Source organism: Ctenocephalides felis, unplaced genomic scaffold, assembly GCF_003426905.1.
Source record: "Ctenocephalides felis isolate EL2017-DRISC unplaced genomic scaffold, ASM342690v1 CF-g0.4_SCAFFOLD_03571, whole genome shotgun sequence".
Classification (NCBI taxonomy): Eukaryota; Metazoa; Arthropoda; class Insecta; order Siphonaptera; family Pulicidae; genus Ctenocephalides; species Ctenocephalides felis.
This window is the reverse complement of record NW_020539725.1, coordinates 20179130-20301567: the sequence shown is the minus strand read 5'-3', so window position 1 is coordinate 20301567 and position 122438 is coordinate 20179130. Positions and strand designations below refer to the sequence as shown.

Sequence of the window (122438 nt, the reverse complement as noted above, 5' to 3'; positions counted from 1 at the left end):
ACTTGCTGAATTATTTGTAAGTTGCCGATCTTTCAGATTCTCAATTTATAACATGTTTGCTGTCTATTGGCACTACAGTTATAATGTGCCTTGCCTTACGAAGGTTCTAACTAACGGAAATAACAAGAATCAATTTTTAACAAGCAATTTAGATACACGGAGTAGAGATCATGGAGAAATTGCAAGTACAAAAATCAAACTAGAAGTATAGAGCGTACCCAGAATATGAGCGATGATAGTTGCGTCTTGTAGTTGGTATGTAACTAATGAGACCATTCACAGTTGTTCTTACCACAATAAAATCAATAATCATTTGAACGCAGAAATGAAAATCATCAGCAAAATGATCCAAAAAAAAGACACAATAAGAATGACCAAAGGACCCTAAAATTGTAAAAACATACAGACAGCTATAGATTTATTCTAGCAGAGGATCTCTTCAATCGGGAGACCTCTAAAACCGCCTTATAAACATCAGCACATAAGCTTATAATTTATATACATGATAGGGCGGGGCACAAAAGTCCAATTTGATTTTTAACAACTGTGACCAACCCCGTCAATTAATAATAAATTTGTAATATCTACATCAATTCGTAATAAAGATTAAACAAACACTATCTAACTACGTTCAGTAAAATACCTAGCATTCATCATTGTAAAACTACGTTTTTTTGCTATTTTCAAAAATTTGTCATGTAGTCTTTTTTACTCCAAAGACGAGGTAAAATGGTACTGTCAAGGAGACAAACAGATCCAATGCCTTATTTTTTATTTTGAAGGTATTTACAAATGATACTTGTCAAAATAGTTCAAAAAATTTGGAAATTAAAGGAAAACATTAAAATGATGAAATGCTCTGCTCGAAGGCAAGTCAATGATCTGACTCAATTACACATCAACTCGTGAATTGATTCCAATACATTGCTGATACAAGGTAAGGTCTATAACTAATGTATATAATCTAAAAATAACTTATGTTAACTCTTTTTCATTAAAATAAACATCAAAAACCAATGATATCTAATTTGAAGTAATAATCTCAAATCCCACCTTGATTGTTCGAGGATTCGATAATGTTTGTAAGATATGGCTACTGGAAGTTAGATGTAGATTACCTACTTTACTGTATTAAATAAAACTTATAAAACGGATTTATTATTCTTATTATTTATTAGCTGTATCATTTTTTTTGGCTGTTTGCTAGGTATTTAATTTTAGTTTGAAAATCGTATATGGTATAGTAAAAAAGTATGTATAATTTGCATAATGATTTCCATATAAAGCTCCTCGCGAAAACTGCATATTATAAAATGGCGCCCGTAATTAACGCACACAATGTGGCGTGTTATTATGTAAAGCGCAACTATTAATCTAAAATGGCTACGCGACGCCGAAGAAATGCATATGCCAAATAGTTAGTAAAGTTGTTTTGAATGCTAAAATCAACCTTTGTTCTATATTTTTACTTTGAATAAGTTTACTGATAATTAAATTAAACACGATCAAAGTGAAGGTGAAATAACATATAACTATATAATATGGATATTAACTTATTATTCAATAAGTTAAGTTATAATTATAAATAAACTAATGGCAATTGTATAAATAATATTATTGAAGCAATTATTTTGGAAGAACAATTCCAAGGTAATGTACTTTTTCAAAAACAAAATGGTATTTATTGATATTAGGTTATGACTGAAATATTCCATAAACTAAAATGGCATTAAAATATATTAATCTGTTGACAATAAATTCGTTTTAAAAAAGATACTGTATAATTTCTTATATTCAATTTTAATGAACATATTTCGATATTTGTTTGTTTAATATATGTTGTTTTGTGGCTGATTTGGTTTTCACAGTATATAATAAAAAAAGTCAAGTGTGAGAATTAATACTCATCATTTAATTTATCGCAGTTCTATCTGATATTGTAAAAAAACATTACTTATCAGTTATTTGTATCTAAACGATAAATATTAATATAGGATATTTAAAAAATTTGAATTGTAAATGTGAGTATAGGACAACGTATGTCGGGTCAGCTAGTATAAAAATACTAATTATTTTTAGAACTTACAACATACATAATTGTTACGGTCATAATTATGATTTTTTTTATCAAAACGTGTTTATGGGTGCCATCAACGATTGTGGAAGGACGTTTGTCGTAACAGGGCATAAATTTATTTTATTATTTTGTTATGCTTTGATAAAAAAAAATCATAATTATGACCGTAACAATTATGTATGTTGTAAGTTCTAAAAATAATTAGTATATATACTAGCTGACCCGACATACGTTGTTACACTGAGTTATCTGATAAAAATATGATATGAACTGATATGTAATTATCTCACTAAAAAGTCGAATAATTAGAAATACGAGTTCTTTACGAAATGGAAGACATGTTGGTAGTATCCTGGATAAGTAGCAGAATAATACGAGTTATCGCACCCAAAGTCAAGACAGTGCGCGTGCCGCACATCGAATTACTTATTCGCTATTTTCAATGAAATCATTTTCCATGAATCGTATTACAAGAGGGAGATATAGGACGACAAATTGATAAGAATCCGAGCGTAACAGAACAAAACAAAACAATTTCGAAATATCCAACGATGGAATTTCTCTCATGCCAATGTCGGTTACATTAGTTCGCCTCGGTTGTGCTGCCACGTGGCCTGGGAGCAGAATCGCATTTTCATTATTTTCGAATGAAACCCACTCGGGAGTTGGATTACGAAATAGATTATTAATGGATGGAGCTATTATAGGAGACCAGGACAAATTAATCAAAATGCTTCCTGTTACGAAATATGTAACTGGTAACATGTGTTTTGGGCGACGACATAAATGTCTCCATGCGGATCACATAAATATATGGTTCTCCAAAGAGTTTTTTTTAGACAGGGCTATTACAATATTCAAAAATTGACAAGCTGCATGTAACATTTTACTGCTTTAAAGACAAAATAAAGTAATGCGATTCATTTTAAAAATCGTGACATGCTCACAGAATTTTATACAAAACTACTCGGTTTGTATAAAATTCTGTGAGCATGTCAGAATTTAATTAAATAACTCTATAAAAATTCATGGGTGGGCGCGGTTCCTACGCCACTGCATATATATATATATATATACATAGCTGGGCATTAACTCGTTAATCCGTTAATCGTTAATTAACGAAGTTAACATTTTGATTAACGAATTAACTTTTAAGTTAACTTTTAAAAATGTTAACGGACACGTTAACTTCCGTTAAAATGCGAGAAGTCCGTTAATCGTTAATCCTACTATTTACCGCACGGCACAGCTTTAGCCAATGCCTTATTAAACGGCATAGAGAAAAGATTTGGACTACTCCTGAATGATGAACAGTGCCAACTTGCCGCGGCATTTCACCCAAAGTTTCGGTTAATGTGGCTGGAAACGTATGACAGCAGTAGAGAGGAATGCAGTAAGAAAATGCACGGAAAAAAGGTAGAAGATGCCTTATGACAAGAAGTAGTGAAAATCGAAGGACAGAGATAGTTTAAGTGGCGGAGAGAGCAATGCGAGTAACAACGATGATGACGAGAAGGAAGGCTTTTTCAATTCTGTCACTCAGTCTATAGAAAAACCAAAGAGCTACAAACTCTTTAAAGAACTAGCTGTAAGTGGAATTCTGTCTTAAGGCAATTAAGGCGTTGTGCCTTAAGGCAAATTGCTGGTACTTTCCGTACCTAAAATTATTATTTTTTAAAAACGATTAACATTTTTGAAAAAAATTTACTTCGAAAAATAAGATTTTTGAGAAACTATAAACTATTGGACAAAAAATTATTTTTTTTTGAAAAAAATATGTTTTCTTTATTTTGACATATTTTGGAAGATCTGAACTTTTTTTCAAAGCAATTTTACTGCTTTAGGACTGCATAGAGACAAAATATAAAGCGCGTAAGCGCCGCGTCGCTGTCTAAAGGATAAACATTGGTACGGAACCCATAGAAATGTAAATAAAATTTATACTTATTGTTAAAATCTCTATAAAATATCTGATAATTTGATGTGCATATGTCTAATGATCATTTTGACCGCCAAATGGCATTTTTTTTTACTTTTTTTATTAGATCTCCGAAACCGCTAGACCTGCCTTCATGAAAAATTGATCAGTTCTTCATAATTGTCAATACAAGTAAAATGTTTTTTGAATTATTAAAATCGGACGCTCCGTTCTCTTAAAAACTGAGTTACCGTTTTTGGGTTAATTTTGCCCCATATCTTCGGAACGGCTGGACCTGCCTTTGCCAAAAACTATCAGCACGTCTTCTTATCAATACGAATCGAATGTTTTTTGAGTTATTCAAATCGGTTGATCCGTGTTCCCGAAATCGTCGACGAAAATTTGTATCCGCACATACATACACACACGTACATACATACATACATACCAACACACACACACACACACATACATCCATTTTTCTAAGGTATGCCAAAATGTTTAGGAACCTTTGAAACGTAAAGATATATAAAATTTTCATTTTCGATTTTTTGCGATTGCTATAAACTTAAGTTCACTAACGCAACGATATAAAAATGTAATTTGACACATATTAACGGATTAACGATTAACGTTAACTTGCGTTAATTCTTCCGAAATGTAACGCTTTAACGTTTAACGAAGTTAACTTTTTTTGTAGCGGATTAACGATTAACGAAGTTAACTATTTGATTAACGGTGCCCAGCTATGTATATATATATATATATATATATATATATATATATATATACTGCATTGCTAAAGTTTTACTGAATACCTAATATACGTTACAGTTTTATTTTTTTGAACTAAAAGCATTCTTTTTTAAGTAAATTTTATTTAACTTTTTACTCATAGTTATTTTTACCTTTCTCTGATATAACTGCTCTTTCTTTATGTTGTTTAATAGACACAATTATAAACACATATACCTTGAAGTACTATCACTAGAAATTTCTAGCAAATCAATAATTTCCTTTTTTCAATTGCAATCTTTTAAAGGTTTCGGGGGACATTCCATATCCCCAAAACATAGAAAAAATGAAAAATAACATTTGAATAAAGGATGCTTTTAGTTCAGAAGTATAAAATCTTATAAATGAGACATCTTTTAAGTGATAAAGATTGTGTGAGAATCCCTTTGTTTTGTTTGTTATAAAAGATTAAATACAATATTTGTATTACACTTGCCTACATTTATGTAGGCAAATCTTTGTAAACAAATCCGATGCTTTTGTGTTTGATAAAGATAAATTTTACAGAAATATTAAATTTTATCTGTAAAATACAATTAATGAATAATCCTAACTCCAAATTGGTATAATTATCCATATAATTCTAGTAAAAAATCTTAAAATAACTTAAGTAGCTTGTTTTTGTATGCGTCATTATCTCATTGCGTAGTAAAAGTCGTCATGAATTTTGACTAGTATTTACCCCAAAAGAAATATCAATTAATCTGCATACAGCGAAATAGCAAAAAAGAGCAAAAATAGCCGGCACGTGCCGACCACGTGCCTACACGTAGTGCTTCGGTAACACTATCCACCTATTTTGTATTGCGGCTTGTATGTGCACGAGTCGAGCATCAATGGCCAAGCTTTAGGTTTGCCTGGTCAGTTTTGAAAATAGAAAATTATTATTATATATACATACAGGGCCGGTTCTACCTTCCATGGAATGCAAGCGGGCAAACGCCTTACAGGGAAGCCAACACGTGATTGGGATATTAAATTTATACTACATTATTTATATATAATTTTTTTTTTAAATATAATATCAAGAATACTTAATAGATTATAATAACCATCTGAATTAACTATGGATTCGGTGACACAAAAAGCATATTTAGTTTGTAATGTGAGATCAGTAAAAACAATTAACCGATGAATTGCTCTACAAACTAGTAAATTATTGTTCTGCTCTGTTCTATTTGAAGTTAACGTGGAATCGAAAAAAAACGGACTTTGTTAAAAAATAGATACCAATTATAATAGAGAAAATGGAAAATGAGGAGTTAGTGCTTAGAAAATGGCTCATTTTTTTCGAGAAATTTAATTTTAACTTTTGTTTTTTGTTGCAAATGTTTTGCATCTGATGAACTTTAAATGTTGAAGACATACATCATGGTTCGGGTATAGAAAAGAACCAAATTTGAAAAATGGAAGCAAAATTTACTGGTGTTGCCCATACTCTAAATTAATTATTAACTATGCAAAAATGATACAAATACAAATATAATTAGTTTTTTTTTAATATAGTTAAAGAAATATGTAATTTCTTTGCACATTTTACAGCTCTTTGGACAATACTTTTAAAATGGTAAGGTAAAGATGAAAACAATTCGGTCTTTACAATATCACTAAGGAGAAATCGACGATGCAATATTGAATATTGTAAATAATGAAAAATCAAAATTAAATTAAAATTTAAAAAATCCAACTTAGTGTTATGTTTAAAAATGAAAAGTTAGTTTGCTCTTCCGGCATGATTTGCTCAATAGAATAAATCGCACATTATGTTTCAAATATTAATATTACACATTAGTTAGCAATAATTGAAAATTTAAAATTATTTGATTATGATCAACCCGCGAATCGTCTCGATTTTCTAAATAAATTTAAAAGAAATGTATTTTATCAAATAATTGTATATATAAAATTAAAGACTTTTGGTATTTCGAACTTATATTTTTCTGAGAAATTTAAAATTTATATTTTAATTTTTATCTAATTTAATAAATTGAAAATTTACAAATATTAACATGTAAATACATTTACAAAGATTATTTCTTTTGTTATCCAACTATTTGATATTCATCTTAAAGTTTTGCATTACTTTTACTTTGGATTTTAAATTTTAATTAAATTAAAAATCGTTGGTCTACCCTGTTCATCATTACTAATCGAGTAAGATGAAGCCATGAAATTCATTTTCATCAGACCATCAGTAGCAACACCCTACACACGTGACCAAATTTTCAAGTAGATTTCTATTGTAATACTAAACCAACAAAATGATTAAATATCCATGATAGAATCATTAGTTTCCAAGGGCGAATTTATGCTATGTTATATATTTTGAATACTGAAAATATAATTAATGATCATACTAAGTTTTTTCGTGGATTTTCAATGAATATATCTTTTATATTATGATTAAAATAATTATATGAATATATAATATAATAACTATATAAAAAATATTTATATAGATACTCAAGCACTCCTCATGCCTAATCCTTGGCCAAATAGGATTGTATATAGATAATAGTTACTTACCATAGTGCAGCTTTACTTATAAAAAAAAAATCATTAACTTTCGCTAATTATATAATTATTAAAGTCTCAATAAATCTTTTCCTTTGTTACATGTAACAAACTGCTTTGGCTGATGAGTCACTAAGAAATAAGTATTGTCCGTCTTCACTGATATATAACAAATAATAGGCGCCAAATTTCGGATAAAATAGCTATGTAATGTTACTTGTCTCTTATGTTGAAAAATCGCATGAGTTAGTAGTCACGAACTGTCTAAAGTTTAGACTCAAAACGCTCAAGTATTTTAGACAATAACCAGATCTCTAAACTGATCAAGTGTTTTTAGACAATAATAACTTCTAAAACCTAACCTCAAAATGGGACAGATGTCAAATATAACATTAGTACGTCTTTGTTGTATATATTTTTGTAGGTGACAACAATTTGTTGTCACTTTTAACACACGGAACAATCAAATTATATGACCAACGAAAAAACCATACTACACAAATTAAATAAAAAACAAACAAACACATATTTTAAAACCAATAATTAAACATTTTTAGGTTAGGAAACCACATACGAGTAAAAGGTAAACTGATGTTTAGGTTTAGACTTCACTAGATGTGTCACAACCACAATGAAGAAAAAAGCGGGGGAAGATGGTTGTAAATGATCAGCAAATTAAGAGAAAAGTCTGGCTTATGGCAATTTATTAAGTTTTGACAGCCATATAAAAGTACCAAAGAAAAACGAAAAAAAGTTAGTCAACACAAGTAATTAACATTTGGTATATAGAATTTGATTATTTAACGTTTAGTGTTGTAATTGTATTGTTATTACTTTTGTTACTTTTTAGCTGAATTATAAAACGAACTTTGTTTTCGAAACTGCATAATTATAATTAAAAATGTATTTTATTTCGAAGCTGTTAAATAATTGAAAAAACATCGTATATATAACTATACTACATATGTAAAATAGAATATATATATATATATATATATGTGTGTGTGTATGCGTGTGTGTATGAATGATTATTAGTAACTTATTTATAAATTTAGAATTAAATCAGAGATAAAGTCGCACTTATATAACATATGTTATAATATAACATATGTTATATTAACATCTCACATATGAAAAAAATATCCAACACCAACAAGCAACAATCCATCAACAGAAATCCATCAACTTTTTTTCCACAAAAATCCACAAAATTTTTTAATACCGAAAACTTGTTACCTGTTGCTTGTTAACACACACATGTTTCATAAAAAAACTGATCCATTTTTATCAAAATTATTATCAATTTAAATCTTACATACATAATCACTTTGAAGTTTATCTGTAACTTGCTGAATTAAAAGTAGCAGCACAATTAAAAAATGACTTTAAAATTTATTTTCACTGTATTCACCAGGCGATTTAGGTACTAAGTTCTATGTTTACCCCCCATGGTACTAATTGTAAGAATATTTACTGTAGACATCTGTTGAAGGAAATTAAGATTTTAATTTGTTTATATTTTAGATGCTTAGTTTTATTAATATCGTTATTGAGTACTTAACTTAAGTATTTTTAAACAAATATATAAATATATAGGTATCAAAAAAAAAATTCATTTTCATTGAAACCTTGAATTTCTGGTAAGGTTCATTTAAACTTGCCCCTCTGCTAAAATTTTGGCTTTGGTTGTTTCTGCATACAATAATGAAGTTTATTTGTGAACTTACTCTTATTTGAATATATAATTTGCAAAATATCGATATTGCATGTAGATCAATATTTCAAAAAAGTGTATACGTTAATAATCTAAGAATTTGTGAACGTTTTTTGAACTAACAATCAATATGATCCCAAAAAAAACTAGATTTTTTAAATCTGAACCGGACTAAAAGTGTTGAAAATAAGCAATGCATAATGTAAGAACATTATTGAAATAATAACACCAATTAATTTTTACATTTTTATCAATATCATTATTAATATTTCAGATATATTTATTTACAATAATCGTTATATTCCATATTGTGTACACACACAACATGTTATAATATATCATAATTTATTTTCATTTTTCAAAATACAAATGCATCCAAATAGAATAAATTTGATTTTCTGTATTTGTAAAACAACAGCGACAATCAACCACTCTAAAATCGTTTGTTACATTTATCGTTTCACGTACTATGTACAGGGGATATGAACAATTATGCATGGGGACTCCTTATTACAGATTAATATTCATATGAAACGAGCTGATTAGAAATGATAAGAGATAGTAGTTCTCTGAATTTGTACACATCACAATTAAAATTGACATTCTGTATTCTTGTGTCTAATTTTAATATTTTTTATCAAAAATCCTAAGTTTCAACTTCATTGATTCATTGCACATTCCATATGACATTAATTCAAGTACAATTTATTTGCGCAGAATTCACTTTAATCTTAAATGATCAAATGCCTGTAATAATTAAAGAATTATTTCGTCTTGCAATAAAATTTTATTTATGGTTACTGTAAGTTTAATAATAGGATAAATTATAATTCAAATATTACAAGCATTTGATAGATTGCTTTAAACAGTAAATTTACCAAAAACAAAAAAGTATAATTGAATTCAATATACAAAGATTACAAGCTGTAAAACAAAATTTAATCTAAAATCCAAGAAATTACTAATTTGTACCAGCAACTTTAGAGATATGTGTTTTCATATGAATATTACTAAATTTTTACTATATGCTATTTACAATTTTATTTCCTATAACAAATATAATTTACTGATATGGCAAACGTTTCAAAATTTAATATATAAAAATTGAAACTGGATTTGATTTACAAATACACTGAGATACATTATTATATACACGCAATATAAACTAAGATTTTTTTGAGAATTTATACAATATTAGAATATTTATAATTATTTACTAATTGCATCAAATTTAATATATTTCAAGCCCCTGCATCTCATTGCATAGTCTTACTTTGGCACGTGACAGTTAGGCCAGAGTTTATTTATTTTTGTCATTTGCATGGTTTCAAGAGATCATTTAGACTATAAGTGGCACGGCCTTAATATAATGCTTTTTTTCATGACATAAGCGACTATAATACAAATCGAATGAATGAAGTATAGTTTAATAAATAATTATATGAAATATAATAAAATCTTTCAGATCTTTTAAAAATCATAACATAAATAAAAATATTAATCGTCCTAAAACGATTCAATATTTCATTTTCTACAAAATAAATTTAAGACTTTTGTAGCGTCACCCGTTAACAACGTCACTAAACGTTAGTGAAACAATCACTTCCATACATATTTTTGAATCATTTTTCGATTATATAAACTTAAAATGCTAGTCAAATGTTCCGTCGTGATAAGTCCGACAATAATCACTTTTGTTTCATCACAAAACTTCTTAAAAATCGTGCCAAACTCAGTCGAAATTTTGGTGCCACTTCATTCTTGTTAAATCGGCGGCAGATTCAGCAGGAAGGCAATTTCGTCCTACACCATATTCATACCATATTTATCGGTAGCACCTGTACTCGCCATATATTCGAGTCCCGATGGGCTGAAACCTTGCGCGGCTCCCATACTGGGAACACCACTCAAGCCGAAATTACCACTACCGTAACCACCGCTAGGTTGAACGGCCGCGTTGTAGGAACCCATCGGGCCCATACTTTGGCCACCACTGACAGCATTAAAATACTCCATTTGGCCATAATACGGGCTCTGGGCGTAGTTACCGGCCGACGGATAATTGGACGCATGGTGGCCGTAATTCTTTATGTAGTCACCAGAATGCCAATGGAAATTATAATCGTGATTCGGCGTGTAAGGTAAACTATTTGTATTCACAGTCGGCGTCATAGGAGGTGATGGTGTCGTCATAACGCTAGAGTTAGAACCAAGAGGCGTCAAATTTCCAGCCGCTAGTCGATTGTAGGCCAAAGATCCATTGTTCCCCGTGTGATCTTGCTGGTGTTGGGATTGTGGGTCTTTTTCGTTGTAGCCTAATGTCGGTAACAGATGTTTGTTATTATGAGAGTTATGATGATGATGCGGATGATCGTATGTAAGTGGTGTCAGACCACCTCCCCCTGTCGATGATTCCTTTTTACAAATAACATTTACGGGTGGACTAACACTCGTCGATGGGGTAATCGGTAGACCAGGCGACGAAGTGTTTGCGTGCTGCTGCTGCTGTCCTTTTTGAGGAGAGTTAGTTGTGTTGTTGTTGTTGTTATTGTTATTAGAACCAGTCTTTGATGGAGCGGAAGATGAAGATTGGCCATTGGATTTTTGAGAGTTTTGTGACTGGTGTCTCGTTGATGATGAATTCGTGTTCCCAGATGATGATTTGATGGAACTGCTTTGTTGTTGCTGGAGTTGCTGCCTGCATTTCGCTCGACGATTTTTAAACCAAACCTGCAAATAATAAATTTATATTAGATAAATAAAAACACAAATGTTTGGTATATTTATAAATAGAAATACAAAAAATAAATAACATTAACTAATTTGAATAACATATAATATATCAAAATCATATGCCATATTGAATATTATAACAATTTATAATATCATAATGTATCATATATATTACGCATTCGTTTATTATCTTTACAGATTTCAGTTCGTTTATTACATTGCTTTTGAATTGAATACTAAAATATGAGTTGTTCAGAAGTGGATCTCAAGAAATGTGATTCATGAAATTATGTTCTTAGGCTATTTCAGTTTAAGGGTTCATAAATTTAGTCTCACTTAAAAATTTACGATGAATGTTACGTCTGACGCAGAAAAAGCGTACTGCTATAAAAATCATACCGCGTTCGCCTTTTTGCGCTTTGCTTTCTTGTTTTATTCCGTAAATAAAATAAAAATCTCTCATATTAGTGTACCACAGGTAACCATGGAGAAATAGGACGGCCTTTAACATGCTCCACCCATCGCGCAGCAACGTGAGTGTGGAGCGTGAACACACACATCGAAATAATCAGAAACGGGTTTTTCGTTTTCACGATGGCGTTCAAGGCGTACTATTCAATTTATTAGCGCGCACGCAATGTATGCAAGCGGGATATTATTCATAGTCACGCACATGTACAACATCTGTATATATTGATATAAATTATTGAGGCACGTTCCGACAGAACGATATATACAAACGCGACAATATCTACGATGATGAGTACGCATATGTGTGATTTATGGCCAGCTTGACATCATTACTTTATGACCGACCCGGACGGCGACGCCGCCATGCCATTGTGCAAAAGCAACGCGGGCAGCCGACGGTGGAAATGCAGAGGCTCGAAACTAAATTAGAGGCATTGCGATATAAGATCAAATAAACGAAATATTATTGATCTGTAAATATGAAATAATCAAACGATATTTATTAAGTGATAATTAACTACCATTAAATGATATTAACTTCCAATTATAAAGGCAAAATCGACGTCCATCCAAACGTTTTAGGCAGCCAAGTGCACTCGGAAAACCAGCCCACCAGGCTAAACAAAAATTACCCACTGATCTCATTTAGTAACTTTTATATTATTTCTCTTTTCTTCACTTTTATATGAATTCTATATTCGTTTTTGTTTTATATTATACTCCTAATACATTCTCCGCTGGAAGTATTTATTATAATCAAATTATAATGTTATCTCTCTTATTGTTTTATCTAACAGATTGCAGAATAAAACGAATTTAAAAAAAGTGATAATTAACGACCAGCGAATAAATGTTATAATTACTATGATGCATAAATAATAATAAATGTTACAATTACTTCCGAACAACATATTTCACATAATTTTATTTTCAAGATATTACTAGTAATAATAAAATTTTAAATTCGTTAATTCCCAGTATAATGGTAATACTTAATAGTTACTTGAAATTGCATCCAACATTTATATCTTTAGATTAGATAATTTTCCAAATTTCCTTAGACTGAATCAACTATTTATATCTTCATTTTCTATTATTATTATTTATATAATTAAGACATATAAAGTTTGAAAGGTAAAGATAGTTCAGAAAAAAAAGGATTGTAAAAAACCTAGTCTTATGTTAGAACATGGTGGTTGTAAAAAAGACAAATTTTTCAATAAATGATTTCATAAACACAATCTGTTCTTATGAAAGTTTTCGTAATGTAAGAATTAGAGATCAGGCAAATAAGCCAAACCTTTGAAAATGCAAAAAGATAAAGATAGTTACAAAGCGAAACAGTTACGATATCTTGATAAAAAATATCAGGAATCGTTCAGAACTCTTTAATTTATCAATTTATTAAATAACTTATTTTATATAGATTATTTAGGCGATTATATAGATAGATCTCTAGTCTCCTTCACACTTTTAATTTTATTTAAGACTTTGAATATAAAAATACTATAATATTTAAACTAATTAAATTTCAAATTTAAAATCATGTTTAATTTTATTTAAATTGCAATATGATCATATAAATTATGTTCAATTTTAGTTGAGTTTTTTTTTAAGTTGCAGAATAATCATTTCGATAGAAATATACGTTGTAATCTGATCCTTTGGATATGCTTTGTATATGAAAAATTCGAGAACATATTTGTTAATATTTCATGTACCCGCACATATTTTCTTTCTCTTCTCTTCATGAGTTTTTTTTCTTTGACAAAAGCACCTATGGGTAACATGAATAAAACAAAACAATGTAGGTAATTAATAATTTAGTTCTCTTCGCAAGTAATTAGTTATATCATTCTTCGTTATTTAGATCAATGTTGCATCATGAGCACAAGCAGCACATAAAAGCACGTCTTAAGACCATTGTTAATGCAAATTATCACATAAGAGAGTGCATATGTAATCATGTGGGCGCAATTAAAACGCAATAAATTTACCCCAGAATGATTGCAAAGATACCGAGCATATTAAGTACAGAGATATGTAATGTGTAAGCATTTACAATGAAACGACTTGTTGTGCAGTATTTTAAATTAATTATTTGTATGAATAATACATTTATGATGAATTATTTAGTTATTATTTAAACTAATACAGGAAAACGTGTATAGTTAATGGTCTCTTAATCATGATGGTAATTTAAATGAATGGTGTTTTGTTATAGAACTTAGTAAATTATTAATTTTATATTTATCTTCTCACTTTATATATCTTTTATAACTAAACGTTCTACTTTTACAGTTAATTTTAAATATACTCATAAAGCATTTTTCTAGTTTATATAAATTTTGAAAATATATGTAATGAGATGAACAATTCAAGTCGAGAACCTGTGTAATTATGAACATTAACATCCAAAACTGAATTCAAAAACTAATTTAACCAGATCATAGTGTTTAAGGTCACAGTGTGATCACTTCGAATAAATATGTTTATTGTTTTATGTCATTTATTATCGTTTGACACCAAAATTAGAGAAAATATGTTTCCTTAAAAACCACTGAAACCATTTAAAAAAATTAAAAGTATTTTGATAGAACTCGATAAATAGCATAAATAATCGGCGTTAGAATAAGCAGAAAATGCATTTGTTTTGTCCTGAACTAATTCTGAAAATTTGAAAATTGGTCATCCAATCGCCATATCATTTAGAAAAATCAGTCGTGCCCGATTGTTAGTTAATAATTGATTTTATTGTTAAGAAACAATTTTAAGGCACTTTAAGCTCATGCTAGGGTTCATGCTCTTAACGAAAATCCTAAAACCTACTTGGTCAATAAAGTTAGCTATAAAATCATCGAAGTTCAACAAAAACAATGTACTGTTGCCACAATTTTCAAAGTTAGTAAGAAAGACATAAGTAAGTAAGGGGGGGGGGGGGGGTAGTAAGTTATCAATTCTTCGGCTCTTTTGACTACAAAAAAGTGAACTATCTCACATCAGATGACAAATGTTTCCTTTGCCAAAAATATGATTTAATCCGGCATAAAATACAGAAATGTGGAATGGCTATGGCTATATATGGAAAGGACCACGAAAAAAATCGAAATTGTGGTGCAGACATTGAAAACAAAGTAAACTAAAAATATTTTTGAAATCAGTATTGAAAATTATGAAAATCTAAGAGCTTTACTCTTGCTTTCTTCATATAAATTAGTAGTAAAAAATGTTAAAATGTTATGTATTTGCTGGGCAGTGAGGCGTTTTAGATATAGAACCGATTAACCCCTAAATCCTTATTCTCATGGATTATGTCCAATATTTTCATATATCAAGGCAAAGAGCAACTCACGCCGAGTTTCAGCTTTTGAAAATATCATAAAAGTTTTATACAAAGTGATTTTACCAAAACTAAATCAATTACCTTTTAAAAATATATATTTAACGACTGTACTAATTTTGAGCAAGTTATACATTTCGTTTCTTGGCAGTTTCCGAAAAAAGTTGGTGTCTCTCCTCCGTTTATGAATATCTCTATAATAGTGAACTATGTGAAATCACAAAGTTCTCATCGTCAGCATAATTTTGACCTTTTGCAAAATCATAAATAACCGAATAACCGAACACTGAACGCGGTCTATTTGCTTTGCGTTCGTCACATCGTCACCCAGTGGAAACTGTCGCCCCGTTCGTCGCCAAATGTAAACAAGCATGATACAATTGCGAGCAACACTTTGTAAAGATGTTATAATAACGGTCATTGTGCTCAGGTTATTGTGTAAACAAGAACCCAGTTTTGTTACGCTCGTCACAAACGCTGTCATCGGATGGTTTTCTATTTAACATTAACATTGCCTCCTATTTTTTCCCGATATTATTATTTCCTTGACTGAAGGCGGTTTATTTTTTCTATGTTCATTGATTTGTTTGTTTGTTGACGTTGTGTACTTGTGCAGCTGTGTGTACATAGGTAACAAATGATCTTGGATGATGCGCGGCATATTGTGGAGATGAATGATGACAAATTTGTCTCGGTGATGTATCGATTGCGAATAAATTTCATCAATACAAGATTTATAGTTACCGGTAAATAACTAACACACAAATATATATATATACATACATATATATATATACATATATATATTAGCTCCAGACTGATTAGCTCCAGACATCACCTTTTATTAGTCTCAATTATATATATATAATATATATATAATTGAGACTAATAAAAGGTGATGTCTGGAGCTGATCAGAGACAGGAACTCTAAGAAAGGCCCACAAAAATTATTCGCTGGAGGCGAATGGAGAACATAAGACAATATAACAAATAAAAAAACAATATAACAAAAAAATAAAAAGAAAAGAAACTTGATCGGACCCATTGTGACTTCCGCGAGAAAAGAAAATACTATATAATAGAAATAAAAACTAGTGGGGCGCATGGCATCGGTACCAAAAATTATTATTTTTTTAAAAACGATTAACATTTTTGAAAAAACTTTACTTCAGTAAAAATTAGATTTTTGAGAAACTATAAATTTGACAAAAAATTACTTTTTTTTGAAAAAAAAATTTTTTTTAAAAAAAAAAAATGTTTTCTTTATTTTGCCATATTTTGGAAATTCTGAAATTTTATTCAAAGCAATCGTACTGCTTTAACTGCATAGAGACGATAGAGACATAAAAACTTTTTGCCCCGTATCTTTGGAACGGCTAGACCTGCCTCTGCAAAAAACTAATCAGCACGTCTCCTTATCAATACAAATCGAATGTTTTTTGAATTATTCAAATCGCTTCATCCGTGTTCCCGAAATCGTCGACGAAAATTTGTATGTAAGATATGGAAAGGACCACGAAAATAATCAAAGTTGTGGTGCAGACATTGAAAACAAAATAAATTAAAAATATTTTTGAAATCAGTAGGTACTAAACATCAAACAACCTTATCAAAATTCAATGTCAAAGAAGCCTATCAAAAATCAATGAAAATCAAATAGCTTTACTGTGTTTGCTTGAGTGCTTCAGCAGAAAATTACAGCACTGTACAATTTAGAATTTTAGAATTTTATTGAGATAGTTATATTTTTGTAAAAATATCCTCACAGCGATAGCTTTTATAAATATAGATAGTAAAAAATTGCTAGATTTCTTTAGAAGTGTAGAACTTTTTCAGTCGGTTTCAACTATTCCATCCATTTTAGTTTATTTGTCTTAACCAAATGTGTTTATTATTAGTTGTTCATTAGATCTTTCTATATCTGAAATATTTATTCCAGACGAGAATTTAAGAACTCTATTCCTAATGACTTAGGATTTATCTGAGAAAAATAAAACAAATATCATCAAAATTATTAGCCGCTTTCGATGCTACCAATTAATGCCATCTTCTGATGTCATCAGATCAGATCAGATGCAACTGCATATTTATATATAATATTTTTAAATAAAAACTTAATTCATACAATAATTAGAAATGTCAAATACAAGGTCGTAGAAAATAATATGCAGAGAACATAAAATACAAATTATATTTATTAAAATAATCTATTTATCTGAAGCAGACCCATTATCTATTTACTTCAGTATTTCATCTGATACCCCTATCAAACAAAAATCTTTTTGTGCCGAATTTAATAGAATTAATTGGCGTTACATCAGAAACAGCTTTGCATATCTCGAAAGAGCATCGAGAACCCGTTTATTTGATAAAGCAACCGGCAACACGAATGCACATGTATTTGTATTATCAGTGCTCGATTATGGCCTTTAGCCTGGCTCTCTAATCAAATCAAACGCGAACCCTCCTACGCTAAGGGCTGGTAATTTGTTGTAATGTTCTCCTTTATGATAGGGGTTCGTGTAGGATGAATAGTTCGACACCAAGAGTTCAAATAGTTGAATTACATTATTTATGTTTGCATAAGGTGAAAGGTAATGCTACTCATTCTCATTATTACTAGAAATACTTTGATAACTTACTAGATCTTTGATAAGCACTTCTATTTAGAAGAAACCTCCATTTAGAGAAACTTGAGTTTAAGCAAATGGGCTATTTTCAATTTTAAACATACCTTTCATATATATAGTTTCAATGCTGACGTAAATCGATATATCAATTATAAAGCAAGATCCACTACATTTAGGACTTTTCCCAACCCAGGCGCGACCAAGTACTTCACTTCAATTTTCACATAGGTGGCTAACTACTCGAGTAAGCGAGACCAATAAAAAAAAAAAAAAATTACATAAATTTACTGACATCGGTCAAAAACACTTAATAATGTAATCAGTATTAGATGAATTATATATTAAAAATATGCATTATTCTCAAAATAAAATAACAAATAAGAATTTTAAACTTGTAGGCTTGACCTTGTTTTAAATCTTGCTTACTTGACTTGTTTTAAACCTATGGCTTGAAATCACGAATTATGTTAAGAGGGAAGTTGATTATTTCAAAAAGAAATAAATAATAGTAATCATAATTTGACAAGTGATGGATCTTAAATTGTGCATCCCAAACTATGTATCATAAGTATTTAGTATCGATAATAATTTTATAATATAATATACATGGTATCCCAGAACTCAACTTTAAGCCGAAACGTATGTGGTGATAATATTGTGAGCAAATGCGAGTGAAATTTACTTGCAAAAATCGTGTTAATTTTAGATTTTTATTTTGTTATTTAAAATCTTTCATTATAAAATTATCAAGTTTTTTACCATTCTACAATCCTAAATGCACTTTATGATGAAAATCACTTTAGTACATTTTTTATAAAGAAAAGCTCCTCAAAGTTCCTTTCGTAATTCAACAAAAAGTTTTAATTCTTGAAAACATTGTGCATTTTTGTCATTATTATTTACTGAGGTCCTAGAAATATTATTTACGGTAATGGATTCAAAGCTTAAATAAACAAAATTAATAAATGTTCACCACAATAACTGAAAAATGGTCACATTTTCAAACTACGTGAATAATCATTTTTCAAATTTTTTTCATGATAATGATGATGAATAACTAGCTTGACGTTGAGATCTGGAACACCCTGTGTAGTAAACGCAGCAACTTGTTCAAGGTAGACCAGAGTGCATGCCAAATATATAGATCGAAAATGGTCTTTATAAAATTAAATGGATAAGTGATAAAAACAAGAAGAAAACAATTTATTTATATATTAATTAAAAAACTCACGTTTCAATTAAATAAAAATTATGTGAAGAAAGCTAAATTGAGTATAAGCAAAATCATCTAAAATTATACGAAATAGTGCACTCTGAATCTGTTTCTCTAACAATGACTATAGACCATTTGAAAATAAATATTAAAAATAAATGCCACAACACCCTCTGTACAGTTAATTTCATAATTTTGATTTGGGTCAGAGCACTTCCCTCGTTCCGGTCTTATTAAATAGAGTCATTAGAAATAATGTGCGCGTTTGGTCCCGAAGGCATTATTACGAATCTCCCGAGCTTAGGCTATAACGTTATATTGTTACTTCGAGTTATGTTTGCGTTTCGGATTGCCTGACGGCCGGGAGCCAGGCAATGGTTATCAGGAGCGGCGGTTGTCAGGCGGCTAGCCATCGCCGTTTATTTACATATAAATAAATTACGGCGGTAAATTATTGTACGACGACGACGTTTGAATTTACGCGTAGCGGCGAACACATTGTACGCGAAGCAGGTATATGCCAGGCGAGGTCTGCAAAGAGCAAAGATCTATGGGCAGTAAATAAGCACAAACGCTGAGGTGAGCTCATTGTAAAGCTTTAATTGGTTTGTATAGAATAATCAGCATAATTATTTAATATTTTAAATAATTTAAAACTATTTAAACTATTTGTATATAATGTCTAATAAATTACTAGGCAACAAATATGCTGCTAAATTTAAAAATTGTGAGACACATCAGTCGAATGAATGTTGAATCATATTGTTGAGTCTAACTTAATATTAACAATACATCTTATAAAACAATTAAACAACGAATACTTAAAAATTATATTAAGGTCTCGTAAACTAAACAACAGTGCTCACAGTTAACAAAGAAAAAAATACATTTGTTATAGATTTTCGAACCTTGCCATTGATCTGATTGCAGAGTCGTAAGAATCAAGGTATATCCATTTTCCTCTACTTTCAAATATTGTTAATATTTTTTTTTGTAAAACTAAAGCTTTACTTGTTTTTGAGATATAGGAGGTGGACCTTTTAACCCGCGGACCTTTAAGCACCGCTAAACCCTATTATATGATATATGTACCTATATTATATATATTGGGTTTAAAAAATATAATTAAAACGTAATTCATTACAAATATATCAATACAGATATTATTAAAGATCATATTTACACACAGAAAACGAATGCAATTAAAAATTTTAAAAAGTTACTTGAGCTGGCTATAAAATTAATATAGGCTAAATTATATGAATCCATAAAATTATGACTATTACTAAGATTGATGTTTCAAATAATATTGAGAGAATCGAAATTTATAGCATAGGATATGAAACCATGAAATAAAACGAAAAATGATTGTTTCTTCCGGAAGAGAAGTCATTATTAATATTATCTATTATCTATTATTAGTAGGTGGTTTTAGAAAAATTAGTTATACTATACAAAATCTTCGTTGAGATAATTAAATTTTGCGATTTATAATGAACGCGAAAATTATGAGTAAAAATGGTACAACCATCATAAACTTTTGTAAGCATATATCTTTTATTCTTGATTTTTATAAGCATCTTTTAGTATGGTACTCGATGAAATATTAAATAGTTCCAATATATTATCTAATTTGAAATTCTTTCGCAATTGAAAAAAATAAATCTTTAGACATAAATAGGCACAATGTTATATTTGGGCTCGCTCGTAGGTAGGTAGGTAGCGACGGGACTTGTTTCAGAGGTCCCGGGTTCGAGCCGGTTACTCGGTACCCACTTCGAGCAGCCTGTTGTCAGGCAACATTGATAACGATTTTCACTTGGAAATATAAATAGCAATATGTTTCCAAGTGAAAATAAGCCCTCGCCCGGCATTGTTGCACCATACTTGTCCTATTACAGAGATTGTAATAAAAATTTATCATACAGAGATGTGACAACTGTTTGGGTTGCCATCTGTAATAAAACAAACGTAGTTTGTAAGATATTAAGCACAACAGCTCATAGAACCCATAAGTTCTGATAGCTGTTCAAATAAAATTATAAAAAAAACGTTATATTTCGTATTTAATTTTTATAATACTATTATACTATGAGTAATATTGAAAATGGTTTAAGGTTTAAGTTCAGATATTAAAACGTACTTTGAACTTTTTCGCTGAAAAGCATTCAAAAAATATAATGTTCTGAACAATTTAACGCCTGCGTAATATCAATTATAAAAATTGCAACATATTAAGATCGAAAGACTAACTATATGATAAACTTACAAAAACAATATTCTATTCTTTTGATTTTAACCTGTATTTTACACATCGCGAATAAATGCTATTTATTTCAATTATTTCGTATTTTATTTCAAGCTTAAACATCTTTTTATTACTTTTAAGACATACATAAGTCCAAGGTATTAAACCAAAGGTCTGCACTACAAAGTACAGTTTCTGGCCCTTACTACAAATAATTTGTGCACGCCTGACTACGAGTGTGGGCCCGTTCTGGTAGAACGTGATTTATGGTCCGTATGGATTTCTACTATGTTTGTACACGCATCACGATTCGCGTTTCACGCGGAAAAGGGCGAACAACGTACTTATAACACCGAGGAGCTGTGATTTTCCGCTGTGGGGAGGGTGTTATTATTTTTATTGTCGCCCGATGGCATAGGACGCCAAAACGTGAATGATAGTCACCCGAACAGGATGTATATGTAACCCTAACTGAGATTTTGTTTATTTTTCGTTAATGGTTCGAAGTTCAAACAGGCTTTCGTGTATTTTGCACCATCTGCAACTGATATTTTTTATCACCGCCATATACAATTGATATTTCAAGCTATCGCATTAACTCTATAAAATTTATAGTTATGAAATCGATAACATTTTGCAATCCAACTATTATAATAAATTTACAAAATTAAGTAATTAATTAATTTTTACCTGTACTCGTGATTCTGGTAGGTTGATTTTCAGCGCTACTTCTTCCCTCATAAATATATCAGGATACCTCGTTTTTCCAAAAAGAGATTCTAAAACATCTAGTTGAGCGCGGGTGAATGTTGTCCTTTCTCTCCTTTGCTTTCGCGGGTTTACACCTAAAGATTACATTAAGATGTTAATAATAATATTGTAACAGTTGTAATTGTAAGTACATACTACCATAACAGATAAATTTTACCAAAATTAATTATCAATTAAAATTCGATATTGTTTCTTACGTTTCAGCTGCATATAAGACTATCTATCAGATTAATAAAAATAACATATGCGCACTAATTACTCTCAAATATCAAATATTTTTGTTTTCTGTATCAATGTAAATGAATCTAATTCAGAATAGTCATTTTTATAAGTAGTTCTACAACTACATATAATGTACCTAATATTAACACATAGTAAGAGTGAGCATTAAAATGAAGTGTTGTTGCACATACATTACACAATTTTTAATGCAACTATGAAATGAAACGGCGCTTACTTACGGTATAATCTTTGTTATAAAATGCAAATGAAAAGACCGAGAAGAGTTAAACCTTTAATAAATAATAATAAGCACATCTGCATAAATGCATAACGAGAATATTAATTAGCAATCTGCATTTAACAATTATATATGCAAACCTTTTGAATAACTGCAAAAACTAGTTCAAAAAATGATTCAGAAATATAAAATATTTAATACCATAGTATTATTACATAAGTATATTAAAGAAAATATGATTTTAAAAGGTGTTTTTTAGTAAAAGAAAATTTTAAATACTACTTGTAAGTTGTATATGGGCGATGATAGAATAATTAACAGATTTCAGACATTGCTTGCAGGTATATTCCGCTGAAGTGATTAGCATTATAAGTAAAAATAAACTGGAACTATGAATTTTAAGATTAACATCATTTTAACTTCCTGATAAAATAAATTGGAAATATTAGTTCTAGATCAGTATGTTTCGCAATTGCATCCCAAAAAATAGGACTTTTTCTAAAATATAGACTATTATCGAAAATATTATAAAAAATTAAACATAGAAAGGATTATTTACTGTAAAATTTATTTATTTGTAGAATTATGTTTTTTAACCATTAGGAGTAAAGGTACAAGATTTTGCTTGTATGTGAAAACTTCATGTGAATGTTAGTTAGTAAATGATATAAAAAATTAGAAAACGACCCAGAAAATTAATTTCTGCTAGCGTAGACACAAGAAAGTCCAAAGTAAAGCAAGGAAGCGTAACCATATGAACGAACTGTCGCTATAAAGAGCAGGCTGACTTAAGAGCAGAGCGGAGCAGAACTGTACCTATATATTGTATATATAGGTTCATATACACCTATGTACCACGTTTATAGCGTTTGTACATATTTTATGCACACATAGAAAACGACCTCATGAAGGAAGATAGAGAAAGAGCGGTTGCCTTTTCAACTGGGATTATATCTCCACCATTTCCGTCGGAGATTATGTTCGCTGCGTGAGACGCGAACCGACATCAGGCGGACGGTCGCGGGGACGGTTTGCCAACCGCGATTCAGGGCAAAAATATCGATTCGCGAGCATGCTCGTTCATTGTCAGAAACACATTTATTGTGAATTTTTAGATATAAAGTTTCAACACTAAAACATTTTTGTACTACAACTGTTTTAAAATCCCAATGAAGTCATATTCCTCTTTATATCTAAAAATCTTATAAACTATACTGTATTATCTATCTCTAGATACAATATTTCAATAGGTACTAAAACGTTAATACGTTTCCACTGTTTTAAAAACCCAATGATATTTTATTTCTTTTCATATAGCCGATTGGCGTATAAATAAATAAATAAATAAATATCTAAAAATGTCATGTCTTCTGATTGCTATTGAAAATAAAATTAAAAAAAAAAAATTAAAAAAAAAAAATATCTAAAAATCTTTTTAACAAAACATTGTGAATGTCTCTAAGTTATATCTCATCGAATAAACTGTAATATCCAAATCAAGACATATCATAAAGCCGATTGGCGTATAAATAAATAAAAAAATAAATATCTAAAAATGTCCTGTATTCTGATTGCTATTGAAAATAAAATTAAAAAAAATAATAATAATAAAAAAAAAAAAATATCTAAAAATCTTTTTAACAAAACATTGTGAATGTCTCTAAGTTATATCTCATCGAATAAACTGTAATATCCAAATCAAGACATATCATAAAGCCGATTGGCGTATAAATAAATAAAAAAATAAATATCTAAAAATGTCATGTATTCTGATTGCTATTGAAAATAAAATTTAAAAAAAATAATAATAAAAAAAAAATATCTAAAAATCTTTTTAACAAAACATTGTGAATGTCTCTAAGTTATATCTCATCGAATAAACTGTAACATTCAAATCAAGACATAATTTTTCAAAAAGCAATTAAACATTTTTATGTTTCAACTGTTATAAAATCCCAATGTTGTCTTTTTTTACATCTAAAAGTCTTATAAACGAAAGATAAAAGTTACATGGGCAATATCTTCCAAGTAATACCACATCCAATAAACTCTATATCATCCAACATAATCGGAATGTAAGCATTTTTATAATATTATAATAAATTCGATGATGCTTGAAGAATAGCTTTATTTATTATTTTTAGGTAAATGACTTCTTCCACTTCTCACTATATTCACTATAGCACTTACGAGTACATATTTCACCTCAATGCTTATATTTGGTACATGTATTTCAAATCAACTAGACACGCGTCGACTCCACTTTTCTCAAGTAGACTCATATTTCAGTCGTGTAATTCAATTATACTGCATATCATTTTATCGCAAGAGTTACGTACAATTTATATAATATGTGGCTGCTAGTGAACACATAGGCGTACTAAAAAAATTGAGTCTTACAATTAGAGAATATTATGGTAGGTAATTATAATAATGTTAATCTGCCCGAAGGCATATCTATGATTTGAGAGCATTTGAGAAAAAAAATCAATGATTTTTTCTTCCTGGGTTTATCATTTTCATCAACATTTTATTACCATTAATTACTTTTTTATACTAGTTTATGCATTTTCCATTCAAAACTTTTGATACCATGCTTCCTGTGCGTAGGCTTTCAGTGTCCTGTGTTTTTTTCTCTCAGTCCTGGATTACCTTTGACAAGTCGTACAGGAAGCACTTTTTGCAGAATGGGTCCGGTCCAGTTTCCTTTCCTTTTAATAATCGTGCACAATAGAGTCCTTTCTTTGCCCACTCTTCTCTACAATTCTTCATTTGTTATTATCTTGTCTGTCCACTTTATCTTCTTCAGTCGCCTTCAGCACCACATTTTAGAACTTTCGAGATAGTTTTTGTAGTATTGTGCAGATACATATTTATACATACAATTATTTTAATATTTATACCTACTGTTAATATAATATCTAAACGAAAGTGCAATTATCTTTTTTAATTTTAATTTTAAAAAATGATAAGTTAACATGCGCTACTTTTGCGCAATAAAATAAAAATATCAGAAAAAAGTAGATCTCTATTATTAATGACCATGATATCTAACATATTTAATTTGTCATGAATTTTTAAGTTATTTTTACCGATAATCAAACTCCTTTAACCCCGTCCCCACCTGCCCAACCACAAAGTTCGCGCCTATGAGCGAATTTGTATTTATACAGTCAATCATCATGGTTTGTTTGCTCTCTAAACGGGAAACGTGCCGATGTGTACTCAGCGGGGATACTATGACACAGTCAAGGCAAAAGAAAGGGCAGTTCCCTTGCGGCCAATATCTCAATTGAATTTGCCAAAAATAACACGAACACAACGCACTGATAAAACATTGGCGGTTCACGCATTGCTTTTTTAAGGAGAGTTTGACAGACCGATCGACCTTGGTTACTGATAAATGATAAATGATAAATGTACACCGATTGTATGTGCAATTATCATTTATTTGCATAACTCATTATTAACGACTGCATAAAAACTCGAATTTTGAGTTAATGTTCATATTGATAAGGTAATAACAATTTAATTAACAAATTGCAAAACAAAGCATAGTTATTATACATGTTTCTATTGTTGTTATTTGAACCTTTAGTAAATGATTTTTACTCGACGCCAATATCATAAACTTTCAATAACCTCGAGTAAAGATGACCAAGGTACTGATGCATATCACCTACTATTATTTAACCAGTTTACAGTGTCGGCCGCATTGAACAGTAAGGGAGACTGGGTACCGTTGTGCCAGGTTACGGTAGTGACTTTTTAAAGTTGAAGTATGTTTGTTGGAACAAGTTTCCATTATTGCGTTGAATCAGCGTCCTACCCTAAAATGATCACTTGACCAAATTGCTCTTAAAGAATAAATTTTTTTGTTCGATTTCTTTTAATAATTACTGTTACTTGTATACAGATAGATCACTTTGTTTATTTTTCTACTGTAATTAACTACCAGCAATTAGTTTTAACATACAAAAGAGAAAGAAAAATGAAAATTCAATACAAGAAAACAAAAGATTTCACACAGATTTCTTGTTTAAAAAGTTATATTTGATTATATATTGTTATATTTCATTCATAAGCTTTGTTTAAATGATTATATAGTGTTTTGTTACATATTTCTGACAATAAAAGTCGTTTTAAAACATTTAGGTATTTAGCTATTATTTTTTAACTTATTTTTATGCTTGTCACAACCGACCCTCGGTTGTGAATGGTTGTGTCACGCGTCCTTTTCTTGTATGATTTGGTTTTATAACTAAAGACAGTATTTCAGTATTATCACATAGACAAATGTCCAAATTACCATTTAATTTTCTTTTTTAACTTCCCGTAGGGTAAGTTATTGTAATGGGCCGAAAATCGGAATTGAAAATTTTTACATTTCTCGACGTTTTGAAGGTTTCTGAACATTTTGGCATACCTCAGAAAAAATGGATGTGTGTGTGTGTGTATGTATGTATGGATACAAATTTCCAGTCACGTTTTCGGGCGCACGGATCAACCGATTTGAATGGTTTAAAAAACATTCGATTCCTATCGATAGGGAAAAGAGCTGATTAGTTTTTGGCAAAAGCAGGTCCTGCCGTTTCGGGGATACGGAGCAAAGAGTGCAGAAAATAGAAATCGACTTTTTGAGAGAACGGAGTATCCGATTTGAATGATCTAAAAAACATTCAATTAGTAATGATTGGGAGAAGTGTTTATTAGTTTTTGGCAAAGGCAGGCCCAGCCATTTCGAAGATACGGAGCTAAATATGTAAAAAATGGCAGTTTTTGAGAGAACTAAGCGTCCGATTTGAATGATTCAAAGAACTTTCTGCTTGTCTTAACAAAATAATTGATTTTGGAAAAAAAAATTTTTGTTACTTTTTTTTTTTAATTTTTTGTATATCAAAAATAATTCAGATTTTATTTTTAATTCTGACTAAAGTTCAAATATACTTTAAACAAGTGATTTTAACTTTGCAATTCAGTTTATATAATTCTTAGAAATATTAGACAATATTACAATATTTATAATAATCTATTTGAAAACACTCAGTATTCCTCGAACATTTTGTTACGGTACGGGAAGTTCCAGCAATTTGCCTGAAGGCACGATGCAACCCACCCCACTAGTTCTCAACTAAATTTACAAACTTATTGCTGATAAAAGTTAGATTTTTTTAAAAATATTAGAACGGAGCTTAAAAGTGCATGGGTAAAAAGATCCATCACCAATATCTCGTTTAAAATTAAGAATTTTTTAACAACAATATTTGCAAGTAGATGAAAGAAGGCGTATAACCAACCATTACCTTGATTCTCACAACATTGCTTTCGAAAAATAAACGGCATTGTTTGAAAATCCATAACAAAAGCTGACCCAGGTGACAAATTTTTGAAAAACAGCATAAAAACACTTTTCTTCGAATTCTACATAAATGAATTTCAAAAATCAATTAATTTTGCTACATAAAGTTATCATATAAAATACAGATGTGTTTCTCTTTATCAACTTCTCTATTAAGTTATCACAACAATTCCCACCCGGAAGCGGCATCTATAATGAATTATCCGGCATTTTCCGCATTCAAGCAGTAGCATAGCAGAGGCTTTGATAGAAGCTCTCTCAATTAATTCATCATCCCTTATCGGACGGCGTGCACACCATGAGAGCGCCTGCGGAGCCTGCGGAGCCTGCGGGCATGACGACTCGACTCCTCACTGGTGTATTAGTTCAACGCAGTAGGCGTGCTGCGTTTGTTTGTGTTTCTAACCAGGGGCACGTGTTACATTTCACACCGACGAGTACTGAATAGTGAATATATTGTCGAGCACTTTTCCACTGAAGCATCCCCTCGGCGGTGATTAAATCGACACTTGTCGCCTTGCCACGAGACTTTGGTAAAAATGTCTTTTTCACAAGAAGAAAAATATGGGAAGTGTTTTATAGAAAGTGAATTTTGGTTCTAATGAAACATGGAAGTTATGCTTTTTTAGAAGGTATCACAACAGTAATACATGTTTTTATAAACGCTATATTGTTAAATTTAGCTAATTAATTTTGAAAAAAATACAATTTTTGTCCCAAAAAAGATATTTTTTTGCTTGTTTCTGAATCGCAATTTATTGTTATACAACAATGTTTGTAATGATTATAATCATTATGCATCAATTTATAAAAAAATAATATATTTTCTAATGGCCATTGGAAAGCAACCTACTACAGTTGTCTTTTCCTATTGTGATGAGTCTTTCTGCTTCATCTGTTTAATTGAAAACACATTTTTGATCTATTTCCTCAAGTGAACATCGATATCACTACCGCTTGACATCAGGTTACCTAGAGCACGGTTTTTGGCTAACAACTTTGCGCTTGAAAGGTGTGGCTCTACCACATACTGCTCAGAAAAAGATATTTAATAATTAAACTTTTCGCTGAAAAGTTTTATTTATTATAAATAATTATCAAAAACAAAAATTTTACTGTTGGATTTGAAAAGGTTACATATAAATAGCGAGATAAAGACTATAACTGAATGCCTTAATAAAACCCAAATGAAAAGGCTTTGTTATAACAAAGTCGTCGTGGCAATAACACGAGTGCGATGACTTTAAAGAGGCTACTGGAGACTGCAGATTATGTAGTGCTTTTTAATGTTACAATCCATTAAAACCTTTGTATATCAAAGTTTTTTTTACGTCGTGCAAAATATTTGGTAAAATTTAATTTAGTTATTAGATTTATTAAATTTGCTCGTGCAGCTAGATTTAAAACTTTAGTGATGACAAAAAACTAGTAATAATTATCATAGAATAAAGATATATGTAATATATTAACACTCTATGAGCTGAATTTTTCTTTTCTATCCAAAAAATAGGAAACTAAAAATCAGTAATTATAAGCCCATACATGCAAATAAAAATTAAAAAAATCTGTTTTAACATTTTTTTGTATTATTAAATTGTGATTCTCAAGTCACAGTGGACTATAGCTTTTGCACACCTGTGTATGAAAATGTTATTTCAGGTTGAAGAACCTAGAAATGGTCATAAGATTTGATATTGTTTGTTTTGACAACGTTATAGAATTAAGATTCATGCGCCATCTCACAAAAAAGTAACAATTATTTAGGATAATTTTAAAATAAATTGGAATGTGACGACGTGAAGTTACGCGGGCCCATAATGGGTTAATTGTCATAAGTACAGCAATTACATATTTTTTATGATATATTCCATCCTGAGCATCAGTCAAATTTTTGGATGTGCTAAAAAATATCTAAATCGAATGTCAAACCTCTGATAAGACCTCCAGGTATGATGGTTAACAATTACTTATGTATTTAGAAAACTGATTAATTCTTAGGAGAATATATATCTGATCCAAATTCAGGACTTGATTCAGTACGGAATTCTTGGCAAAAATGATTTTTTATGGCTCTTCATTTTTGGCAAGAATTCCGTACGTTGTCATCTGGCCGACAAAACTCCATATCAGTGTGTTGAAGTCTTGTGTAGTCGTAACATCTACAAATATCCTCCAAAAAAATCGAGTGTTTTTAACAAAAAAATATTAGTGATATGGATATATAAATTATTACAGGTAAATAATTTTTGCTTCTCAATTTTATATAAAACCTTTTTTAGTTAATTCTTATTACTCTTTACCCCGGTACATAATCCATTCCTTTATAAAAATTTTTCTAATTAATCTGTATTGACCATCATTAATTAATGTTAATCAATATTTTTAAAAAACATTGTATTTGACAGAATAAACCTGATGATGGAACGTACCTAGTTCCGAAACGTCGTATTAAACATCTTCAAAAAACAAATTGTTTTTTATTATTGGATTTACAGTTCGGAAAAGAAACAATCAATATATATATATATATATATATATATATATTTATATATTTATATATACATATATATATATGTGTGTGTGTGTGTATGTGTGTGTGTGTGTGTGTGTGTGAATGTGTTATATATTGGGTAAATGGGACAATCTGAAATCAAGTTTGTTGTTTTAAATTCTCCGAATAAAGGCGATCATAATAAAAACGTAACCTCAAAATAACTAACGATATATCTCATTGTACCGATATGGATAGATTGACATCGCAAAATGCGTTAGCGAAAAATGATAAAAATATAAAAAAAACAAACAGAAATAAAATTAAGTTACACGTCTTTTGCAGGCTCCCTTTGATATTACCCGAGATAGAAGTCGCGGCGAGATATATAAACGGGCTAAGGTTCTTTTTACGTTTTTACTTTTTACTCGTCGGTACGAAGAAGGTGTCAAGGTGTGTCGAATCGAATGACACATATGCGGACGTGCGCTCGAATGTGTGCGAACGCGTACCTATAGGTGTCTTTTCTGATGTGGGTACTGTGGTCAGTCGCCTCCGTTTCCAATTCGGATTTGTATCTTTCAGTTATATGATGTTTCTTTTTGCTTCGAACATCTTTTTTGTGTTGTTTGTTTGTCCTCGTATTCGTTTTTTATGGCAATTAGGCATCAACGGGTGTCCTTTTGCGACGAACGGATCCGCCGATTTGTATGCGATTGCCACTATATAACGATTCTCAAAGTATAATAAATAATTGTAAAATTAAATTATTGGATGCACAATGCTGCAATTCGTATCGTATATTTGAAACTGCAATTGAATTTTATGATAGGCAAAATTTGTTTTCTAACTATTTATTCGAAAATAAAATAAGAGCATTGCATCAAGATTTAGTTGTAAAAACATCACTGATTTTATGATAAATTAAAATTAAATAAATAGTGAAACAAGATACCTTATAAGGAGGCCAATTTGCTAATTATAGAGAGCAATATGAAAGCATATACTCACATGAACTCTAAAGAAATAGTTTATTTTACAGAGGACACAATTCAAAATTATACATATATATATATATATATATATATATATATTATATATATATATATCAATAGAGAAGTCCTGGATTTTTTCAATATATTGATTGTTTCTTTTCCGAACAGTAAATCCAATAATAAAAAACAATTTGTTTTTTGAAGATGTTTAATAACGACGTTTTGGAACTAGATACGTTCCACCATCAGGTTTATTCTGTCAAATACAATGTTTTTTAAAACTATTAATTAACATTAATGATGGTCATTACAGATTATTTAGAAAAATTATAAAGGAATGGATTATGTACCAGTGTAAAGAGTAATAAAAATTAAATTAAAAAGGTTTTATATAAAATTGAGAAGCAAAAAATTATTTATCTGTAATAATTTATATATCCATATTGTTTGTTTTTAAACACAAATTGTTTTTTATTATTGGATTTACTGTTCGGAAAAGAAACAATCAGTATATATATATATTAGGGTGGTCCTTAAAATGGTCATTTTCGAATTTCCATGCTCCCAGAGGCTCAAATGGTTCCAAATAAATAAAAAACAATTCTCTGAAAGTTTTAGCTCTTAATATTAACGTTTAGATGTTTAGAGCGCAAATCAATCAAAGTTTTGTATGGAAATAGCATGAAAAAAATTTCAAAAATTTTAAAAGTGTTTTTTAAATGTAATTTAGCGAACATATGAATGAATAAAACTCCTTCATTTGTCGCTAAGTTATACCTAAAACATTTTTTTTTAATTTTCAAAAATTTTTCCATGCTCTTTCCATACAAACTTTGATTGAATTGCGCTCTATCTAAACGTTAATATTAGAGCTAAAACTTTCAGAGAATTGTTTTTTATCAATTTGGAACCATTTGAGCCCCTGGGAGCAAGGAATTCGAAAATGACCATTTTAAGGACCACCCTAATATAATATATATATATATAATATAATATATATTCATATATATATATATATATATATATATATATATAATATGTAAGTGTATGCGAGAGTTTTAAAGCAGATGTGTGAGTAAGTTCTTCTAAGGCGATACATCAAATAAAAGACAAAATTCATAAATTAATCTTTAATTTTCCTAACGTTCCTACATAAAATTTTATGACGTCATCATCGTATATTGAACTTGGTGGCTTACATCAATAAATGTGTATCAAGCACATATAATAGGTTAGCTAATTAATATTTTTAAATTCACTTTGCCACTTACAAAAAAAATCTTTTACGTAGGTTATTAAAATTCTGCCAAAATGTGTAACAGAAATAATGTAGATAAAATACAAAATATTTTTGTAAGAGAACTTGTATTTACGAATGGCTTCAAAACCCAAGTCATGTTCACTTGTTCACTTATCAACATGATTCAATCGCAGACAAAATTATTAACATGATTCATTCATACATTTTTTATATTTGTATATTTGTAGTACGATTTTTTTTTCAACCAGGACTAATAAACGCAGTATTTTTTATCTTTCAACAGTAATCAAAATATGACTTAATACTAGTTGGTTCTGTAGATGGCAACCCTAAAAGTTGTCCCATCTCTGATCAATGGATTTCTATTACAATTTCTATAATAGGGCGAATATTTATTAATGCAGCAATGTCGGATCAGGGCTATTTTTACTTGAGAACATATTCCTATCTATATTTACAAGTGAAAATCGTTGCCACTACTGCTTGATCAAAGGCTACTCGAAGCAGATCGAACCCAGGACCTCTGATTTAGGTCCAGTCGTTCTAGCCACTTACCTCCGAGATACGAGATAATTACCACGTTGTCTAAAAGATAATTTTAATGAGTGGGAATCTAAAAATAAAATCTAGTAAAAAAACTAAATGCAGCCAGATTGTTGTATAGAGATGAATTTTAAATCGCAGCAATGACTATGATGCAGATAGATAGTTTGTCGCCGGTGCCTACATATAATGCAATTGTTGGTTTAATTGTGTCTATATCATGGCAGCAGCTGGCCGTTTTCCCAGCAACGGATTTGCGCGACTAGACGCCTCAGCGCTTTTGGAATCGTAAACGCGAGATATTCATGCTAGATTTCACTCGGTGTTGTGTTCTCTGCGTTGCCGCTGTACGGAGCGATTTTCTTTATCGAATATTAAATAGGTAAAGCGTTGCGAGATTCGAGATAGGTAAGTGGGTGAGGTGAAACGAGATACAGAGGAAATAAATTAAGAGAAAACAAGTACCTACTGCAGGGAGATTTGATTTTATAGTCATATTTGCTATAATGGACGCAAGAAATAACATTAATAAGATTTCGAGATTGTAATGTAACTACAGCGCGACTTCCAATATAATTATATTGAACTTCAATAAACTTAGATAGCACAAGCGTTTTGTCAACAACCAAATCATATAATTATAAATAACTAGAACTACATATTATATTGGTTCGATCCTCGCCTATGCCAAGACCAAAACCGACATCAAGCAGCATGTACAATTCTTGATTGACTTATTACAACTTCAAATTTATCCTTGACATTATAGACCTCAATATAATTTTAAGTAGAAATCGCTTTTTGTGGACATTGCTACAATATTCACTCATAACTATTAGACAATAGAGTTAATATAATATATATATATATATATATTGAACGGTCCAATAAACAGAGTAGCAATGGTGGTCAACGAACAGTGCTCAAAACTAAACTTTTTTCTTTCATCGCATAATACATTTATCAACATTGTCAAAAGAAATAATATTTATTAGAATTTGTTAGCATTACTAGTGGGTTTGAGTCTACATATAAGTCCATGTGCGAACGTATGTATTTACGAGTGTATGTATAGGTGCCCGTATGTGTGTTTGTATGGGTTTGTAAAAATAACATAGTTTACCATTATTATGTTACATTACTATATAATTAACTGTATATAGCCGATTGGCGTATAATAGATAAATAAATAAATAAATAAATAAATAAATAAATAAATAAATAATTGCCAACCGATGAGTTGACTCTTTATGAAAAACATTAAATTAGATTAAATCTTAAACTCACATCTTATAGGACAACGCAATTCTAAATAGTTCTGATTGACGTTAAAATAAAAAAATAAAAAAAACTTTATATAATTACTATTTATATTTTTTATTTCTATTATTTGTGTCATCAGGTATCATTTGTATTAGTATATTATAAAATTTAGTGTATTATATTGAATGATTGATTGATTAATTATTATACCCAATTGAATAGTACTTTATGAAATTGCAACCAAATGTCGAAAAATAATAAATAATTAATTATTAAATAATAAATTAATAATATTGGTAATGCGAGCAAAAATAATGTAAGATATTAATCTTCAATCTTACCTTGTTTTGATTTAATACCTAATTTAAAATTATCATAATAAATAAATATTAATTAATTAAAATTTTTTTTATTATTAATTAAATGAACTATGATTGACAAATATACTCGTCATGGAGAAGTGGCAGAATCTTTGTGTATTGACCAGTATAATCGTCATGCGCTTAAAAGTGTGAACATTGAATGTTTTGTAAAAAAAAGAAATATCTTATAAAGTTTCAAGTTGTTCAGAATATTTTGGCTGTATAAAATAAATACATAGTTAAAATGGCGTTTTACCTTAAGGCAACTTGCATAAACTTTCTGAAACGTGAAAATAATATCCATATCCAATAATTTAGCTACTTAAATAACGTTTTTTAAAAGTAGTTATTGTGTTTCATAAAAAAATTCTTCTTACTTACTTACGTTTATTTATATAATTTTTCTTTAAATTTTATCCGTTTTTGTTTAATGCGTATGTGAAATATGATTATGCTTACAAAGAAGTGAAATTTAGTAATAAAATTTTTCAATTTTGTAAAATGAACCTATATTTTTTAGCCGATGCCTTACTAACGCGACTTAATCTGTGATTGACGCACATACTCGTCATGACTTCGATTCGAAACTATTCGATGTGAGCGCTACATCTAAATGGTTAAAATGCTATTAAATGGAGTCTAATTTGAAAGATTTGAAGTTGAAAGCAGTTGAATACAATGAAACTATTTCCCCCTCTCCTATGAATACTATCTATTTTTGCAATATTTTGAAATAAGACGTAAATGATTAATATATTTACAACAAGGTGCGACACGAGTCTTTGACGAAAATCGATACGAAAATTAGCCAAAGCGTATAATATGCGCCACATATATATGTCATGCATTTGTTCGGTTTCGTTGAGTATTATGTTACAAAATCAATAAAGGCACTTGCAAGTTATCCTAGCTTACATTGTGCATCTGTGACTAAATACGGAGATATCATTTGGTACGTTACCTGCAATGTCATATTAGATAATCATTTTAATAATCCAAATGATCTTGAAAATGAGGGTGTATTATCTATTAACTGTTAAGACTAAGTCAATTATAGGATAAAACGCAAAAATTGACAATTTTCAGTTAATTAGAATAGCGCTTCGTCTCCAGATTTAAGTTTTTTTTGTGAACATTTTTAATTACATCAAATCTCCTTATTTCGTGGAAGCTCATAAAACGCTTTTCTAATATAATTGAAGATTTCTTCATATCGTTATAGATTTTTTTTCACTGTGTATGAAAGGTTTGATTTAAGATTTTGTCCAGATTACCTCAAACATTAAAAAATCCGCCCTCTTCATGAAATTTCTAAATAGGAGAAAAGTATTAAGCAAATGCAGGTCCATTTTAATTCTAGGAATTTCTCATTTGATAAAGAATTTAGACAATATACATACTTTTACTAGGCACCAAGGTTTTCAAAAAAGCACTCCAAAGTTTATATGCTGATGGTAGTTGTGCAGCAGTATACAAATTAATAAAATAGTCATGTATTAGATTTTCGCTCTATAACACCTAAAAAATCAGATCTTGTTCAGAAAACAGAAGCATTGTTCATTAACAGAAGCCCTCAAGTGATGTTAAAATTAGTTCCAAAATGCTCTACCCGTATTGTTTATGAGATTTTACATTATCTTTGCAATAATAATTTATTCGAATGCTAAAATCTATACTAATTTATTTTATTTTATCCATAAACTCATGATAAATTCACATCTAAATTGAACGCTATGTAGTTCTACTTGGTACATCACAATCTACTTCAAAACAATAAAATATATATGATGTATACTGATAAAAATTTGAATTAATGTAATAATAATACATAAATTAACTAGTATGTTGTCCATCATTATATGCGATAAAATCGTTTAGTTAGCTCTCTCTATATATTACATATGTCCCATATTTTATTCAGTTTCAGAGTTTATCAGCAGAATTAACTATTTTTTAGTGAGTTTATTTTATATCATTTTAGTAAATGTGACAGCTTCCAAAGTGTCCAGTAATAGATATTGTATAATTTTTCTTTTATACATAAAAATGCTTTTTCAGGCCGTTGTCACTTTTTACAAATCTCCCAATAATAGGGTCATATCCTAAAAAATTAAACAGGACGCCATGTGTCAGAGGATTAACATCACAGTTGATACAAACATTCACATATTTTTATAGAAAATATTTAGACCACTATAAAAATCAACGGACGTAAAGGAAATAGAAAGAAAACGATTTTTTTAGTGTAGCTTTTTATATTTGGATTAATCTATCTGAATATTCTTTGACTGGTAAATCTACTACTAATTAACATGTACTAGAGTTTTTGACAGCTATTTAAGTTTACGGTTTCTACGCTTTTTCAGGACGAGCAGAGGGTAATATGGTCGTACGATGATGGTTCGAGCTGATCTTAAGAAAAAATAGTTAAATCCTTATTTTAGGTATAAACTGATAAGAGACACCTGCTGAATTACAAGTTTTAGTCGAATGAATGGTATGGTGTTCTGAAGATAAAATCTTTAATTTTGATTACATAAACATTGAAAAAAGTATAAATACTAGAATATGTATAAGTTTATAAATTTGGTAGCAGAATAGTTTCTAGAATGTAATTTAAATTTATTTTAATTAATAAAAAATATATAAATTGAATAAATTCTAAATGTAATAAGTTTTTGACACTAGAATTTACTAAAAATTAAAATAAGTTTTGTTATATTGTTTGACCTGCTATATAGAAATTATTAGGCGTATCTTTATATGTGCAAAATCTGATTTGTAGGATCTGACAAAAAATTATTTGATTTTGTATCGTGTATATTTTTAAGTTCTTACTAATTTCAGATTTACCAATGAATGTGAAGAAAAATATATCAAAGTTCTAAAAAAAAATTAACTGTGTATTTTATATACGTCTTAAAATTTGTTTTTAGTAAGCTTTTTTAAGTTAGTATTTAACTTCACTTTTAATTTATAAATGTAACTGTTTATTCTTTATTAGTGAAATTTGTAACATCAATTGAAGTAAAAATGATCAAAATTTCATGCAATTTTCAAAACTCTGTGGACCGAATTTTTGTTTTACATAAAAAAATTAGGTAAACTCAATATCAGTAATTTTAAGCCTATATATGCAAATGAAAAGAAAAAAAAAAAATTTTTTTTGGTATTTGAATTAAGTGACTTCATGTGAACTCAAATCACAACGGCCTGAAAAATGTTATTTAGGGTTGAAAAGGTTAGCAGCAAAGGTCATAATTATTGATATAGGTTGTCATTTCAACCTTAATGCCATAATTGCAATGAAAAAAGCCATAATCATTCAAAAATTTGGAATGTCACCCATAAATGATTCATTTCTTTATTAGTTTAACTTTCTTGTTATTTTTCAATTAAGTACTTTATCTCTGCATCATAGCAGAGTTTTTTTGATTTCCATATTTGCGTTTGAATAATTACTATGTTAAGTTTACAATGTATGCTAGGAGGAAACCCAACGGTTTACCTTTAAGTTGTACTTCTATTTGCTTTTTAGTTGTGCCCTACGCCTTGCAGAATTATTTTCAAATTTTATCTCACATTTATAGACCCAGCATCGTTGGCGTATATTTGAAATAAATTGGGAGGCAAATATAATAAGGCTAATGGCTGATTCTTTTCTTACATATTGATGATATTTTTTAGACATTCGTTGTATATACTATAGACGTGTATATCCACATACACACCATACATTCTATATCAAATGAATATTCAATTTGATATATGCTAGTCTAGAAGCCCTGTACACGGTCCTTTGCCGACTATAGCAACGGTTCGTTTCAAAACCCCTGCCATATAGTTACATCGCATTTATACAATAGTACGTATATATATACGTTGAAATATAGTCGCACACAAATGCAATACTTTGTATGTATTTGTAACGAACAGGCGTATAGAACGCGAATGTTAAGCCGCTTATCTGGGTGGCAGTACGAAAACCGGGCTGAAAATAATGGTTTGGTAGACAACGGCTGAGGGGCACAACGTACTATGCACACGTTACATCAAAAAACTCTGCCAAGATAATTTATATATATATATATATATATATATATATATACACTCGACTATGTTTAGAAGATGTCTCATTTATTTATTTCGTTCTTGATCATGCGAACATATAAACATGACGACTTAGTATGATAGATTTACCTTTTTGCTGCGTATCGGAAAACGCACAGCAGAATCGTTACACAACAGCAAAGTTTGCTTGACGTTCTGTACTTACAGAAAATTGTTCAATATTTAATATTTATGTAGTTTTGTTGAAGATTTTCTTATACCATATCAAGCCATTTCACAAAATATATGTTAACAACGTACAAGGTAGTAGTAAGAGCAATTGGACCTGAATCAGGTCCCGAGTTCGATTTGAGCAGTCTGTTGTCAAGCAGTAGTGACAACGGTTTTTACTTGAAAATATAGATAGTAAGATGTTTCCAAATCAACATAGCTTTTATCTGATATTTCTGAATCAATAATCATCACTATTACAATAATTATGTTTAGTTATGAAAGTCTTGGGCCGTACAGGATCCCAAAGACAATGTGCACAAGTTAAAGTTAAATTTATTGGTGAACAAAACCGACAAATTATCCGAAATGTCAAAGGACCAGTACGAGAGAGTGATATTTTAACACTTTTGGAATTTGAACGTGAAGCTAGAAGACTAAGAATAAGATAAATTAATTCTAAAATGTGAGATGTGATATCCTGAACTATAACATCTGGGTTCAATTATTTGTATGTAATTATAAATTGCAATAATTAGAAGTATCACATAGAGATAGGCCAAGGGTTTGGGGTGTCAGATATAAAAACAAACGTAGTTGTAAGAAATTTATCACAGCACTTAATATGAACCTTAAGTTATGATCGATGTTTAAATTTGAATAATTAAAAAATACAAGCTGCACTGAAAATTATTATTATTATTATTTACTGAAGCTCCATTTTTACTTTTTAGTATTATAACCTCAACTATAAGTCTCAATCAATTTCGTGTATTTTTTAAATATTTTTTTATTAATATTTTTGTAATTATTATTATTATCTATATTATCACTTGTGCTTTTAAAAAATGTTACAATATACAAGAACAGCGCGCAAAATACCTCCCCTTTTGATGTTCATAAAAATGTCAGACAAAATCAAATAAAATTAAAAGATTGGATTAACTAATAGTTATATTAGTACTATATCTTTTTTACCAATTGCAATTTTAACAAATATGGACCAAAACCTCAACATTTCTTCTTATAAATGCAACTGTGGTTTTTTTACTTCCAGTAGGGTAGATATAGTCATGGGCTTAAAATCAAAAATAAAAATTTTGGCATTTCTCGACGTTTTGAGAGTTTCTGAACATTTTGGCATAACTCAGAAAAAATAGATGTGTGTGTGTGTGTTTTGTATGTCCGCATTTTTTTGTTCACGTTTTCGGGCGATCAACCGATTTGAATGGTTCAAAAAACATTTGATTCCTATTGATAGCGAGATGTGCTGATTAGTTTTTAGCAAAGGCAGGTCCAGCCGTTGCCAAGATAAAGAGCAAAGAGTGCAGAAAATAGAAATCGAGCTTTTGAGAGAACGGAGCATCTGATTTGGATGATCTAAAAAACATTCAATTAGTAAAGATTGGGAGAAATCGTCATTAGTTTTTGACAAAGGCAGGCCCAGCCACTTCGAAGATACAGAGCTAAATATACTAAAAATAGCAGTTTTTAAGAGAAATAAGCATTTAAATTGAATGATTCAAAAAACTTTCTGCTTGTGTTGACAAAACAATTGCTTTTGGAAAAAAATTGTTATTTTTTTTCGTAAATATATTGAAAATAATTCAGATTTCAATTTTAGTTCTAGCTAAAGTTTTGAAGCTCACTCATATACTTTAAATAAATAACTTTAACTTTCAGTTTATATAATTCTTATAAATAAATATTAGACAAGTGTTACAGCATTTATAATAATCTATTTGACATACATTTCGTTACAGTACGGAAACTTCCAGCAATTTGCCTTAAGGCACGATGCCATACACCACTAGTTAACTATTTTTTTTCTATCTTAGTAAACATTAGTCAAAACTGTTAGAAATAATTGATATTAAAATTGATATCAGACCAGACAGAGCATTGTGATCTATTTTCAATTTACGAAATATTATCAATTTATTCCATAACAAAATGGAAATGATATGAAAGCAATTGCACATGTATATTTTCCGGTAAAGGTATTCTACATACATAAAATTATCATGACTATTTGCACATGTCAGCTTTCGGCATGTATCAAACGTAAATATGAACGTGTTGCATAAATTGAATATTGTAACTATATTATTCATTCGCTTTGATTATTTTAAAATAAATCAATATTCAATTAACAGTTTCCATAAACGCAGGGGATTATCATATAAAAATTTCGATACACAGCGACTCTATTTGCATGATAGCAGATATTTGTTCGAGGAATATTTTAATTAATTATTATTAATGGAACAATGATTCGATGTGTAATGGCATTCAAAAGCATTAGATAATCTCGATGTGATCAAAAGACAGACTTGGGAGCTACGCTTCATCAAACGATCAAATTTTAGTAGCTCGTTCAAATTAGGATAATATAATATATACATACGTACTCACACACACACATGTACATATACATATACATATACATATATATATATATATATATATATATATATATACGATTGTTTAGTTGCGCCCATATTCTAATTGAAAGCCTTTTTTCAAATAGTCAAAATCTAATTGTTAGTTCATTAAATCTTTTAATTTTCTTATTTGATTTTTTCTGATATTTTTATTAAGATCTAGAAAGGTAGATTGTTTTATTAATAAGAAGTATGAAATTAGAATAAAATGGACATTGACATATTCATATGATAAAATATTATTTGAAAGCAAAAGAAAAATTATAGAGAAATCAATATAATAGAAAACAATATGTAATAATATAGATTAATTTTTTGTTATATTTTCAACGATATTAAAATATTTTTTGTCTCGATTGGATTACATGTTCTGCATATTATTGTAATAGTTACTGTTCGCAGTAAACAGAACTGTGCAGATACGTCATTTTTGTCAGAAAATATAAAATTGTACAATCATAAAATTTCGGTTTGGATTATTATTATCAACTAATTTTAATTTTTTTTTTATATGTTATTTTGTTTCAAATTTTTGTGATTGCTGAAGTTACACCGGACTTTTTGTAGAATTGATTAATTGTGAAATAATGAATAATAATTATTGAATTATTTTTACTTGATTCGGTGGAGGAATAGTTACAGCATCTATGCATTTTTATTTCGAAGAAATCTCAAGATACATTATTTGAAAAAAAAACTGTTACAACAAACCCCTAGTTTACCTATATAATAAAAAGTAATTTAAAATAATTACTAAACGAATAATGATTAATTGACTAAAACTATTTGTGAAAAATATGATTTTTTATCTTATAGATGTACCTACTTATTTGACTACTCATTTGAATAAAATTTAATATTACTTTATTTTTTCTCTATTGTTTTTAAAAAAATATAGACAAAATAAATAAAGAGGAGCAAAAATCTGTTTCAAATATAACTTTGATTTATTACACAAACTATTACATCTTTTTTCGCATCTCCCCTAAGGACTGTAGCCAAAAATCTTTTTTTCCAAGTGTAACCGATGATGCACTTCATAGCGTCGATAAGAGATATTTAGTACGTGAGGGTGCATTATTAGGAGAAAAGTGCTTTGAGTTTAGGGGAAAACATTTCGACCCTAATTGAAATATCAATTTAATGGAGAGTGTACCGTCTATGATGTGGTTTTCGTAACAACAGGCCCTTTAATGGTTTGCTATGTATGTTTTATTTTTTGCAATTGCTCTACTAATAATTGGCTGATGTCTTCGCGTTGTTGTTTTGATAACGATGATGGTTTGCAGAGATTAGACTCTATCGAGAACTTCAATCAAAATCCACCACGACCATTAGTCGTGGATTCAGTATTCTTTTGTTTAAATTTTAGATTCTGAACAATGGGTAGTGCAGTATGCTTTGCTTGTTGCTAATTAATGAATTAGGAAAATAATTACTAATTACGTGGAAACTAGCAATTAGAATACGCTCATCTTGATCATCTTCGTATCTAGTAGAAGGAAAACCTTGGTACGGTTGTCAGGGTACGGTAAACTGAAGTAATTTTGAGATACAATCCAAAGAAAGGAATATGAAGTTTGTTTGTTCGAACAAGTTCCATCATTGCTGTTAGTCAGTGTCTTACGTCTGTAGACAGCACTGCTTTTAGAGTCAAACGTAAATTTTGAGTTAATAATAACTGTTAATTGTTAACAGATAGATCACTTTCTTTGTTATTTTGCTGTAAGTTGAACATTAGATTTCATTTTCCAGTAATTAGTTTTTGCTTAAATAATTTAGCTCACTCATGCATAATGATGATTCGTTTTCAAAAATGTGCGTTGGGTATGGTTGTTATAAATTTTGGGGTACAGTTGTATTTCTTTTCTTCGGTGAAGATTAAAGAGATAAATAAAAATCTAACTTAACTAAGACAAAATACGAAGGAGAAAGGAAATGGAAAATTCTATAAAAAAAAGATTTCACGAAGAATTTTTGTTAATTTTGTTCAAAAAATATGTTTTGTTATATATTATTATTGTTATTAATGACAATAAAAGCAGTTAAAAACCATTTTGGTACTTATACGAAAATTTATTGTTTTGACCAATTATTATGCCTGCCACAACCGTCCCTTGGGGGTGTGGACGGTTTGTATATTTGATTTTATAACTAATCCATCAGAGTATCATTTAATTTACTTTTCTCCCAGATAACTGGTAGGTAAATTAACAAAATTTTTGGCTGATCAAAAAACTGGCACAACCGTACCCAGTCACCGCATAAAAATAGGTATATTTATAAAGATAAAAAAATGTATAAAAAAACGCAGATTATAGTAGAACTAGGCAATTTTAAAAAATTATATAAAAATTTAAATATTTTATGGATAATATGAATAATATGATAGAAGCTAGAGGTTCATTGTAACAGGAACAGGGGTAAGTAGTAACCCTACAATAATTTTAGTTTTAATGATGTTGGATTTTAGGAACTATATATGTCAAGTACAAAAAAAAATAGAATTTGGTCAATAAAGTGATTTTTTAGAGAGAAAACTTTAATACATTTTATATATATGCCACAAAATATTTCGTTACGTACTATGCAAAAATGTAAAAAAATTTAAAAAAATAAAAATTATAATCAATACTAGTATATTTGCATGAACAACCCAAAATTCCCCAGAGTAACGAGATAACCCTCTTCTATCACATCAACTGACGTTTAATCATAAACATAAATTCCGACTATAATTAAACAGCAAAATTAACGTAATTTAATCTGAGCAAAACACAAAAGCGCCATTTGTCTGCTTCAACCCTCCACGTGCACTTTCAGAAATAGTTCCAACGCACCCAAAAACTAAACAGATGGTAATGAAATCACGTATATTACATAACAATTACCCCAGTGAACAAAAATATCGAGTATCACGAAAATAGATTCAATTTGTAATATCTCATCTCTAGAGGGCGTACACGCAGCAAGAGACAATTTAACCACATGTTGAAGATAAAACTGGTTATATGATAGATATATTATTAACGAGATATATACATCTAACCCACGTAACTGTTCGGCCGGAGAATTAGTTTATGCTTCCGTAGACAGGGGTGGTGAAATGAATTTTAATAACTGGGGCTAAAATGAAACGGTATTATCTTTTCACTCGAGGTGCCCTCAAAAGATTTCAATTTTGTGTTTAGATTTTTCATCCCTCTTTTTGCGAAGAAAATTTATCTTATAATTACTTTTCGATTTTGTAAGATTTTTATATATTATCTAGAAAATTAATGATACACACATACTATTTTATTCAGATTTCTTAATGTTTTATATTTGTTTCCTGAACAATCATAAAACATTTTAGAACTAGTTAAAGAAGCGCGGAGCACAAAGGTCGAAAATGACTTTGAGCAAATATAAATAAATAGATATATCTATAATTGCTGATATAGAATTAGAGAGATAATGCTGTATTCAACTTGAATCTGGTATTTCGTCAGAAATATTCATCAGCAGATTTGGAATAACTATTTATTTAATTTATCTGTTGTAAAATTGCTTTTTTCAGATTAATTTATTTTTTAGTCACTATTATTGTTTACACCTTTATCAGGGTAAAGGTTGATTTGGTCCTTTTTTACCCAACCAAGTGTAAGCTTTTATAGAAAAAAACGGTAATGAAAAAAAAAACGGTAAACTTAAAATTAATAATATTTCTTTCAAAATAATTAAATAAAGTATACTTAAAAATTATATTAAAGTCCAGTAAATTAATAACGAAAAAAATACTTTTGATATGAATTTTCAAACATTGCCGTTTATCTCCTGATAGCAAAGTCGTGATAATAAAGGTGATGGCTGGTTATAAATCTTTTTACCTCTACTTTCAAATATTGTTAAAAAAATCTTAATTTTACTAGTTTTTTTAGGTATTTAGTGGACCATTTAACCCGCTCTACTTTACGTACTTATAACTATTATTTTTGTCATCAAATTAGTAAAATGGAAATGGAAATGGACTGGAATTGCAAATAACTTTTGATTCTCAATTTATATTATTCATTAAATTTAAAGCTTTGTTACATAAGATTCATAATTCCTTCCTCATTTTTTAAAATATACTTTTTTTTTAATATTAGTCATTTTATTTTAATTACAATTTTTTTTCGACGGATAGCTTGACGATTGAACTATTTAGTTCCAAAACGTTGCAATTAAATGACAAATCAAAAAAGGTTATTATTTTAGATCGAATATTCAGAAAACTAATGTCAATTTAGTTAGTGTATTTATTTTTAAAAAAAAGAAGTTGTTCCTAGTTTGCCAAACGATTTTCTGATGTTCTGTTTCATTATCTTTCAAAAATGTTCATTTATACCAAAAGCAATATTATAGTTATTACAATAAAAACATATAGAGGTTGGATGACATTTGCGTCATTAGTGGATAATCGAATAACCTAACAATTTAAAATGAGAAAGACGCTCAATATAGTTGTTAAAACTACATAGAATCAATAAACTTTATATTGATATAAATTAATCAATATTATAAAATTTCGAATAAACTTCAGATATACAAAACTAAAAGGGTTGTCATTTTCAAACAATTATTTGTGAGTGACACCGATTGTGACAGCAGAATAGTAAATATATCAAATCTAATAAGTAAATAGAAGTACTAACTTATGTTACGAATAATTTTATTATTCATACCACATTCGCTCCCTGAACATCAAATTCACTCCCCATACAATGTACGAAGCCGCCCTCGAGCCCCCTCCAAAATTTTAATGTTATTCAAGAGGCGGCCGGATTACGAGTGACGTATATTAGTGTGACGTTAGGCATTATTATTATTATTTTGGGGGCGCGCGCTACGGCTCGGAAAAGCACGGAACCCCCAAAGCATACAACCCACGCAAACCAAAACATGGTTTAGTATTGGGGTTGGTAGACAATTAATTTTGACAGAAGCGGTATCAAGGTTATAATTGGAGAAAAAAATGGAATTGCACAATATTAAAAATATTTAAAATTTTGTTCAGAGAGAATTTTATAATCAGGGAGGTAATTTTATTTCTATATGTAAGGTGTCCCATAACTCAACGTCAATAAAGTGCAACAGCGTGCTAGTTTGTGACAGTTTGAAAAAAATAGAAAAACTTGTCTCAGGTAGGTTGAAAATTATAAGGTTTTAAGTGCAATCTAGAGCTTTGGTAAAATGTAATTATTTTTTGTTAATTTTTTATTGGTGGTTAATTTTTATAAATTTAAGTTTTGGAACCGTAATTGTAATGGCATTTCTAGGACCACAGTAAAAATAATGCAATTTCCCCAAGTTTTCAAGAATTAAGACTTTTTGTTAAACTATGAATTAAAAATTTTTCAAAATTGGTCGACTTTGAAAGACAATCCTTAGAAAAATGTATTTTTCACGAAAGCTCTAGATTGGACTTAAAATGCCATAATTTCCAAATTATATATATATATATATATATATATATATATATATATATATATATGTATATATATATATATATATATATGTATATATATATATAGTGTATACTAAATGTATGGTAGTGAAAATTATCTAATGGCAAGGTTGCTTGGTAAGTTTATAACAGCGGGATAGACCAATTAAAAGGACGTTAATGTAGTAGTAGCTGGAAAAAATTGGAGCTTCAATCCTTTACAAATATATTGAACAACAAAACTAAAAAAATTGAAATTTAAACGTCTTTAAATAAACTGATAAATGCCTGCTAATAACCGAAAAGGTTAGATTCTTTCCTAAGTCCATTTTCCTACAAATCTATTCAGTTTTCATTAAAATTGCATAAATTTAAAAAATATATAAATTAAAAGTATTGATACACGTAATAGGAATTTAGGATACGTAGATATCATTCATTTTCATTATAATTCATACATTTTTAACAGCTTTAAATTAATTAATGAAAATATTGTAATGACTTTTTCATTTTTCTATATATTTTCAAATCTTTTTAGTATGAAATATATAAAGCTATGAGTTTATCATCAACCCTCTTTCTATGACCAAAATACTATCAAATTGGGACGAGTGATTGCAGAATCATTTATTTGCTTCCGGCGTCAAATCACACGAAAGCGTTGTCACGTGCTATTTCACTTATTACTCCTCCTGGGGTTGAAATGCTATTATAAAGTAAAATTTTTTTCCATTTTATTATTTGAAAAGAAAACAGTTACAAAATAAAGATAGTATTCAGTTAATTTTAAAAAAAAGATTAAACTTCTTTGATATTCTTTTGCATATAATATTTATATTGCACAAAAGGGGTCCTCTAAGTCGTTAGACAAACTGAAATATCTATTTTAGTAATTAATAACAAGTAACGCTACAAAAGATAATAATTTTATTTCACGTTGTTTATTTGCAAAATTATATTGCAACTGGAATTAGAAAGTAATTAAAATTATTTTACAGGCTATACTTGTTTCGCACTTTTCTCTACATACTGTAAAAAGATTATTGAAATTAAGAGTTAAACAATTCAATTAAAATGCTTCCGAAAATAGTTCGTTAAGTTACATTATTTCTTGTTATGTGATTGATATTTATTTATGTGTAATATTTTGCAACTTGATAGGAAATATTTTCGAATTCTTCAGAATTATACTTTTGCCAATATTTTTTTATTAACGTTTTAAAATAAAAGTTAATTTATATACAATAGCGCAGACTTTACCATGCAGAGAAGGAAGAGATCAACTGACCATAAAAAACATGTAACTCACATTACAATATAATACAATAATTATTTAATTCATATTTTTCGCATAAATCTCCGATATCAATCTGTCAATCATAAGTCAGCATTTTATCTGTTTTTAATTTGGATTTTTTATGACTGGCAATATTTAACAGTAATTATCTCGACTTTGAGTTGATATAATTCTTTCAAAGTGCTTCCGGATGTTACAATAAAATCCCAGAGGTAATATATTCTCGTTTTTATATAATTTAACTATGTGAATTAACTAAATTGTTACATAAACAAATTTAAAGTCATTTGTTTTGTCATAATAGAGTTGAAAATGTGGAAGCAAATAATATGATAAAAGAAACTGAAAATGTTTATCTATTCTTTGAATTTGGGTAGATTTTCAACTACAGAAATGTGGAAGGATATCCCGATATATTCTATTAGTATATTTGGAATTTTATTTTATTTTCTATATATGTATTCAGAATAATAAAATAAAATTCATATCATTCGATTTTGCCATATGCAGTGCCCAACATAAAATAAAAAAGGGGGTAAAAGAAAATTTTATTTTATACATATGGCAGATGAGGTTGAGCTTCGAACAAGAAATTGAAAAAATCAAGAAGTTGAAAAAAAAGATTTTTTTTATTGTCAACACTTTCAAAACGTTATGTATAAACCCGTACATATATTTTATAAATATATAATTAATTCAAGCAAAATAGCCAGGTAATGTAATAGATTAGATAGACTCACGAATTGACTTTCTTTATTGTTACTCAGTAGTCAATTCGTTTTCATATGATAATAATTTAAGATTTTAGAGTTACTAATGGTCTATTTAACTTGATCCGATAACAGATTTGGAAAAATCCAGAAGCCGATAAAAATATGTATCAATTAAAATAAAAAGTATGATAAACACGACACAGTAGCATCGAGCTCTTTATCAATCCGAAAAGAATTAAACTTGGACAATAAGTACTGACTAAGCGTAAACGTTATAACGCGTTTATGAACATGATTAAACTTTTATGGCTTTTTTCAACCACACATACGCACACATGAAATCCACATATTAAAATTAATATCAACACTTAACTACCGTGACGATATCAAGACATTTCAGGTTCTGATTAGAAAATATTTCGAACACTATAGCATTTTTTCCATACGGCTTTATATGAATGTCGGGAACCGACCGTGCCTTCGTGCATCGGGCGTATATGACAATGTAAAAAAATATAGTAGCCGCTTTTTCGATCATAAATTCTCGCTTCGCTGACAATCAGAATGACATTTTAGGTTTTCTTTTTTTAAAAGTCGGCTGTTTTATTAATACTGGTGTGTTGGTGCATTTTTCGTGTATCATGATACATATACAGCCACATTATCACACGTGAGAATGCGAAGGTGATGCTCATGCAACCATATGTGAAGTCGTACATCAACTAAAAGGTTTTAGAAATGCTTCTAGTAGCACAGAAGAATAGCGTGTAAAGTTGTCTCGTTTGTAATCGAACCAGCACAACATTTTATTGAGTGATAAATATAAAAGCGGTTATAAGGACATATATTGGAATATTTTGAATTTTTAATAGATATTACGAAATCGATTTCATGACTTGAAAGTAGCCCTATATTTAAATTACCCATCTGATCAGCAATGCTCAGCAGAACAGATAAATATAACAATCGTTTAATAGTCGGAAAATGTCTTTTTTTCAATTTTTTGTAGAAGACAAGTTGCCTTCCAACTTTATACTTATTTATCTATGTTTCCAACATACTTTTAAAACAGAAGATCACAATATAGATCTAATAGGCAGAAATTTTTTTTCATTGAAGTTGTATCAACTTCGACACCCCATATCTAAATACCTTTTAGTACTTAGCCCTTTTAGGTTTCAGCATAAGAAACTTTTGGGCCGATTCTAGCGTAAAATAGACCAATGTCGTGGTAAGGCTATGTTACGCTGCGTTTCACATATAAAATGGTACTAAAAACTTTCGAAGTTTCTCTGTGGTTGCTGTGCAGTCAGACGTTTTAGACAAAAAAACCTAACAAACATCAAAAAGGAATGCTTTCATAACTGCATCTTTTTGGTGTGCATTTGTAGTACATGCGAGAAGTTGGATTATATATGTAGAACATCTGATCGCACAACAAATACATAGCATTTTACAGTTTGTAGTACCATTTTATAACATATCCTTTTCCATAACATTGGTCTAGTTTTCAGCAAAATTGGCAAACAATTTCAATGTAAACCAACATATATATTGCATATGTACAGCATCTATCGCTAACCAATTTTTATTTAGTTTAAAAAAAAATTAAACTTGTTAAAAATATGATTTTTAAAAGACAGAACTGAAATCTCAAATATCAGCACAGAATCCAAAATTTTAGCAAAAAAGTTAAATTTTCCATGACAGAATTCCACAATTTGTTTGTTTTTTTCCACAGATATTCATTGTCGACTTTTCATTGTCATTAAATATAAAAAAGTATGGTAATAGACTATTCAAGGTAATACGCACGTACTCAAAAAACAAACACAAATATTAATTGTATGCTAAAAGTATCAGATTATAAAGTGAAAAATATAAAAAAAAAACAGTCGTGAAGGTAATAAAAAAGAAACCTAATTATTTAATATAGCGAACCTATCTTTCACTTAATTGTACAATGAATATCTTGTCGAATGCACAATTGCGATGATGAGAAAAGTAGCTGATCTGCTTATAATATTCTAACTTCTATAATCTATTGCCAAATGAACTTGCAAATAAAAGAATATTTTTCTATAGGTATATCGCGATTTATAAGACAACTAAGCTGGTCAACCAAAATCGTTTTTTATATGTATATAATTTATTGCTCTAAGAACCATAGCTCATATGTCGGGTTCAGAAATCTTCAACAAACAACCGGACATAGCTACCGAAGCTCAGTGTCACTACGAAGGGTATATTTTATATATGTATAAGGAAATTAAATTAAAAAATTATATTTTACGGTCGTTTGCTGGACCGGGGTTTATATTCCAAATAATAAATATAAATCATAACAGCCGTCTTCGAGAATTCCCGATTTCGGCAGCGATTCTCAAAGATCCGAGATGACAATGTTAACCATAATAAAAAATGTGTAGAATTTTGTTATCAATGTTTCTATAAAAAAAAACATTTAACAAACTTACGTCATTCAGAAGAAAAACTTATCAATCAGAAAAAGTTTTTTTTTCTTGCTTCATTTCGATTTTATAATGTAAAAGTTATATGCAAAAGTCCAATATTCAAAATATCATGAGTCTATAGATTATATGAGTACTTTCTTAATTTATCTTAAACTACCGTTATAGTAGGTAAATATGTATAACAATTTCCTAAAATAAATAAACTTTATATAATAATATAAAGTTTAGATTATTTATAGGTGTAAGATAAGCAATAGTAGGTATAGTACTAGAATGTCTCACATGGCGTACTGGATAACTTGATATCATGCAGAAGTGATATCAATTTTGACTTGAAAATGTAGATCAAAAATATGTTTCCAACTCAAAATAGCCCATTTCGGGCACTGCGGTGTGAAATGGCAATGGAAAATCTCCCACACTATTCTTCCCTGAATGGAGTTGTAGTTTAACTAGCTCATGGGCCTGCGCTAAGGCAGTACTACTCTGTATTATTACTTTATAGAAATGCGCCTTTTTTGATTATTTTAGTTTATAATTTAATTACAAGAAGTATCATTGCTGAATTATGTGACTCGATAATTAATAGGACACTTTCACAAAGTCCCGTTTATGAACCAGAGCAAGATTTCTTACAGGTGTGTTTAATGCAATCAGCGATATTTGAGAATCTTATGTAGAGGATCGCACAGCTAAAATTTTATGCAAATGCATATAATAAACATCTGCATCTTCTCAAAGAAATGAAACCGCCATCAAAAATATACTGAGACGCGCACAAGCGAGTGCAAAACGCTGAATATATAATAAGCGCAAGCGAGAAATGTTACGATATCAATATTTTATGTCGAATATGTTGGGTATGTTCTGATATATGTTAATAAATAAAAGTGGAAAAAATATTAAAAAACGATAATAATAAGTCTGTAACGGAATGTTCTTTGCGAAGCAGTGAATTTTTTAATGTAATATATTCTGCGTCATATTGCTATAATATAACACAACATATTTAGCTTTTTATATTTCTTTCTTGTTGTTAGAGAATACTATCTTATTCAAAGTGTGTCGTATTTATTACAAAATTGTTTAAAAGTATTTATAAACTTTGGTGAAAACTAAAACAGGAGAAACACCATTTCAAATGTAAACTATATTCGGACATGTGTACTCACACATAATCAGTTATTTTTATACTAAAGATTTTATACTAGAAATATTTTTATGGCAAAACAACGTTTGCCGGGTCAGCTAGTATGTATATATATGTATGTTATTATATGCATACATGTATGCAGAGTTATAAAATTATTAAGTATCGACTAAAAAACTCGGCCGGTTAGGAACAACCGCTTTTGGAGGACGAGTTCAGTAGCTATAAACGATTAAAATATTTGATATCGTTTTTGGTAATTAAAAACCATGCATAATAATAAATTATTTCCTGCTAATTCTTTGTTTTGTACAAACTATATGAAAACCAGCAGAATTGAATTTTATTGTAGTTACATTTATTACTACACTGAAAATTCATCTATTATCAGTTAATTAAAAAAAAATTTTTGTTCCACAAAAAAACTTTCATACATATATAATTGGTTTGTGATTAATAGCAGAACGTGTGCTATTTAATAGTGTTAATTTAATTGATAAAATGTGGTAATCGGTTTGTGAATTATGTAGAGCAGATTTGCGTATTTAAGAGATATTAATAATTACCCATTGTTACTAGTAGTTATTTAATAAAACAATTGAAAAATCTATAAGATGGTAGGTATCATACCAAATACGATGAAGTATTATGATAGGTATGTATTTATAAACTTCATTTTGTGCCCAATTATTTAAATTAAGAATTACCGAATTTAATAGATTTCATTAACGCCGAATTATGTAAACAAACGATTATTAACTATAAGATTAAATTATAATACATATTGGCAACAATTCTAAATTATCACTTTATTGAACCGTAAAGATATTTTTATTTTCCGAAAGTATTACGAATTGTAGGATGACAACTAAATTCTCTGACGCAGTTGTAGGTGTAAAATCTAACTAAATGCATTCATACTATAATAATTTTATTTTATTATTGTGACTTAGTTATTTATTAACTTTTGTGTTCGTGTTTGCCCTTAATATTATAAAGAGTTGGTTTTTTGTTGATATTTTTTTACCAAGATTTTAATTTAGTATATTTTGAAATTTTGAATATATATAAGTGTAATGCGTATAGAATACACAAACTTAATTTAATTTAATGTATTGTTATCAAATCGATATATGTACATAGTTTGGAAGTCACAATGTCCATATAATGTATTGAAATTTGAAATGAAATATAAAAAAACTTATAAAACTAAACTAACTAACTATAATAATTATCTCACTGACCTTGAGGAAATCCCACCGCGTCCAGTCCGTGCGGTAACCCGAATGGAGGTAGCGGCATACCAAGTGGCCCGTGGTGAGCGACAGCCGCGTGATGATGGTGGTGATGTGCCGCCGCTGCAGCTGCTGCCGCAGCATGGTGATGATGAGCGACAGCCGCATGATGGTGATGTGCGTGGTGCGGGTAACCGCCCGTGGCCGCACCACCGCCACCGCCAGTAGCGCCGACTACGCCGCCAGCCGTGACGCCGCCGCCCAGACCGCCGCCCGCCGATGAGTCTACGCTCGCCGTCTTCAGGTAGCCCGCCATGCCGGGCGATAAGTAGCGAGACAGAATGATGCCGGCCGGTATAAAGCTCGGGCGCGGTTCACGGGGACAGTGAACGACTCTTCACTGTGCTTCTCTACGGGTCAAACGACAATGATGTTGTTTTCTTTTTCGTTTTCTGCTACGTCATTCACGCCGCAGTTTTATTACGAATCTTAGCATTTGCATAGACTTCTTATAATGTTGACTTTGAACATGAGTCCATTGCTGATCGTCTACGTCGACTTACTTGTTTTACTGCAAATAAAAATGAATACGGGTTAATGACAAAATACATAATAACAATAATACTCAAAATAATAATTCGAAAATAATCACAAGATTGCCAATGAATTATATAATTGCAGGAGAAAAGTATGCAAAGAAAACCTAGAAATTATTATGATTATCTTCTTATGATCATTTGAAAATTCACCTATTATTCCCAATTGATACACATTTTTAGAGTTGCATGTATATGTATATAGTTATGAGTTAACACTTTGGGGACGGCTGTCCACCTCAGTGGACAAACATACTCTGTTAGGCACAGGCTATTTTATAAACAATGACTCAGTTTGCATCGAAAAGTTGAATAAATTACATATATCAGTGATAAACAGTATTGTATTTTGAAAATATTAAAGTTATTTTAGTAGTACTTTTAGCCTTTTTCTTTGCTATATAGTTTTTTTTTAATATTTAAAACGACCGAGCGCTTTTAAATATGGCAAAACGACTGGTAAATTTTGTGAATTAAGCAGTGGTGAAGATGAGTTTCAAATAGACATTCATACAGACAAGTTTTACAAATTTACTATTCGCACCGATGATAGTGATGAATGTTATGATTATATTATCCAACCAACAAAAAGTAGAAGTTCGACAAATTAAATGAAGAGCGGAACGACATTAGCAAATGTGCCGATTCTCCTTCAATAATCGAGTTTGACATTGATCAACAAATACCCCGACTACAAATACCAAGCAATATAAGACATCCAATAGATTATTTTACTTTATATTTTACAAATGAATTATTAGACAATATAATAGAAAAAACAAACCATTATGGCAGCAAAAAAATGAATAAATATACTGACTAATCAGTGGAATATTCTAAATGCGAGTGAAAGAAAAAGGGATTGTATTGTCTGTTCTAACGAAAAAGCACCAGGAGGGAGGCGGCGAACAACATTTTATTGTAAAACATGTCAAAATCAACCAGCTATGCATTTTGGAATTTGTTTTGAACGTCACCATTCTTTATAAAATGATCAAAAATAAATTTATATTATAAATGTATGTCCTTCATTGACCACCAATTTTTATCATATTATATATAAACAAATTGCATAACATACACAATGAAATCAAGTTTACAGCCGGTACAAGAGATTGTTTTGAAATCGGTGCCGCCCCGAAAGTGTTAAAGTTACATTAAATTGTTTGTGTATTTCTAATTTGCGGAGAGTTGGTCGCAATTATCTTTAAAAATTGAATTATATATATACACACAGTGGTACCGCGCATTACGAGCGCCTCGTCATATGACTGAAATTCGAGATAAGAGTCGCCAACTAGCTGTAAGTGGAATTCTGTCTTAAGGCAATTAGGGCATCGTGCCTTAAGGCAAATTGCTGGAACTTCCCGTACCAAAAATTATTATTTTTTTTAAAAACAATTAACATTTTTGTAAAAATGTTACTTCGAAAAAATAAGATTTTTGACAAACTATAAATTGGACAAAAAATTCTTTTTTTTTTTTAAATTTTTTTTTAAAAAAAAAAAATTTTTTAATTTTTTTTTTTTGAAAATAAAAATGTTTTCTTTATTTTGACATACTTTGGAAGATCTGAACTTGTTTTTCAAAGCAATCGCACTGCTTTAACTGCATAGAGACAAAATATAAAGCGCGTATGCGCGGCGTCGCTGTCTAACGGGTAAACATAGATACGGAACCCATAGGAAAACAAACAAAATTTATACTTATTGTTAAAATCTCTATAAAATATCTAAAAATTTGATGTGCATATGTCTAATGATCATTTTTTGACCGCCAAATGGCATTTTTTTTTACTTTTTTTGTTAGATCTCCGAAACCGCTAGACCTGCCTTTATGAAAATTTGATCAATTCTTTATCTTGTCAATACAAGTAAAATGTTTTTTAAATTATTAAAATCGGACGCTCCGTTCTCTTAAAAACTGAGTTACCGTTTCCGGTACTTTTTGCCCCGTATTTCCGAAACGGCTAGACTTGCCTTCGCCAAAAACTAATCAGCACGTCTCCTTATCAATACGAATCGAATGTTTTTTGAATAATTCAAATCGGTTGATCCGTGTTCCCGAAATCGTCGACGAAAATTTGTATCCGCACATACATACACACACGCACACACACACACACACCCACACACACACACACACACACACACACACATACATCCATTTTTTCTAAGGTATGCCAAAATGTTCAGAAACCTCTGAAACGTAAAGATATATAAAAATTTTCATTTTCGATTTTTTTGCGATTACTATAACTTACCCTACGGGAAGTTAGAAAACGGCTCATTTGCTTCCTCATACGAGCAAAGTTCGAGATACGTGCGAGTGAGAGGCATTACGTGAATTTTTGGGGTGCGAATGAAACAGATTCATCTAATATAAATTGTAACAAGGATTTTTGTATGTGAAATCGCCTTTAACAATCATACAAATAGCTAAAGTAAATTATTTTATTTATTAAAGTTAAAAATTTCAATTTGTTAATATTAACTGTGCATTGTTTGTGCACTGGGGGACAAAGTTAAAAACTTTTTGAATAAACATCAGAATTATTTGGTAAAACTTCTAACTCATTTTCGCGATAATATAATTAGTATAATAAATAATGCTCATTGGATAGTTTTTTAAACATAAAAACCAGTATAATGATAATTTAATCATTTTTTATTTAGTAATATGCTATGTTTTATTTTATATGGAAAAAATTGCTTCGAGGTACGAGCAATTTGCCATGCGAGGGAAGTTTCGGAACGAATTATATGCTCGTGGGGGAAAGGGGTGCCTATATATATATATATATATATATATATATATATATATATATTATATACGTTGACCGAGAGCACATTATCAAGCTCAAAACAAGAAATCTTGCAGAATGAATACTTTGTTTTTGTTGTAAAGAATCTTGAATAGTCGTCGATCGCGTTATAGTGTTATAGCGTCGGCGTTATATCCGCGCGACCACCATGATCTTGTCAATTCCTGACACAAATCCAATTGACGTGGCGGGATGACGCCTTGTGCTTTCTCGATTCTCGGGGTGATGGGCACATCCCGCTAAGAAGAACAAAACGACAAGACACGGTACTCTATAAACACAGTATATATAATTCAATAAATCAATGAGAGATGAAAAGCAGAACAAAAAACGAATATCAAAATAAAAACAAATACAGGCTCAAATGCCATTTATGAAGATTTGAAAATCAAATGAGAGATCGGATGAGGCGTCTCAAATTTGACAATGACAGTTTTAAAAGTTCATTCGGTTTTCATTCATGACTCCTTTTGTGTTTCCTGCGTATCTAAACCTATTATGGATATTAAGCTATACATATTTCTGACGAGGATAGAAAACGTTTTAGTATAATATATGAATTAACTTTAGCAACGCAAGTAACATAACTTTAAAACATAAGTATTTCACACTAAATTGTGAATTTAGGCGATTTAACTACTTCACTTCAGTTCATACATTTTGGAAATAAATTAAACAAAATAATATTTACTGTCAACAAGTCCGCAAAGTAAATGCTATAGCATTCATTTTCATTGTGATGCAGAATGACATGAAAGGTGTTCAAATTTTAAATTAATTATAGTTATTTTGAATTTAATTTTGTATAACCTTACTTAGCCTATGAAGGTAATAACTAACTGATTCTTTTAGTATTTTCGTATTATTTTTTTTCGTAGTCATAAATTAGCTTGGACAAGCACATTGCGTAAAATAGAAACGTGGATGCTATAGCATTCATCGTATAAATATAATGATCTGACTACCCTTATATACGGTGTTTAATCAAATTTTGGATGACACAACAAATTTAAAAATAAAATGAGTAATTTTTATTGCTAATGAATTTTTTTCATCTTGCTAACTATCTTCTACTGTTCACGAGCTTGTTAAACTCAAATGGATCAAAATAAAAAATTTTATCAATCATGAATACTTTTGAAAACTAAAAATGCATAGCATTTATTTCCCAAATATTACATTTTTTCTAATGATCAAAAATTCAAGAAAAAAAGCGCATTGCCTTTGATTGCATTAATTTCAAGATTAAACGAAAAATCGATGCAATTTTATTATAATTCGAACAATTTTGTTTAATTGAAATGTGTAAAATAACATCATCTAAATTGCAAAATAATCAAGCAAACACATCACATCTATCAATAATGTTCACCAAGCGGAAATACCGAATACCTTAAAAACAGATCTTTATCGAATTCTGACACGTACTTCTAAAAATAGAAGCATTCCGCAAAGCGCCCAAACTCGTTAAAATGGGTCCATTCATAATAACACGTACTTTTTTGGCAAAAAAAATAAATAGGCACTAACATATTGTTGGACAGCATTCGTAACTGCTTTACATGAATACAGATACGGTTGTTTGTTTGAAAGTGTCTCGTTTTGGGAAGGGAACATATTGGTAGAAAATGAGCGTTTGATATGCGTTTTTGTGGGGTTAGTGTTCGAGCCCCGGGCGTGAACGAAAGGTAGTCCTAGAAATTTTTGACAATAGCGAACAAACGTGCCCGCATTGAATAGAAACTCATAACAATCGATCTTCGCTCAAGTTTGGTTTTTGCGAACAGACGTTTCGGTTTCACTTCATAGTAAATAATACGCCTCATATACCACTTTTCACCTCCCTAGTTTTGTTGTTGGAAATTAATAAATTAATGGTTTCGGTTTTCGGATACAAAAATAGCGATCATGAGAATTTATTGAGACGTGAAATATAATTTATTTAGAAGTATCAGATTATATTCTACATATTTATATTCGCGTAAAAGGTTTATTTTTTCACCAATAACATAAGCATGTAATTATATAGAGTATGTACTGTATATTATTATATTATACCTAGCATATTTTTTTTTTCAAAACCAATTATTTACGACATTTTGCATACTTATGTACGGACAATTTCAATCTGTAATTTGAAAATTAATTAATTGTATAAATGCTCTTATATAAATACAATTGTCGTACTCTTTTTATAAAAAAGATATACGGTGATTCCATACTATTTAAACAAAAATTTAAGGAACAATAATAAATGTAGGTATGTATTATACATGAAATAATTGGTACTAACATTTACATAAAAAAATATAAGTCATAATACAAACATTTGATGTTTCTTATAATTTTTTTCATAAGTTTACACAAATACAGGGTACAAAAAATTAAGAAAAAATAATAAATAATAAATAATAAATAAAATATCAAATATTCATATCATGACTTAAACATATTTATTAATAATTCATCTTTTGATGTTAATGTTAGTAACAATTATTTTATACCACATGGGAATAATCTAGTAGAAGATGAAATAAAATATAAATGAAATTAATAATTTTGCTTAGTAACAATACAAATTAAAAGAACCAAATGATTCAATCACTTCAATAGTAAACAAAATTGCCCAAGTTATCAAAATATTATAAACATTGTTACAAATCCAAAATTCAACTTAATCACGCATTTTCCATTTAGACGTTGCTAAACAATTACCATCAACTTTATAATGTTTTCCATAAAATTTATTAACAAAAAGAAGAAAATAATTTATCAATCATCCCGAATATAGTCATACCGATTACATATTCCACGGCAGCACCAACTTTCTAATCTGAGCATCACAAAGTGGGGGGCCTACTGAAGGCGTGTCTTCAGCAGTTGTGCAAGCCAATGGGGCGTTACTGGGGACCCTCTACACTCTACCATTGGTTGGACAAGGATACAACATCATAAATACATCTAAACTATAAACTGCCGTATAGAGATGCTACACTTCGGATGAGTGGAAATTTTAGTTTCTGTATAGGAGAATGCAAGGATCGATATAGAGTTTGTTGCTATATAGTATTGTCTATCAAACAATGAGCCTTTGGAAACACACATGCTATTTTAAAAGCGCAGCTGCATTCTGAGTTCGGAACAATCAAAAAGCAAATGCAAAGATGTGATTGCCGTTAGAAGGGGTTGCTTGATTTGATACATATGAGATTAATTAACAATTTTACGATATCCTGCGTCTAACAATAGAAATTTTAATTTGTTACCAACCTTGAACTTTATTATATTATATAAATTTATGAATCAGATACAATAATCATAATGAATATGTGTAAGATTTTGAAGTAAATATTATTTGCATTTTTTATCATATATGAAGTTCCACATATATCAACAATTTATTTGACAACATTTAATTTTTATCAGCCAATTAAAATATATTTTTTTACATTTAGCAGCTATCAGAACTAATCTTCAATGAGCTGCTGGGCTCAAACTTTCGCATTCAGACAACAGACCAATAGTTAACTTATCTCTATTTTATAGGATTTTTGTCATAAAAAATATCTAAAAGTGTCATATATTATTAAAGTAGAGGCAGGGCTATTATCACTTAGAAACATATTTTGGATCTATATTCTCAAGTCAAAATGGAATTACTACTGCTTAATTTCAGGTTGTCAATAAGCAACTTATTACATTCAAAAGTCAAAAAATCTTCAGAAATTAATAAGTTAAGTCAGACCTTTAAAATATTAATATCCTCCATCGCAGTATTACGTAATTTTAATCAATATTTCGAGAGAGATTAATTAGTAGTTAAATGAAACAGATATGACTTAGTTCATATTTGAATAAAGTGTTGTGATGTAGTTAATTCTTTTTAGACATTATAATTACTGAAAGTAAAATTGGACCTTTGTACCCCTTACTACCTTACAAGAAAATTGTAATACTAAAGAATATCGAAATGTTATCGAGATAAATAAGATAAAAGGCTAATATATGGTATGTTAAAAAATAATTTGTTAGAAAATCATTAAATAGAACACGATGTAAACTGTACAATATATAGTAAGTTGTATAATAATAAAAAAATGTATGTGTATATTGATGTAAAATGTGTATGTATAAATAAACATTGTTGTTCCTTCATGTCGTAACTCTAGTATCTCTTTGTGAGAGAAACAGATCTATATCTTTTCCTTGTGACATGACTTGCGGAACTTGTGTGTCGAGGGTGTGTTGCTACTACCATTGTACACAAACATTTCAAGAAAATGACCTATTCATGAGATTATTATTATGTGACATTTCTCAAATGCCTAAGAAACAGATTGACACGCGAGATCAATGACTTTGATTTTTACAGCCACCACTTTTATTATAAAGTTTGGGAAATGCAAGATCTCAAGCAGAGATCCATAGACAATATCGATTTCTTTGAAATGATCTTTGGAGTTTCGGTTGATGATGGTAATTTCGACCAAGATAATTTGCTGTGACGAGATCTTATATGATACGAGTAATAAGCTCAAAAGAAAATATTGAATCTAAGACTTCTGTATGAATCAAACTCTAAATCGATTTTGTTGGACTCAAAGCATGCAGCAACAAATATTAAAATATTTTTGCCTATTGGTAAAACATATATAACACGAACATGTAAAAATAAATAAAAATGCCTTTGGAATATTTATGCTATTCCAGGAGTTGATGCATAATGTTAAATGAAATCACAATTAGGCCATTGGATCTATAATGAAATACAAAAGACCATTGGGCTACCATTTAATAAAAAAACAAGCATGTCAAAAAAAAACATGCCAAAAAAAGTTAACCATTAAGTTTGCTATCACTAATACCCTATTAAAGAATAATTAAATCAAATAATCATCACAACAGAACTTACAGAATACTAGAACACTGATACAACACTTACAGAACTTAAAGAACACTAGTAATAGCTAAACAAAAGAGGCAATTGAACAATAAATTATTTATTTCGATCTGAAGTCGAAAAACAGATATCCATAAGAAGCCATTGATTCAAATGACATTAAAATTTTTATGCAAAAAAGTGCTATTTGATAATTTTTCTTTTTTTAAATATAGCTGTTCTAGATGGAATGAAATAGTTTATGAAAGTAGAAGTATAAAAGTTTATGACGAGTCAGCAATATCAGATAAAATATTGGTATGAAGATGTCTGAGAATAGTGAAAATTGAGTTTGCATAGTGTAATTATTTTGGTAAAATATCAAAAATCATAAAATATTATTAATCATTACGGATGCCTTCGATATAGTTTAATTTAAAAAAATAAATAAGTTCAATGATATTCAAGATGAATAAATAAAACTATCAGACATACCCGTCGGTCTTGTTCGCGTCGCATAAGTGAAATCGAATGAACGTTTACCGCAAACAACGATTTGTAAGCAATTATAATTTTGTAAATTTAAATTATTATAATTAAAGCAGGATAATAATATCGTATCAATGTTATTAACATTAATATTGTTACTATTCATTATAATATATTTTTCATTATAACTACTGACTAGTAGACCGATGCAATATACAGAACTGTGCAAGTCGGTCATTTTTGACAGGTAATATAAAATAGATCGATCATAAAAATTTTGGTTTCATAAAAATTTTATATATTTTATTTCGTAACGCCGCACTTTTTCTAGAAAACGATTAATTATGAAATAATGAACAACAGTTGTGCAACTATTGTCACTTAATATATAATAGTTGCAGTAACTATTTATCTTTATTTCTTACAGATACAAAAAGTGGATCTCAAAATATATCTATTTAAAAAAAAACCTGGTACGACCAGCCACTGGCTCGACTATATATTTTTAGTGAAACATGATACTTTTTAGAACTTGTGATAATAAACTTTACTTTTAAAGATTTTATCTGATGGGAACAATGTGATTGTTTTTGGCAAAATAATATCTATTTTTCACAATTATTTACATGATATCCACACCAGAAAATCAAATCACTGGATAGGCATTCGATTTAGGCAACCTTTTAGTACTACTACAAACTTTTTGATGTTCCATATGGAATAGTTGCTAATATTAAATAAAAGAAGTATTTACTTCTGCACTGTACAATATAATAAACTGTAAAACATTTTCAAAATAATTTTAACTTTGTAGAGCATATGTTCTGCCGAAGCAAGAACTAACTATTTTTTCTTTGAAAATTTTTCTCGTTTTTGACTTGACTTTGTAGAACAATTATAGGTTCCACATTTATAATTTTAAGAAGTTTTAGTAATAATTAAGAAATCGTAGATATTTTTTTAATTTTTATTAAATTTTAATGTTTTTTCGAATGGCTTATTGTAAGTATTTGCGATTACACCTCATGTACATCGAACCCAGTGCATATCACGGACATCATATCAAAGTATTATTCTAACAAAAGTGACGGCGATCCGAGTTGTATGTATCCTGTATACGTTCGTATGAAACTAATTATTCATATATTCGCACGAATATAAAAACTAACGCACTAAACAACTTGATAATTACTACTTAACATTTGCATATTGCGAATGATGTGTTGTCTCATCTGATAAGAGAACGACATAAAAACATATACAATAAAATAATATGTATGCGAATGCTAATTTTCATATTAAGAACTGCTCAATATTAATGCGTAGAGTCATTTATGTGTACTGATATTTTCAGTCTTTAGTTAGAACATATTTAATAAATAAATAAATATTTAATTCATAACATAATTTTATAGATCGAATATTTTTATTTTACTACACATTCATACATACATACAAATGTATATACATATACATCCAGATATATATATATATATATATATATAATATTAACTACTAAATCATATCTCGTATATATATATAAACAATATACATACAAATGTATATACATACATGCTCACATTCCGATATATATATACATACATTCACACATTCATACAAATAAATACATACATACATAACTAATGTGTTTACAAATGTTATTAAATATAAAATGAATAATTTGAATTGGACTCTATTACTATTTTACCAAAGATTTTGTGTTCCATCATATTGTAATCATAGCAATGAAGATTAATTATTAATTAAAATAATAATAATTAATGAATACCAGATATTTAGCACCTATCGAAGCACTGGTGTTAATAGTAATAGTAATAATCTTTTTTTTTTTAATTAGATATTATATAAAGTAAATATTAGTTAAAATTAGTAAAAATTGGTAAAGATTAGTTAAAAATGAGATATTTATAATTGCACCATCTATTATTTATTCCAAAAGTAAGTTATGTCAGTTATAGAATCCTTGTAAAATTATAAGATAATAAATAATTAAGTACACGTGGTATTTTATCTATAGGAAAGTGAACATGGAAAAATCGATACAAATTAAAAAATATCAGTTTAGGGTAATCATAATTAGAAACAAAAAATTAATAATCATAATATACACGTGTATATATGTATATACATAAATACCTATACATTTGTATGTATATGCATTTATATAAATATATGGTACATAAATATACGTACATACATATGTATACATACATACATATATAAATTATTAGTATTTTATCTATAGGAATGTAAACATAAAAAAATCGATACAAATTTAAATATATCAGTTTGGAATAATCATAATTTGATACAAAAAATAATATTTATAATATACACGTGTATATATGTATATACATACATACATATACATTTGTATGTACATGCATGTATATAAATATGTGGTACATAAACATACATACATACATATGTACACATACATACATATATACATACATATATATTCATATGTATATGCATTTATATAACAATATGATACATAAATATACATACACATATGTATATATATATATATATATATATGCATTTATATGTACACATATGCATTTATTTGTACATGCATGTATATAAATGTATGGCATATATTTATATAAACATACATTTATATGTACATAAATTTATGTTAATATATGATACATAAATATACATACATACATATGTACATATGCATACATATACAATTATATGTACATGCATATATATATATATATATATATATATATATATATATATATATAAATATATACATAAATATACATATAGCAATAAAAATTGTTTATTAATTTAATTAATAACATAAATGTGCATGTATACAAACATACATACATACATACATATGTACATATATATACATGTTTATGCACATACATTTATATAAATATATGGTACATAAATATACATACATACCTATGCATATATACATACATACATACATACATACATACATATATATATATATATATATATATATATATATATATATGCAATACGTACATAAATTTATATAAATACGTTAGATGAAATAAGTTTGTATAAAAAATTATTTACCGTATATTGTTTTTTACACCACCAGAAGCACAAATTCACAACACTGGCACAAAATCCACGTCCACAATATTAAACTATATAAGGGCACTTGAATGTCATTTAACCCTACACAGATATTTCTACACACACTTTGTTTTGACAACAGTTCTTATTGCAAGTTTATTCGACGAACCGACTCCGAAACGCTTTCACTATCGATAATTTTAATAAAATGCAGTAAATTCTCGTTGTTTATCACGAATATTATTTACAAACCGTCACTAGATCGATACGACGCGAAGTTCGAAGCGGGACTGAACCTTCGGATTGAAAAAAATAATTCTGATTTTTGTTCGAACGCCCTAACCTGAGCCGCAGAACGCGCGATACCTACTGCCATCCCGTTCCCACTCATGGTCCACGCTATGGTAAAGCGTCGGGTAATGGTTATGCAGCCGTCTTGTATGCATTATACCAGTTAGCATACAGCGGCGCTTAGGAGGGGATAAGGCACGTAACGCACGCCGTAAATAAGTCATTCATTACGCTGCATGCATGTCTATTATTTATCATTATGATTATTATTTGCGAATGCAGTTTGACTGAAATATCACTTGCCTGATTCGATTCTTTTTATGACTTGCGGATTATTCAAGATTAACTTATGCTCTTTTTGGATTTCAGATTTCAGATTTCAGATACGCCCTTTTTTGATTTAGAATTATTTTTGTATTGTGTTTGGTATATTTCAGATTATCACATTGTAGCTATCTATGGTAATTGATGCAATAGATGTTGTAAAGGATTAAATGAATTATGAATGAAATTGTACTAAAAACAAATCAAAACATTTAATGTTATATTGGTGCCAATGGGGAGTAGAACCATAAACAAACCATATCTTCTGGAAATGCAGAAGCTATGAGAAACAAAAGAAAATAATGTACTAGAAACTACAAGAAAAAAGTTTCGTTTTTCCAGAAAATACTTGACTTGATACCTTGCAACAAAATTGATACATATATAAAAAAATTGTATTAAACTTTATTTGAAATGATAAGATTAATTTATGAACACATGAAATGTAAATTAATTGTGTCAAGATGTGAATGGCTGAATTTATTAAATATCCATAGTTACATATAAAATAAATAAATATATAAAAAAATTTCATTGCTTCTAAGATTTTTATTGCAATTGGTAAAAATAATTTTTCATTTTTATTTCTGTTAAATAAAATAAATATAAAAGAAATAAATGTATTATCAAATTAATAATCTCAAAAATCCTCATGAGTCCAAACCTATAAGCTTCTGCAACACTCAATTCATGACATTTTTTTTTTCAAAATATATGAACAGTGAACGTTTTTAATGAGATAATATAGTATTTTATAATAATATAGCAAAAGTCAATAAAAAAATTATTCTACTACAAAGCAATTCCAACACCAATTAACATGTAATCGCCACTATATTACCAGAAAATTTTTCACATTTCCATGATAACTTTATTAGAAAATTTTGTTAAAAATGAGTCAAGGAAACTTTATGTATCAATAAAAAAAATGGAGAATTTTTTTTGGCAAAATTCCTGGAAACACTATTTTTTATGTCACACCTATATGTCTGACATGGCCCATTTAGAACTTTTTAGCCTCATACACATATGGCTGACATGGCGTTTAACGTGTTAATCTGATATTCGTAATTAATCAGCTTTACTAATCTATATAGTTTCATTCTACTTGTTATATATATAGCAGGCATAACAAACAATACTCATTTACTTTCTTTGGTAAAATTTGTATTATACTAATTAGCAAAATTATTAGTAATTTGAATATTCGGATATGTTGTAGATAATTTGGTATTTTTCCATTAGGTTTTATAAAATCGTTTTATTAAATTTTTAGTCATTTAATGAAAACGTGCTAAAATATTATATATATATAGATGGTCATTTCTAATATTTTAGCACGTTTCCATTAAATGACTAAAAATTTAATATAACGAATTTATACCAATTACCAACCTTACTACTATACAACCTTATAGTAGTTCTGCTCGTATAAAAAATAAGCTCAAAAAGATAATGAATTTATTAGGTGTTTTCTCGAGATAGGTTAAGTATGAAAAATCAAGCTAAGATTGTAAGATAATTGCTAATAAGTTTGAAAAAACTAGCAATTGTAGATTTTGGGTCAAGCAATTTTTGATAATTGCCTGACTGTACATCTCATTGTCGCCAATCTTCTTATATTCACAAAATAGAAGTGGCAAGCGGTTTAATAATCATACTTACAATGTTTACAAATTGTATTACAAACAACAAGTTCATTTGTTTACAAATCCATTATCCACATGTCCGAACAAACAACCTCGGAATTACATAATATTAATTTAACCTTGCAAGGTATTAAACCGGATATTGGCATTGTAGCGTTTCTTAAATATATATAGCATAAAGATACAATTTCGTTTTTGACTTATATCAAGTGCTGCACAGAAACTGGATTAAGTTAAGCTGATTAAAAGTCGACGTAGCAAGTTTAATAGCGAGGAAAAAGATAAACATTTTACTCTCATTATGAAATCACATGTCGTCCCCAATTCATCCGTAGGTACTATACTGCTATTTATCATTCGCATCGATTGAATAAGCTTAAATTTTTTATTCTGGGCAGCAGGCGATTTATAAATCGGTTTTCTATCTAAACTGTAAATAGATTACTCTTTAAAGTGCACTTTTTGGTTTATAATATTCGTGAAATAATTTTTGTTAAATATTTTGAAAAATGTGCGAATGTGGAATTGATTTGGAGTCTTTAGAAACATTGTTTTATTATATTCCAAAAATTATAATTCGGCGGTTTCCAACCTGTAGTAATCTGTTTTCGAAATACTATTATTGAAAAAACAACAATTTCGATTTTTTTTTAAAAAATAATTAGTTCTTAACTTTTTATGCATACTTTTACATAATATTGCATACATATATTTGTAGTTTGATAACAACAGTTGAGTATTTATTCAAATTAATTTAGTCAAATATTGAACATTACAAAATGATGCACAGTATTTTAGATAAGTGTAAAATACAATTTAAAATACGAAATTACTCATATGTAAGCGATGTATATGGCCAGTTTGAAAATAAGAAGCCAAATATATATATATATATATATATATATATATATATATATATATATATGTAATAAAAAATCGATTTTCAAATATTTATATTATGCCAACATAGTTATCAAAACTGAAAGAGACTTCATACCAATTTTATATTAATTTTGATTCCTAAATCGATCATTGGTATAGCAATTATTTTCAATTTTCTAATTTTCTCACTAGCAAATACTATAATATTTATAAATATACTTTACATGCACGCCTTTAACATTAAAAACAATGTTCAATATAGAAAAAAATAGCGTGGAAAGGGTTAATTCAGTTTTTTAAATTACAGAAACAAACAGCTTGAAGATAAAGAATCCAACTGAACAATTTAACCGCATCTCAAGTATTATGACAATTTTTTACGTCACACTTAAAATTAGAATTTTACATAAGACAAGGTTTTTAAAATCGAAACAATTTTGTTTAACATCAATTGAACAGGAGAAAACCTGGTATCCACCAAAACGATGACAATATAATTTTCACTTAACTCAAAGTCGCAAGTGATATTTGCCTAGATATCCTCGGTCTGCACATTAAAGGACTATTATTGGTAATTATTCTAACTCCAAAGCTATGAATCTAGTTGAGGTTCCAATAAATCTTTCTTATCTTTATAAGATTCTTTCGGTAATTCAGATATTCATAACTGCATGTACAAAAGCAGCAAAAAATCAACTTTTGTGATGCAATTAATTAGTACTATTATATGTTCAATATTGCGAAATAGAATTATTACATAAAATTTTGTGTTTTATTCAACAAATTTTCAAATTTGTATTTATATTGTTCTTATAAATCAAGCTCTTGAAATTAATCCCATTTACAATTGTTACTCGCAATTTACAATTGTAACACGTTTTTTGGATAACTTCAGCATTTATTGTATATTGTAACAAATTCATTGAGAAATAACATTTATATAGCAAGAATAATATAATATAAAACTAAAAACTTTATAATATTTTTATAAGTTTCACAATGCTAAAAGTTTGGATTCTTTGGATAGTACAGACTTATAAATGGACAATAAAGGTATTAGATCTCAGTGTGGAATTCCGGAGCACAGTAGCTTCCATAAATAGTTATAAAAATCTTACTTAGATAATATTTGTGTCAAAGTTATATATATATATATATATATATATATATATATAGTTATATTTTCAGATAGTTTTTTTTGTTTTATGATTACAATTTTTGGTAACTTGCCATTAGATGAGACGCCTTTTGTATGAAGTTGTTCTCGATCTCCGGCTAAAATAAGGACATATGTCCTAGCGCTGCATGAGTTCTTTTACATAATCCCAAAGTCAACTATTTGAGATCATTTTCATTGTCATCAGACTACCTACGAATTGACTTTTCAGAGATAATAAACCAAAATTGCACTGTTACGGTAAACGACACAATGGCTTGAATAGACATCATCCAGGTAAATATTCAAATTTTGACTGCTGGTTCATGATTTCTTGTATAATTCCTCATAATTATAAATTTTGGTCTTTATGATGTGGAAAATATAGCGGTATGGTGTTGACTTTTCGGTGGGATGAAACTGAGAATTCCAAAGAATTTTTCTTTCAAGTCAAGTTTGATGAAAGGGGTTGTTTTTAACAGGTATATTTGGTTGATAAATTTGACGGCATATGTACGATGTAATATTTGATTCAGTTTGAAGGAATGTTGCAAATATTCAAGACTTGATATTTTATTTTTAATTATCGTTTCGTTATTCTTACTGCAATTATCAAATATGTAAAATATAAATCGATGGTCCCTAAAATAATTTCGATTTCAAATTTTGTCAAAAGTTATCAGGTAAATAATTTTCAACAGTTTAAATACTTAATTGGTAAATGCAATATATAATTATGTATAAATAAATAAAAAACAATCAAATTTAAACATTATTGTTATTTACTAATTTATAAAAAACAACTTTATGCCAATCCGCCTTTTCAGTATTTATTATATTATTCAATATTTTTAATAAATCCCAAGAATTCAACATAATTTTATCATAAGATAGATGAAAATAAATTTGCAGTTTTACTCGACTTTTATTATAGAATTGCTTAAATCAATTTAGTTTTAGCATTCATATTTTATAGGAAAAAATATTGATGAATTGGATATAATAGAAACAGTTGGTATATTTATTCTCCAAAGCTTAAGTTTAGATTTTTGTAACTCTAACAGAAAATCATTTGTTCATACATTTTTCAGAATTTTACTCATTTTTCGAAAAGCTGTGAACACTTTTCCTAATTCTCGAATGATACTTTTATGTGCTCTAATTTCGTTGAAAGCTTTGATGTGCATGAATGAAATCGATTTATTTAATACTTAACCGACATACTTTTTACAGTTCAATGGTGTGATAAAAGTGAAAAGTAAAGTCCTGATTTCAACCAATAAAAGATCGTCCAAGTAATTCAATTCAGAGTAAATAATTGAGCCTATACTGAACTTATCTTTTTAGCATTTTGTTTTATGATGGAGTGTGTCATAAGCAATTTAAAAGCAATCCGTAATCAATAATAAAAAATATTATTTCAGACTCTTATCAAGCTTTATTCATAATAATTAATTAAAGTAAACTTACTTTGTTATTTAAGTATATTTAATAGCTGCACAGCGTTAATTTTTTAAATAAAAAAGCTGATATATAGGGAATATAAAGCTCTCTAATAAAGTCTAATCAATCAATCGCCTGCCAAGACTTAAATTCCACATGCAATGTTTGAATTTTTTTATCGATTTGTAGTGCAAAAATTATGAATAAAATATTTAATAACAAATAAGTGATCATGTTTTGCAGAAGAAACAAGCGAGTCCTATGAAAAGTAAGACTAGGCTGATAGATCAAATTGTACGACTACTTAGATAAAAATTTGGCAACACGAAAAATATATAGTGACTTTGAATGTAACTTTTATGTATTTTTTTCTTATTACTGAGCATAAATGAAACAGTGCATTGTTTCTGTTTTTACATAAATGTGTCATTTACAGTAACTGTAATTGCCAATTTGATTTACTGAATGTCCTTGTGGGATTGTTGTAAATAATATGTAGTTAATCTTTGTGATATTATGAAATATTCACAAAAGCAGTACTAGTACAATTGTCTATAACACGTATAATATTTAAACAACTCTTAGAATGAAAAATAAGCTGAAAAATAATCTAAATAAATAAAAGTTTAAAATGTTCGTGGAATAAATCGTATTATTTGTCACACTCTTCATTTAATATCTGATATTATTGATAACAAAATGCGATTTAATTGGGAGTTTTAGATCAAAATACAAAAGTTCTGCCGCGAAAGTTTTCAGACACTGTCTCTACAAAATTCGCAAAAAGAAAACCTGTAATCTGTTAATATGTCATGGAGAAGTGGCAGAATTTTGTGTATTGACTAGAATTGCTGTTAGAATCATTTTTTTTTTAAATGTATTCTGAAATGTCAAGTTGTTTAAAATATTTTAAGGCTATAGCTGTATAAAATAAAAAGTTATAAGTGTCATTTTATCTTGAATCAAGTTGCATGAACTTCGCGAAATATGGAGACAGTATACCATAAGAAATTTTTAGATATTTAAATATCTTATACTGTTTATTTTGATATTATTTTTTACTTACATATTCACATGTGTAATTGAATTGAATTTAACCAGTTTCTTATTTAATGCGCATGTAATATATGTTTATGTTAACAAAAAAGGAAAATGTAGTAATAATATTTTTCATTGTTGTAAGATAAAATCTTATTTTTTATTCAATACCTTAGCAATGCAACTTACTCTTTGATTGATGAATATACTCGTCATGAGCTTGATTTGGACGATACAGAACTGTGGGCACTGTTCAATGTGAGCGACACATGGTTAACTGGTTAAATACAAAACCATAAAAATTTATCAATTTATTCTTGTAATTCTCAAATGTAGTACCTATTTGGTCAATATCGAAGAAAATTTACCATTGATTCTTCATCACCCTGTCTTCCATTTCCATCCCTATCTTGCCTTTCCTGGCGATTGAATGTTTCGTGGGTGTTTGCGTAGTGTAGTGACTAGTGAGCGAGTGCGTCAGTAAATCTGGTGGTGTTTTACGCCACAGATTAAATCCGCGGATAATCTAGGAGCCCCGTAGGGAAGCATTAGCCCGGTTTGAATCAGGAGAGATCCCCGCCAACAAAGGGATGCTAGAATACCTCGTTAGCATACATCTGCAAACAATGTTCAACGAACACTGGTTGCGTATATTGCTTGCCAAAATCGCTTTCCCTGTCTCTCGAAAAACATTAAACCTTCGACAGAGACGCAACGACGTAGTAACAATTTTCAAAACATATAAAACTAAAATTACATATTACATATTAACTATGTAATATATACAAATAACATTATTATTACCATTAGAACATCCTTAATCAAAAAAAATTTTTGAATTGAAATTGAAAAAAATTTGTGAAGACACGATATATAAATATTCACTTTAGATTATAGATTTTCAATATGATCTCAAGTCGGCTTTCAAGGGCATTAGTGTATATTTTATGTAATAATAAAAAATGAAAAAAAAAAGTCACATCTAAGAAAACACAACTAGAAATTTGCATTTCAAACAAGCCATGCGTTAATAGAATATTGCAAAACAATTACTAAATGTCTCCACAATAATAGACAGATCATTATTTAAAAAATTCAAATATAGATCATTATGAAACTATAAAGTATTTTACCATTTTACAATTCTGATTAAATGTGCCAACTTTTGATGGAACTTGCCAATGTACGATTTAGTACATATTTTCAAGGTGGACCATAAACTAGTATATCTATGATTTTTTTAATGTGAGCTATATACTATGGCCTATATGAAAAAGGCCAATTCAATAAAAATTAAACCAATTAAAACCAAAATTAAAAATTGACCAATTTAATAAAAATTAAACTCGTAGTTCAACAAAAAGTCTTAATTCTTAAAAACTAATTATTTTTGACTGTCCCAAAAAAGTAATTTACGGTTACGGTTCTAAAGTTTAAAGGAATAAAAGTAATAAAAATTACCGAAAAATGATCACAATTTAACAAAAGCTTTAGGTTGCACTTAAAAGCTCATAATTTTCAAATAACGTAAAATAATGTTTTCTCTATTTTTTTTTCAGGACAGTTACGGTCAATACTATCACTCCGTTTCGGCTTGATGTTGAGTTCTGGGGCACCCTGTATATAGGTATATACTATTTTGTAATAATAATACAAAACAACACACTATTCTCTATTAGTATTTTTAAAATATTATCTTACAATTAATTTATTTGTTCCAAAGCGAGCTGTAACCTATAATAATAAATAAATATTATTTTAAGCGCTAGTCAAGTTTATTATATGAATTTGTAGCAATATATTCATGTTCTTAAAAAAGTAGAATAACTCTGTCTTCTATCATCCAGTGGTCTAATAATATCATCTTTTTACTAAAAATTGTTTCACCAAGATTATTTAGAAGACATAAATATACAAGTGTTTGTTTCTCTTTATGGTAACGCTGGTAAAATCATATTACTAAAATTGTGAACAATTTTAGTATTATTTACTAATAAGCAACCTAAATTGGCTATTATTTGTCTTCGTAAAAGAATGTATGCCATGTTTTGAGCAAGTCATTTTGTTGCTAATTACATATGTAATAGCATATAATAACATATATTTTATTAATATAATAATGGATTGTTACATAAAAAAATTGTTAACTTTTTGTTAAATCTATGAAAATATGAATTTCACTATAGCAAAATTTGATGTTATAATTTCGAATTTCGCATTAATCATTGAATTAGTCCGACCCTGCTTCAAGGTATGATTTTTCAATACTTGGTTGACCGCACGAGGTAATAATATAAGTACCAAGAGCCAATAGTACTCTTTACAAAGTCGTCTCTTCTTTCATCCGCTAGGAAAATGTTATTAATTTTGTTCTGGCTGAAAGATCAAAGAATCGGAATATCTCATTCAAGCGAGATAAATTTAAATTCAAGCTCATATATTTTTGTGTGGACGAAGTCAAGTGAGAATGGTCTCAATATAAATGGAATTATAAAACACTGATGGCAAATGAGATATTAAAATAATTGCATTAGATAAATTCTTTTCAATTTTATGGAAAATCAATATATGATCAAGAAAATAATATGCTATAACTTCATTAAAGTACATTACGTATATTAAAATAATCTAAAAAACAAAAAACAAAAATACTGTGAGTATGCTAAACATTTTTGTAATAGGGTTGGGTGGGGCGCACAGGTCCAATTTGACTTTCAGTAATTATACTATCTAAACTAAACGAACTATAAGACAATATAGTTTAATACATGATATGTATCAAACAAACAACTAATTATTTTCTGTAAAATTCCCAGTTAACTCTTAATTAAAGAAATGATTTTTTACTACCTTTCTAAAATTTGGCATTTGTCCCATTTTGCCCTATGTGCGGGTAAGAAATGACATTCAGGGAACAAAATAAAACCAAAGTTTTTTTTTCAAATATTAAAAAAAATACCAAATAGTAGCTATATTATTCAACAAAAGTGATTTAAATTTTTTATAATAACATTATTTACAGGTTTGTTGAATACAATCTTGATCTAGTATTTCGAAACAGTTATTGAATGTTTAATAACTATTTGTCTCATGTAAAATTGCATTCTTTTAAACTTAATATACTTTTTTATTTAATATTTTTTTCTTATGTCTTTGCCAATGCTAAGGTTTAGTTGGTTAATTTGTACACAACTCATATATAAGCTTTTATAGAGAATAAGTAAAAAGGAACTGTTTATTCTAACTTAACTAAATAAATAACTAAATACATCTTGTAGAACAACTGAATGACATATATCTAAAAAATCAGCTATCATAAACCAAAAACAAGTGCTCAAAATTAAAAGAACTAGATACTTGCAAAAAAAAATTTTTTGGTATGAATATTGATTCATTTTTGTTTATCTCCTGATAGAGACATCGTAAGAATTATGATGATCGGTTGTTTTGTCCATTTGCCTTCTACTTTAAAATAGTCACTAAAAAATCCTATATTTTGCTTGTTTTCGAGATGACCTTGGATTTTAAGCCCCACTCTACCGAATGACCCAATAATTGTGTAATGCTAAAGTTACATTGAAATTATTTAAAATAAAATCTCGTACATACGATTTGTTTTAATGCAAATTAACATTATAAATATTCAAACTTTTAAATGTTCCTCGGAAGCTAAATTTCGGATGATCATCAGTAAATTCAAATTTCACAAAACTAAGAGGTAAAAAATTATTCTAGCTTGTAAGTCTCGAACTCGTTCTGTCAAAATCTCATAATATATTGCCGCATCCGTTTAACAATACGGCTTAGAAATAATTGTAAATTGTTACATACCGCTTTGGAAGGATAATCTTTCAACAACTTCTAACAACCGTGAAATGACTGTTGTACTTCGTTTCTTTTTCGCTTACATATAGGTAGACAGGTACAATATCATAATTGTACAATAATATACTAGGACTGAGACCACCGAGTGGTAAAAGACAGTGTTATTTTACATTTTAAGGACATATTTTTAGAAATGGGGATAATGAGAAACATGAATATATTGTATGAGTTAATATAACAAACTTAACAAGGGCCTGAAATATTTATTATATTTGGTTCATTGGTTACAACCTCCACTTGAATTAATAAATAAATCTAAGTTTTACATAGTATAGAATTAAGGATAGATTAGAAAACATTTCTAAAATAAATTATTATTAAGGCGCCCTATTAGGATCTGGCGATAAATGAAAAAAAAAGATTTTATATCTTTAAATTTGAAGGCATAGTTTGGAAAATTTACCAAAGAAATACATCAACATATATCACTATGAACATTGAATGTTTTGAGATCAATATCAAAAGAAGAGCATAATTTAAGTGTTCGAGCTTTTCCCATTTTCCTTATCATTATCAAAAAATTGATATTTTAACAGTATATTTTTTGAGCTATGATTCCTAACTTATGTTCTAACCGAGAGGGAAATATGAGGGCAACCCAGTGGTCAACAACTATTTTATATTACTATGTACTATGTTTGACTTATATCTGATACAGCAATTCATACGAAAGGCGATTTTCACTTTAGATTTTAATATTTAGATCTATCACCTCTAGTTTAAATTTGATATCATACTGTCTTATATCGAGCTTGGCCGATGTTGGGATCGAACCCAGGACTCGTCTTTAACCACTGCCCTGCTGCTGCCTGATAATAAATAAGTGAATTCAACAAATACTTGGATGAAATCACTTAAATGAAAATAAAAAATAAAGGATATTATTGATGAAAACGGAAAAATTTGATATCAGACTGCCTTATATCGAGATTGGCCGATTTTGGGATCGAACTCATGACTCGTTTTGAACCACTGCCCTGCGCCTGCCTGATAGTAAATAAGTAAATTCAAAATATACTCAATATTTCATTGATAAAATCAATAAAATGAAAACAAAAAATATAGTTTATTATTGATGACGAAGTAAAATTTGATATCATACTGCCAAGTATCAAACTTGGCCGATGTTGAAATCGAACCCAGGACTCGTCTTTAACCACTGTTTTCCGGCTGCTTTATAGTAAGTAAGTGAATTCAAAAAATACTCGGATAAAATCACTTAAATGAAAATAGAAAATAAAGAATATTATTTATGAACACGAAAAATTTTAGTATCATACTGCCTTATATCGAACTTGGCCGAGGTTGGGACGGAACTCAAGAGTATGGTTTGTTAGCCCAAAAACTTGGATGAAATCAATAAAATAAAAATTAAAAATAAAGTTATTATTGATGTACGAATTTTTAGAACCAAATGCTGTTACTACCTATATATTGAAGTATGTACATAATTATTTTTTTATAATATTTAATATATGTGTAAATATGCTAGTATATGTGGATATCATTTTAATGGAAATACTATCCTTTATTTTGTACTATATTTTATTTATATTATGTTACTATATATTTATTTACTAGATGTTGTGTTATTTAGCAGTTTTAACAGATATTGAAATAAAAAAAATGTTTGATATGATATATAAACATTTTCATTATGACAAAACAAACACCGTAACGATTTCTCTAAATAAATATCTATTATATTGATTGCATCATTTGCATACATTTTGCATATTATAATTTTGTGTCAAATATATAAGATAAGAAGAAAACTTCACAAGATTTCAAAGCCTTAATTCTTTCATGGAATGTCATTCCCTGAAAGATTATTACTATGTCCACCCGCGGTGCTTTCGGTGGCTTATTACTCGGACCTTTTACATTTCACAATATATATTACGTAGTGATCGAGAGTGCTAGCAGTTTATTAGAAAACCACTAATCCGTCGAACAAAACCTGATTACTATTGCCGACTGTTGAACGAAGAACACCAAAAGACCACCTGTGTGTGATAACAGAGCAATTGAATCAGGAACCCTGCTGATTACCCTTTCTTAAGCCCAAAACTGTTTGCTAAACTCGCATTGGGTGTGTACTTTGCAATCTTCTGGTGTCTCGTATCACTGGTGGCAAAATGGAATAGATCACATATATATGTTTATTTAAAATAACACGGAAAATCTGCTCACAGGATGATGAAATATTTTGATTGACTTTGACAAAAATATAAGGAAAATAAAATTAATGTATGACGAAACTGTAATGCACAACTGACTGGCGAGTGAATGTCTCAAAAACTAAACAAAACTTCTTGGTTAATACATTTTGAAGTATTGGTGGAAATTTAAAATATTGACAATTATTAAAGTAGGCTTTTCCATGGGTTAGTAATAAGAGCTATGGACACTACTGACTCTCAACCAGTAGTTCCAAATTCGATATCCGCCTCGGACAGCCTGATGCCAAGCAATAGTGACATCGATTTTTACATAACAATATAAATAGCAATATGTTTCCAAAGAATAGCCTTTGCACGGTATCATCATTATTAGATTTACTAATAATAATTTATTCAGTCTTTATGGTCTTTTAATATAATATAAATATGGTCTGTTAATATAATATAAATAATAACTCTAACAAAATATACTATTGTTGTAAAATCTTGTTAAATTTGGAAAACATTTATTTGTCATTTGAAGCTGGTAGTAGAATAGATTGATGAATTCATCTAATTTATCAGCCTTTATCTGTTAAATTAAAAAGACTATTAGAACTATCAGGTAAAAATTTATTTACACAGATTGATATAATTTAGATAAACTTACTTATAGAGTTTGGTTCTTCAATTTCCGAATCTAATTTATAGATTAAAACTTAAACAATTAACTATTATGCTATAATCCTTTTTGTAAAAAATACTGTGTAAGTTAATTTTTTATCTTATCACTATATGATTCATAATTTTCTTTTAGAGCGATTTAAGAATCTACCTAATTTAATTCAGCATCCAAAATTTAAATATAAAAATTGTAATTGATAAACAATTTATTGAACTGTTTATATCTAACTTATTTATAGAGTTTATTCACCAACTTCCGAATCTAATTTATAGATTAATTAAATTTAAACAATTTTAATTACTATGCTATAATCCTTTCTGCAAAAAATACTGTATAAGTCAATTAATTATCAATCACTTCAGAATTTCCTTTTGGAGCGATTTAAGAATCTAATTTAATTCAGGATCCAAAATTTACATATAAAAATTGACATTGATAAACAATTTGTTGAACTGTATATTATGTTTTTTCACTAATTTTACGTACTACATCAAAATCATTGATTTGCAGAGATCGTTATCAGGTAAAATTTATTTATTAAATTTATGGACCAACTTCCGAGTAGAATTTATATAAATTTTGTGGTAAACGCTTTTTTAATACAATTTCAATTAACACGCATTTAGAGATAACTTAAAACGTTTATATTCTTTATTTAATGTCTGCATTTAATATTTTAACTAATCAGTATATGATTCAAGTTTGAATAGTTAAATCTACTTAATTTAATAATTTATTGAAACACCCATAATTGTATATTGTTGTAATTAATAAACGATTAACAATACATTGTGTAAGTATATAGGGTTCTGGTCATACTATTATGCATGGATGTGACGTTACAGTGTAACTTTGGACCTCATGTTGGCTACCAATGGTTTAAAATTTTGACATATTGCTTTTTAATACAATATCCTCTTTACTTGGAAGAAAAGATCAAATTCTCAAACAGTTAAAGTTGTGCTACTGTGCGGTTGAATCATGAGTATGATCTCCAACACTTACAATTAGATGCATGATTATCTTGTATTAAAAACGTATTAAAATAAATATACCTGCATCTAAGTAAAAATATATATGCTGATGATCCTTATTGATTTAACTTATTATATCTAAAATATTTTTTATGAAGTATTATAATCTTTAAGAAGTGCATATCAGCTTTTGACAAGTCTAAATTCGTAAGAATAACGCTTGTTATAAACTTCTTTAATTAAATAGGATTTTAGACGTATTATGGACTTAATTAGTCAATTGGATCATGGATACTCTAAAATTATTTTATAAATAGATTATAAATGATGCTTGAAATTTTCATTTAAAATTTAGGTGAATGCGACAAAGAAGTCAATGAAAATTTCATTGATATGTTTAATTAATTGTTAAATGTACCTATTGATTTTCTATAATCAACCAAATAATAATATCAATCTAAGTATGTAACATGATTTAAAAGTGTTGTTCATTATTAATCATCATAAAAAATCAATAATAAATGTATATGTAACATGATAATTTATATTTAAAAAATAACACAAATGTAGAAAAATGTCCAGTAAAATAATAATTGAATCTAAACAGAAAAGAATTATTGTTAAATAAAAACACACTCTTGTTTTTTTAAAAGACATGATTTAGTAGATATTTTAAAAGCTATGCTTTTACTATACCTTTATAGTAATAATCATAATAATGAGCTTGATATTTACAAAATTATTTTTAAACTTTTGTCTTGAAGAAACAACTTTTGTAAAGCTTGAATGCAATAAACGAAATACTAACTTGCAATATCTACAAAAAAGTAGCTTTACTAAATTTAGGCTTTACATCAGATTATGTATTAATACTCAATTTAAAAGTATAAATTTAATAAAATTATATAAAATATCAATAAAATTCACTTCACATCATTCAATGATAAATGAAAACTTTTGTTATATTAGCAAAATCAGAATTAATTTTATTTTTATATTATCTAAATATATATTAAAATAATATTATTACATCATTTTGTATTAATTTGGTCCCAATAATTAATAATTACCCAGCAGTCTCTTACTTTTCAAATCAAATTTAGGGATATTTAGATTCCGGCATGTCTGAAAAGCCAGAAATTCCTAAATACCTACCAGATTCCTAGAATCAATCTAATACCGTACAAAGCCCTAGACAACTAATACTCAAAATCTTTACCAAGAAAATAAACTATTGTCGAAATTATGGTATTAATAATCAATAGTTGTTTTGTTTATGGTGCAATACGTAGGTAAACGTGTCGTACAAGGTGATTCTATTGAGAAAAATAGAGAGATAATATTCTTAAACAGCACCGGTAATTTTAAATAACTTTTGAAAACTTTTGTGATCAAAATGACAGTTAAACAAATATGCTTATATTATTATGCAACTATGGATTTTAAGACTTTATTGCATACTACTACAGAAAGAAAAGAAAACTGGATTGGATCCATATTAGAAAAATAAAAGAAAAAACACAAAAAAAACTTACATAATCAACATGGAAGTGAAGATAAACCTATACTTCATACGACTGCAGAAAGAAAAGAGAATTGGAATGAGTCCATATTAGAGAAATGAATGAAAATACAGAAAAAAATTCATAATCATTTCATAATCTCAGCATGAGAAAAGTAAAATTTAAAGCTGCAATTCAAATTAGTAGAATACAGAAATAAATATTCTGTTAAAACTACATATAAAAAAATTACAGATACAATTTAAAAATAAATTTGGACATCAATATATTATTTCTCGGCTGGTATCTCCATCAAATAATATTTCAAAGTGAATTAAAGTATTTATTCTAGCCAATTTCATAGCCATTCATCAATTCTACGCCAAACCCATTATACTTTCAGCAACATTCTCATAGAAAAAGCACGTTGATTTTCAGCAATAGAATATTTTGACATGAATTCAGGATACACGTCATCACTTTCAAAGCATTTCACATACCTTTCAATATTACATTTCATAAAACGTTTATGTGTGCATGTTGTATTGTTCGAAATAATCCTTTAAAGACAAGCTCATCACAATCTAGTTCAGAAAGAAGAATGTTTTGGGCTTAGGCCGATGTCAGACCAAAATAAGATAACAGGGATCAGTTCTTTATGTTTGCCATCGTACATCACAAACTAGTACTTTTTTGCATTTAGAATTTTAGCAGAGATTTTTAGACTTTTAGCAGAACAACCCTAGGGTCAATCATTATTCTCTATTATGCGTATATCTGATGCATATCTCTGTCCATGGAAAGCGATTTCATTTGATTTTATATTTGAGATCTAAAACCTCAAATGTGAGTTTGATATCATACTGCTTGACTTAGAGCTGGCTGAGATTTGGATTAAACTTGGGACTAGGTTGTACAAACCCATATTCTTAACCATTATAATGACACGCTCAAAAGCAAAAAATGATCGTTTTTTCTGTAGGTGGAAACTTACAAACATAAGGCCAAAATTTTCACAATCATACTATTAGTTTGAGGCGAATGCGAATTATAATAACATCATAATATCAAATATATATTCAATAATTATTATACGTATTATAAGTTTTTGTTATAAGTTTTTACCTTTAAATTTTTTTTATGTAATCGTGGTGTCAAAAATTTCAAGAAGAAGCAAATGAGTCAGGTAATTAAAAACTTTAGATAATATTAGAATATGATATTTTCATTTCAGGTATTCATTTTAGGTATTTTAAGTATTAAATAAGTATTATATTCGTTAACAACTATGATAAATTTTCTTCCAAAATATATATTTTGGGATTTGCTTTTTGCTATTAAAATATGTTTAAATTTAATTTTATAATATAAATGCAAGAAATTTTATCATTATCATTAATTTTATTATTAAGATAGTTTTTACGTAATACTTTCATATGGAAATATGTTAATAAAATATTTTTTATCTGTATATCAATTCTCCATCAAATTCTCTTCTTTGTTCAAAGATTTTTGTCAAAATAAATAATATGAAATTTAAATAATGTGAAGTTTAAATAAAATAAAATATTTATAAATATCTTTAACTATGCAAACTCGATGTATTAAAAATTGGAATATATTTTATAATTTTTTTTTTTATTTGTTTAATATTGTTTGAACAGCACTAACAGCAGTCAATTAAGAATCATATAAGCTGTTGTGCTGATTTGACTTAATACTACGTCGGTTTTATAGATGGCAACCCAAAAAGTTGTTTTATCTCAATGTGATAAATTTTATTATTATAATTTTTGTAATAGGACGAGTAATTATTGATGAAGTTTTACCGGATGAGGCATGTTTTCATCATATTGTTATATATATTTTCAAGTGAAAATTGATTAGTACTGCTTGACAGCAGGCTGCTCAAAGTGAATATCGAACCCGGGACCTTTGATTTAAAGCTGGTAATTATGGCTAAAAGTAAAGTAATTTATATTTTATACTGATGTGACATCACCCTAAGTCTACTTTCCACGCATAGAGAAGTCGAATTGTATTCCTCGTAAGACCCGAGCCCACAGCGGCGAAGTTTGAATTTCTGTTTTCTATTACATTGTCTATTGTATACAAACATCCAGACAAATGTAAGAAATCATTTAACGTGGTGTAGTTGAAGGCGTTTTTCAGTTTTCGTTACACATCTGCCTACATGTCAAAATAAATCCATCGGACTACGTTTACCCTTATCAAAGTATCGTGAACTTAACATATATATATATGCTCTATTTATATATTTATATTGTTATTGGTATTATATAGACGTTACTGGCAATTAACGACTCTGCGAGGGTAGGATAGGTATCGTTCTTGTGTTACGCGAATAATTAAGAAGTGTAAATAGTATTTTTGTGGCAGAACTGGAGTTTCTGCATACACAATGAAATGAATAAAATATTTTTATTTTAGAACGCAACCAGAACTTCACAGTTCTATGAGATGTTGGCACTTGAAAACAACTAATGACTCTTTACCAACTTTTGCTAATTTTATCTTCTGTTATCGTTTCAAATCATTCTGAATCGTTTGAGAAGAAAATTGAGATGCTCGGCTATACACCGAGCTTTTCTTTATTATTATTGACTTTGTAGACAAAAGTACATAAGCCATTTTCAATTATAATATGAAATTATTCTATAAATTATTATGCAATATGCATAATTTTATGTTCATAAATTTAAAAGCCATTTGATGTAACTCTATAAAAACTTGTATTGATTAGTTTTACGAGACGATCGACGAAGCAGTTTCTCAGAATCAACAGAAAATGGCAAAAAAAATTGTCCACGTTTTCACAAGATTATGAACCCATTTTATAAATTTAAAAATTGTCTATAAGTTATCAGTTGGAAATCATGCTCATAACTTTTTGATAATGGTAGGTCAGGATGTTGCCTCATAATAAATAACAGATTTTTTTTTGCATATTTTATGAAACTTTGTATATGAATAGAGTGTATGATCTACATTTCCTAAAGCATACTAAATCATTATAGGGCAGGAAAAATGTGGTTAAATTAGAAATTTTTTGTATTATGAGTCTGGTCAAAATTTCAATTCTAAGGGTGTAATAAAAGAAGTAAATCTTCCAGGACAAAAGTTATTAGATGGCATAATGAATTTTGAAAATGTCTTTCTGATTCTGTATTTTGTATCGATAATGTAGATGAAAGTATATTTAAAAAAAAAATCAGTTAAACAATTTGAACTATTTAATAATGTTAAATTTTTATTATATTGGTATAACAAAACTGAAGAACCGCCATAAGCAGAATTTATGCACAACTCTAAATAATTAAAGGCTTTTATTAATATTCTCGTAATAATAACCTTCATTCAACCTGCTTTATGAAAATTTATAATTTTTCAAAATATATTTTTTAGATGTTTGTAAACCATATATTTTAGTTGTAGTCGACACAAATATATAATAAAATATATGTGCTTCTTTTCTCTATGTTTAACTGATTGTAATTACAGTGTAAATACATCATATTTTTGATTAATTTTGCGATTGTTGGTTTTCAGTAGATGTCAGTTAATCTGTTTAATTGTTTTTGATTGTTATTATAGATAAAAATATTTCTTTTCTAGTATTTTTCAGAAATTTTTCTATACCTTTATAAGTGAATCTACAATACGACTTGTATGTCTTTATGGTTTCTATCGAACTGTTTTATGTAACAAACAATTTTTCAAAAACTTTACCAACTACATTTCACTGTTTCATCCTCATGCAATAATCTGTATGTATCTGTATATATCTAAATATAACAATAATTCTAGTTATAAAAAATAGATTATGCAAAAACACATTTACTCTGGTTTCCCTTCAGAGCGAATAAATCTTTTGCCTTTTTTCAAATTTCAAAAACACATTTTTCACTCATATTTTAAACTTGTTGAAAGAAGTAATTGCTAATAACAAACAAGAAAATTAAAACAAGTATTTAAGTTTGTGTACTGAAACATTATTTACAACGATCTGTCCATCAAATAAAAATCAAAAATGTCAATTTCATTGTTTTCCTGTTGTGTTGTCAATGTTTCGAGCGCGTAATCTTAATCTTTTCTAAAGGCAATTTCGAAGACAGCATTTGGACGAGGGACAAAATGTGAATGAATTAAGTTTCATATTTCAAAAATAACAATCGCTTTGACATTAATGCTATTCATTCATTTTATCAGAGAATTTGATGACTTTGGAAATGAACGTAGTGATTATTTTACCACTAAGATTAACCAACATACGTTGATCATATGAATAAAATGTACGTGTAATTATAACTTTACTTCAAATACAATTGAAAATAAGATTTTAATAATTTATATTTATCTCCAATTATATAATTAGATTTTTATGGAACATACATAAATTACCCTTAAAACACTACTAGTGTTAGTAGTACTACTAGACATATCATTAAATTATGACAAAATATAAGTAAATAATATAATTTAATAAATTATCTTTGAAACCATTCTAAAAAAATAAAATGACTCGATCTATATAATTTCATAGTATAGATTTGATTACGATCAATGAGTCTGATTTTTTTTCGATCTTTGTTTTGATAACCCCGAATGTTTGTTCAACTCCATGTTAATAGACTTATAGAATACATTAATATCATATCAAATTATTGTTTAGATCTCAAACATAGATATTGCTTTATGTCTTCTCGAATATGATATTTGACAGACTTTTATACTTCTGAGGATCAACTTGAGATAGAAGTGAGGAAATGTTGGGTTATGGCATTAAGATTGAAGTTTATGATATTGAGATTATTTATTGTGTCTTCCTGTTTTAGAAATACATATTATATATATATAAAAGGTTAAATAAATATTTGTTGTTTAAATATCTATTGGAATTATATTTAATATTTATATCATTGATATCAAAACACTATTTCTTTTTCTAAAAATACAAAGTTATTTATAGATAGTAGTCATACGATTCGTGTTAGAAATAGCAGAAAAATCAATACTTCTTGATCAAACATTTTGTAAAGAAATTAACCATTTTTTCATTTGAATAAAAATAAAAATAAAAACATCGTATCTCTGTTCATTAATTAAAAATATGCACCTAATTATTATAAATAATAACTAGTGGTGCATGGCATCGTGCCTTAAAGCAAATTGCTGTAACTTCACGTACCAAAAATTAAAATTATTAAAAAATAATCAATCTTCTTTAAGATCTCTGAAAAAAAATAATTTTGGAGGTTTTTAAAATTCTTGAGAAAAATTGACCTTTGTGAAAACATTGATTTTTTTATACTCTAAATTTTTTTGGAAATTTTGAACTTTTTTTCAAAGCAATCGCAATACGCTGCGTAGAAACAAAATAAGCGCGTGGGCGCCGCGTCTCAGTTAACGGATAAACATTGGTACGGAACCCGTAGAAAAGTAAACAAAATTTGATCTTATTATTAAAATCTCTAACATATGTGATAATTTGATGTGTATATGTCTAATGATCATTTTTGTCCGTCAAGTTTTTTCTTTTTTTTTATTGGATCTCCGAAACAGCTAGATCTGCCTTCCCAAAAATTTCATCAGTTCTTTATTTTGTCAATACAAATAAAATGTTTTTTGAATCCTACAAATAGGACATTCCGCTCTCTATAAAATCAATTACCACTTTTGGCACTTTTTGTTCAGAAGATCTTAAAAAGTTAAGATATGCAAAAAAATTGATTTTTGATTTTTACTACCCCTTATTAATTATTAATATAAACATCAAAGTGACAAACATTGAACTAATTACATTTAAATCATTATTCAGGTACATAACTTTCAAAAACGGTTTATCACCATAAAGTGTGAAATAAACTTTTTATTTAAAAATTTGAAAATGTTAAGAACTATTTTCTACGAAGCATAATTCGATTAGTATATCCTTCTCATCAGTACAGGCATTTTCTGAGTTATAGAGAAATATTGTTTATATAAGAATTATAGTTTATTCGTATAATTTTAGTATTATAACAAGTTTATGAATTGTAGGATCAATATTTTACTAAAAAATATTATTTAACGTCTCCATAGGAAAAATTTTTAATGCTCCATGCTTGATTTCTTTTGGTACTGAAATTGTAATTCCCTAAATAAATTATTACCCAATGGCAAACTGATCTATTGAAAAATAAAAAACGTATTTTTTTACCAAGCTGGCCATTATTTCAAATATTTCGATGCTGAAGTAGATAGAATGGATGTTTTTATCTAACAATTGTCACATCTCGGACAGCATGGCGTATCATATCGCGTTCCTAGTGTCGTATTGCAAGTCGGCTATTCTGCATTGGGTGAGATTTAACCCTCGGCTTTCATTTTTTATTTAGTTTTTTGCACTGATATTTTTGTGCCAACGTTTGCTTAAACTGAGTAGCCTGAGAGCTAGTACTACATTGAGATGAAACAGATCGAAATGCCCAGAAAAGCTCGTCTCTTTCAAATTGATACAAATTTATTACTCACAAACTGATGTACATTAGTAATTCTCATTTTTTTCTTAGCTGATAATTTAATTCCTAATATTACTAAAAAGGGTTTTTAAAGCAATAATAGATGGTTGTAATGTGACATATGTATTTCAATAGTTATTCGTTTATTGAAGAGTATTAAATATTATTGTCATATGAAATCATTTGAAATCGACAAGACTTCTACCAATTTATGTTCAATATAAGTAAATAAACTAGCTGTAAGTAAAAATTTGCCACTTGAAATACGTAAATCATGGACTTAATCCATAAGTATCAAGATTTAGCACTTTAAGATTGAGAAGATAGGATTTTGAAATTATGGAACGGCTCATTATTCCAAAATGTGATAAATTGTTGTAATTAAATCACTCTTCGCAGACCTATGATATTTTGATGAAATTATAAAGTACTCTAAAAATAAATAAATGAATCGATAAATATTGTATTCAACCAAAAAATAATAACAATCATGTTAGACTGTGTGCACCTTAGTTTCGAATAAAGAGAAAATAACATTATTAATTATGCCTTTTAAACGGTTTGGTTTGATAGGTAAATTTTAATTTTAATTTTTTTTTTAAATTTAAATAGTGTGCAAAATACTTAATTTCGGTTGGGTTCAACTGAAATGTATTATAAAATATTTATGAAAAATATCGCTTAACTAATATAAATTAATAATAACTTTCATAATAATTTCACAGACTGCTAATATATTGTTGCAAATAATATACGAATTTATATTTAGTAGAAGATATTATGTATGTATTTAAATTTAAAAAAAAAAACACTTTACATTTTTTCGCCTTAAAGCAAATCATTAAGGAATATTTACAGTTAATTAAAATAATTTCGCTTACTTTAATCAAATTCTAGCTAAAATGCTAAATATGAAGGAATATAAAAAGAAAGTTTTGTTATTCAACAGCAAATTTAATACTTTTACTACTATAAACGACATACACATGACGACCTTAGTGTACGAATAGACGACATCCAGAGTGACAAACTTTGCAGTAATATTTGTCACTGTGTCAAAGAATTCTATTTGTTATTGTGGCTTTCATTTTTTAGAACTGTAATTTTCAGCTATAATGATTAAAAAAACTGATAATATTTTGTGTAACAAATACTTGGGCGGTTTACTGTCTTATACAGCAGCATCGCTTCTGCAGAAAACACTCTCGTAACGAAAGAGTATATGGCAATGTGATTTATAATGCTAGTTGCTAGCTTTCGGTCTAATAGATTTATTTCTTCTACTTTATTATTCTGCTAGCTGTAATTGTAATATCTTTCGCTACTAGCTAAAAGAATTTCTCAATTCAACAGTAACTTCAGTTGTAATATAACTTGTATCACCTATTGGATGCCTAGCTTACCATCTAATAGTTATATCTGTGGTCCCCTTTCTCACATATTTACTAAGTTATTTCCTTTTGGAATTGTACGATTCGGCAGCGACAATAGAAACTGTATACATATATGTATGTATGTATGTATGTGCGCAAAACGTCCCTTATTCGAATGCATTATTATACGCCCCTATCAGTATACGGAATTAGCGAGGGCTAATCTAGTGTGAATGATGCTTTTTAGCATTAAAAAGCCAACATATAAAAAACTCAGGACGTGCATTACATAAACACACATGCGAACGATCCCACACCAGGATTTAAATTTATATTCGGACACATTTTGCGAAACTGGCAGTTTACGTTGGAAATATGATTTGTAGTGAAAATAAAGGAATAGAGGTGTTTTGAGATAATAGGTAATTTAGGCATTTCCGCAGTATTTTATTATTTATCTATAGACCACCAAAATAGATTTATAAATCTGATCACTTACGACAGCTGAAAGAGTAGAGAGTTAAAATAGTAATATGATATAAAAAATATTGTCAAATTACTAAGATAAGAAATAAGAAAGCCCAAAAGTTTTTTTTCTATAGCTATAGCTAAAGCTTTGCGGTTAATTGAAATACTTACGATTGTATAGGTAGGGCAGGACTTAGAGTTTTGAGCTTTAAGTGCATTGTGAAAATCAATCAATTATATCACAACGATCAACACACATCAAACATACAACTATCTGACAACATTCAGTAAAACTCCCAGCTAACTCATCATTGTAGAATTATGTTATTTTTGGCTGTATTTCAAAAATTTGTCATCTGGCCTATTTTACCCCATAAGCGGGGTAAAATGGGACGCCCGGGCAACAAACAGGTCAAATGTCTTATTTCTAATTTTACGAAATAATGGCTATAATATTCTGCCAATGCAAAATATAAATTGCGTAGGTACATTTTTCACAGAGTTAACACTGTATATAATTTTGATCTGGAATTTTGTCAGAAACATCTATTTAATTTATTTATCTCTTAAAAAATTTATTTTTTTTATTTTGACTCAAGAATTTTAACTTTTTTAACAATTTACTTTTATGTTTAATATTTTTTATTATTTACACCTGTGCCAGGATAAAGGTTTAGTTGGTCTTTTTACCACACCAGCGTGTAAGCTTTTATAGAGATTATATTATCTAAATATATTTAGAAAATAAAGCTGAATGTAACTTAAAATTAGCAACACATCTAAGCAACAAAATAAAGTATTCTGTTAATAAAGTCCCGTAAACTAAACAACAGTGCTCATAACCTCAAAAACTAACTGCACTCAAAAATACATTTTTTATTGATTTTCAAATATTACGTTATGGCTGGTTATACATCTTTCTCCCTCCACTTTCAAATAATGTAAAAAAACATTTCAATTTTACTAGATTTTGAAATATCGGTAATGAGCTTTTTTTTACCCACGGACCTTTGAGAACCGCTCTACCCTTTGACTTTTCATTCATTAAGTAACTATAAATAAAATAGTTTAACACGCATCTTATCATAACAGTTTTTACAGAGACTTTCAAACGTTAAAAATAAAATATAATGATCAATATCGATTGCGTGCCATAACATTGATAATAAATTGATTAAATTAAAGAAAAAAATATTAAAAGCTTTTCACTAACGACCAATTTGCCTTTTATTCATAAAATGTAGTCGATCCCAATCTCATTTCATAAACGAAATGGCAGTTTTTATTTTAAAATATTTGTCGCAGATAAGAACCGTTCCTATACAAACTTTTAATTCGAAACCATTCATATCCTTCGAAATCCTAGATAATCCTTAGTTTGTCGATTATGCGATAGACATCCGCGACATAAAACCTAAAAATTTCGGCGTCCAAGAATTTCATTCAAGAAAAAAATGAATGAGATCATATTTTTTATTAGATGAATCTGAAAAAATGACGAGAATAAAAAATAACTGTTGGATTGACAGCTCACTCAAAACCCGAAAGAAATGTCACAATGGAAAGGTGATGTTTCAGAATTCAAAATATTAGAGGTCCAGTGGACCCACAGACAGGTCTGATAGAGGTCTTTTTTTAGTTCACACTTGTGTCGAAAATGATGTCGCGTAAGTTTAATGCGGCAAAAAATAGAACAAAGTAAATATTTATGAAGATGGCTTATTTTTTTGACAAAGTTGATATTATTAGTTGATGTAAGGATTAAAAACGTGGATACTATTCACAATTTGGTGGCATATAATAACAAACAAATATTCAGTTAATAAAATGGTTTGTTGGTTTATTGATTTAAAATATTATATTTCTATTATATTCAATCTGTAGATTTATCCATGAGATTTAGTACGAATTAAGTGCTTTATAATGATATTATCCTATAATAACTATGCCTCACACAACGAAGAATAGATATACCTACGATTTATAATTTTCAATTATATGGCACAATCTTTTTGGTAGTGAAATACCAATGTTTAATAAATATCAATTATGGCTTTTATATTATTATTTAATTGAATATATAGTGAGATTTATTCATATCATAAACTTCCTTCATACTTTTGGCAAGTTTTCCAGAATATTCAAAAAAAAAATTGAAATACATTGCACAGGTGATGTCAAGAAGATAATTCAGACCAGTAGTTATCAACAAGAATGAAGATTTTTAAAATAGTTTTAGAGATTTCACAATTAGGAAAAAAAATGGGTTAATCAAAACTTACAAAATTACTGTTTGATCGATTTTTTTTGTGCAAAACTAATCAAGAGTGGTTTCAATTAATATTATCCAAACTGGTCTGGAAAAAAATTAAACCTAAACTTAATATGCTTTATTTATTATTAGCAAACAAAATATCAAACAGCAGGTGAAAAGAACCCTTATGAATTAAAGAAGTATGAACTATATATTATCGAAAAACGTTAAAAAATGCGCAATTCGATTTGATAATTAAATCTCTTGATAGATAATTTCATATACATAAATATTGGAAGTATGACTAATCGAAAGAGACATGCTAATAATAAAAAAATAGAATGATCAATCTTTACCAAATCATGTTAAAGTATTTTAATTGTTTTTTTAATTACACAATAGAATTTTATTTTAATTCTATAACTCAACTTTTCAAAATTAAGCATAAAAAAGACAAAAATACCTTTTGGAATTGTCTTATTCTTATCAATATAACTTAACCAGATATTTAAAAAAAACTGGCAATTATAATAAAAATATTTGTTCAGGTTTAAGTGAAATGTTCGTGTTCTTAATTCAAGTGAAGTGGAAAATATTACAGAAAATATAAAATAAAAAAATATTGTATATTTCATCATACAATTCATATTTCTATTTCCAAATACATTGTTAATATTTCATATGAGCTATTATATAAATCCTAAAATAATAAATATTCAAAATAAAAGTCACTTTTCAATCAACTGTTACAAATTCTGCTACTATATTATATTGCAAATCAATTGCAAAACGGATATCAAATATTTAATCTATACACATTTCATAGATTGAATTCTGTGCGATTTCAATTGAATCAATTCATTTGGCTTAGCTAATTTTTCATGGAGCCAACGCTAAAATGTAGAATGCTCAACAACAAAGCGATATAATAAATTCTTTACATATCGAAGGGAACAATTGTTATAATATATATATATATATATATATATATATATATATATATATGGGGTAGATTTATAATCACTCCCATTGGTCGATGATAATTAGCTCCTCCCCAAATTAACACATCTGTCGGTGAGGAGAAATGATACTATGCAGTTGCAAAGCAATATTATTCATACATATTGCCATATAAATACTATGCCTGATATCATACATGGGGTACCTATATATAATGTTGCACAATAGTTATTAGTTTTTGGGGAGAGAGTGTCACATGCCGGTGGGTATGATAAAACGTGTTTATTGCTGGCATATGGATAAATTTATAGTATTTATAACCATGAGATACACCAATGTTTCTTAAATATTTAATAAAATATCTCTAATAATTTAACAACATTATTGAGGACAGTAAGACGAGGCGATCTTATTTTTTTACATCCTAATCTAGTCACGATTTTTTAAATACTATTTTTGCCAAATGTGCAATAGAGTTTTAATTAATAGATATATATTTATTTATCAGATAGTATTTATATTTCTACATAATCCACTTTTGGTTACAAGCCCCTAAAATGAGGCTCAGTAAATAACAAACTAAAACTTCCCTATTCGTTGTGAAAGATATTACTCTTGCAAAATATTTTTTTTATTAATTAATAAACAGCAATCAAAATTACACGTAATTCTGTAAGCTATTTTGCTATGATTTAACAGCAAATATATAATAAAAGAAATAATAATAATAATATAAATAATAATGATAATCAATTGTATTAAATTTAAATTTTTAATTAAATTATTAATTTCTTAAGGTAACCCTAAGGTTAACCTATTCACATTGGATAGATTTTTTATTATTAAAACTTATATAATTTTTGTAAGATTTTTGAACTATACTATTTTAAAGTAACATGCTAAAGATATGTAACCAGCCATCACCTTAATTTCTATGAGATCGAAATCAGGGGATAAACGGCTATGTATAAAATTTATAACAAATGTTTTTTTTTTTGTTTCGAGCTCTTTTATTTAGTTTATGATACTGAATATAATTTTTAGGTATATTTTGTTCAATTGTTCTGTAATATATATTAACATTTTTATGTTAGATCCAATCGTTTTATAAATAACCACTATTAAAGTTTACGTGTGGGTGGGGTAAAAAAAATCAGCTAAATCCAGGAAAAAGTGTAAAAAATAAGAAGAAAGTAAAAAAAGTAAACTAAGTTAAAAAAAACTATTTTGCAAGAAATAAATTGAATTAATAGTTATTCCAACTCTACTGATGAGGTATCAGACCAATGTTATATACAGTGTGATCTAAAAGTGCCCATAAATTTTGTATTTTGCATTGATTGAATAATGTTTTTTCGCAAAATCTTTTCAAAACCAAAAATTAAAAGTTGGATCAGTTTGCTCCTTGACTGTCCCTTTTTACCCTGCCTTAGGGTAAAAATGAAAAGATGGCAAATTTTAGAGAAATAATAAAACAATATATTTCAGTAAATAGAAATTAATTGGGTATTTCCTGAACATAGTTCGATAGTTTTTTTAATGTTTAATTGTTTAATACTCATTATGTGTTGAGATTTATATTTGGTTTAGACAGTAAAATCACTGAAAATCAAATTGGACTTTTGTGCCCCACCCTACCATTTAAATGAATTGTGCAATTCCCGGATACCCTATCCTTTTCTCTTGGAAAATTATTATGAATCTACATTTCTAATTGAAAATGGATACCACTACTGCTTGTTATCATGTTGTAAGCAGTAGCCATATCCTTGTCACTCGAAAATACAGTTTCAAAATATGTGAATTTAAACTTGGACCAAAAATTGGTGTTTTTCATTCTTAAAGATAATCTCTAGTTGCAAGAATTATGTTTAAATAAGGATGGTATTTGTAGAACATGTTATCTATAACTTTGATTACTCTAGTGATATATTATTTATATTATGAGAACACTAAATACGGTAAGGTTGCTTAAGTCGTACCCACTAAGGAATTTGTCTATAATATTTATTGCAATAAATTAAAACAATTCGGCATTCACCGATTTGTGTTTACTAAACAATTTTATGACTATTTCTGATCACTAAACAATTACTGTTTTTGTTTTTATTAAAATAAGTATTTTCACACTTTTGGGAAACAAAAATAATAAGAGCCACTATTCCAATAAAAATACAAAACAGAAAATTAACTTTTCTAACGGTTTAAGATAAATAAAGTACAACAAATTTTATACCCAATAACAGAGTTTTATACATAAATAATCAATACTTTGTAGTTATAGTTTATTATATTCAACGAAGTAACGTGATCTTTTATGAGCTTCATGTTATTAAATGCACGAGATAAAATGTGCGCGCATCCGTACAGGTTATGAAAATAATATTAATCAAGTGGATTATTTTATCGCTGCCGACATTTCTGTAATAAACCAGATATAAAATACAAAATGATGATCAGAGACAATTTTATAATATTTTACACGAAGTAATAAGTAAGTTATATACCTATAGGCATGGTATATTAGTTCTAATGAAAGATGTACTTGAAACATCATCAAGTAGATTCATCATATATATTTTTATTCGTGCTAATAATGACGTAAACCTAATTGATATGTGTATGTTAAAATCATATTTAGTTAGTGTAAATCTTCAACTGGAAATTGATTTCGCTATTGCTTGATATAAAGCTATCTGTGACAGAAATATATCTCAAAACTTGTGGTTGCAAGGCCAAAGCTGTTACCACAAAACCACGTAATAAGATATGTAAAAACTTATTTTTGTTTTTACATAAAGTAGATGGCAGATAAACTTCTGACGAAATTGAAATAATAAAGTATTAAAAATAAATGGTTTAAGATGGGTTTAAGTATTATTAACTTTCCGTAGGGTAAATTATAGTAATAATCAAAAAATTTTTTTGTATATCAAAAAATAATTCGGATATTAATTCTAATTCTAGATGAACATTACTTATACACTTCAACAAAATAATTTCAACTTTGCAATATAGTTTATATAATACCTACTTAGAAATATTAGACATTGTTCTTTATTTTAAATCTGATTAAGTTTTGTTTATTTACTTTTTATAAAATGAAGTTAATGAAAGTTACATTATTTATAATAATCTATTTGAAAACATTTATTATCCTTCAAATATTGCATTAAGGTACGGAAAGATCCAGCAATTTGCGTTAATGCACGATGCTATACACAACTAGTTTTATTTAAATTTTGAACATTGCACATATACGTTGTATGCAGAGTTCCAAAAATTCAAAATCACTTAACGACCAAATTGAAATATTAAATTTCCTATGGTCCATAGAATATATTTGATTACTTGATATGATTTCGGTTTGCTGACTTATGCAATCATTTAATATGAGCAAAAAATGAGGGAACAGATTTTATTCTTCTATAGATTGATTTCAGGAGATTCACCTTATATTGAAATTAAAATCAAACATCTACGCCCATTTACTTTTCTTCATAATTTTGAAGATTATTGAGCGAATCAGCTCCAATATAGACTAAGTGCGCTATGACTTTTTGTATAAAAATATTGATGTATAATAAAAATATTCCTTGAATTTTGGTTTTTAATTAAACCCGCCTAATTAGCGAAACTAAATTAAAGTATAATTGTGAAATAGATGAAAATCCTTCCATAAAATGGTTTATTGCCCTCGGCTGCAGAATTGGTAATAATGATCATATTATCAATACTGATCAAGGCAGTGAGCAGACATTTATCGATAGCATCTTAAACATAGTGATATGACCTATGATGGATAATATTTTACGTTATTAATTAAAGTAGTAATTATTCTTTTTAATTATTTAATTTTGAAATCTTATATTTTTATGCGTTTAGCTTTGAAATTGACATCTACCATCTGAAAACATAAGTTGCAAACTAGCTCAATATGCCATGTGTCGAGCATTGATTTCATTTGGTGCGATACTGTATATATATATATATGTACATTTTGTATGTATATAAATGCATAGGGGGTTGGAAATTGAAATTTGTCATAACGCAGATAAAGCAACCCACGTGAATCATGCGTATAATAAAGAGCGAAGCGATATCACAAAAGGGTAACATTTTCGAAACTGATCATAAATAATTAAATCATAATGGTGATAGCCCCGGAGATAAAATTAGTTAGATAAATATGTAACTGAATACACGTATGTCGAAAGATACAGTAGGGTATATATGTCGTTTAATTATTTTAACCCTGTAAAATAGAAGTTATCAATGTAGTAATCAATGCTATATTATATGTAGAGAACCTATTATAGAAAAGGTTTCGATAATTTGTCGATTTTTTCAATATGTTCGCTATTTTTCCATAGCAATCATAATTCAATACAACCCTATGGGCTATTTGGTTTATATCATTCAACCACAGACATACACCCACACTTTCAAACATACATATAAACAATTATTGTGTATAGTATGATAGTTGGAGAATCACTTCATTAAGTGATTCAACCATTATGTCCATTTGTACAAAGTAGTGGTAATGCTAAAAGTCTTCAACATTATCTTTGGGCAGCTTCTTTTTCAGCCTTCTTGAAATTGGTGTCTCAAGAAGCTGAGTGACTATTAAATTTAAATGATGTTCCAGTTTTTGAAAATATTTAACACTATTTTTATAATTCTGTTTATAAATTTTATGTTAAGATTATCGTGTAGGGTTACATTGCTTATGAATCATTGAGTATTAGTCATCTGCCTCAAAATTTTAGACGTTGCAATTGACAGTAAAATATATAATATTGTTATTTATTTAAATTGACATTGACAATTGATTAAAGAAATTCCAGTTCTTTACAACTATTTTAAAGTTTTGCAGTCGTTTAAAAGATATCAGTCGAAAATAGTGATGATTAGTTGAAGACAAAAATTTCGTCAAAAAAATTAAATTTAAAATATTAACCATGTGTAAGCGACATTCTACCTCAAGCCAATTTTCTTAAATGGTCTAAATTTCCTATCATCTTTATCATCTACCTAAATTTTTTAAATCAGTTCAAAAACAAAATTTGGCCCAGATATAAGGTTGTCAAATATCTCCCTTCCGCCTTTTTGTATTATAAACCAAGAGCAAAAAAGCGGAAGGGAGATATTTGACAACCTAATATTACAGACTTATAACTTCAAGTTGAAATTAAACATCATACTACCTGATTTCGAGTTCGGCCGAGCTTTAGATCGACTTGGGTTTGCTAACCTACTATCTAATTACTTGATAGTGATTTGGAATTGGAAAATGTGGATGTGTGAATTAAACAAGTAAGATGATATTCGGCCAAATTCGACCTTAAGAAGCATGTTGTCTAATTTCCACTTGAGGTTTTAGATCTCAAATGTAGTCACTAGTGAAAATCGGCTTTCGTGGGTATATAAATATCAATGGGACTGGATCTGAAGTCCCAGGTTCGAGTAGCTTGTTGTCAAGCAGTAGTAACAACGATTTTCACTTGAAAATATAGAAAGCAATGTTTCCAAGTGAAAACTGCACTTATCCGGCATTGCTGCATCAGTAGAATATACAGAGATCGCCCTTTAACAGAAATTGTAATAATAATGTATCACACAGAGATGAGACAACTGTTGGGGTTGCCATCTGTAGAACCGACTAGTATTAAGTCAAATCTGAGAACACTTAAAAACTCTTAAGTTCTGATTGCTATTTAAAAATAATAAAAAATGAATTTAAAAAATATTATTAGGTATAGTCGTATTTGTCAGTAATAGGATAGCTACTGGTTTATCATCCAAACAAGCCAAATAATAAGATGTCGAAAGAATTGGCGGCTGACCTCGATATATGTACAGATTGTTATTAAAATTTCAATAAAAATCCATTTTTGATGACTTAAAACTGAAACTTTCGGAAACCCTAAATCATAGCAAATCGTATCTATTATTTGCAATTACTGTTAGTTTATATTTTCCGCTCAATAACGCAAGTTCTGAAACAAATACCGTTCGCGACAGGAGTTGACCGAGTTATATATTTATCGAAATTCAATGCCGTCAAACTCGATTGGAATTCAATTGTCGAATCAGAATAAATCCATGTTAACATTTTTAGTTGAACTGTACTTCAAAAAGCATATTACTTGTACATGACGTGCAATCAAAGGAGAGTGAATTACTTGCGGTCTTGTAGGCACACTCAATAAAACTTTCGGCAGCGCAGAAAGTATCGTTCGGGGCCTAAACAAAAGTCGGACTGGAAAACGAAATATGTATACACAAATGTGAAATGTAGAAAAAATAATTTACTAGATGGGCCAAAAAAATATATTATGAAATGTTGGACTTTTTTAGATTGATAATAAATTGGGTCTCGGGAAAAAACATTTTTATAATTACAATATTTGAAAAAAAAATTTCAAATATAGTTAATTATTGTATTATTATGAACACATTTGCGGACGTGAATGCTATAGCATTCATTTTTATATTGAAACTACATGATAGCATTACCTGTCAAGGTATTGACTAATTGATTCTTTAGGTTTTTTCGACCTATCTTATTTTTTCCTAATTGCGTAAAATAGAAGCGTAATACTTGACGTAGATGCTATAGCATTTATTGTATATTACGATTAAAATGAGATGATTTGACTACTCTAAAACGGTGTATAATCAAATTTCGAATCTCCCAACCAATTTAAAATAAAAATAACTAAATTTTTGTACCTAGCCAAACCTTCACATTCCGCAAACGTGTTAACTAATTTTAGTGATATTTTTATATATGATTTTTATAAATATTGTCAATAAGATGTATTGGCGTGGATGCTATAGTAATCATCGCATAGATTCTATGCCATAGAACAATTAAAAAAAATATGCTAATGTGACTACCCTTATAAACTGCGTTTAATCAAATTTCGTATCCCAAAACCAATTTAAAAATATAATGACTGTTAATTATTGTGCTTTGCCAAAACTTTACTGTCCGCAAACATGTTAACTAATTTTAGTGATATTTTTATATATTATATTTATAATTATTGTATTGATTTATTTATTGATTTATTTATTTATTCATAAGCAAGGCGTAATCAATAAGAATAAATATTTTTTCAAGCTCTAAGTCGAATTGTCAATAAGATCTAATTCAAATTACATTTATTTAATAATAAGTTTTTTTTTGATAGAAAGCTTTCTGATAGAGTAGTTATTCACTAAGATACCTCCAATAGTTCTAAAAAAAACTTCAATGAATGATTTTTAAATTTTGTTTCTTTATTATGTGCCTAATCACTTAATAAAAAAAATCTAATATAATTAAGTAGATATCTTATTCTTCTAATTTATTACAAAAGGAGTTTAAAATAAGGTTTTATTTATTAGGATATAAATGATGTTTTCAAAATATATCACAAATATTATAATAAACTAAAAACTAGTTCAATAAAATAATACTGTTAAGAAAATATTTGTATAATACTACGGAAAATAGTAAAATTACCGAAGATGGATGATTTGAAATAAATTCGAACGAAAGATTTAAATATGTTTCAATTTAATATTCAAAAAATCTAAATATAAACCCTAAAAATAAAAAATAACATCATTAATAATATTATTCCATTGCATATATGAATGTGTAATTGTAATTAAATAGATATAAACATTTGTATTTGTTGGAGTGGGAGTCAGCAACCATATACGTGGCTATTCCTTGAAATTATACTTCTATAAAATGAAAATAACATTATTAACTTCTCCTAGGGTAAGTTATAGAAATTGCAAATTAATCCAAAATTAAATTTTTTACATATCTTAACGTTTCGGGAGCTTCTGAATTTTGGCATAACTCAGAAAAAATTAAGGTGTGTGTATGTATGTATGTTTGGATACAATTTTTTGTCCACAATTCAATCAATTTTTCCAAAAATTTTAAAAATTTCAAAAATCTATTTTTTCGAAGTTCTTAAATTTTTTTTAAAAAAAAACTTACGGTAAGTTCCAGAAATTTGCCTTAAGGCACAATGCCATGCACTACTAGTTTTCAAAAATAAGATATTTTATGTATATTCTATTTTAATCATACTGATTATATGTCTGAAAAATGTTGGCAACACCTGCTAGGTAGGTAGATACATGTTCCTCAGGTTGTAGCAAATGTTTTGATGCGTCGCCGTGCTCAACGATATGGAAAATTGTTTTCATAGAAATACAAAATGCGACGGACATTTTCTATGTCAGAATAGACGGAAAAAATAGAAAGAAATACCGACTGAAGTCGAAGTACTTGAAACGTGTGATTTGAGAGGAGTCTTGATGTCTGTCAGTGCCTTGAACGCGATCACTGGACCAAAATTAAAAGCCAGCTGGGTTGAGTTACCAGGCAGTGGTGATTTGTTGATGTTTAAAGGTAAATTTAAGGACCGAAGTGCATTCAATGTCCCATTTTAGCAAAACCAGAAGGCGTGCTCCTAAGGTAGACCACGTATCAGCAAAATAGATCTGGTGAGGGATAACCCTTATATTTAACGTGCATCAATTTTTAGATCATTCATATTACATTACGTGATTTGAAAGTTTTATGCACCAACAAAATTCTTATTTCACACTTGGAAGAATACAAAACGATAATTCATTTATAATTTTTAAAAATTAATTAAAAAGTCCTCAACGTGAACAGAGATCACAGGTTAGTTGTAGATCATGGAATGCTTTTGTTTAATCAGTGTTAAACAACAGGATTTATTACGTTTAAAACACATACTTTAAATATAATTTATAGCAAGCATTTTAACGATTTAATAGATTAGAATAGACCAAAATTAGAAAGTAAAATAAATCGAAATTATTTTAAGCAATTACCCCTCAAAATATTTATTTTAAATTTATTTCAAAATAGGTTACAAGTTTCAATTAGATGCAATCTATTCAAATCAAAGTTTTTTCAATAATTTCGCTGAAGATACAATTCAAACTAGTTGGATTTTTAATAGAAAAATGAATGACATCTAAAACATTAGAACTATATATTTTTCACCTACTACGTATTTCAAGATACTATTATTAGAAAGATTAGAACAAACATGTCTGCAATTTAATAATTAATAAAATTTTCATTTTAAGTATTTTTACTAATATTTTAAGTATTAGAAGTAATAAATTTATCACTATATAAGTAATATATATCTGTGCTTAGCAAAATGAATAAAAGTCTCCTATTTTATTTATCCATGATTCACCTTAATCCGTTCCACTGGAATCTAAGGGCCCGCAAACAGACAAGTAAATCGGTGTAATCGGCGTTGTGAATTCAATTTGCGAGATGAAAACAAGGCGAAAGGATCACAGCATCCCTCTCAAATTCTGGTAAATGAAATCTCGATAATATTCATCGTCCATCTGTCACTTTATATTCGAACGTTGACGAGAGGGTCTTCCATAAAGACGCACTTACGTCGTCACAAAAAGAAGAAATTTTTGAAACAAATTATATATGTACTAGTGGAGTAATCTGAATTGAAAACAAACATTAAAGTTTTTGGAAGCTATTGGTTTTAATTGAGAACTTGGTGTAGGTGGCATTTTTCCTGAAGGTGAGTTGCATGATCTTCCTTAACTTCCATGATTCAATCAATAATTAGTAACGTTTATTTATATCAATATGACTGAAATAGACTATTCCAACAAATTTATATCGTAATTATAATTTGTTGGAAAGTTCTAAAAACCTATGGGTGTTTTTATTTAACAAAACTGCAAAGATAGATCTTAGATTCGAAACCGAATCGAAATCTGTTTTTGGATTCATAGAACTTATCAAAATGTCTCTACAACATATTTTGTTAAAAACTTCTGGCTGTGTAATACTATATTTTAATTAAAATCAAATCTCATTTATCAACATTTTATTTAAAATTTTTTGATTCTAGAGATTTTTCAAAGCTCCTAGACTCTAGAAGCTATAAAAAATCTTAGTTTTTTTTTCAAATCATCTATTTTTATCCTCTGCAATACTTCATATGCTTCGAAAGTGTTTTTTTTTTCGATTTGACACCCACGATTTTCCAACTTCTACTAGACCGATTAATAGAAATTTTTACAATATTCCTTATTGGCTTCTCATTAGTATAGAATTCTGATAGTTAAATTCGTATAGAATTCTGATAGTTCTGATAGATTTAAAAAAAATTAAAATATCAAAAATGCAAAAAATCTCAATTAATTAATTCTCTACTTACAATCAGTGTTTATGAAAATGGATACTATTTCTGTATAAACTTGTGACTCATAATAATGAAGACAACATCCGTACTTCTGGTTTTTGACAGAATTGCAGAATTGCGGAAGTTCAAATATATCTGACTAATAAAAAATGTTTGGTAGGGTCAGATTTCAACAAATCTTTGCAAATATGTTGTATACCATTTTTTCTTTATCTTTATTGCCAAGCTTATATTAACAATACCGTTGAAATGATTGGGAATTTCCTTTAATTGCAAAACAGGGATCGAACTCATCACTCCACAGGCTGCCAAGACTAAAAATAAGCTAATAGTACATCTGTGTTTGTAAACAGAATTCGAACTAGTGGTTACCGTATATTGGTACTTGTGGTCTCAGGGGGTACACAATGCAAATGGCAAATTTCGTTTTTCCCATTTTAATACTTAACACCTCCTGTGGTGTTGCACCCATAAGCGGTTGCATCAATATGAATACATATATTTGTCGAACTCATAAATGGGAGGTAGGTATGTACACTTTTGCATACTTAATAAAATATTTTTGTATAAACATTGGGGTATAAATTTTCTATATATTTCAGTTTTTCTTAAGCTGCTTTTATACATCGATATTATTTCTGAGGTTTGCATTATTTATTATTTGCTCACGAAGAATAAGTTTTTTTTTCATGTTTCATATCATGAACCAATTTTTGAACTTTTAGTCAACATTTTCTCAAAAAACTGCTACACCAATTTCAAAAATTTAAAAGACATTCAGTAAAAGTTTTTAAAATTTTCCAACAAATTTTATTTACATTATAAATTTGGTAAATTGTCCATTTCAGAAGTCGGAAAACTACAAACAGGGTAAAAATGAAAATTTTGGGGGTAAAAGTATTTTTAATTGATATACATATACTGTTTTTCTATGTAGTTCTAGGTATGGGTGTAATCTCTCTAGGCGATGGGTGTAATATCAACATAGACAAAATATTATGGGGTAACGATTAAAAAAGCTTCCGAACGCTGGTCTATTTAATAAAGGAGAAGACAGCTGCCTCCAAATACCCCCCAAGAATACATATGTTTTGAATATATGCATGTGTGTGTGTAAATGCACAAAATTATAAACAGCATATCTGGCTCTTAATCAAAAACGCTATAAGATTTCCTTACATCTTACGATTAGCCTAAGATGGCCAGTGGCCACCCATAATGATTTCAGTGGACGGATCCCACGTCCATCGATTTTCAACGACGTTTTCTCTACTAGCCTAGAATGTCACCATCAATTTGAAAGGTTTGATGCAATGGCATTAACATTCTATTATGCTTCAATAAGGTTTCTGATTCTCACAAAACCTGCAATACTTATGCGATTAGAAATTCGAAACCAAACTTATCGATTGTGTTTTTTTTCATTATCAAGTCATGATCGACAGAATATGAACCAACAAATCATATTGTCTCGTGTTACAAATCATGGGAAATAAAAAATAACCAATAATTTTAAATTATCTTACATGGCGCTTTAGGGACAGAAAAAGATCAATTTCTAATACTACTTATTTTCCAAAGCCAAAGCTGTAGTAGGACACTAATAAACTTGAGGGCATAATACTTAAGATCCTGTAAATATATCTCGAATTAATCGGAAATAGCATTTTTTGCGATAAATTATTGATCTCTAAATAAAAGTTGGCGTACAAGATGGTTCAACTAATGCATCAACTTTAAATTAACTATATATTTCAATGAACAAAAACGCCAAAGACTTGCCATATATGTTAAATATATGTATTGGTAGATTTTTGTATAAAACACTAAGTAAATAAAAAAATCTATTAACTATATATATCTATAAGAAATATTGCAAAAAAGGTACGGAACATATGAGGCAAGAAGAGCACAATTGCACAATAGCTTCAGGAACGTGAGGTTTTCTGCTGAGAATACAACAGGCATAGATCTCGTACAATACAGACGAATCCCTTAACTTTTGTTAACTTTATTTGATGGGAAATTAATGACTTAGAATTATGTACTATTTCCGGCCGATATTTTTTATTCACGCCCCATTGTGTTGAGTTGCAGGATTAAATTCTTGAAAGCATTCATATGTGCTCGAATTTGGATTAGGATGTAATAGTTGCGCAAAATTTAACAAAAAAATCTGCAAAATTTTAGATTTTAACTACTTTATGCTATTGATTGAATGCTCATGAAAAAATTTAGTTTTCATGGGAATACTTGAATAAGGACTTTTAAATAAATTAGGTTCAATGAAAGAAAGTTGAATAAAAGTAGTATAAATGAATTAATATCTAGAGCATTAGTACACTCAAATTAGTTTTCAAGATAACTTGATTCTTTGTTCGCGAATAATTACATTTCTGCTACCGGAAAAATATAAAACACTGCCGACATAAGCCTTCTTCTTACGGTGCGTATTAAACTTTGCATGGACACAAGAAACATAAATTATTTAAATATGAAATAAAATCATAAAATGCCCTATATTTCTACTCTCATGACACTGTCGGCTCGTAACCTGATGTTAATGTCACTTTAATAGCATTTTTAATGCTCCACGTTTCATTAAGCGTCTTCATATTATTCATATCCGTATGTTCAAAAGTGCCTAAATGATTTTGCAAACAACCAGCTGCGAAAAAACTTGAGTCGTGATTTGTAAAATTATTGTTTCTGCTCGAATTACCGATTAAGGTAACTCGCAAAATTGTAATTAAGTTAAGTAATTAAGTTAACACAATAATTAATGACGAAACTAACGATAAAAGCTAAGATATCACTATAGCAATAAAATTGATTGACATCATGTGCTTCTTGGCGTAAGTTAATCCAGATAATATAACAAAAACGTCAATATAATCGCAAAATTAGCTATTTCGGGCAGAAGGGTTAGCGGCCACAAGAATACAGAGTACAAGAGTACAATACAATTTGTACGAATTTATATACAATAAAAATTGTGAACAAAATGTGTTTCAAAAAAATGTATTTAAATGTATGTATCTCCTATTTTATTCATTCATCTAAGCAATCTCACTATTACATATGGTCAATCACAGGTTACAGCTTCTGGTATTCGCAGGATGATTGCAACCTCTAAAAACCTAATGTTAAGCATCAGCGATATTATTCTCATTCGAAAACATAAATATTATAAATTACTATTAAATATTATCGGAAAGTTTATGCAACTTGCCTTATAGCCACTTAGGTCTACAGCAGGTTTTATTTTTCCCTAGCAAAAATATTATAAAAATAATTTTGAGATAACAAAGGATTGTTTTTTTGAATGATATAGCGTAAAGCGAGGATTGAAGATCCACGGTTAAAAAGGTCCATCATCAGCTCAATAACAAGCAAAGTATATATATTTTTTAGTGATATGTACCTACTAATTTAAAGTAGAAGGCAAAAGATGTTTAAATAGCCATCACATTAATTTTACGACGTCGCAATTAGGAGATAAACGGTTGTTTAAAAAATCATACCAAGAGTAGGTTTTTTTCTTGTTGATGTTTTTTTGTTTTTTTCTCTTGTATTTAGTATAAGTTTTACGTTATTTAATTGTTTTGTAAAATGTATTATTAATTTTATGTTAAATTCAACAGTTTTTTCATATAAAATCTCTATAAAAGCTTCCACATAAGTGGGGTAAAAAAAGGGCTATCTGAACCCTTTACCCTAGAAAATGTGTAATCAATAAAAAATAAAAAATAAAAAATTAGGTCAACAAAAGCTATTTTGCAAGAACTAAATTAAATGAATAGTTATTCTAACTCAGCTGATAAATATTTTTGACAAAATACCAGATCATGGTTATATACAGTGCTATCTCTGTAAAAATGGTATCAATGCAATTTATATTTTGCATTAGTGGAGCTTTTATTTCGCAAAATCGTTACAAAATTAATAATAAACATTGAACCTATTTCTCCTCTAGTCGTCCTACTTCATCCTGCCTATGGGGTAAAGAACGATGTGACAAATTATTGACAAACAGCAAAAAACACATTTCTACAATGAAAAAAAGGGCGGATAGTTAATTGTTTGATATGTGTTATTTGTTGTGATATAATTGGTTTGATTTTCAGAATATAATTGCTCAAAGTCAAACTGGACCTTCGTGCCTCCTCTTACCGTGCCTCCCCTTACCGAGAGGATAGTGAAAGATTACAATTTTTTACCATGATTTGTGTCTTATTTTAACATATATTATCTGCACCATTGATATAAAACTCAAAACAAAAGTCTAACCCACATTGAAGAAGTTAAAAAAATAACGCGAAGAAAAATTGTCCACTTAGAAGAATTTATGGTTATATGTTATGTGTCTACATACTCTCATTTGTCCACATACGAATTGGTTTACAAAATATGATATTGACAACATCATCTATTTTTATAGCCACATATAATTTGTGCAAACATTAACAACTCTTTGAAACATTTAAAATTTTGAAGTTTAAGCCTAAACATTTAGCAGATTTCAATATAAAGATTTATAAATTAGCAGTAAATGATGTTATAGTGAACCCGTGTTAACAGTACCGTGTTATACGGCTATACGGGGGTTACCCGTACCAGCTTTATAGAGTTTTCAGCATATAGTTTTAAAAGTTAAAAGTACAAATATTGCAAAATATAGTTATGAAGACGTTGATTTCATCCCGATCTGGCTTGTTGCAGCGCGAGTTGAGAAGCCGCGCGAGTACATCGACTCTGCGTGACCTCGCGTTCGGCTGTGCCGTCGAGTAGCCGCGCATCGAGTGGAATGCGGTCCGCCAGCGACACAATGGACGCCGCCCGAACACCTCGATGGAAATTACTTACTAAATAATAAATGACACGTGCCGATTTACCCAATTTTTATTATATTTTGAGGGGTGGATGATAGTCGATAGTCAACTCAATTTGGGGGGTGGTTGATAGTTACGGACGCAATATGGTAGAAATTTGATTACTTTAATTTGAAATTATTCTTTATGAGCTGATCAAAGTAAAATTAGTCTATCCACCAAATGCCGATACTCATTTTTATTTTGAGCCAAACTTAATTTGGGGTTGGCTGATAATTTCAGACGAAATAAGGTTAGAAATTACTAGATACCTCGTAATTAATTTTTTCAGAAACTGAACAAAGTTATATACATATAAAATATTGTAACTACCAAATAAAATTTTTAATTAAAACTATTTAAACCAGTGGTTTCCAACCTTTTCGTTCCGCGCTTTTCTTTCATCTATTGCTGTCTATTTTACGTATCTTAAATTAATATTTATAATTAAACCACTTTTTATAGGCCTATAATATTTAGGTATAAGGTTTGACTTTTAACTCTATTACTATGCAAAGTTCCATCAAAATCCTACTTTAATCAATTAATTATTTACTTTAATTAATAATTTTATTCATTAACTACTTTAATTTTTATAATTAATCAACTTCTCATAGGCCTGTAATATTTTAAAGTATATGATTGATGGTTTAACTATAAACTCTATCACTATGCAAAGTTTCATCAAAATTCTGGAAGAGTAATCCTGAAGGTCTCCTTGTTAGAATTAGAGAAAGATGATGTTAAATCATAAAGAAGAGTAAACCTGAGGTTCACCTTGTTAGAATTAGAGTGGAAGTAAGGTGAGGTTAAATAGTAAACCGTAAATAATGATGGAAAATGAGAATAAGTTGGATATTCACGGTTTCTCGGCATACTTTATGTCATTTTTAAGGCTTTTGTTCCCAAGTAAATTAATTAAAGTATAATTGCTAGATATGACAATTATATTAATTAAAGATATGAAAATCAAAAATGGAATTAACAGAAGAACTAATCAATGGTTTATCATACTTATAAACACATACAATAATAAGTGATGAGGTTCTTAAACAAATTTTAGCCGAATGTGTTAACCTTGTATGCAATTCCAATGAACAGATAAATTTACCTCCAACAAACAAGCAAGACATCTTAAAACTTGTCCAATTCAGTATGATAAGCTTATTCTTTGAACATTTACGATCATCAGAAGATCAAGACCTATCCATCTACCTAACAAAATTGAAACTCAACCAAAATCGTGCTGATTTAATCACCAGAACATATAATAACTCAAAAATTGATATTTTAAAGAACATTGCACTGTTCAATGATAATCATGTACCGCATATTACAGAAGTTAAATGGAAATTGGATTATGTTATACAAAACAATGAGAGTTTGGAGAAGGAATTATTGTATAGGATTCAATTGGTAACAAATAAGGAACCGATAAGCTTTTGTTGCAATAGGGAACAGTTGCATGATTTAGTATTTAAGTTGAAAGATATTCAGAATCATTGTAGTAAACTTGCAGCAATTAATACATAATATATATTGTTTATGTCATTTTATATTCAAAAGAGGTCCAATAGAACAAGTATTTTAAGCCTTATATCTTCAATAGTTTTTCAAAATTCGATGGTAACAAGAGAACCAAGCGCAAAATTTTGTTGAATAAATTTGATAAATTTGAGCAATAATTCAAAATATGTTAACAATATATACTAAAATTTTGTCACCAATTGATCCGCTTGAAAAAGGTTAGGGGGTTTACCTAAGACCTGACCACTCTATCGCCATGTAAGGTTTTGAAAAACGCTAGAAAGAAAACTAGAACAATTGGAATAAAAAATAGTCACTCAGCTTCTTGAAACACCAACTTCAAGAAGACTGAAGAAGAAGCTGGCCAAAGATAATACGGGGGCTCTCAGAACTATTATAACTTTATGTGAACAAATTAGTAGAATCACTTATTGAAGTGATTCTCTAAATTTCAATGTAATATTTGTCAGATAAATTTATATGTGTGTTTGAAAGTGTGTGTGTATGTGTACGAGTGAATGACATAAGCCAAATAGCTCAAAGAATTGTCATATATTCTGATTGCTATTGAAAATATTTTTTTTTTAAAAAGCAATTTACTGAAAGTATTGATTGAGATTTTTGAGAATATTGATACTTTTGAGAGTATTGATTTCCAAAACTCTCACTTTTAACTTACAGATAGAATTATAAGCTTTAACATCTTCAATGTCAAATTTTTCAAAACTCCGAGAGCAGATAACATTATTTTAATTATTATTTAAATATAATTTAATTAACTATTAAATATGCTAATAAACTATTGAATATGCTTCCAAATTTAACTTTTATTTTAAAATTTAGTTTGTGGTTAACTTTTTTTTATATTTGCGCAAATTGAGGTTATATTTTTACAATGTAAAAATAACTAACATTTACTGAAACTGGTGTTTTAAAAAGAATAAAAATGTTAAACTTTATGAAGCAAGTGAAACTTTCAAGGGTATCTTCATATCAATCGATCGATATATTAACTCTCTGTCAGGTAGAAAGTAAAATGTATAACAAAAATGAGTAAGTATTTGATGTTTTCATCTATATATGATTCAACAATTTGCGGTAAGGTACAAAGTCGTACAAAAGTATATATAAATATATAGATATAAATATATATAAAGAGTATAGATATAAATATATAAAGCCACCTACATTATATCATAACCACCTCTAATACAAAACTCTAATTGCCTAAATTACGTGCAATTTTTATTTCAGAATTAGATGCAAATTAATGAATTACACGTTTAAAAACAGATACTTGTTCGATTCAACAAATTAAAAGTTTAATAGTTCGGAGTATCTATTAGATGGCATCATAATATTTTAAAATTGTTTGATAAAGTCCGCTTATGTTATCATCTACTCATGCATATTTGATAACTTGTCTAATCTTATGACAATCCGGTTCCGCCGAGCAGACAGGTAAGGCACTGAACAGCTCCCGTGAGTGTGGCTAATGAATAAAATGTCAAAAAGGTAAAAAGAAGAAAAAATGTGACGGCGAAGCCGTAAGAAAAGTGTTGAATTCGTTATATCGATTTATGGCGGCAACCGGAAAGGCATAAATAAAAGTTTATAGTAGTCATGGACAGTACAAAAGCGACCCAAAATGTGAAGGGATTCACCGCATTCACATTTCGAGAAGAAACTTATTAGACAGAACGTCTGCCCTGTTGAACCGGCTGATTTTTATTGAGTCGAACAACTCCCCGAAAGGTATATCGATCGCATAATTATTTTTATAGCGCGCAATAAATTATAAAAGTAAATTACAAAACGCCCATATTAAAAAAATCATTCATAAAATCATGAAAATTTATTATCATTTAATTTGCATATTATGTTAGAGTAAATTAATCTATTTATTTCACATAATTGCGGATAAGTAGAGGTAACCCATATATGCTTCAGAAGATCTGGACATATAACATGGAACTGTAAAGTCCTGTAAAATTAACTAAAAGATCTCAAAATAAAATAGAGCCTTTGCAAACATCCCCTGGTATGTCACATAATATGTGTGATCATGTATCATAATTCATATACTTATCCCATATCCAAATTACAAATCCATAAATTTAAGATGTTAATTAATACCAACTGAAAGATTTTTAAAATATACATTAAGTACATATATAAAAATATACTTAACTGAATTAAGTATTTAATATTAATTAAATATTTTCTAAGGGAAATCTTCTCACTTGGAGATGCTCTTTATTCAAGATTCAATAAGAGCAAAGAGCACATACACTTCTAGAAATACTTTTTATTTCTGATTTTTTTTTGATTAATTTATTTTGCAATCAATTATTATTGCAAACAATGAGCAGAGATTTTTAGCAATATATGAGAAAGGGAACACCATTATTATTATGATTTGATATTTGTAGATACGACTACTGGAAAATCTACTAGAAGTATTAAAAAAATAAAATAGTAATAAAAAATGTTTTATACTGTAAATAATATATCTTTCTGTGTCTCACGTATCTAGGCGTTGTTAAAAAGGGTAACTTTTAAATACGCAAACATGCATTGAATTTAAATCTGGTACTAATTCGTATTTGCGATTGTACAATCTAATTAGATTTCAGAAAACAAAGCACAGTTTTATTTGAATTAGTGCTTCATAGTAAATGATTAGTTGTAAATTTGACAAGGAGGATAATTTTACAAAAGTATTGGAATAAAAATATAAGAAAAAATACTCGGCGAAAATAAAAACATAAAACTCTGCAATTGCTCAGTCAAAAACATTCAATTTTCAAATTTATTGCTTCGAACACAAATTCGTATAGGAAATTTTAATTTTTACTATTGAATTTGAGAATACGACATGTGTGTGTGACCATAAATCTTAAAATTATTTAGTAAATCCAAAAAAATATTTTATTTTGATAATCATTTAACTTGTTTATTTTTTTCCAATTTGTTAATTTTGACAAAAAAATTTGCTAATGTATTCTAAAAATAAATAGTATTATAAAGCTAATGATACATTTTCATGTTTAATGGAAAAAAACATTTTATTACATCATCCTTCAATCATTTACTATATATAATGCGCCTGCATGGTATAATGATAATTTAATCTTCGCTACCAGTTAATAAATTTATTAACCCATTTCATGAAAATTTAAATCTATAACTTTTGAGCTGATCTAGCATTAAATTCTAATAAATCAGACCGTGTTATTTCCACTTCCGTTAACGTATAACTAAAAAAAACGAAAGGCAGCCCTTGGCACAATAAAAATTGAATTGATACCTGCACATCACACAATATTTTTTGTCATATCAAGTTAAACATTTCTATAAATGAGCCAACCTTCAGATACGCATAAAATTGTAGCAAACTGAGGGTGGAAAAGGATCAGGCCATTTCAACCATTCATTCATTGGTAGGTTGCGTAAGAAATATTATATTCCGGTTTTCTTAGAAATTCACATATGATTTTTTATGAATGAGTTGTTTTTTTATGATTATTTATGTGGTGACCAGGTGAATCAAATGCCTATGATGATTTTACAGTAAAATTTGTTTCCCAAATTGATCACACGCTTGGAATATGCGTATAATTTATACGTCCTTTTGGTGGAGGATAAATTTATGTATTTTATAGAAAACGTTTCTAAATGAAAAAAACAGGAAAGTATGTGCACTAAATTTTATCTCAAACTCCATTATCAATAAATTATTAGTTCAAAAATTTCTACTTAATGTTTCGTCGAATATTTGTTGTTTGAAAAGAAGAAATACATGTTTCTACAGAACATTCGATTATTAATAAACAAAACATCACCCACCTTACCGTTCAATAATGTGATTTGCTTTTAATAAAATTTGTTTAGTTCAAATAAAAAGTACAATATTAAAAGCTTAAATTACCAAGCATTCTCTCAAGTAAAAACTGCTTTTTATTGATATTGTAATTGAAACTGATAGATCATTTTCTTTAATTACAATCCAAAGAGGTGCGCTGACTTTTCTTGTACCATGCTTACCTTTCAGATGTTATAACTAATATGAATTTAAATTTATAATGGGTAAACCAAAAATCTATTCTACATTTTTATAAAATATAATAATGGTTCAAATGTCTATTTCAAAATTTAGCTGATATTTTATAATATAAAATCTGTTAAATTAGTTACTAACAAAGTGCGTTCAGTAAGTCAATTTTATAAATCACATGGCATCGACGAATTCAAATTTGAAAATCTTTGTTTCACAAATATGTCGAATAATTCGAACAAAGAATATAAAATGCTTCAAATGATCGATCGAGGAATCTGAACCAGAGGTACCAGGTCCGAGCCCGCTTCGCAGAGCCTGATGTCAAGCAGTAGTGACATACGTTTTCACTAGGAAATATAGACTAGAAATATAAAATGTGACATTGCTGTATCAATAAAATACTCGTCCTATTACAGAAAGTTTAATAATAAAATTCACCACACAGAGATGTGGCAACTGTTTGGGTTGCCATCTGTAATCAAATAAAAAAATCATCCATGAACACGGCTCTAAATTTTAGCTTTTTACATATTAGTTATTGTTTTTGTTTGTCTAGGGTAAATCAATATTTTTGTACTTCTTTTGTTCAATTTATTAGTTCTTATATTTTGTCTATAAATCACGAATGATGAAAGTTATAGTATTTATAATAATATATTTGAAAACTTTTAATATTCTTCGAATATTTAATTTCATCACGGTACAGGAAGTTCTAGCAATTTGCCTTAAGGCACGTATGCACCACTAGTTTGAGGTTATGTTTGTGTAAGAAGATCCTGCGGATGTGATCAACTTTAAGCCATAATTTTGCATAATATTTGCCTCGTGTGTATATTTCTGCAAATAGAATATTAAATTAGACAAGGGTGCTGCTTTTGTGATTGCATGCCTCATTTTAAAAGAATAATCATAAATTATCAGCATTAAAGAGTGCTACAAAATCCATTTAGCTGTCTTTCACATTAAGCATCAATAAGACAAAGAAGTCAACCGAAAATTTAAGTCTCGGACAAGTCACGCCACCGACTCGTTCAAAAATTAAATTTGCATTGCATTATATTTAAGATAAAACGTATGTCGTAACTTTTTTTGTACAGGTATGAAAAATAAGAATTTTCAGTACCGGCTCTTATCAAATATCGTTTTATTACCGAAGATTTTTATACAATAATTTATATTTTTATTATTTTCCATCCTAAAATATTCGTTGCGTGTATCGTTCGATGTCGCGGTCGTTACGGAGGCCACCTAAACGTCCGTAATCCGTTGTTATTTCACCACCGAGTAGGACCGGCCCGAAAAATAATATGAATACTCAGTTATGAGTTCCGAATGCCGCTCTTTGGGACAAGTTGTGTACAGTAGCCGTTTGAGAATACTATATTTTATGTTATCATACATGGAATCACCGGGCGCACATGTACGCCGAATCAATTAATCCAGAGATGAAAGATTGATCTTTTCGATTATATATACACACACATATAGACATATATACACACATCCACATATATATCCGTGGTTGCAAATAATTCTGCTTACAAAATACAAAGTAATCTTAGCAGTAATTTTTATCCTGTGGGGCGCGCGAAGCAAGAGGCAAATGCACCTGTTTCCAAAATACCAAAAAAAGCGAATTGATGTCAGAAAATTAATAAAATACCGTATATTATTTTGAAGCACAAGAAATAAATTAAAATTTATGAAATTAGATCGCCAGAAAAATTATGAAAGCGTTAGAACTTTTTGAAATCTATACGCTCCAAAAGGTTGGAAGCTGAATTAAGCCATAACGTGTGATTCAAACTGATGAGCAAATACTGCCGAAAAATAGACTAATATATATTTATTTTGAACAGCGATCAGAACTTATGGGTCCTATGAACTGAAAATGTTGTTGTGATAAATTTCTTACCAAAAACCCAAACAGTTGTCTCATCCTTATGTGATGAATTTATTACAATAGTAAGTAGTAATATGATTACAATAGTAGTAGTAATATAGTGATAACTTTTTATTGGTGCAGCAATGCCGTATCAGTGCTGTTTTCACTTGGAAACATATTGCTATCTATATTTTCAAGTGAAAACCGTTGTCACCACTGCTTGACAACAGGCACCTCGAAGCGGAATCGAACCCGGGACCCCTGAATCCAGGGTCAGACGCTCCAGCCACTTACCTATGAGCAAGCTCTAATATATAATAGTACTAAAAACTGTCAAAATTCTAGTCAGGCGTTTCAGATATGAATACTAATCTAGAAAGGACACAAACGAAGTCAAAAAGAATGTTATCTTTCTGATGTGTAAAAGTAACACAGACAAGAGGTTAAATTTTATGTGTAAAAGGCCTGATAGTACATTGCATTTTTATAATTTTCGGAACAAATTATTATATGAAAAAGTACTCAATTTTATGTCTGTAATTTTATATATTAAAAACAGCTGTGCTTAACTTTTCAACAAACTAATAGGCCAATGAAATAGCTCATACAAATCGAACATTTTTTGGGCTGATAAAATCGGCTCAATTGCTCGGAAAACATAACATAAATAGTATCCATTCTTATTCATATTCGATGAGAAGAAGTAATTGAAACGTTTTGGTTTGACATTGAAATTTTATTCAAAAAGTTAAAAATGTTGGGTTCTGTCGGTCTGGACTACTTCAATGTAGAAAATACCTCATTTTTAGAAAAGCTACGATATTATGTTATTTACATAGTATTCAGTAAGATGAAAAAAAATTACAATGATAATTTTCTCTAATATAAATTATTATTGAAAAGAAACCTTGTGCTCGGAACTCGATTTCCACATGTAAAACCACATATAAAAACGTAATATAGTGATAACTTTTTATTGGTGCAGCAATGCCGTATCAGTGCTGTTTTCACTTGGAAACATATTGCTATCTATATTTTCAAGTGAAAACCGTTGTCACCACTGCTTGACAACAGGCACCTCGAAGCGGAATCGAACCCGGGACCCCTGAATCCAGGGTCAGACGCTCCAGCCACTTACCTATGAGCAAGCTCTAATATATAATAGTACTAAAAACTGTCAAAATTCTAGTCAGGCGTTTCAGATATGAATACTAATCTAGAAAGGACACAAACGAAGTCAAAAAAGAATGTTATCTTTCTGATGTGTAAAAGTAACACAGACAAGAGGTTAAATTTTATGTGTAAAAGGCCTGATAGTACATTGCATTTTTATAATTTTCGGAACAAATTATTATATATGAAAAAGTACTCAATTTTATGTCTGTAATTTTATATATTAAAAACAGCTGTGCTTAACTTTTCAACAAACTAATAGGCCAATGAAATAGCTCATACAAATCGAACATTTTTTGGGCTGATAAAATCGGCTCAATTGCTCGGAAAACATAACATAAATAGTATCCATTCTTATTCATATTCGATGAGAAGAAGTAATTGAAACGTTTTGGTTTGACATTGAAATTTTATTCAAAAAGTTAAAAATGTTGGGTTCTGTCGGTCTGGACTACTTCAATGTAGAAAATACCTCATTTTTAGAAAAGCTACGATATTATGTTATTTACATAGTATTCAGTAAGATGAAAAAAAATTACAATGATAATTTTCTCTAATATAAATTATTATTGAAAAGAAACCTTGTGCTCGGAACTCGATTTCCACATGTAAAACCACATATAAAGGAAAGAAACTATAGAAAAGAAAACTTACTTTTAAAAAATAGCATTAAATCTTTGGACAATGGACAACTTGAAGAGTACAACAAATAATACGGGAAAAAATCCACATAAAAACTGCAATAAAAATATGCCACCAGAATTCTGTCACAGAAACAATCTTATTATCACAAATATCAAGAATATATGAATTCAAACATCAATACGTTGAAGAAGCAAAGGAGGTAGATGAGACTATATCGGCCACATAATCGTCCAAAATATAATCAGAAGCTAAGTGAGATACTTTTATATTAAAACTTTTTCAAGAACCAATTCCGAAGCTAATCATAATCAGATGGTCATCGATATAAAGACGAGACTCAAGAACAATTGTTTGTGAAATAAAATCTAGAAAACGATTTATCGATTTGAAGTCACAAATAGATTAACATTAAACTTTACGACACAAAAGATAAAAAAGAGCCTTATTATTGGGAAAAGGCAAAGAAGTATTTGTGAGATATTGGAAGACAATGTCGTCTGAACAAGAAAATCATAGACCATAAAGAGTATAATTTTATAATTATATTATAATGTACAAATATGCCAAAACAAAAACTTATCAAAAAATATACAGCAAACTAAAACGAGACCAGAGAAGGCAAAGGCAAAATACTTACAATTAGACTGAATGTGAAACAGGATAAAAATGTTAAATTAAACAAATAACATACAATTTAAAGTTTCAGGCAAAAATATTGATTATAGTGAACTTGGATTGATGAAGAATTGAGAATAATTTCTAATTTCACGAAGAAAATATAAAAGAATGACATCTAACAATGAGTGATCATTAGAATAGTGTTTAATTCTACTGAGTATCAGATGAGGTCGATTTTGTACCATAAGATTCTCATACTTTCTTTCTATTGAAATTATAAAAATCCCTTTGAAAGTTTCGTACTTATAGAAAATTAATTTTTTTTACCAAAATTTACAAAATTTCTCAAGAAACTTATTTTTAAAAAATCCTACTCTGCAAAATTTCACAATAAATCAGTATAATACAAATTCATGTTATTTGTTTCAGAATAATAAGGTTTATAAAATTTTCACATTTGCAATAACCAGGAGCGGTCCAAGGGTTCTCAGTATCTAGTATCATTGTTTAGAGCAGCGGTCGGAAAACTTTTTTAATCATCACCCCAAAAATGTTTTTGTCTAAGATGACAACCACTTGACTCATTGTCAGAGAAATTATCCCCATACGGACAACTACGTAGCAAATACAGCAAATATCAATTAAAAATTTTACCACAAAAATTTCCATATTTACCCCATTTGAAGTAATTTACCGCAGTTCCCCAACAATTGGTTTAGAGGTTCAATTTCTACTAACATGGAAGCAATACATCTTCAGATTTCTTGATGGCATTGTTTGACACCAACGAGAGTTATTTTTTATTTCATTCAGAAAACTATCGGTTCCTTATCAGTGAGGAAATTGTTCGGGTATCTCTTTGACTTAATCGAGTGTACGGGTCGGCATTCGGCCCGATACAAAGTGGCGTATGCGTCAATGCTTATGAATTATTTTTTACTCCCATTCTTGTATTTTTTATACCTCTATATCGCTTCTGAGACCGAGCCTGCATCGGTACACACATTCATGTTTAAGTTCGTGAATTTGAATAATATTCAGATACCAGTGCCTTTAAAGGGCTACATTTTATTCTAATTTATTTATACGACTTTGTATACGACGAGAAGCGCTCAAGTGAGAACGCACACATAAAAAATTATGTGTGCGTACGTCTCGACATAAATAATATTATAAGTGGCGTTGTAAGATTCCAAATTTTAAATGTTTGATATTTATTTGTACCGCAAGTTTTTGGAAAAATATTTTGTAAATAACGACAGGTTTCTGCAAGTTTTTTTTGTACTAACGTCTTTAAAAGTCGTTTTTTAAAAATTTCTTTCTATTTTCAATTTACCCTATAAAGAAAACTTAGGTACAATAAGTCAAATTGTGTAATCATTTAATATATTTACATGTAGGATAGTCTCACTAGATGCAGATTGTTAACTGTTTAAAAATTGTATTTCGTTTCATGACTGTTTACATAATTTTTTTACTTCCTTGTTTTTTCTTTTTTTTCTTTTTAATTTTAAACAGCAATCGGAACCGAATAGCCTTAGAGAGTTGTTGCGATAAAATTCTTACAAACTGCGTTTTTTGTTTATAGATGGCAACCCAAACAGATATCTCATCTTTATGTGACGATTTTTATTTTGCCAATTTCTGTCATTAAGCGATTTTTTTTAAAACAGCAATGCCAGATGAAGACTATTTTTACTTGGAAACACATTGCTATCTATATTTCCAAATGAAAATGGTTGTCAGGCTGCTCGAAGCGGGATTGAACCCAGGACCTCTGATTCAGTTCTAGTCGTTCTAGCCGTTTACCTACGAGTAAGCCCTCTAGTTCCTTATAAATAAAATGTGTATTTGACAACAAAAACGGCTTGATATTCTACTAAAACAGTGGCCGTGAAACTTTTTGATCATTACTTCAAAATAGTTTTGTCCAAGTTGATATTACCTCATGGCAAAGAGAAATTACCTTCATATAGACAACTACGTACAAAAGTAAATACAGTAAATATCAATTAAATATATATACTATTTACCCCCCAAAAAAAATACTTTTACCCCATTTGAGGAAATTTACCCCGGTTTTCCGACCGCTGTACTAGAACGTTCTATTATAACAAGTTAGTTTTCCTCCAAAGTGAGGCTGATTCAAAAAATTAAAAAATAATTGAAAAAATTATGATTCCAAAAAATAGAAACCATCTATTTGGTTGGTGCCAAATTTAGTCAAGCCATCATTTTTTCATCAGCATCAAAATATGTTTTTTTCGTCTACGATTTCTCGTACAGCCATCATCCATCTTCAGCATTTTTGACTAATTTACTCTTGAATTCAGAATAAAAAGACGGACTTAATAAACAGATATTTAGTTCTACTATATGAAATAGCAACATTGATATTCTAACCATAAATGTACTATGTATTCTAGTAAATTTTATCATATTTAATCATCAATATCAATATTATACCTCTAGAATTATTCCATTCAAAAATAATAGAATGAAATGTATCGTATAAATTAAATGTATCGTATTAACCCTAAATTTTAAGAACAAGCAGAAAATTTATATGAAAAAAGTCACACCAAGAATAAACCAAAAATTCGGCATTTTAGACACACAATGAAGAAAAAGAAACAGTGTAATATTGCAGATCTCATATGTAAGTAAGTCGCTTTTTAGAGCAACTCAACGGTCAGCCAATAAAAACTAGTTATCTCTAACTGAAAAATTATAACTACAATTGAAGAAATACTAAGATATGTTTTATTGATGCAAAATGTCGGGAAAGGACTATATTTCTTTGGAAGAATATTGCTATCTATATTTTCAAATAAAAACCGATGTTACTACAGTCTGAGGCGGGTACTGAATCTGGAGCTTCCATTGAAATTCCATAGTTCTAACCCCTACTTCACGGCGGAGCCCCCAATAAAGAAATAAATCTCATACAGTGTTATCTATATTGAGCAATAGTTTCGCGATTTTTTCGTGTTGAGTAACGCATAGTGAGGAAACCAGGATAGAAATCGATTTAATTCCAAAGGCAAGAAATATATTTGTTTTGATATATTAATTTGTTTATTAAATCGGATTACAAACCAAAAATCTTTGAAGCGCGAATGGCTTTTGCGGTTCAATAGTGATGTTTTACATTCATATCCGGCTTTATAAGGTTATTTTTGTTTTATTAGGTATGTATCATATTTTATACCCAATGAAGGAATCAGTGCTTTCTATAAAGTATTATTTCTATAAAACAGATCCGATTCTTAAAAGATACGGTAATAGGAGTGTAATACATAAAGATCAGACCTATTTCTTTGGTACACAAAGACTAATGCTAGTACTTTGAAATTCTAACAAATTTTTGAACCGTAAAAAAAATTGTGATACCTATAGACAAAAATAGTATGTCAGGAATTTAACATCTATAATTGATTTTATTATTAATATTTATTATATCACGCGAAACTTCAACTATTGCCTTTACTTAAATATATGTAATGTGAAAAAATATAATAAAAATTACACTCGAAATTGACTTTAAAAAATTAACACGAAGTGAAAGAATAATTTTTTGAGAAAATCTTCAAATAATTTAATTAATAATTAATTTGAAAATTTCATACAAAATATTTCATACTAAATATTCAATCCTTATATAAATTCAATTTGACATTAAATGAGTAAAGATGAATGCAAGATATAAAATTGAAAATCTTAAAATTTCATTATGTTTTATGCATTTTCTAATTTT

At 28.8% G+C, this 122438-nt stretch overlaps 2 protein-coding genes across 2 annotated transcripts; one reads left to right on the top strand and one right to left on the bottom strand.

Annotated features, from left to right (window-relative positions):
- Nucleotides 1-10269: 10269 nt before the first annotated feature.
- Nucleotides 10270-54535, bottom strand: LOC113385751 (homeotic protein ocelliless-like). Its single transcript, XM_026623589.1, has 3 exons — nt 54229-54535; nt 22344-22498; nt 10270-11748 (listed from the first exon to the last, which is right to left on the bottom strand). The coding sequence occupies exons 1-3, from the start codon at nt 54533-54535 to the stop codon at nt 10822-10824; spliced, it is 1389 nt and encodes a 462-aa protein (XP_026479374.1). The 3' UTR covers nt 10270-10821.
- Nucleotides 54536-109758: 55223 nt separating this feature from the next.
- Nucleotides 109759-110306, top strand: LOC113385750 (COMM domain-containing protein 3). The gene has a single exon (XM_026623588.1). It carries the CDS (start codon nt 109929-109931, stop codon nt 110304-110306), a length of 378 nt encoding a protein of 125 aa, XP_026479373.1. The 5' UTR covers nt 109759-109928.
- Nucleotides 110307-122438: the final 12132 nt, after the last annotated feature.

Coding starts and splice junctions, on each gene's coding strand:
- LOC113385751 (XM_026623589.1), bottom strand. CDS start 54,535: ATGGCGGGCTACCTGAAGACGGCGAGCGTAGACTCATCGGCGGGCGGC. Junction 22,499..54,228: donor CGCGGTGGGATTTCCTCAAG/GTCAGTGAGATA, acceptor TGTAATCTTTAG/GTGTAAACCCGCGAAAGCAA. Junction 11,749..22,343: donor TACCAGAATCACGAGTACAG/GTAAAAATTAAT, acceptor TATTATTTGCAG/GTTTGGTTTAAAAATCGTCG.
- LOC113385750 (XM_026623588.1), top strand. CDS start 109,929: ATGATAAGCTTATTCTTTGAACATTTACGATCATCAGAAGATCAAGAC.